This window comes from Rhinopithecus roxellana, chromosome 21, assembly GCF_007565055.1.
Source record: "Rhinopithecus roxellana isolate Shanxi Qingling chromosome 21, ASM756505v1, whole genome shotgun sequence".
In the NCBI taxonomy this organism is placed as follows: Eukaryota; Metazoa; Chordata; class Mammalia; order Primates; family Cercopithecidae; genus Rhinopithecus; species Rhinopithecus roxellana.
Window position 1 is genome coordinate 72607419 of NC_044569.1, and position 106317 is coordinate 72713735.

General features: G+C 36.6%; 1 protein-coding gene across 3 annotated transcripts; it reads right to left on the bottom strand.

Annotated features, from left to right (window-relative positions):
- Positions 1-5291: 5291 nt before the first annotated feature.
- Positions 5292-81448, bottom strand: SS18 (SS18 subunit of BAF chromatin remodeling complex). Of its 3 annotated transcripts, XM_010380751.2 has the most exons (11): positions 81052-81448; positions 78038-78114; positions 67888-67972; positions 47076-47229; positions 42095-42316; positions 28702-28869; positions 27936-28040; positions 25225-25317; positions 24400-24522; positions 21732-21865; positions 5292-7423 (listed from the first exon to the last, which is right to left on the bottom strand). In XM_010380751.2, the coding sequence occupies exons 1-11, from the start codon at positions 81118-81120 to the stop codon at positions 7397-7399; spliced, it is 1257 nt and encodes a 418-aa protein (XP_010379053.1). In that variant the 5' UTR covers positions 81121-81448; the 3' UTR covers positions 5292-7396. The 3 variants fall into 3 exon arrangements, with proteins under 3 accessions (XP_010379053.1, XP_010379054.1, XP_030781759.1); XM_010380752.2 differs by lacking the exon at positions 25225-25317 and having other exon boundaries at positions 81052-81330; XM_030925899.1 differs by lacking the exons at positions 78038-78114; positions 81052-81448 and adding an exon at positions 68443-68753.
- Between the last annotated feature and the right edge of the window lie 24869 nt (positions 81449-106317).

A 106317-nucleotide genomic window follows, 5' to 3' on the forward strand; every position in this document is an offset into this window, starting at 1 on the left:
GATTGTTGCAAATTATGGTTCAAAGCCACTTAATCACCAGAACATTCAGGTAGAATTTTATTTCACAGAACCAAAAACAGTTAAGTGCCACTGATTTGCAGCTTGGAATTCAATTCCTTCTTATAAAGCTCCAGTTATAACTTATCAAAAATCAAAATGCTTTTTGGGGGGTGTGGAGGATGAATGACTTTCAGTCTAGCCTGAGAGTTGTGAATTAAAAAAAAAATGCTATGTTTATTTAGAGAGTATTATCCTTTGGAGCCACCGTTTGCACTAATGCATTTTACATTAGCGTGTCGCATCAGGAAATCCTGACTTTTTGGTGCCAAGGGGGTAATTAATATCAGTTCATGTTTTCAAAATGGTTGTGTTTATGTGGGAATGAGGACTGAACACTAACATGTAGAGCTTGAAGTATGAAAGCTTGCTGTGAAGCAAGATCTTGGGAAAGAATGGAATACTGAAATTAATGAACAGGAATCAGGATTTCTTTGGCTAGAATATTAGTGCTAAAAAGAAAGCCAAACTACACTTCCTTGCTCTTAATTTTCTAAGCATTAACAGACAAAATTTCCTAGTATAGCCATATTGATAGAAAAGAAGGTAAAATCCTTGAGAGCTACATGCAATATTTTGGTCTACTGATATCAGGAGTCCTGATAAGTATCATTTCTAAATATCATTCCATAGCTAATATAGTTACAGCTTCTGTAGACATAAAACTCTACATTTGAGCTAAGCTGAATAAGACCTACTATTAGAGTAAAATCAAAACACTTTTGGTGCATGGTTTTATCTTCAAAGAAAAGATGGCAGAGAAACTAGAATCAAAGTACACATACTATAGAGTGAAAGTCAGAAAACTAAGGAAGCAGCAAGAAAGCAGAGAAAAAAATTCAAAGAATCAATTAAAGTGATAGAAGTCAAAACAAAGTTAAAATCTTCAGAGATTTTATGAGGTACTACTTATAAAATTCTCAAAATAAGTACATAGAAAACATGATATTTATAAAATATATAATTATACAGATGCCACAGGAAGATCAATATTAAGTATATTTTTACCAATACTTTTCAAATTAACCAAATTGATTGTTATTAAATGTGGCATTCCCATTCATTCAACTGATGGAAAGCAGAGAGTGATCTTAGACAAAATGCTACATAATTTTGGCCTATTTCACTAGTCATAAACATGAATGGAATGATTATAACATATGCTAAGCACACAATACACTCGTCATTCCTAAAAATTGATTCCATTCAGAACATATCATAGAGTAATATGAACTGGCCACTACTGCATCACCCTACATCAGAGTACAGGATTTGCTCCTATCACAAAGGGCTTAATAACATAGAAGTGTTATTTCTCTCATGTCAAAGTCCAAGTTGATAGGCGGGAGAGGAGAAGGCTTCATGACAACCATTTTCAGAGGACTTTTGATTCTATCTACCTACACTCATTCTCTGGAGTATCTTTCGATCTGTAAAGCCAAAGCTCCCTACCAATAGGTCACGTTCCAACCCATTGGAAAAAAAGAAAAGACAAATGAAAGCACCGTTTTAAGAATGTGGTCTAGAAGCTGTACACATTACAACTCATAGCCTCTTGGACTGAACTTAAAGTCATATGACCACACCAAGCTCCAAAGGAGGATGTTAAATATTTGTCTCTAGGCAGGCAGCCATGCACCCACTCAAAACAAGGGGTATGTTTTAAAATTAATAATGGAGGAAAATCATTATTCCTAGGAGAGACCAAAAATGATAACAACCTTTCAGAACATTCAGGATTTCTTATTCATCTATTTTAATATTAAATAATATTTTAATACACTATATCATGAGAAACCCTCTCAGGATATCACAGTTCAAAATTATAACATAAATGCATCAACTCACATATCTAAGTTTCTTTTTTGTTTTTTGAGAAGGAGTTTCACTCTTGTTGCCCAGGCTGGAGGGCAATGGCGTGATCTCAGCTCACCGCAACCTCCGCCCTCCCGGGTTCAAGCGATTCTCCTGCCTCCTGAGTAGCTGGGATTAAAGGCATGCACCACCACTACCGCTAATTTTGTATTTTTAGTAGAGATGGGGTTTCTCCATATTGGTCAGGCTGGTCTTGAACTCCCGACCTCAGGTGATCCGCCTGCCCCAGTCTCCCAAAGTGCTGGGATTACAGGCGTGAGCCACCACGCCTGGCTCTAAGTTCTTAAACTATGGATCTCTATCAGGAAAAGACAAAATAAAAAATATATACACATTTACCCATATATCTAACATATCTGCATATATAATACACATATACACACATATATGTACATATATACATATGTGTGTATATATATGTAAAACAATCTCCCATTCTCAAGTTTATAAAATTGGGCAATAAATTACACATTGTCACCCTAATTATAGGTCTTTATTAATAAAAATTATATTGCATTGTCTATTTCTGAGACTTCAATTTGTAAACAATAAAACAAGGTTTTCTACTGATTTCTTAGTTTTTTTTTGTTAGTAATCAAACAGATATTTTGGGGCAGCTAAAAAGATAGTCTATTAGCAAGGTACAAAAAAATTAAAGAGCTTTTAAACATCAGCAAGCAAAAATCTCTAAAAGGTTGTAATCATTCTTTATAAAAACACACTTCAATAATTTTCTTACTATTAAGAAGCTAGGGGCTGGGCATAGTGGCTCATGCCTGTGATCAATCCCAGGACTTTGGAACGCTGAGGTGGGTGCATAACTTGAGGCCAGAGTCCGTGACCAGCCTGGCCAATATGGCGAAACCATGTCTCTACTAAAAACACAAAAAAACTGAGCCAGGCATGGTGGCACACTCCTGTAATCCCAGCTACTTAAGAGGCTGAGGCACCACAATCCCTTGAACCTGAGGGGCGGAGGCTGCGGAGAGCCAAGATGGCGCCACTGCACTGCAGCCTGGGAAACAAAGCAAGACTCTATCTTTACCAAAAACAAACAACAACAAAAAAGCTAGTGATTATGTATAACTTTGCAGATAACTTTTATCAAATAAAAAAACACTGTGTTACGGAAAAACAACTCACAAGTTTATGCCAATTAAATTAGATAGTTAAATGGAATTAACTAGTCCTTGAAATGGAATACATCAAACATAAATACATAGCTTTAACTATAATTAATTTTTTAAATTAAAGGAATAGAGTGGCTTCTCAAATCATTGGAAGAAAAATGATGCTTAAGCAACTAGTTATCCATAAGAAAAAAATTAATGTCCTAAATTATACCATGTACAATAAGTTTCAGAAAAATGGAAGCAAATATGCGGAATATTTTTTACAAATATGACAGCTGGAGGAAGTCATAAGCCAAACTTTTGACTAAATAAAATCTTAAAGCTTTAATACAGTGAAAGACATCATAAGTTACAAAATAATGGACAGAAGAGACCTGCAACATATAGAAGAGAAAAAGGATTAACTGTGCAGGGACATATGTAATTTTACATGTGTGTGCACACACCTGTGTGTGTCTGTGTATAATTTCCTCTCTCTTACACAACAAACATCCCAACAGAAAAATAGACAAAGAACATTAAAAGGCATTTTATAGCCCCCCCCCAAAAAAAAGTGTAATAGGCATTTAAAATGATGCTCAACTTACAAATAAATGCAATTCAAATAAAATCCAGAGATAACATTTTAAAAAATTGATGAGAATTGCAAAAATTAGTAAGACTAATGAACTGGTGCTGCCAATGGTATACTTTTTATGTTGATACTTTTTTCAACATCCATAGCCTTACACCTAAGATATTAAAAATTTACTATATAGAAATACCCCAACAGCACACACACAAAAAAACCCCCAAAAACCTCTGCAATATAGCTTATAAAAGCTTTGTTTCTGCAACAGTAAAAAATTAAGAGGCAACAAGGGAACTGGGAGCATTCAAGATATTTCTAAGTTAAAAAGAAAATAAAGTTGCAAAATAATATGCAGTATAATTCCATTTTTGTTTTAAAAAACAACATATACATTGGCTTATTATGTAAAATTAAATTGGAAGAAAAGTACCAAATTTTTAATAACTGTGACTTTCAATGGATGAAATTATGAAGAATGTTCACTCTATGTATAATGTATGTCTGTTAATATTTTATTTAACATGAATGACTTCTTAAAATGAAAGAAAAGGCAATGACATACGTACAAATTCTGAAGTGGTTTCTAATTCAATGTTAACATTGAAAATACAGAATTTAGGAGTAAGAATCTTCAAGTACTTATTTTTTAGATATATTTACTGGAATTATCTAAGAGATTAAATAACAGTGTTTGCTTCTATTTGGGGATTAGTGTATGAACAATCAGAAGTTTGGCCATGAGTTGCTAAGTATATAAACTGGGTTACCATTACATGGGGGCCCATAGCACCATACTCTACACTTGGGTGTATGTTTAAAAATTCCATTACAAAATTTTAAGACAAAACCAAAAACAATGTGCCACCTGAATAATGCTACAGAATAATAACATACTCCCAAATAACAGAACTAGCACACTTAGCATATTTTGAAATGTTTATTAATAGTCACCCCACTCTTTTCTTAGTAATATTTTGTTTCTGGAATTTTACGGGATAGTATATTACTTTGAAAAAATGCAAACTTTAGCTGTAGAATATATAGTCTGTACAGAAATGTCGAATCTAGTAGACAGCTACTGGTAAAGTTATTCCTCTTACTAGGTATCAGAGGAGTAAGGTAATTTTTGTCACCACCAATTAAAAACTTTTACGAAACAGGACTGTTATAAAACAATTAAACCTTGCAAATGCACTAGTCTCCAGGAAGAAAGTCCTGGAGGAAACTCTGCTTATTAAAATTGCAATTTTAGTTTCCATTAAAAGGAGAATAAGACAACAGAAGATGGGTTGGCAAGACAAATTATTTCTTAATGTCAGCTGAGCTTATTTCAAATGAGATAACGTATCTACACCAGGTTGGGTTCAGTACAATTCTGACTCCTCAACTCATTTATCTAATTCAGTCATCTTGATTATAGCCTCATGGACTTCATTTTCAGAGAAAGAATTCTGTAACAAACAGCCTACACAACATGCTGATTACTGAACAGTTAATTCTAATTAACTTGGGTATGGCAAGAGAATTTTGATAAAGTCCTAGAATACAAATATAGTCTGCTTATACTGGACTAACTTATATAAAAACCCACAGCATAGTCTCCAGACAAAACAAGAGAGTCAAAGAGATCTAATTTAAAGAAACAAATGAGAAAATTAAAATCACAAATAATTTATTCTTCCGTTAGAGTTGATACAGTTTTAAATAGCAACAAAGTACACAGTGGTGGAAAATTGGCACAGAACCTACAAGCATTTCAATCACAATAAGGCTGTCCATGCTTTATCTGTTCAAACTTGATGTCCATTTTCTACTGACCAAGTTGAAAGAAAAAACCTATTCTGGCCAGGCACGGTGGCTCACGCCTGTAACCCCAGCACTTTGGAAGGCCGAGGTGGGCAGATCACCGGAGGTCAGGAGTTCAAGACCAGCCTGGCTGACATGGCAAAACCTCGTCTCTACTAAAAGTACAAAAATTAGCCAGGTGTGGTGGCGGGTGCCTGTAATCCCACCTACTCAGGAGGCTGAGGCAGGAGTACTGCTTGAACCTAGGAGGTGGAGGTTGCAGTGAGCTGAGATTGCACCACTGCACTCCAGCCTGGGCAACAAGAGCGAGACTCCATCTCAAACACACACACACACACACACACACACACACACACACACACACACACACACACACCTATTCTGACCTTGAAACACACAAACACACACACTCTTTCTCTCTCATACACACACAGAGACCCACTGAAATTCCTCCTTTTGATTACAGTATGTTGAGAACAGTATGTTCTGTCAAATTTATGGCGCCCCTTCTGTTTTGTTTCCAGTTAGAAGCGGGAAAAACCAATTCAATTATAAAGAATACATCTTATTCCCTGGGCATAGGCAACTGTGATGAAAATAGCAACTTACCTTTGGGCTAGATGTTTTCAGATTATGCTTAAATAACCGTGGTTAGACATTTTTCAATGCATGCTTTCCTGCCCCACCAATCTCCCTGAATTTAGCTAAAATAATCAGGCAAAGGACAGTCTCAAATAATGATTAAAATACGCCATGCTAATAAACAAGGTTATCTAGAATGCAACCTCTGTACTTTAAAAACAGATAGAATAAACCTCATCAATAAGCATTTTCCTAAATATCTCTTTGTGTTATATTAACCAACATAGAAAAGGGAAAAACATAAAAGTGTCCCTTTATAAATGATATTATTTCCAAATAAGAAAGTTGAAACAAAGGTTTGTAAAGTCTCCTATTCTGTTCAATAACCAATTATCCCTCAATGTTACAAAATAAAATTACTGGATCAATGTTGACTCTTCTTTGATATCATTTATAAAATGTTTTGATATTACTAAGTTCCCTGATAACTCAAACAAGGTAAAATTAACACTTTCATTTTCAGTTATTGCTATTTTAGAAGAGGATTACCACTTTCATTTACATGAAACTGTTTTACCAAAGCCTCCTCAGATCCAACATAAAGTAATTCTTATTGCTTCACATTTTAAAACAGTATTATAAATGATCTTTATAAAAAGGTTTAATCCACAAAACTGGAAGGCTTTTAAAAATGTCTTTTTACTCAAAACTGTATCACAGTGCCCTTGATTATCTAATAGATAAAAGGGATTTGAATTTCCTCTACAAGAACAGAACAGTGGACATATGGTGTGCTTTGTCTTCCCCTCACCTTTATCTTTATAGCACATCATTTTGAGACCAAAACAATCAAGCATCTACCATGCTCCAGTCCACATCAACAGAGGATTTCTGATTCTGTCCAGTGCGTAGTGTACCGCCTTGCATATTCACCACATGAAATAAACATAATATACAAAATATTGCTGCTGTAAAAAGTGTACATTTCCCTCTTCCCCTTACAAAAAAATCTGTGGAAAAGTATTAAATTCCCTTACCCTTCATAAACATACAAAGCTGTTCACACCTTTCAGTCTGTAACAGTCCATTTGAAACACAGTTCCAAAATCATTACAAATTGGTTATGTCATTGCATTTTCTGTCCAATGTTGCCATCTAGAGTAGAAATGTGAAATCAAGAGTATTTTTGAGCTACTAAAGCCTTTTATAACTAAACCACAAAGGCTGCTTACTGATGAAACAGCCACTTATCCACAAGGTTTTTCCAAAAACTAGATGGAATGGAAGGATCTCTTCACAGGGAGGTGTCCACAGTGCTGAGGTGACAATATGGCTGCTAATAGATACTGGCTATTGGAATGTAAGTACTTTTTCACTGCTGGTAATTTCCATACTGTCCCTAAAAGATAAATTTAAAAATATAATTAGATAATAGTTACAAACGAATCATTTCTAACATTGTAATACCACAAAAAAGCGGCTGTACCTACAATAAACAATTTTTTTTATATCTTTAGGTACACCGTATCACCCTGTAATTTCTTCTGACATTATATTCAATTACAAATGAATTTCATAGTCCAAAATATGCTAGGGATTAGCAAATGAGCCTAGAGTAATACTTGCCAGGGTGGGAACTTAAATGTTTAGTGAATTTTGTTGAATGAATTGAGCAGGTATTGAGTGAGAAGTTCTAGTTCTAAACTCTGATGTAATATATATGGAATGGAATATATATGTATGAATATATATGGAATGTAATATACATATATGAAAATGGAAAGGTATGTGGGAGGTAAAAGGTAAAGAACCTTCTATCCATACTAACATATTTGAGCCTTTCCTTGAGGTCAACAAAGTATCAGTAGAGGTATTTAGACAGGCCACAGGGACATAAAATAGAGGAAAGTTGGTTTTTTTGTGTTGCCTGTTTTGTTTTTTTAATAAGGTAGATTTGACCCTCAGGATGACAGGATGAGACAGAAAGGGAATATAGATAAAAAGGACACGATGAAGCAGCACAATTCTGTCAGTGGGGGTGAACAATGTCCAGTATACATCTGTTCAGGTTAACTTTTAGAGAAGAGAAGCAACATCTTTTCCTTTAAAACAGAAGAACGGTAGAAAAAAAGGACATACTATGAAATATGTATTTTATGAAAAATTTCTTAAATGTGTTTAAAATAAATATTCATAAAAGCACTAATTTTCAAAAAGCATGACTCACTGGAAGCATATAATTAGTTAACTGTTTCCTTTGGCTAAACAACTCCCTCTCCAAGTCGTAATAATGTAACTCGAAAACATTCTAGACTTGAAATACTTCTCTACCATAAGAAACAGTACCCTAAAAATCTACATTTCCACAGAAGTAAATACACATGATAATGTGTTGAATGTCACCACAGATATGATGGAATAATGAATTAAACAGAAATAGGGATTTTTTTGGGCCGGGCATGGTGGCTCACACCTGTAATCCCAGCACACTGGGAGGCCAAGGCAGGTGAATCACTTGGGGTCACAAGTCCAAGACCAGCCTGACTAACATGGTGAAACTAAAAATACAAACTAAGAAGACATAAAAATACGTCTTTACTAAAAATACAAAAATTAGCTGGGCGTGGTGGTGCACATCTGCAATCCTAGCTACTTGGGAGGCTGAGGCAAGAGAACTGCATGAACCCAGAAGGCGGAGGTTGTACCACTGCACTCCAGCTTAAGCAACGAAGTGACTCCATCTCAAAAAAAAAAAAAAAAAAGAAAAGAAAAAAAGAGAGATTAAGGATTTTACACTAGTGTGTTTTACATAGTTATATTCAGTTAAAGTCAATGATCATCTTCAAGGATTTATGGATAAAATGATATCATGTCTAAGATTTGCTCTAAAATACTCTGAAAAAAATAGTGTAGAGGGGCAGATAAAACAACATTGGCAAAATGTTGATAAACTGATGAAGTTGGGTGATGGGTACACAGAGGTTCACTATACTACTCTCTTTATTGTATGTGTGTAAAATAAACATAATAAAAGGTTTAAAATAAGAAACTTATTGCTTAGCATACTGGAGCTTATTGAATAAGCTTATTGAATTGTTAGATTGTCTAAACATTAAATCTGAGTTTAAGTTCCAATTCTATTGCTAACTTCCTATTTGAGTCTAAAAAAAGCTCTGTTAGACTCAGTTTCTTCACTGAGCAGTGGGAGAGTAACATATACATCTCTGGATCACAATTTCCCTTCTGTTAATGGCTACATTAATTCCTGTACCTCATTTGTTTGTTATGATGCTTAAATAAGAGAGGACATGAGAAAGGACTTTTTAGAATTATAAATCAGTGACTCTCAGTGCTGGAGGGAAATACTCCCCTAGTCAATGTGTAAAATGAGATGCTAATGATGAAAGTGAGTTGCAAATATAAATGATGTGAAAGCAGAAGAGAGGTTAAGAACCACTGTACCATAGTTTATAAGCTATAATTTATCAACTATATTATGAACTACTTGAAGAAAGAGATCAGGTCAATAATGTATACCAAATAAATTATATCCAAGCAACTATGAACACTTATGGAACAAATACTCATCATCATCATCATAAATATGGAAAACAAGACTCAGAAATTAAGTATAATTACAAAATACGTAAGTTCTCTAAGTCTTAGCAAACTTGGGAGAGTTCAGACAGGAAAACGTTAACACAGCCTAAATTAATTAGAAAAATATTCCCAAGAATGTGGGAGCCTTGAGAAAATAGTAAGATCTGAATAGCAGAAAAAAGAAAAGAAAAGGGGGCAATTCAAATAGAAGCAACAGCTGAAACAAAGGCACAGAGGATAAAGTATAGAATACTTAGGGAAATGTGAAGAAAGAATATGCAATAATGAGGAGTAGAGGCTAATAATATACCCCGATAATAATACCTTAGTATGTGTCACACATTGTAGTAAGTGCTTTGTGTCCGTCTATAATCTATATAGTTAAGTATTATCTCCATTTTATAGATGAAGAAATGGAGGCACTGAGAGTGTATGTAACTTGGCCCATACTTGATCACAATGCTAGGACCAAACAAAATCACAATCATGCCTAAAAAGGTAAGCTGTGTATCTGTAACCATTAACAAATTCCAAGGTGGCATTAAGGATTACAAGTATGGGTTTTAGAGCCAGAAACCAATTTCTAGTGCTAACGTCACCACTTAACAGCTTCTTATCCTCGGGTAAGTTGCTTAACCTCCCTTGAGTTTCAATTTTATCATCTCACAAGGGTAATTATAATCTCTATTTTAAAAAGTTATTCAAGAAGAAAAACATGAAAATGCTCTGTGAACTACTCAAGTACTCATTAACAGTATGGGTGGCAGTGTGGTATAAAGTGAATAGAGCATGGGCTTTCAGCACTCAGCAGTAGTCATGCAGCTTCACCACTCCTCAGTTGTGTCATCTTGAGTAAATCCCTTGAACACTCTAAGCCTCACCTTCTCTCTCTTTGCTTCTTCAATTTTTTAAAAAATTCCTCTGACTACAGTATAATTTTAGTGGGAAAGAAGATAGTATGGAAGATCCTGCTGCGATGAAGATGGGAGATGAACACGGTCTAAACTAAGATAAGGGAGTAGGTTAGAGAGAAATGGATGGATTCAAAAGCTTTTCGAAAAGAAGATCAATAACATTTGTCATTTATCAGACAAGGGAGGAAAAGAACGGATACTTAAATATCAAATAGGCACTTGGCATTCTAGTTTGGTGATATACTCCTCTCTTTGATATAGAATACAGAAAAGTTTTGTCAGAAAAAAATACAAATTTATTTTGTTTCTGCTGAATTAATGCCTATGTTACATCTAAGCAGAGCTGTCGAGTAGGCATCTGATTTCCAGAAGAGAGATCCAGACTATAAATAGAGATTTGGGAGTCAACAGCACGGTGAACTGAGACCTTGTGAATAAATGAGAATGCCTAGGGAGAGTATATTGAATGAGAAGAGTCCCTAAGGTAGAAACCTGAGCAATACCAACATCTTTACATTTCTTTCCCTCATTCTATTTATCAAATCAGTTTAAAATCTTAACATTATTCCTTCACAATACATTTTAGGGGTTTCCTCTTATCTCTGGTCTTGTGATCATGCATTCAAATCTAGAAAGTAATGGCCTTATTTACTCAGTTGTTTATACTTTATTCACCAATATTTATTGATTATGTGCTGTGCTCTACTAGGTGACAGAGACTCAACAGTAATAAAAACAGACAAAGCGATGCTTTTAAAGAGGTTACATTCTAGGGAAAGAATATGACAATAAACAGTAACAATCTGTCAAATGAAGAGAAATGCTGAAAAATTAATGCACATTTCTATTCAAGATGGATTTATTTGGCAGCCTGAAACAATATTAAAAAAAAAAAAAAAAACTACACAAAGCCTATGATAATTATATTCAGGACACACAGGACACAGCCAACAAAGGACAATGATCCCTGAGACATAGTAAACAAACGAGGCCAGCCCTCTCATCACCACAGCTAACTGCCTTGAGAGTTTCCAGTCTGCATTACATGAAGGGGAACTGAGGCTAAGTCTGCCAGATGTTCTGACTTAAGGAGATAAGGCTTAGAGTCTGGAGAGAAAAAGGTAGCTAGAGTTAACAGGACAGAGTACCCTAGAAGAAAGATCTGCCTAAAGAGACAACTGTGGAGATCTGCAGAGGAACCCTCTTCCTATTCAGCATAGTACAGATACGCAAATGTGTGAGGAAAATACCCAAGGCTGAGGCAAAAAACACCCAAAAGGATTAGGGGAAACAATACTTGTTTGTCACGTAGGAACAGAAACAGTGCTCATTCCCACCTGCCAGAGTAAAAAGCCTTACAATCGAAAGGGCATTGGGCAAAATACCCAAAAGGCTCTTACCTTACCAGTGATGAATACTTAGCCCAGGACTAAACACTGCTCTTTGTCCTGCCTAAAATATCTTAAAAGCAATTTCAGAAAGTTCAAACTGTTTGTAACTTATTAAACTGAATCCCAAAGCAAAACTTAAGAATACTTCTAGGCATACAAATATCTTCATAACCCAACAACATAAAATTCACAATGTCTGGAATCCAATCAAAGATTATCACACACACAAAGGAGGAGAGAAAAAAAAACCTGATTAAAACTGACCCTAAAATGACACAGATTATTAGAGTTGGCAGAAGAGGATATTATAAGAATTATACTTGTATTCCATATGTTCCAAACAATTAAGGAGAGACACAGAAGATATTAAAAAGACCTAAACCAAACTTCTAGAGATTAAAACGACAAAGTCTGAGGTAACACTCAACAAACTCCAAGCATAAGAAACATGAAGAAATTGACACCGAGGCATGCTCTCATCAAATTGCTCAAAACAATTTGGGCAAGAGAGAAATTTCTTCAATCAAACAATTTGATAAAGGGAAAAATCTTAAAAACAGAGAAAAAAGACATATTAACTACAAAAGAACAAAGATAAATGACAGCAAATGTCTCCTTGGAAACAATGTAAAGAAGAAAAGAGTGGAACATCTTTAAAGTATGGAAAGGAAGAAAAGAGTGGAGCATCTTTAAAGTATGGAAAAAAAAAAAAACAAAACAAACTGTCCACCTAGAATTCTATACCCAGAGAAAATGTTTCAAAAATGAAGGCGAAATAAACTTTTTTTTCAGACATACAAAAGCTGATTATTACCAGTACACCTGCATTTTAAGAAATGTTAAAGTCCTTCAGGCAAACAAAAATGATACCAGATAGAAATATGAATCTACACATAAATAATGAAGAGCACCAAAAATGGTAACTACATGGGCAAATTTTAAATTTTTCCCCCTTACTATTTAAGTATCTTTAAATAACTGATTTTCTTAGACAAAAATAAATTCAATATACTGCGGGATTTATAGTATATACAGAAGTAAAATTTGTGACAATAACATAAAGATCGAGAAGAAAAGCAGACGATCTTAAGGTTCTTACACTATATATAGGCATACTATCACTTGAAGACACTGAGACACGCTACATAGACGAATCTTGAAATTATTAAGTTTAAAAAAAAAAACCGCCAGTCACAAAACTCCACATATTGTATGATTCCATTTATCTCAAATGTACAGAATAGGCAAATCCATAGAGACAGAAAGTAAACTACTGTTGCTGGAAAATCTCCAAATATTTGAAAACGAAATTACAGACTGAGTATTTAAGTACTTAAGGCTGAGTAGTTCAAGGGGAATGAGGAGTGACTGCTAACAGGTTTATCAAGTTGGTGAAAATGTTTTAAAATTAGAGGGTGGTAATGGTTGCACTTTTTTTTGAGACAGGATTATTAGCTCTGTCACTCAGGCTGGAGTACAGTGACACAATCACAACTCACTGCAGCCTCAACCCCCTGGGTTCAAGTGATCCTCTGCCTCAGCCTCCTGAAGAGCTGGGACTACAGGCACATGCCATTGTGCCTAGCTAGTTTTTTGTAGAGGTGGGGTCTCGCTTTGTTGCCCAGGTTGGTCTTGAACTCCTGGGCTCAAGCAATCTTCCTGCCTCAGCTTCCCATAGTGCTATAATTATAGGCATGAGCCACCAACCCCAGTCTATCTTTTTGAATATGCTTAGAAACCACTGAATGGTAAACTTTAGAATGGTGACTTGTATGACATGTGAATTATGTATCAATAAAGCTGTTTTTATTAAAAACAGGAGAAAAATCAAAGGAAGGCAGAAAAAGAGGAAAAGGAGAACAAAAACCAGATGGGACAAATAGAAAAAATAAAGATGATATACTTAACCATATACATAATCACACTAAACATGTCAAAAATCCCATTTTAAAGGCAGCAATCATCAGATTGGATTTTAAAAAAAGCAAGATCCAACTGACTACATATGCTGTCTACCTGAAATATAATTCAAATATAAAAACACAAATATGTTAAAAGGATGAAAAATATATTATTCTAATATGAATCAAAAGAAAAGTGGTATTGCAGTATTGATATTAGACAAACCAGATTTCAGAGCAAAAAATATTAGCAGGGATAAAGACAGTTATTTGATAATGGTAAAGGAGTAAATTCATCAGAAAGATTTGAAAATCTCCAAATACTTGAAAATAAAATTGCACACTTCTGATGTGTCGTGGGTCAAAAAAGAAATAAAAAGTGAAACCAGGATGTATTTTGAACTGCTTAAAAATAACAGAATCAGATACAGTTTAAGAGTACTTAGAAATAAACACCTATATCAGAAAGAAAGACAGTTCTTAAATCAACGGGACTACAACTTCAAACTTAAGAAACTGGAAAAAGAAGAACAAATAAAATCTAAGCAAGCAGAAAAAAAACAAATAATAAAGTTCTGGGCAGAAATCAAAGAAACAGAAAAGCAAATGAGCAAAAGGCAATCAATAAAATCAAAAGCTGCTTTTTGAGAAAAATCAATAGGTAGATTAAAACTAGCCAGATAAATGAGGACAAAGAGAGAAAACACAAATTATTAATATCAGAAACGAGAAAGGTAATATCACTATATAGAGATATTAAGTGATGATAAATAAATTATTCAACAACATAGATAAAATAGACATCGCCTATGAAAAATACACAAAACATTTACTCAAGAAAAAAAGGATAACCTGAATACCCCTATATTTCATAAATTAAATTTATAATTTAAAAATTTCTCACAAAAAAAAACTACAAACCCAGATGGCTTCACTGGTGACTTGCACCAAACATTTTAGAAAAAATAATACCAATTTTCTGCAGATCTTTCCAGAAAATTGAGGGGAGGAAATTCTTTCCAACTCACTCTATGAAACCAGTGCTACATTAATAACAAAACCAGACAAAGATGTTACAAGAAAAGAAAACCAGATTCCAAAATTTGTCACGAAAATACAGATGTTCCTTGACTTACCATGGGGTTATGTCCCAATTAACCTACTGTAAGTTGCATACATCATGTAATTTATTAAACACTGCACTGAATGATTGTATGGTTACTGGAAGTAGAGCTTCTACTAAATGCACATCACTTTTCACAGCCTTGTGAAGTCAAAAAAAACCGTAAGTTGAACCACTGTTATGTCAGGACGCATCTGACTGGGACTACAGGCACATGCCACCATGACTGGCTAGATTTTTATAGAGGTGGGGTCTCACTTTGTTGCCCAGACTGGTCTTGAACTCCTGGACTCAAGAGATGCAAATGCAGAAATTCTTAACAAAATTTTAGCTAATTAACCCAACATATAAAAAGAATATATACATCATGACCAAATGGATTTTATCCCAGGTATGCAAATGGTTTACATTTGAAACTCAAACAATGTAATTCAAAAATCAGCAAACTAAAAAAGGAAAACCGTAATTCCCTCAATAGATAAGGAAAAATCATGTGACAAAATTCAACATTTATTCCCAATAAAAATTCTCAGCAAACTAGAAATATAACACCTAATAAAGGATAGCTACAAAAAACCCTACATTAATATCTTATATAAGGATGAAAAACTGACAACTTTCCCCCTAAGATCAGGAACAAGACAAAAGATGTCTACTTTCACCATTTTTATTTAACATGGTATTGGAGTTTCTGGCTGAGGCAAGCAGGAGGGTGGGGAAGGAACATAGGGGAGTATTCAGATTGAAAAGGAAGAAGACTTTCTTTATTCATAAACATGATTTCTATGTTTGAATATTCAATGAAATCTACAAAAACACTACTAGATGTGTGATTTTAGTAAAGTTATAGTTTTGATAAAATATCAATACACAAAAATAAGCTAGCATTTGTATGGACTAGCAACTAATAACTGGAAATTAAAATTTTAAAAAATTTACAATAGCATCAAAACACATAAAATACTCAGAAAATAAATGTTAAGACCTATATACTGAAAATTGTATGACACTGTTAAAATTTTAAGGGACATAGGCCATGTTCATAGGTTGGAAGACTAAATAATACTGTCAATTCTCCCCAAATTAATCTATAAATTCATGGCAATTCCAATCAAACTCCTAGTAAGCTTTCATGTACAAACTGACAAGCTGATTCTAAAATTTACATGGAAATCCAAAGAACCTACAGCGCCAAACAACTTTGTATAAAAAAACTAAGTTCAAAAACTAATACTACCTAATTATAAAACTTATAAAACTATAGAAATGAAGACGGTGTGGTGCTGGCATAAAGATACATAAACAGATCAATGGAACAGAATAGAGTTCAGAAACAGACACGTGTTTATGGACAACTGATTTTCTGCAAAGGTAAAACGACAATTCAGTATATAAAAGATAGTCTTTTTGGCTGGGTGTGGTGGCTAACGCCTGTAATCTTAGCACTCGGCGGGGGCCGAGGTGGGCGGATCACAAGGTCAGTAGATCAAGACCATCCTGGCCAACAAGGTGAAACTATGTCTCAACTAAAAATACAAATACAAATAAATAAATAAATAAAAGTAGCTGGGCGTGGTGGTGCACGCCTGTAGTCCTAGCTACTTGGGAGGCTGAGGTAGGAGAATCACTTGAACCTGACAGGCAGTGGCTGCAGTGAGCTGAGATCGCGCCACTGCACACCAGCTTGGTGGTGACAGAGCGAGACTCTGTCTTAAAAAAAGAAAAGATAGTCTTTTCAACAAATGACGCTGAGAAAAATAGACATGCATCAGAAAGAAAAAAAGCCATGCAAACTTTATTTCGTACTTCACAGCATACATAAAAATTAACTCAAAATGAATCATACACTTAAATGTAAACTCTAAAATTATATAACTTCTAGAAGAAAGTACAGGAGAAAATCTTTGTGATCTTCAGTTAGGTAAAGATTTCTTACACATATGATCCCAAAAGCATAATCCATAAGAGAAAAAAACTGATAAACTAAACTTCATCAAAATTTAGATTCTCCCGTCTTTGAAAGACCCTATTTACAGAATGAAAAAACAGACAGGATGAAAATATGTGCAAATGATACCTGATTAAGGACTTGTATCTAGGATATACAAAGACCTCTTAATAATAATAATAAAAAAAAAGAATCTCCAATTTAAAAATGAGCAAAAGATTTAAACAGACACTCCAAAAAAGAAGAAATATAGATGGCAAATAAGGGAGAGAAGATGGTCAACATCATTAGTCCTCGGGGATACTCAAATTAAAGTCATGAGGTGTTATAACACACCTATTAGAATAAATAAAATTTAAAAGACTGATTCATACTAAGTATTGGCAATGAGTTAGGAAGAATATGGGAGAAATCATACACTCCTGGTAGGAATGTAAAATGGTAGGAATGTACAATGGTACAACTACTTTGGAAAACATTCTGGCAATTTGTTGAATTAAATATATACCTATCATATGATCCAACCTTTCCACTCCTAGGTATTTACCCAAGAAAAATGTCCCCAGGGACTTGTCCATGAACGTTCATAGTACTGTGTCTGTAAAGCCAAATATCCCATCTGTAGATCAAAGGATAAACATAGTACTTTGTCTGTAAACCCAAATGTCCCATCTCAATGGACAAATAGCCATATAACGGAACACTACTTAGCAATAAACAATTATTGGCACAAACAACGTAAGTATCAAAACAATTACGCTGAGTAAAAGAAGCCAGATAAAAAACAGAACATACTGTATTATTCAATTTCTATACAATTTTGGAAAATGTAAACTAATCCACAGTTTAATTAAAACATCAGTGACATGGTCTGGAGAGGGGATGCAAGTGGAGGGATTTCAAAGGGGCACAGGGAAAACTTTTGGGCATGATAGATACTCCATTATTTCGAATCTGCTAATGGTTTCACAGGTGTGTATACACATGTCAAAAAAGATCTGTACACTTTTATTACATGTAGTTTAATGGTATGTAAATTATATTTCAATTGAGCTGTTCAAAAAACTGTGAAAAGGGTAGGGAAAAAGAGTGATGCAATGGAGGGTGTTACTGTCTTAGGTGGTCAGTGAAGGACTCTGAGATGATATGGTGACATTTAAGCAGAGATTTTAATAAAGTGAGGTTGGAGGCACCGCAGGCATTCAGGCAGAAGAGGGGTAGCAAATACAAAAGTTCTCAGGTAGAAACTCACTTGATGCATATAAGGAACAGCAAATAGGCCAGTGTGACTGAAGCAGAGTGAATTAGGGCAGCAAGCAGTTGGGATATAAATACGCAGGCATGAGGAGGGTAGCATAGGAGGTAGGAACACAAGTCCTATACGGCCTTGTAGGCCAGTATATCATATGGCTTTTACTTAAAACACCACAGGGTTGTAAGCACAGAGTTGACTAATGTCTTTAAAACATTACTCTAGGTCCCATGTGCAGAGTATCTTGTAGAGGAGGCAGGATAAAATCAAGAAAACCAAAAAAGAAGGATATATTGCAACAGTCCAGATGAGTGCTAGTTGTGACTTTGAGTTGGGTGAAAGGAGACTGTGAAAAATGGCTAGATATTGGATATATTTTGAAGGAAGAGGCGAGGAGATTTGCTAATTGACTGGATGTTAGCTTTGCAAAGAGGGGCGTCAAAGAGGACTGTAGGTTTTTAACCTGAGGAACAGGAAGAATGGAGCCACTGTTTATTGGGATAGGGAGGACCGATGGGGAAGTATCCTAACAATTTCCACCCTTTTAATTTCTCCCCTTTTATCTTGCATATTGCTATAAGATTAATCTGCCTAAACTACAATTATAATTATGTTAGTATTGGGTTTCAGAATCTTCATTAGCTTTCCACTGCCTCAACCATCAAGAGGTGAATGAACTATTTTTCCTAAAATAAAGAGCAATAGGTCTCCGGGTAGGGGCCAAAGATAAGGTTAAACATTAGGTTAATGTGGAAACGCTACTGGCACTAAAACAACTAAAATAGTCCCACCCTCATATTCTTTTCTAGTAGGGAATGAGATGTGGCTGGCAACTACTCAAACACCATGAGTCTTTATCCACAGTACAGTTTCAAATTCCTGAGAACTTTAGGAAGTGGAATGATTATGATGATAAAAGGAGAAGTAAATCATGTATCTATCCTAGCTACCAAGTGCTAGCCACTGCTAGACACTTTATATACGCTGCTTTCAAGCTCCACACTGATGTCAGGATAAAGTCCAAGTCCCCTAATATGGCTTGTAAGAGCCTTCCTAAGCTAACTCCAACACTTCTCTCCAGTCTTGCCTCTTCTTCCCCATGCTTCTGCTTTACTGAACCACACACGGTTTAACACTAGTCCCTTTGTGAATGCTCTTCTTTCCTCATCCACACCTACTTGGTTAATATTGGCTCTTCCTTGGTACTTCACACTTAAATATAATATTTCCCAAGGAATATTTCTCAAGATCTGAGTTAGAAGCTCCTTCCACATAAATCTTAGCTTCCCTTATCTAAGTACTTATCACACTATATCATATCATATGTTTACCTGCCTGTAGCCATCTAGACTTAAGTTCATAGAGGCTAAGTCCATGTCTATCTTATTTCCCAATATGCTCCCAATCTTCACATGGCACTTGGCATATAATGGTTGCTCAATAAACATTTGCTTAATGAATGGCTTTAAGTTCAGGAGATTTGGAAATATATTGACTTAGAAAGGAAAACGGTGAGTTTAGTCTACAACATGCTAAAGCTGAGGGAATCCCAAGACAAGAGATGTTCTGTACATTTGGATACAGAGCTGTACATTTGTACAGATGTTCTGTACAAAGGAGCTGAAAATGGGTTGAGAGGTAAGAGCTAAGAATACTGAAAATAGAGGGCAGGATGATTCAGAGGCTAGAAAAAAAACCACAGAGTCAAGAACTGATATTAGGGTAAAAAAAAAAAAGGAAAACCAATTTTAAAAAAATGAATCAATGTAAACGCAAGAAGAACAAAATGGTTCAGAAATATAGAAGCTAAAGAAGACCATTTAAAAATGAAAAAGGAAAACGTGCCAATAGCTAAAGTGAGGTCAAGGAAGATCAAGATAGCTGGTTGCCTATTTTACCTCTGCAGGACCTACTACAGTATCAAACGTGTGGAGAATAAGTATTTGTTGAATGATGGAAAACATAATCAGAATCTCACTTTTTAAAAAGTTCACCTGTAGATTAGATTAAGCCTAAATTTGTTCTGTTTAGGAATCCTGCCTTTAAATACTCACTAGCCACGACTTATTTCACTTCTAAAACTTAATAAAACCTCCAACTGATCCTTATGTTTTGTTCGAGTATATTTTGGAAAAATATTACTTATCTATTCTTGCTTTTTGTATCTCCTTTGTCTTAAATAAGAAGTGCCAATACAAGAGGGTCGCAGGCGTGAGAGAGGGTTGATAAAAGAACTGCTCACGCCTCAAATTCTAGTTACCACTGCATCTGAGTTTTTCCTCAAACCAGATACCCACGTTGGCCCTGAAAGCCTAAACTGCATATTAAAGACAGTTACATATTAAAAAATAACCTATTTTAGATAGCTTAAGTGGTGAACAAACCAGACCACCTTCACTGAAAAGCACAAACCTGAAACCAGCCTAAAGGAATTGCCATAATAAATCATTTCCATAACAATTCAGAGTATATATGAGTACATTCATAAAACAATGACTGTGATACAAGTCTGAGGAGTTTAATGACAAAAAGAAGAAACTTAAAGGAACACTGGGTTCAAGGGAATCAGTCATCATAGGATGAGATACACCTCTAAATATTTGAAAGTAGAATGACAAGTAGGGGAGAAATAACAGTTGAAACAATAGCTACGTGTGTGGAAGGAGGCAACAGAGGGAGGAAAGTTTGAATTTAAAGAGATAGGATATTACGGATGTGAAGGAAGTGTAGTGGACATGCTGGAGTGAAGTGGAGTGCTAATGAAAGCATCAACATAGATGGACTCCACATCTCAGTAGCTCAAGGCAAAGTTTCAGCAATAAACATCAGGAAGGATCACAGAAATCACTAAGGTTACCAGAGGTTGGGAAGAAAAGGGATGAGAAGGGATCAAGGAGTGGGAAATAAAGGAATTTATTAACACTGAACTGTATGTACACTCAAAAATAGTAAATATGATAAACTCTGTATATATATTTTACCTCAATAAACAAAGCATGCCTGAGGGTAAAGACCAGAGAGGCAGAGAGAGAGAGAGAAAATATCTATGTTGTTGTCTTATGTTAAGGCCATGTTTTATATGATAGAGTAACTATGATCAACTGTGTTATTAAATAGCATGAGACTCAAAAGTGATATACTTTTTAACAAATGTACCATAAACATTCCCTCATGAGGGAAACATGAGGCTTCAAGTTAAATTAAAAAAAAAAAAAACTGGCCGGCCACAGTGGCTCACAGTCTGTAATCCTAGCACCTTAGGAGGCTGAGGCGGGTGGATCATGAGGTCAGGAGCTCGAGACCATCCTGGCCAACATGGTGAAACCCCGTCTCTACTGAAAATACAAAAAATTAGCCAGGTGTGGTGGTGTGTGCCTTGTAGTCCCAGCTACTCGGAAGGCTGAGGCAGGAGAATGGTGTGAACCCGGGAGGCGGAGCTTGCAGTGAGCCGAGATTGTGCCACGGCATTCCAGCCTGGGCAACAGAGTGAGACTCCGTCTCAAAAAAAAAAAAAAAAGTTCACCTAATCGAAAGTGAACAAACAATGTGGCAATTCCGCAGCCATTCAAACTACTTACCTGGTCATATCCATAAGGCCTCTGTTGGGGTGGCTGTGGTGGTCCAGGCTGTGTTGGTCTATATCCTCCATACTGCTGACCTTGTCCCTGTGGGTAGTTAGGATACTGAGGACCTGGACCACCCTGTGAAGGACCTGCAAATAATTAACACAACAAAAACCCACATAAAAAGTTAAGTCCCTAGAATTCAGGGAAGGATTTGAAGTGGAGAGATGTTACAATATTTTTCTATCTAAACTTTAAAAAGATAGTTTGGTACCTTGATTTCCTCAAATGCTTTCTGAAATAAATCTGGATGGTAATAACAAGAGTAAAAATACTGTAATGCTACTTCACTGTAATTATTGTACTATGCCCTAGCCATTACAAAATATATTTCAAAATGGGTAAAAAAGACTCAGGGAGTTGTAAAGCAGGTTAACTCTATGATGATAAGAAAATTAATCAATGTATCTGGTAGCATTAACCAGTATGAGCAAGAGGAAAAAGAGAAAGCAAGAGGCAGATTCAAAGAAAAATACTGAAATAACTTCTGAATAAAGTGGAGGAATAAATGATATTTACAACTGTATGACTCTAGATTTATATTTGCAATCACCAAAAGTCTATGTCTATACTATGCATTGACAAATTACCAAAATATTTTAAAATAGAAACTAAAAACTTGAAAACCCACAGGTTACATGTGAAAAAACTTGATTCAAAAGTTACACTGAGAATTAATCACCTTTAATACTTTATCCATAAAAATGATTACAAATTCCAGAGATGGCAAGGGACTGATTTGGTTTGCTAAACAATTATGTCTGTTTTATAAACTCTACTATTTCCATTGTAAAGAATGCTTTAAAAAGCATAAGCTGGGCTGGACATAGTGGCTTACGCCTGTAATCCCAGCACTCTGGGAGGCTGAGGTGGGTGGATCACCTGAGGTCAGGAGTTTGAGACCAGGTTGACCAACATGGAGAAACCCCTTCTCTACTAAAAATACAAAATTAGCCAGGTGCGGCGGTGCATGCCTGTAATCCCAGCTACTCAGGAGGCTGAGGCAGGAGAATCGCTTGAACCTGGGAAGCAGAGGTTGCAGTGAGCCAAGATCGCAAGACTGCACTCCAGCCTAGGCAACAAGAGTGCAACTCCGTCGGAAAAAAACAAAACAAAACAAAACAAACCATAAGCTGAAAACCTTTGACACTTAAATGTTTTTCATCATAGCCATGCAAAACCTGCCATAAAAACACTGATTTCAGAGAAAAGTGTCAAAAGAGAACAAGTTTTCAAGCTTAAATATATTATATCAATCATTTATTTATTATATATTCAATTATTAAAACTTTATTTCTAGTGGAAATAAAGGTTTTTTTGACAATACAAGCCTATAGATAAACAAAATAGAAATTTCTCTTAGGATTCCTGATGTCTAACAAAACAGCATTTAACTATAACATACTTTAACAAAAATTAAGCTTTCTTTCACCCTCTCTTACCATTGAAGATATTTTGAAGATATTTCTCTTAAGACAACGAATTGACTTGATTTAGCTGCATTACATCTGTTTTCATGCAAATGCAATAAAACCAGAATACTGTATTTATTCAAAGTATAAATACTAAGTAGTCACAAAATGAAAAGACCGTTTGGGAAGGGCAAGAAAGTTCCTTTATGAAAGACAAAAACCCATGGAATATTTCTAAAGTCACATCTAGAATTTGGAAATCAGAATTTAACATTTTTAGAAAAATATCTGACTCCCAATATCTGACTGAGTTTCAACAAATATGCTGAGGGGGCAAGAGAATTTCAGTCTGACCTTAGTTCTAAGATTTGCTATCACAGGTAGACAGAGATGTCCACAGCAATGGCAGAGTTTAAGTCAATGACTAAAAATAATAAGATATTACCTATGTGAAAAAGAGACCCTGGTTAGGAAGAGGTGGAGTCAGTATTCGTAAGCAGCTAGTTTTCTTTCAACAGAGTTATATCTAAAATGGTTATAGTAGCCTAAGAGTTAAGATTGAAATATTAGATCCTCATCATTCCCCACTCCCTATGTAGTAAGTTAGTCAGATATCCAGGTAGTAGGTATTATAAGTGAGTATATAATAGGAAAATATTGCTACACTTCCCCCAAATTCTGTACAATACATAGCTGCAATAATTAATCCCGATGGATATATATATTGCTATTTAACTAGGGAATGACAAAAACATTTTCATTATGCATTCTGAATAGATCTCATTTTTACTCAAAAAAAAAAAAATCAGTATATCTTAAAAAAAACTGTATTGGCTATTAGTTTTTAAAAATAAATTTGCTAAGCAGATTATATACATATGGTCAATAATTATCCAATCATCAGTTTTCCAAGCACACACAAGGCTAGGCACGACAAATAGGTCTGATAATTCATTTTTCATGTCTTTTAAATGACTCCACACCTTACCTTTGGTCAATGAACCATCTCCAATTTGTAGTTCTTTTTAAATGGATTACTAGCTTATCTAAGAGCAACATTTTAAACCAACATTTTAATAGTAGACTAGGCTAAAACTGAATTTTCAACTGATAATTCTTGGAAAAATAAGTATTAAATATCCACTTCCATATTTTAAAACAATCAGCACCACATTTTTGGGGGGATAAAAATAAACTGTACAAAGCTTTACCGTAGCCCTGCTGCTGTCCTGGGTAACCTTGCTGCCCTGGGTACTGCTGCTGCTGGGGTGGATATCCCTGTTGTGGAGGTGGTCCCTGGTATGCATCTTGCTGTTGGCCATACTGTGAATTTCCTACAGGATAATTGGAGAAGAGGAAAAAAAACTGAGAAGTCTGCTTAAGTAACTTTTTTCCCTCTAAGATGCATAGCCAACAACACAAGAACAAAATGAAATGCCATATTGATTTTAGAAGTTAACAAAACAAAGAAAAAACTCAAACCAAACAGAAGGATTTCGGCCAAACAAACTGCAGTTAAAGCCAATTTTGCAAGGTTGAACTGCAGCATTTTCAGCGTCTCTGCCATACGAGCATTACATTTACTGGAACATCACAGTCATAAGATCATGACTATGCTAAATAAAATAAAAAAGACAAAATTAAAGACAGCTACAAGAGCACACACTAGCTACACGAGATCAGCAAGCTGTTTCCTAAAGGCACTATACTTATATGTAAAATTATACATATGTAAACACACACGAGAAAAAAAAGTTGAATGGATTTATGTTCAAATAGAAAATTTCCACTGAGGAAAAAATTATCTTTAATGTTTTAGTCTTTTTATTATTGTTAGAAATGGCAAGTCATGGTTATACATTTTAAATATTTGTAAGGAAATTATTTTGATTGTTTTGGGCTCCCTGCACCTTTCAAGACAGCCAGCAACTAGTATTCTACAAGAGCTTTGCATGGGTAGAAGTTGTCTTATGCAAGAATTTTCATTCCTGTAGAAGGGGATATATATGTGTATGTGTGTGAAGGTATATAGATACCTCCTTCGTAGTAATGTTGTGAGGAATCCTCATAAGGCCTATCGTAGCCTTGTTCAGGATACGACGGTTGCTGATAACCGTAATCATTATGACCTACATCAATTCGACAAGAGACAGGAAGAAACGTTAATGGCCACTGAGTGAAAACCCTAAAAATATTTAAACTTTCAGATAAAATTGAAAAAAAAAGGAAAAGAAATGGAACATAAAAAATAATTTCAATTGCATTAGCCAAAGATTTACCAATGTGATTGTTTTCATACTGAAATAACGTGCAATTTTTTTAAAAGCAAAAAGCAGTAGTTTTAGAAACATTACACTTATTGTCTTAAATCTGATAATCCTCATTGAGGGAAAAAAAAAACTATCTCCCATTTTAAAAAAAGAGAATAAAAGTATCTAGGTCTTTCACATGTAAATAACCTAAATTAAATTAGAATGAACAAAGAAAGCAATTATCATATTTTGTCAAACACCTGTTCTGCTGGTCTCCAATTCCACAGCATATGCTAAAAACAATGCAAAATATAAAAGAGCTCCATAAGTTTCTCCCCTGAAAGAAACTGAAAAATTTTCACGTTCTAACATTTACTTGCATAAAGTTAAGTATCTCAAAGTATCTTCAGATGCAAAATTATATATCTTAATGCTGCCATTTTGGAAATCTTTAGAAAATATTTCAAGTATCATAAACATACATCTTCATAAAATTAATATTGTGTTGAGAATATATCTTCAGTTTTAAAGCACAATAAATTTTACCTTCGAGATAATTGGACTCTAGTGAAAAATAATAGTCTCACTCTTTTTTTAAGTTTCACTAAGAAAATGTAGGAAATAACCTTTCAGTTATCTAAAATCTAAACTCAATTTTACAAAAATGCCTAATTAAGGACACAGGAATAAAAATTACAAATAAACATTATTCAGTGCTCTAGTATTCTAATGTTCCCAAGCCACCTCATAAATACCTACATGAAGGGTTGGCAAACTATGGCCTGCAGTCTTAATATGGCCAGTGGCATGTTTTTGTAAATAAAATTTTATTGGAATACAGTGATGCCCATTCATTTCAGTATTGTCCATAGCTGCTTTCATGCTACAATAAGAGTTCAGTAAGACCATATGGCCCACAAAGACTAAAGTATTTATTATCTGGCCCTTTACAGAAAAAGTTTGCCAATTCCTAATCTATATATTTACTAACATAAATATCTGGACATGAGAGAAAAGAGCCAATGTTGTTTACAAATATTAATTGTCGATATAAATAGAATATTCTATGGAAATGTCAGATATAAAGTGATACACACTTAAGCAAAAATGATACCCTTCAAATTAAAATCCACTAATAAAATGAAAGAAACCGTAACGTTTTGATATTTACAAAATAACAAATCAATATATTTTGAACAGAAAGGTTATACTATAACAACACAAATTTCACATTTCAAGAGATAGCCAGGATCAAAATAACAATGTCAAGTTTAACTCTTTAAAATGTAATTAAAAATTTAAAAAATAGAAACAATCATTTATTTTCAGCAGACTTCTCAATACATATAATTTAACAAAGATTTCACCTCTTTAAAATATGTATAGCTTACAACCTTACTAAAGTTTTTAATTAAAAAAAATCTTAATGCCATGTTTACATATGAAAAGAAAAACAAAACAAAACAAAAACCAATGTCCTTAAGTACAAATGTACCTTTATGCAGTATTAATAAAAAATGACAGGCAAAATGTTTTTTCAAATATCCTAAATTATATCTTCTTGCTAGCTTACATGGGCTGCTAGTCAATGTCTGCTAGTACTTTAGCTTTAAGTTTCTTAGTTTCTCTGTTCAGTAATTTATATTTACATCAAAGGATCACATATATGAATAAGGTTTTTGGCAAATCCTAACAACCCACATCATTTTGTAATGTATTTTTGAATTATTTTTTTCTTCTACATTGTATTATAAAATTTTCAAGCATACAGAAAAATGGATGAAACTATACTGTGAAAATCTACTTGTATGCTTGCAGTATTTCTATTCAAATTTTCCTAAAGTACTGTGCATCTTACTAACCAGTTTTTCACAAGCCAGCTTCTACAAAAAACAAAAAAACCCTAACTAAGAACCTTATTTCCAAATGCCTTTCCCATTCTACTCAATCTCTACACAGCTATATTATGGATATAATTTGGTCTCCCAAATTTTTCTCAAAGGCAAGCACTAATGTAAACCTTAGTTTGTTGAGAAGTATGAAACATTAATTAAAATGATGAGACTTGGAAAAATAACTCAAGAACTATATTTTCTATGTATGTAATGAATACAAGTCAACTAAGGGTGAACTTTATGGTATGTGAATTATATCTTAACGAAGCTCTTATTAAAAAAAGAGTAAATCAATAAACATAAGCTTTGGCTAAAATCAAACAACCCTAAATATATTACAAAAGGATCCTCTTTTATCTAAGGATTCCAATGACAGACTGTGATTCCTGATGGTACTAACGGAACAGCTACACAAAACATACTTCGAATTAGATTATAAACTAATGCTATCATTGGTACTTTAGAGTACTGAGGTGTTTCTAAATTTAGAAGAAACAAATTGTTAGCTTCTTCATCCTCATTAAAATGTTTTTATATAACTATCTACATTAATACTAGGCAGAGATAGAAAGTGGGAAAGTTAACATCAGGAGAGATTACCATCAGGGTAATATTGCTGGTTCATGCCTTCTGGAGGACCTTGTCCACCATGACTGTATTGGTCCCCGTAATAGTCTTCTTGGCCTGAGTACTGCTGTGGTGGGCCTGAAAAATGACAACCAGTCAAGAAATAAATAATGTATTCTCTATGTCATCAAAGGCTTTCTTTCTAATTTGATATTATGAAAGATTATTTCTCAACTATAGATTCCTGTCTCCTGATTTGGCATTTCAGATACCTTTAGCTATTCATATACATACGCATACAGATACACACACAGTAGCTCCACATACCACATTTACTAAAATCAACGTTAAGACCATACATGCAATATCAAAAAATACCAACTCAGAAAAACAAATGCTAACTTCTTAAAAATAGGTTCAAATTGGTAGCAAATTTATTTCCTTTTTATTTTGACACTACAGTGCTGTGAAGTAAAATTGGGTTTATTCCTGATCCTTTAATAATTTTTCAAAAACAAAACAGTATTTTCTGTTGTAAATTAGTGAGCTTTCGATACATAATTTTATGATATAATTTTTTCCAGAAAATAACAGATAAAAGAAAGCTGTGTATCAAGAAGTTCTTATCTACTTTGTGATGGCTTTGTACCTAGTAGAACCCTATCATTTGTTTAAAAAAAAAAAAAAAAGAAGAAGAAAAAAGAAACAAAAAGTCCTGACTTTGTCTAGATTAAAAGGTCATTAAAATGCACAGCCTTTCAATTACATGAGGTAGCAAATTTTCCAAATGGAATCTTACCCTGTTGAGGAGGTCTATAGGGAGGAATCTGTCTCTGACCCATCATATGATTGCCTTGGTTAACTTGACCCATCATTCCCATAGGTGGCTGCTGTCCTTGGTAATGCTGTCCGCCTCCCTGTGGCATATTGTATTGCTGAGAAGGAGGCTGCTGATGCATCATTGGACCTGAAACAAGACACAACATTATATACATAATTTTTTGTATATAACTTTAACATCTCAAGAGAAATAAGAAAATCTTTTATCATATAGTGTCCAAAATATATAACAAAATGCAGTAAAAACTGATTTCAAATAATAAAAATAAGTCTTTGAACTAAAACTCACATGCCTAAAATAATCTGCAAACAAAAGAAAATAACCGTCCATGGTGGTTAACTTGAAATCCGGCCGGGCGCGGTGGCTCACGCCTGTAATCCCAGCACTTTGGGAGGCCGAGGAGGGCGGATCAAGAGGTCAGGAGATCAAGACCATCCTGGCTAACATGGTGAAACTCAGTCTCTACTAAAAATACAAAAAATTAGCCGGGCGCCTAGTACAGGTGCCAGGCGCCTGTACTCCCAGCTACTTGGGAGGCTGAGGCAGGAGAATGGCATGAACCCGGGAGGCGGAGCCTGCAGTGAGCCAAGATCGCGCCACTGCACTCCAGCCTGGGCAACAGAGCGAGACTCCATCTCAAAACAAACAAACAAACAAACAAAAATCCACTAGAAGATGATTCTTAGTCATTTTTTAAAACAAAATGATATAATATATGAACATCTTGAATGTATTTTCCATTACACACTATCTAATATTTATCTATACCATCTTTCTTGAGAAGATATCATCCTCATGCTACACTGGGAAATACACCAAAAGTAAACTTTACAAAATCACACAGCAAATCAGCGGTCAAACCAAGGTAAAGAAACCAAATCTCTAGATTTTTACTTTGTTCTCTTTTTCAATACTCGCTCATTATATAATGATAAGACAGAGAAACTATACAAACACTTACTAGAATTTCATAAGTTTTAATTTAGGACAAAATCTTAAAAAGTCTTCTTTCCCTTTTCCAACTACAAGATTTACAACCTAAAAAGACCTCTTTGAAATCAAAAGGCTATAGTGCTTAATATGTTAAAACACACATACATTACATAAAGACTCTCACACCTCTAAAAACACACAGCAGAGACATGCAACAAGCTGTAGGCTAAGAAATCTGAACTAGAGTTTCCAAAGTGAGCAATACTAGGGTAGCCAAACTACTACTGCTATAGTATCACACTGGCAACAGTAAAAACGTATCACAGGAAACAATCAACAATGGCCATAAAGTCCCACATTGCCATCTAACAATGTTAAGCAGCTCCTGAGAGGTTTACTGGGCCAAGTTATGGTATGGTGAACTCATCATTTTGTCATTATAACCATTACTATCTCAGAAGTATGGATGAGTCCTTTCCCAACTTGCTGCTTATATAGCTACATACTCCTTCTCCCCCTTGAGTGACTTGGAGAAAATTTAAGTACAAAAGGCAAAGTATTAGAGAGCCTGGAAAGGTTTCGCAGATGAAACTGCCCAAATGAGCCAAAGTTCACTACTTAATTACTTAAACAATTAAAAACAAAACAAGCCCACCTCCTGAAATACATTACGGACTTACAACAGCAGCAATGATGTAAACAGAAAGACTTCCCATTTCCAATCAGAAGAACTGTTTCAGAGCTGTTTTTCTCCTATTTGCCTTCTGTGCTTCTGTTTCTTTTTTCCTTCTTTTCCATTTTATTATCATAAATGTGAATCTAAGCCTCTCAAAAACTCTGGGACCCTTCTTTCAACAAGCAAATACACTCTTAGTAGAGACAAAGTGGCTGGGTGAGAGTAGAGGCAAACAGAACTTAATACTGAACGTACCCGACAACACTGCCAGTTACATGCTTTCACAGTCATTTCCTATAAACTCCTAACAACTACCATAGGTAAGGACCCTAATTCTCAATTTTTTTAGCCAAGGAATCTAAAAATCAAGATTACACAGCTATAAGATATAAACTGAGAATAAGACAAACCTCAAATTTGATTTCAAAGCACATGTTTATTCTATTTTTCACTGCCTCCGTTAAAAAATAAGCTATAACAAATTTGTAAGCCAGGCGCGGTGGCTCACATCTGTAATCCCAGCACCTTGGCAGGCTAAGATGGGTGGATCACCTGAGGTCAGGAGTTCGAGACCAGCCTGGCCAATATGGTGAAATCCCGACTCTACTGAAAGTACAAAAATTAGCTGGGCATGGTGGTGCACACCTGTAATTCCAGCTACTCGGGAGGCTGAGGCAGGAGAATCGCTTGAACCCGAGAGGCAGAGGTTGCAGTGAGCTGAGATCATGTCATTGCACTCCAGCCTGGGCAACAAGAGTGAAACTCTGCCTCAAAAACAAAACAAAACATAACACAAAACAAATTCAGTAGTTCCAAAGCAAATAATCTGCAACAAAAAAGTTCCAAAACACTAGTTTAATAGCAGTTATAACTTTCAAATATATGTTGTATATACTAAACTGTTAAACACTAACACTCATAATTTAATAGGTAACCTGATCGGACATTTATGTAATTCATTTTCAGTAAATGAAGGTTTTGCCACTTCTTCTCCAACACTTTCTAAAGACCTCCTGTCTTAACAGAAGGTAACTATATAACTAAAACCTGTAATATTAGAACCAAAATTAAAAAGTAAGCAAAACCACAGTAGCCAAAAGAAAAAAAAATCCAAAAAGATATATAACAAAACACTAAACCTTGCTCTAAAGGAAAGCAAAGTAATTGTAGCTTAAGCCCTAGATAGAAAAGACCATGCCACTTGTGCTTTATCTTTTGGGACTGTGAGCAATTCCAATCCCAAAGAGCTCAATTACTACTCTTCTTTTACTGTCACTTCTCTCCCTCAGAGGATCCCAACATCCTCTGATCCTGAACATTTCAGGATCAAACCTAAAACCACAGACAGAATGGAGTCATCTAACACTACCAAAACACAGTACATTTCATAATTTTCCTTGAAGCCTTGTTTATCCATTAAACAAAAAAAAATTATGACTTTATGACATCAATTCTGATTGTTTAGGAAGTATATTATTTTCCTTCTTAGAATAATTAAATTATGCTACACTGGCAATGTATATTATCTCTTGAGATACTAATGAAACTAAAAGAAGTAAACTCAAAAGGTTATCCCAAAATGTGTTCTAAAAATTTGTACTGCAGAGTGAAATAGCATTATAAAATGCGTCTTTTATAACTATTTTCTGCAAACAATGGCATCATATATTACTACAGACTTAAAGGTTATTCTTCGTCTTTTACATAAACCATTTTGATGTTAAGACACACTACAAAGCGTGATAATACATATGCAAAGACCCTACTGATATCTTAATTACCTAGAATATATTTTTGCAAGTGTTTTGCAAGGGCATATAACAAATACTTACCATTAGCACATTATTTCTTCCCATTTTGAGTTTTATATTCTAATAGACATTCTATAAAAACAACACCCTTTATTTTAAACACAGGTAAAATCCTCCCAAATTACCATATTTTATATTATTGGAATTATTTGCTCCAATGAGATGGTTAATACTTAATTTTATCTTAAGTCAGTGGTCAAAAAGAAAAAAAAAAGAATTTTTTTTGAAGAGTAAGTCAAGGATCAAATTTATTGAGTTCCTATTAGGTATAACACCCCAGGCTAGAAGCCATGGTGATCCAGAGATGTGATGAGCACTGTCACTGTCTATAGTGACACACAATTAGCTAGACTGAAAAAAATAACTTATAAATACTTAACTATAAAGAAAACATTGTTTTAATCTGTCAAGAATTCTGAATGATGTAATTTTACAAATATTCTACGTATATAGAACGTTGATACATATACACATATATTTCACATCTTCAGATGCAAACCAATACACTAAAATTTTATAAAAATTGTATCATTAATCTATGAATTATTTTAAATAATATTGTTTAAAATAACAGCTAACATTTAATGAACACTTACTATGAGCCAGGCACTAAGCTAATAGCTTTATCTGTATTATTTATCTTTCCCAAAGCCCTATGAAATGGGTATTATTATCAACTTCTTCACAGACAACAACATTTAAGGCTCACAAACACTAAGGATCTTACCCTAAGCTGTACTGCTAAGAAAGGCTCTAAATTAGTTGCATAGCTACTAAAGGGTCCAAAGCACGTGCTCTTAATCACCATGTGTACTTCCTCTCTAAATTGAAATCATACTTTCCCCATGCCACTATCTCCCATGAAAACAGTTCTGTATAATACATCTCTATCACTGTAATATAAAAATCTTAAAATACAAGAAATTTCTTCACCCCACCTACCTTTTGTAAGCTTAAGACCATGAAACTCCACAGATAATACCCTCCTCAGGTCTATTTTCACATTCACATTTCATCATTTGGTGCTCACATTTTACTACTTGTTCCTTAACCATTTAATCTCAAACTAATCCAATTACAGCTCTTATTTGGAGTTATTTCTAATAATGTATTTGCAAGAATCCCTGTATTCCAACAAACTCAATTAGCTAACTTACTATCTGCTTAAATAGCTACTTAAAAAGAATAGGATTCTTTACTTACCTAAATTATACACCTGTCCACATCAAGAATTTTCAGTAGTTAATAGGATGTTTAGACATAATATTAAGGATAAAAGAACAAGAGAAAGAAAGAAAATGTAGGATGACTATCCCAGCTCAGTAAGGTCACTGCAGCCAAGCACAAATTTAGCTGAGTTTCCCAGCACCCAGTGAAAAAATGGAACCATGATTTTAGCTAGTAAAGAGAACAGCTCATTAAGAGATACAAAATCTTTCATAACATTAAAACTTTAGAAAAAAAATCTCATAAAAGTTTTAAAAGGTATTAAAAATAGTATCAATAACAATTTTGTTATTGCCATTTGTTTCTTTAGTGACACAGACCATGTTTACACACAGTTATTCACGCTAACCATTTCTTCAAGCTGGTTATTCTCAACTGTGGGCAATTTTGTCCCTCAGGGGACACTGTTATAGCAAGAAGATACCTGTCCAGCTAATCAGTCAACAAATAGGATAAAGCAGTGAAGACAACAAGATACAGTTCTTCAATTCATAGAACTCAGAGTCCAAAGAAAAATAATTAAACACATTTTTTTAAAAATTATGTAATTATAAGTAGTACTGCTTAAAGGATTTTAAGTATATAGGCTACTATACTTACGTGAATTTGCTTAATAATTTAAAATACAGTGAAGAGGTGTTTTTTATTTTATGTTGTATGCTTTTCATATTTTTTAGATTTTTTTTTTTTTGAGACGGAGTTTCGCTCTGTCTGGAGTGCAGTGGTACAATCTCAGCTCACTGCAACCTCCACCTCCCAGGTTAAGCAATTTTCCTGCCTCAGCCTCCCGAGAGGCTGAGACTACAGGCACACACCACCACGTCCAGCTAATTATTGTATTTTTAGTAGAGACGGGGTTTCATTATGTTGGCCAGGTTGGTCTCAAACTCCTGACCTCAGGTGATCCGCCCACCTCAGCATCCCAAAATGCTGGGATTAGAAGCATGAGCCACCACACCTGGTGAAGATTTTTCAAATTTAACATTAGTTATTTTAATAATCAGAAAAATTTACTGATTACTAAAATCAGGAAAAAAATCAGAAAAATTTAGTAAATTTACTTAATTGGGATTTCCTGTAGCTCCTTTCATCCTGGATGGGGGTTTTGGGTCATGCAGGGGGTAAAGGATCAAGATTGGGGACTGAGATCAACCACATGGACAAGGGATTAATCAAATCTACATAATACAGCCCCAATAAAAACTTGAACACTGAGGCTAAGGGAAACTCCCCTGGTCAGCAATATACCCTGTGTGTATTATCACACATCTGTGAGAGGAGCACAACATATACTGACTGTCCAAGGAGAGGACAACACAAACTTTGCATTTGTTCTCCACATTTGATCTATCAGCAAATCCACTCTGCCTTCAAAATACATGGTAAATATCTCAAAACTGACTACTTCTGATTACCTCCATAGCTATCATACTATGTAAAGCCACCATCATCTCTTACTTAAACACAACAAGAGCCTTTTAACAGGTCTCCCTATTTCACCCTTGCCCAATTACAGCCCATTTTCTATACAGCTGCCAAAGGCATTTTTTCAAAACCATATATTCAGATCATGTTATTCCAGTGCTCAAAACTTTCCAGCAGTGTATCTCCTTCCACAGAATAAACTCTAAAATCCTTACAGACTAAAAGACTTTCAAGGCCTAGCCTTCAACTATCTCTTGGACTTTATTTCTTACGACTTCCCACCTTCACTCACTCAGCTCCAGTTCAGCAGGTCTCCTTGCTATACCTCAAACACACCAAGTATGCTCCAGCGCATACTTGCCATCTGCCTGTGCCACACTCTTTTTCGAGGTATCTGCTCACCACCCTAAAATGGCATACATCCTTATTTTTCTTTTTCCCTTTACTTTGCATATTTCTCTTCATAACACATAACATTATCTGACATATTTGCATCTGAATCCTTAAGATAAACAGAGAGCTTTTAACTTTATAACATTTATATTGTTAGGAACTTACTAGCATTTCCCAAAGTGTCTATAAAACTTTATAGTCTTCACTTTGCAGAGTAGTTATCGGACCATATCAATGACCATGCAAGCTGAAATCATGCAAAATGATCTTAATAATCAGTAGGAAAAAAATCATAATTATTCCATGGCCTTTAAAAATTTGGTCAAAACATTGAAAACTCTATTCCTGTCAGTTAAAAATACAGAGGAAAATGAGAAAATACTTAATTCACTGTAATTTTAAACATTAGAAACATTGAGAATTGGCCAGGTGCAGTGGCTCACGCCTGTAATCTTGTACATTGGGAGGCCAAGGTGGGTGGATCACTTGAGCAGGAGTTCAAGACCAGTCTGGCCAACATAGTGAAACTCCATCTCTACTAAAAATACAAAAATGTGCTGGACATGGTAGCGTGTGCCTGTAATCTCAGCTACTCGGAAAGCTGAGGCAGGAGAATTGAAACACTTGAATCTGGGAAGTGGAGGTTGCAATGAGCTACCAAGATTGCACCACTGCACTCCAGCCTGGGTGACAGAGGAAGACTCCATCTCAAAAAAAAAAAAAAAAAGAAACACTGTAAATTAAAGTGTTTCACTTCTTTGTAAAAATCCTATCAAGAATAATTTGAAAAGTAGTTCTCTTCTCCTAATGGTATATATGACAATTTAGAGTAAGTCTCTCTTCCACAGCTTAGCAAATTGTTATACTCCTTTCTAAGTTTGGATTGGCATACAACATTTTATCCTTTACACTTTCAAAGTTGTGAAATATTTCCAAGAATTTCTTTAATGTGAAATATTTTGCCAGTCTTACTTCCTCTGGGACATCTTCATCCTTTTCATCACAACTACTTCTCTCATTTGTATCAATGAGTTCTCCTTCATTAAGCACCTGCAGTGCATACCCAGATTCTTTCAAATGGCAGTTACGTCAACATTCCCACAGTCAGCAATTTATTCAGTAACTCCATTTACACTGAATTTGGATTTCATTTCCAGCATTATCATTTTTCATTTCTTTGTTGCACTTTTATCTATGTTGGCCAAGTCCCTCTTTCAATTATCCAGGTTTGTAAAATCTTATATAGGTTTACTGCTGGGAGCCAAGGAAGCAACACAACAAGCTTTGCTGTATGTGCATAAACTGACAGATGCACAGTGACCAATCACCGACAAAATCTAAAAGCAACATCCATCACTTATCATGACAGGCATCTGTTATTTATGTAGTGATTTGCAGACTGAAGAGAGAGCAGCTAAGAATTCGTACTTTATACAATTACTCTTAGTTAATGTACCATGGTAACTGAAATTCAAATGGTGGTGTTGGGGGAAAAGGTGTTATTTAACTTAACTGTGGTAACTGATATTCATGTGTATCAGAAACACATACAGCAAGGCCTGCCTGTTTTCCCATAGGATGTCTGTTTCCTCACGCACAGAATGACAGTAATAGTACCTTACCTACTACCTCAAGGATGTGAGAATTAAAGAAGACATGCAAAGCATTTTGATAGTTTGTTTCTGTTAGTGCATGGCACTAACAGGTACTCACTGAATATTAGCTGTTACTTTTGATAAGCAATATGCCAAAAAAGAAAAGAAGAAAAGCTCTATGGTAATATACTCATGTTAACTGATATCAAATCAGTTTCTTTACTAAAAATCTTCTCAGGCCTTTTAATAGTCTAATAAGCATGCTGAACCTTCCAAAGTATTTTATTAGTAATTAGTAAATCTATTAATACCATATCTTAGCAAATGCTGGGTCAAAGTTCTGATATAATTGGGAAAGAATTACATTTTTTCCATGAATATTACCATTTCAGAATCCTATCACTAAAACTATTTTAAAAAGTTAAATTCCAGCCAGACACGGTGGCTCATGCCTATAATCCCAGCACTTTGGGAGGCAGAGGCGGGCAGATCACAAGGTCAGGAGATTGAGACCATCCTGGCTAACACGGTGAAACCCCATCTCTACAAAAAATACAAAAAAAAAATCAGCCGGGCGTGGTGGCGGGCACCTGTAGTCCCAGCTACCTGGGATGCTGAGGCAGGAGAATAGCGTGAACCTGGGAGGCGGAGCTTGCAGTGAACCAACATCACGCCACTGCACTCCAGTCTGGGCAACAGTGCAAGACGCCATCTCAAAAAACAACAACAACAAAAAGTTAAATTCCTGTCTCTTAAAACTAACAAAATGTTTTTACACGTGAAATTCATATAAGGTAAACAGACTTAATCTATAAACTCCTTCAATACCAAACCACAGAACACATAACATGAATAGGCAATTCATAGAAAACATGCAAACAGTAAATACACATATGAAGTTATGCAACCTCACTAATAATTGAAGAAATTAAGTTTACATTTTTCCCCTACATATTTAGCAAAGAATAGGAAGACTGAGTGTCACTGGGTACGGAGTAAAATAAGCACTTTTATATGCTGCAGGAATGTGAATGTGGCCTCATGCAACCTTTATTGAAAACAATTTGGCGATGTCTCTCAAGTATTTTAAGCATTCATATATTTCAATAATTCTATTTCTAGAATTTATCCTACAAAAATTTTGTACAAGTAATCGAAGACATAGGTACAAAGACATTTGCTCCAGAAGTGTTTGTAATAGTAAAAGACTAGAAACATCTATCAAAAGTGAATATGGCTTTGTTGTATTATAATACATCCATATAAAAAATGGTACCATTTAAAAAATGAGAAAGATCTATATATACGAATAGCAGAAGTACAAGGAAATAAAATACCATGTAAAAATACATATGTAGAAGTAAATGCTAGGCTTATCTCAAGCACCCCCTTTTGGTCTCTTAATAATCCACTGTGTAATAGTAAGAGATAATAAGATAATAATAAGATAAAACAATCTCAGCTGTGATAATATGTACGCTTTGCCCTTCATACTTACATAACTAATGTGAACAGTTTAGGTACTGAAAGAAAAATAAAAATGTCCTCCTACTTTCACGTCAAGCCTCTGGGTCAGCTAACCAAAGAGTACACTGACAGCAGTGTTTTAAAGATACTGTCATTTGCAACTTAACCACATGAATCAACACTTTCTTAATACTATTAAGGCAACCAGAAATAAATTAGATGCTGTGGCTACAGTAAGACAGTAGCTGATAAACCAATCTCAAATGTCTTTGTGTTTACCTTTTTAAAAAAGCCTGATTATTGACCAACTGATTTTGTAAAAATTATGCAAATGATTACCAAGTAAGGATTTTTACATGCATCACTTCATTTAATCTTACTTAGAGAAATTAAGTAATTTAGTCAAAGGTCCCACATACAGTAAGCTACAGGGCCAAGACAAATCCAAATCTAAAGAATTACACACATGGAACTTACAAAACATATTCTTTAACACAAACACTGCAATTTGTAAAATTCTTTACATTTGAATATATAATTAGTAAAACTCTGTTAAATGTGGAAAGTTATAATTACTAATGCCTGATAATGAAAAATACACAGGTATCTGTCCAATATAACATCTTCAGAAATCCTTTCTATACAATTTGCCTTTTCATACACTGAATGTACTTGTTGCTTTATTAAATAAACGTTTTTCAGACAAGTGATCATATAACACTTGATTTTTACTGAAGAAATGAAAGACATAAATAAGATTTTGTGTGTCCATCCTCAGGCATTTTTCTAGGCACTTGGGATACAGCAGAGAACAGACACACTTCCTGCTTTTTTAGAGCTTGTTGAATTCTAGTGAAGCTTACGCTCTACATGCAAATAAGTTTATGCAGGAAGATGGTGGTTTACTCTGAACACTGGAGTTACTCTTTTTGTTTCTTTTAGAGCTAGGATCTTACTCTGTCACCCAAGCTGGAATGCAGTGACACCACCAAACTCACTACAGCATCGAAGTCCTGTGCTCAAGTGAACCTCCCACCTCCTGAGTAGCTGGGACTGCAGGCACAAGCTACCATGCTCAGCTAATTTTTATATTTCTTTTTGTAGAAAATGCAAGTCTCGCCATCTTGCCCAGGCTGGTCTTCAACTCCTGGGGTCAAGTGATCCTCCCATTTCAGCCTCCCAAAGTGTTGAGGTTACAAGCAAGAGCGTCAACGCCCAGCCAGGTGTTTCTCTTAAGGTTCAAAATGATAAATCAATCTGGATTTATCCAGATAAATATCCAGATAAAATGATATCTGGATAACAGTGAAAATAACATGCGAAAGTATATGTTGGATTGACTATTATATTTAAGCAACATTTTGCCAGCAGTTTAAGAAACAAATTAACATAAAAATTGGGTCCAGCACGGTGGCTTACGCCTGTAATCCCAACACTTTGGAAGGCTGAGGTGGATGGATGGCTTGAGGTCAGGAGATCGATATCAACCTGGCCAACATGTCTCTACTAAAATACAAAAATTAGCTGGGCGTGGTGGCAGGCGCCTGTCATCCCAGCCCCTAGGGAGGCTGAGGAAGGAGAACTGCTTGAACCCAGGAGGCGGAAGCTGCAGTGAGCCAAGATCACACCTCTGCACTTCAGCCTGGGTGACAAAAAGTGAGACTCCATCTCAAAAAAAAAAAAAAAAAAAAATTGTGCTCAATTGTTCACCTGGAAGCAATGGACCCTCTAAGACAGGACAGAGAAAAACATTTTGCAATAATACTAGCTTAGTTGCTGAATTAAAACAAACAAAAATAAATAATAAATAGAAAAACTTTTAACGTAAAATATACAGCTTATTTTTATAAAAACTAAGAAAATGTTTTAATGAAATGAATATTAAAACTTCATTAATAAAACTCTTCGATCAACCTCTAGCATCTAGTAAAAAAAAATCATTAATAAAACTCATCATAAACTCATTAAAAGGTAACATATAATTAAAATGCTTGTATAACAAACTCATATGATTAAAAAAGTAGATGTTGCCAGAACACTGTATAACTTAGTTTCTGGTAACTGTAATTTTGTGTTCTTTTGATTCTGAAATATCAAAATTTAAATGAAGTTTTTTATTTGTCCTAAAGAGATTTTTAAAACAATAAAAATTTCCTCAATGATTTTCACTGTATTTTCTTTTTGAAAATTGTCTTTAATCTCTTCAGATCTTTACCTGGTCATTTCTGTACAGTCTATTTTCTATTAAGAAATTCATAAACTGACCAGGTGCAGTGGCTCATGCCTGTAATCCCAGGACTTTGGGAGGCCAAGGCAGGCGATCACTTAAGCCCAGACATTCAAGACCAGCCTGGGCAACATACCAAGACATTGTTTCTATTATTTTAACAAAATACAAAAAATAAAAATAAAAAAGAAATTTATAAAGTATGAGAACAAGGCAAAAAGTGATATAACTATTGTATTATAGTAAAAGGAAGACCTACACATACTTACAAAATATGACATTTTAAAAAATAAAAGTTGGTCCCTAAGAACAAAAAATTTCTATAAACACTTCAATACTTTTCTCCAAAAAGTCAATATGCACATTGCTGTATGCATTATATTTTCTTCTTCAAATCTTATTATGTCATATCAAACCATGCTGCAGCAACATCCATTTATTGTGCACACCATACCTTTCTTAACTATAGGTTTCTAAGAAGTGCACCATCATTAATGGAGTTGCTGTCAGAAACATCAATTTTCCTGTTCTCTCTCCTGGTAATCAAACTGTACAGAGAAACACATGAACTCCCTTCTGATCTAGCACTGACTGGATCTTGCTGTTGTTTGGACTTTTAATTGACCTAATAAAAACAAAAAAAAATAATTCCAGCATAGGCATTAAGTAACTTTGGGGGAAAAAAATGTAGCCAAGTCCCGGTTTTGTGAAGCTACAATGATTGGCAGTTTTTTCCATTATCTCCTTTTGTTTTCAGTATATCTCATGAAAATTATTTTTTTAAATCTGTATTATTTTAAAATTATATTTCATCATAAGGAATTATCAACAGATTAACATTAACTTCTTTTATCTGGGTACATTTTAGTGCTGTTTATTTTATAATCAAAATCTAGAAAATTTTATTCCAAATACATTAAATCCTATCTTACAGTCTTAACTTCACTACATTTTGTAATTGAAATCACGTTAAGCTGGAAATATGCCAAATATTTTAACAAACAATTAGCAGAGCAGAGCGCCACTTACTGGCTTTTAGTTATTATTCACAGAATACTTAAAAGACAAACATGGCACAATTTCATTCTGAGATTGGTAAAAAACTTTAATGGACTTACACCACTCTAAGACGAGTATAGCAGCACTTCCACTGAACATTCTAATGGCAAATTATTTTAGAATTACCTTTTAATGCTGAAACACACCATCAGAAAATATCCATGTAAATCAAGGGAAATTCATATAAATTAATACATCCTTAATAAGTAAAATGAACTATAGAGCAGGTGTTTTTCTCAACTTTCTAGCTCTAAACCAAATGTTTGGTTCGTCATTGATTGGCTTCAAAAAACAATTCTCAACAATAAAGAACCTCAAACAAACTGTCCAAAAGACACAAAAATAAATAAGCTTAAACAGCCAAACTGAGCAAAGAGATTTAAACTAGCTTCAAACACAACATTTCCTTTTTATAGGCATGACTGTCACTCACTCTAAACTTAAATTTTTATGAACCAGCTAAGAACCTGACAACAATCATTTTACTTTCACAGGCTAATAGAGCACTCTAGTCAAGAAGGACATAAAGCTTAGTTACCTTGGTTTGGCTGTATATTCATATTTGGTCTGGGACCATAGTTTCCCATTGGCTGCCCTTGACTCATTGTCATCTGATTCTGTACTGGCATGCTCTGTGATGATGGCACAGAATGGTTGTAACCTCCCATGGATCCATGGCTACTTGAAGGCATATTCATGGAACTGTTTGTCATATTGAGTTGATTGGGTCCAGGTCCCTGCATAGGCATATGGTTAGGCCCTTTGAAGAAAAATGATCAGAAGCAAAATACGAAAGTTAAACAGATGGTCCATACAAAAGTACCCGGAAAGAATATATTTTTTGTATTATTATAGTAATACCAAACAATACTCAATCGATAGCAAAGAATGGTTTATAGGAAAGACAGCAAATACTGTGAGGCAGTTATTTCCATTTTACAGATTAACAAATTGATGCTTTTGAAAAGTCAGGAGCACTCTGAAAAAGAAGGGAGGACTAGCTTCTTTATAAAAGAGCAAAACATATCATAAGGTTGGAGTAATCAACTGTGAACATAAATGAAGACTAACAGATCGATTGACTAGAACAGAATCTAACAACAGACCCAAATACAAAGCTGAGTAAATAATCACAGTAATATTAAGTATTAGTGAGCAAGAGAAAACTAATTCACTAAATGGTATTGTGACAACTGGGGAGCCATCTAGAAAAAACAAGTTGGATCACTATCTCCTTTCTTCCACTAACTAATTCTAGATGAACAGAAAACTTAAACATTTAAAAAGAAGAAACCATGAAAGAATTTCAAAAAGGAGAATTTTAAAAATAATAATGGAAGGACCTTCTTAAGTATGCCAGAAAACTCAGAGTCATAAAAAAAATTGATAAATTAGAATATATAAAATTTAAAAATTCGCACGCCACAAAACTCAAAAATAATAAAAAGGTAAATAAGAAAATACTATTTATAGATATATCACAGACCAAATTAATTATTTAACATATGAAGTAAGTAAAAGATCACCACCAATAAAGGTATGGGCAAAGGACATAATGAGGGAACGACTCGTTCACACAAAAACTACAAAAAGGTTCACCAACATTAAAGGATTGATTGCTTCACTTAAAATAAGAAACCAAATTAAAACTATGAGACCGAACTTTCACCTTTCAGATTCTCAAAAATCAAAAGTTTGATCTAACTATATTATGAATAAAGAAGCACTTTCATCCATTGTTGAAGGAATATAAATCTTCCTTATATTTCATGGGGAATCAAGCTTGTGGAATCAAGGGTGGGATCAAGTTTAAGGAAATCTGTGATGACAAATAACAATTCAAATAAAGTAGTTGTCTCTCAATATCTGTGGGAGATTGGTTCCAGAACCACCCACAGATTTCAAAATCCATAAATGCTCATGTCCCTGACATAACATGATGCAGTAATTCCACATAGCCTATGGACATCCTCTCATATACTTTAAATCATCTCTACATTACATCTGCTACATAACACAATGTAAATGCTATGTACATAGTTGCTATACTGTATTGTTTAGGGAACAGTGACAAGAAAAAAAGTATGTACATGTTTAGTACAGTCGCAATTTGTTTTTCCAAGTATTTTCAATCCACTGTTGGTTAAATCCATGAATGTGAAATTCATAAATGCAGAACTGATGGATATTACTATTTTTACACAAAGCAATTTGGCACTAATTGTCAAATTTTAAAATACATATACCTTTAACCCAGCAATTTCAGTTCCAGAAATTTATGCTATAGATATACAAATTTTTGTGAGCATGTGTATTGACACACACACAAAATACATATATATGTGCATGTATATTTTTACAGGCAAATTCATGGCAGTATAATTCATAGCAATAAAAGACTAGAAGCCTGTATTTCCATCCCAAATGTTCGAATAAATTAAACTTGTAAAACAGAACATGATACAGAGACCAAAAGAATAAGGCATCTATTTACATATGTAATAAAATAATGGTCTCCAAGATATATCTTTGAGAAAGAAAAGATACATAATACTATTTAATGAGTGCTATCATTTGTACTTTTTTAAAAAAAGAATAAGAAAAAAAGGAAATATACATGCATTATTATTATATAGAGAAAATATCTCTTTTTTTTTTCTTTTTTGAGACGGAGTCTCGCTCTTGTTGCCCAGGCTGGATAGCAATGGCGTGATCTTGGTTTACTGCAACCTCCACCTCCCGGGTTCAAGCGATTCTCCTGCCTCAGTCTCCCAAGTAGCTGGGATTACAAGTGTGCGCCACCACACCAGTTAATTTTGTATTTTTAGTAGAGACGGGGTTTAACCATGTTGGTCAGGCTGGTCTTGAACTCCTGACCTCAAGTGATCCACCCACCTCAGCTTCCCAAAGCGCTGGAATTACAGGCGTGAGCCACCCCACCATGCCCGGCGAGAGAAGATCTCTTGAAGGACAACTAGAAACCAATGCCTCTCTAGAACTATCTGGAGAGGTGGCGACTAGGCATCCTTTGGTACCCTTTGATTTTGGTCCCATAGGCATATGTTACCCAGTTTTTAAAAAATCAATTAATTTTTTTTAGGCTGGGCTCAGTGGCTCATGCCTGCAATCCCAGCACTTTGGGAGGCCGAAGTGGGTGGATTACCTGAGGTCAGGAATTTGAGACCAGCCTGGCCAACATGGTGAAACTCTGTCCCTATTAAAAATACAAAAGTTAGTCAGGTGTGGTGTTGTGAGCCTGTAATCCCAGTTACTCGGGAGGCTGAGGCAGGAGAATTGCTTGAAGCCAGGAGGCAGAGGTTGCAGTGAGCCGAGATTGCACCACTGCACCCCAACCTAGGTGAGAAGACCAAAACTCTGTCTCAAAAAGAAAAAAAAATTAATTTTTTTAAAAAGGGAACCTGAGACCGAGTAGCGATCTGACCAGGATCAATGAGCACATAAGTAGCTTTAAAACTGAGTCTACATAATGAAATATAAATTAAAAACAAAACTGAAATAGGAAACAAGCCAAGATGCAAATTTGTGTGCATAAAAAGTTGGCTAAATGCTATAAGGAACAAATAAAGAAAACGTAAGTTACTGGCCTTCCAATTTCTCCTGTGCTTAACTGTAACTCCGTAACTATCGTTAGCAGAAATTATTGTTAGCAGAAATTCTTTTTTTTTTTTTTTTTTTTGATGGAGTCTCACTCTGTCGCCAGGCTAGGGTGCAGTGGCATGATTTCGGCTCACTGCAACCTCTGCCTCCTGGGTTCAAGCGATTCTCCTGCCTCAGCCTCCTGAGTAGCTGGGATTACAGATGCCCAACACCAAGCCCAGCTAATTTTTTGTATTTTTAGTAGAGATGGGGTTTCATCATGTTGGCAGGATGGTCTCTATCTCTTGACCTTGCGATCCGCCCGCCTCAGCCTCCCAAAGTGCTGGGATTACAGGCATGAGCCACTGCGCCTGGCCTGGAGAAATTCTTAACTATTGTTTTGGAAGCTCTACAGTATTCTGAACAACCTAGGTCATAAGTGGTTGATAATAACTAACTTATAAAAGAATATAACTACTTCAGAAGGCCTTACACAAAACCAAAATGTCATGTTAACCATAATTGTACTGCTGCTCAAATGCTTCTTTGGCCTTAGGCTTCAATGTTACATAGAGAATTTAAGTCAAAATCCTAATTCAAGGTACCATCATAAAAAGTCACAAAACTCCTAACTAGCTAACCTGCACTATCACTACCTTCCCAGTTCTAAAAACAGTGTGTGCTGGTGAACTAAATGTTGACTTGGCAAGAAGTTTTCTCTTGACTACAATATGACTACAAACTGAAAACTAGTGATGTCTTTATTCCTACCTCCATACTGGATGTGTGCCATCAATGTTGCAAGCCTTAGCAGGAAACAGGAGACCGCTACTGAAACACCACTGCCCTCCTATATGATCAGTCACACCTCAATCTTCTATAAGCCAGGCTACCTTGCCTCTTTTGCTGTGTGCTCTCTTTTGTTTCTTTACTGCACCCATCATCTTTGGCCACCAATGCTATCAATCAATACAATCGGCTACAGAAATTAGAATCCTAAAGATGCTAATTACTAATTTTAATAATTGGTCTGTTATTTTATATCCATTACTGCTAGTTGTATAATGCCTTCTTTTTATCAATGAAAATAACTTTTGTCTTAGAAAGTAAAAATATTCTGATACCTAATATACATAATATTCTACCAAAAATTATGGCTATGGGTTGATGCTACTGTTACAAAAACGAAATAGTGTAAAGATACTTTTCTGATTAAAATTTCAAACCAGCAAAAGGTAACTAAATCAGCATCCAATGTCTTAAAGCATATCAACCTAGTGACCCTAAACTTAAAATTGACAAACAGAAAAGAGAATGGCTCAGTGTATAAATAATGTAAGAAAGTTTATATCATTTTTCAGCCTTTAATTTTTGCTTTAAAATCCATTCCCATATTTATGTTATACTATAAACATATGTATTGAAAAATATAGATTCAGTTTCAATAATATCAATGAGGAAATACTAGATACACCAGCACCTCAGAGACTGTTTTGTTTCTTTCTCCGTGTTTTTCCCAGTGATACTGCTTCTGAGATCAATCAATATTTAAGTAAATAAAAACTCAGGGAAATGTTATATTATCTTTTTTTAACAGACTTTAATTCTTAAGCCATGGTGCAATGTCCTTTTTTTCCAAAAAGCTTCTAAAGCCAACTGTATTGCAGTTTCAGACAGACTAAATTTAGCCAGTTCTGTTCATCAGAGGAATGCTGTGTGTCAGCTACATCAAAGCCCAAGGGCAGCCTGATAAACACTGAATACAGGTCACGTAGCTCTGTAGCTAACAAACTCTAAGAGAGCTTGTACTCGGGGGTATTCAAAGCAGTTTTGTCATCAACAATCTAGTATCCCTTGAGCCCCCATGTCGTTTCAGTTGCTAAGCAACTCTGGTGTTAATGTCTTAGAGGAGAAAAACTTACCAGGCATCTGGCCGTTCATCTGGTTCTGCATGTGTGGTGCAGGAGGACCCCCACCTACCATTCCATCTGAAGGCATGTTGTGAGAGCGTGGAGCGGGGGGAGGGCCGCTCTGATTCATCCCTCCAGGACCCATAGGCATATTCTGTGTGGGTGGCTGAAAGAAGACAGTTTACTAAAACAAGAGAAACAGACTAATATATTAAAGACGCATAGGGTAAAAGAGTTGCTTATGTTACTAAATTGCATAAGAACAAAAACACAAATGCATTTCAAATTCTTCTAATGCATTTTCATGATGAACGTAGTTAATAACCCCTAAAACTTTAAAGCATATTTACTTTAAAAAAATCTCAATAGTGAAAATTAAAATGTTAACATTCCATACAAAAAATTCTCATATATTAAGCATTTCTAATGTGTCTATTGTTATTATCTAAATCACGTGAAAAAAATTAAGTGTCCTTTCATTATTGATGTATTGGATATATTTATCGTTAATGATGGATTTTACCTAAAAATGTACAGTAACAAAAAATGATGAAAGGACTCTTAAGTCCCAAAATGTGCCATATTTTACACTATTTCGGGGTGGAGGATAGTGGTAGCAGAGGAATGTTTTAAAACATGAAGACAACAGTTCAACATTTTTGTGCCGACTCGTGCTACAGATTGGAAACATTACTGATGGCCTCCAAGGGTACAGAGACAGCTGCCTCAAAAGGATGCCCTTGGCAAATTTCCCAATGCAATTTTGAAGAAAACCACTAACTAACCTTCAGAGTTCACAAAGGGGCAAAAGGAAAAACATAGATATTATATTAGGTAGTCTGCCACAACTGGGTCCCTTCTTAGGGATATTTTGGTGGAAAAAGCAAATGGTTAGTTTCTTTCCAAACCCCCATTTTTAATACTGTAGGAGGAGAGGGACGCATTATTCTTTAGGAATCTATTTCTGGCTTCTTTCTGTACTTCAATATTCTAAATGTCCATTCCTGTAACATCAGTTGTTCTCTTCCTCCTACATTTAAAAATGGGCAGTTACTGTACACCTTTCCATTTTATGAACACAATTCTCTTTGGCACACTTATTAGACATACATTGTTCTTTGGCCAGCACATTAAATACTCCAACCTCCAAACAGTTAATAATCACTAACATTTACAGAAATAAACAAGTCTACTCTAATAGCACACATTTCAAAATCAGAATTTTAATTTCTTCACGACTAAATCCAGATGAATGCTCTTTATTATTTTCTCTTAAATTCTCATATTATTTCTCCAACTTGTATTCTTTAAACACTTGATAACCTTGTTCAGTTTTCACCAAAAAAAGAAAAAAAATACCAAACACCAATTTGAGTCACATTATCTTTTAATCATGCTTATTTATCATAATTCAAACCTGGCTACCTTAACCTTCTTCTGTCTGAAAACAGAAATCCTTCTCCCCATATTCTTGTCCAATTTTTCTTTTAAAAATTCATGTTCTTATTCTTAATAGTGAGGTCATTTTCTTGTAATTCAACTAATAAAACATCATTACTGTTGCCACCATGCTAGAATAACTTGTATCAAACTAACCCTCTGCTAAATAAAACTCATAAAATCTAGACAAAAAGTAAAAACTGAAGGCACTAAAGAGTGACTTATATAAAGAGGAACAGAAGGGGCTACAACTCTTGAAAGAACGGAAGCATATACCACCAGCTCCACAATTATCTTGGCTTTTTCCTTGAGTTTGCTGAGTAACAGGGAAATGGAGCTCAAGTAGAAAGTGCAGTCCAATCGGACGAAGGAAAAAAAGAATCAGAATTTTGACTATCAAAGAGCTGGAAACTAAAGAATAAATTTCCAGAGAAAAAGGACCACAAGAGGGGAAACATTCAAGAAAACTAGTTGAAATTGTAGGTAGGAGGCTAAAGAGCTCAGCAGAGATTCCAGCTGCTGCTCAGTGCTATGGAGACAAAGACTGGAGTGTAGGCCCCACCAAGTTAGAGGAGCCTTCATAAATAACTCCAGCTCTCTGTTGAGACTACCAAAGGGCCAGCTACTCCTTAATTGAAATAGATCAGCCCTAAAAAGTCTTATAACCAACCTTTATAGATTCAAGGTGACCTCTTAATACTTCACATACCAAAGGTAAACTTAATTCTCTTTGGAGCAAAGTAACACAAACTAGAGCTTCTATAATTGTTCAACCACAATGTCTAACACTCTTAAAAATTGCAAGGCTTTCTAAAAAACAAAAATAAATGACCAACACCCACTATGATAGCTGCAATAACATAAAAATTAAAAGTCCAGAAAAACAAAAAGTGTTATCAAGAATGTATAGAAATTGCAACTCTCATATATGCTGGTAGAAATGTAAAAGCGTACAGTCACTGTGGAAAAGAGTTTCACAGTTCCTCAAGAACTTAAACAAAGAGTTACCATATGATCTAGCAACTCCATTCCTGGTACATACTAAAAAGTATTGAAAACACACACTCATGCAAAATTTCTACACAAATGTTCACAGTGGCATTATTCATAACAGTCAAAAACTGGAAAAAACTCAAATGTCCACCTACTGATGAATGGATAACAAAATGTGGCATATGAATACAATGGAATATTATTCAGCCACAAAGAAGAAACACTTACACATGCCACAACATGGATGAACCTTGAAAACACTATGCCAAGTGAAAGAAGATGGACACATAAGGCCACATAAATCTTATGACTCTATATATAAGAAATGTCTAGACTAGGCAAATTCACAAAGACAAAGTAGATTTGCTGTTGCCAGGGGATGGGCAGAGGGGGAGAATTGAGATTGACTGCCAACAGTTTTCACTTTATTAGGGTAGTGAAAATATTCTGAAATTAGATAGTTACAATGTTTACATAATTGTGAATATACTAAAAACCACTGATTTGTGTACTTTAAAATGGTTAAAACGGTAAATTTTGTATAAACTGTACCTCAATTAAAAACAAGAATAGACACCCAAGAGAAATAACAAAAAATTTAAAAAGACACCTAAGTCATTCAGATTTTGGAGTTCCAGGACAGACGTGGCGGCTCACGCCTGTAATCCTAGCACTCTGGGAGGCCAAGGCGGGCAGATCACTTGAAGCCAGAAGCTCAAGACCTGCCTGGCCAACATGGTGAAACTCTGTCTCTACTAAAAATACAAAAACAAAAAAAAAAAATCAGTCAGGCGTAGTGGCACATGCCTGTAGTCCCTGCTACTTGGGAGGCTGAGAAATGAGAATCGTTTGCACCTGGGACTTGGAGGTTGCAGTGAGCTGAGATCACATCACCGCACTCCAGCCTAGGAGATAGAGCAAAATTTTGCCTCAAAAAAAAAAAAAAAAAAAATTATGGAGTTACCAAAGACTTCAAGTAACTGTGATTGGTATGTTCAAGAAATAAGTAAGGCCAGGCATGGTGGCCCACGCCCGTAATCCCAGCACTTTGGGAGGGCGAGGTGGGCGGATCATGAGGAGGGCAAGGTGGGCGGATCACGAGGTCAGGAGATCAAGACCATCCTGGCTAACATGGTGAAATCCTGTCTCTACTAAAAATACAAGAAATTAGCCAGACATGGTGGCCTGTGCCTGTAGTCCCAGCTACTCGGGAGGCTGAGGCAGGAAAACTGCCAGAACCCGGGAGGCGAAGGTTGCAGTGAGCCAAGATTGTGCCACAGCACTCCAGCCTGGGCCGCAGAGTGAGACTGTGTTTCAATAAATAAATAAACAAACAAATAAACACAGGACAGATAGAGAATTTCAGCAAAGTCCTGTAATTCTATAAGAAAGTCAAATGACGATTCCAGAACACGAAAATATAATCACTGAAATTAAGAAATCATTAGGTTAGAAACAGCAAAACAGAGATTTAATGAAGAAATGAATTGAACCTAAATATATCAAAGTATTAAAAACTAAAGTCAGAAAAAATCTTAAAAGCAGTCAGTGAAAATAAGACATATCACCTGGAAGGGAACAGCAATAAAACTAACAACTCATTTTTCATCAGAAATAGTAGAAATTGAAGATAACAAAATGACATCTGTAAAGTGCTAAGACAAAAAAAGAAAACAAGACAACCAACCAGCCCGGAATTCCACACTAAGAAAAAAATACCTTCTAACATCAAGATGAAATAAAAATAAGTTTAGATGAACAAAAGTTAAGAAAACACTTGTTATAAGAGAACAAACTATATCAAGCTAAAAGAAAATGGCCCCACATGGAAGTACAGAACTAGAGGAGTTAGTTAAGAGGAATGGAAAAGTAAGTATATATGGATAAATATATATTAATATTAACATTTAAAATAACAATAACGATGACTCTATTGGTTTAAACAAATGTAGAAAAATAAAGTATAGGACAAGACACACAAAAGACTAAGCTAGGCCAGGCGAGGTGGGTCATGCCCGTAATCCCAGCCCTTTGGAAGGCCGAGGCGGGGGAATCCCTTGAGGCCAGAAGATCGAGCCCAGCCTGGCCAACATGATGAAACCCAATCTCTACTAGAAATAGAAAAACTAGCAGGCGTGGTGGCGGGCACCTGTAATCCCAGCTAACTCAAGAGGCTGAGGCAGGAGAGTTGCTTGAGCCCAGGAAACAGAGGTTGCAGTGAGCTAAGATCACGCCACTGCACTCCAGCCTGGGCAACAGAGCAAGACTCCATCTAAAAAAAGAAAAAGACAAGTGAGGTAAATGAAATTAAACCACTATAAGCTTCTTGCATTTTTCAACAAGTGTTAAAAATACAAATTTAGACTAGAACCTAATAAACTAATATTTTAATATTTTAATGATGAATATTTTAATCTCTAGGGCAACTACTTAAAAATACATGCACACATATTAAAGATGTATACTGTAAAATTATGTGTAAAACCAAATAGAAAAAAATAACGCTTGATTAAAGAAAGTCAAGAAAGGAACAAATAGAAAACAAATACCTGCCTTGTAAGACACAAATCCTTGTATATCATGTTCCACATTAAATGTAAATGGACCCATCATTCCAATTAAATATCGAATACATTATATTGGATTTCAAAACACATAACTATATTCTATGTACAACACAACTACTTTAAATTCAAGGGAACAGATATGTTAAAAGAAAAAAATGGAAAAAGATATCACGCAAATACTAATTAAAAGTATGATGATATTGCTATGTTAATACTGAATAGCTGGCTTAAATTATTAGTGATACAGAGAGATGCTTTATTATGATAAAAGTTCAACAGGAATGTTTAACAATTATAAATGTGTATACATCTCACAACACAGGTTCAAAAATTTATAAAGCAAAAGTTGACAGAACTAAAAGGAAAAAGAGAATAATCCAAAATAACGACTGGAGATTTTAAGATATTTCTCTCAGTAATTTACAGAAGAAAAAAAATCCAACGAATACAAAAAAATTTGACATTACTAGTAACAAATTTGTTTGATCTAATTTGTATGTATAGAATCCAATAACTGTTCAATACACATTCTTCTCAAGTACTCAAGGAATGTTGATTGAGCTGAATCATATACTGGGCCATAAAGCAAGTCAATAAATATCAAAAGATTGAAATCATATAAAATGTATTTTCCGAGCACATTGGAATTAAATTAGAAATCAACAGGCCAGCGCGGTGGCTCACGCCTGTAATCCCAGCACTTTGGGAGGCCAAGGCAGGCGGATCACGAGGTCAGAAGATTGAGACTATCCTGGTTAACATGGTGAAACCCTGTTTCTACTAAAAATACAAAAAATTAGCCAGGCGTGGTGGCGGACACCTGCAGTCCCAGCTACTCAGGAGGCTGAGGCAGGAGAATGGTGTGAATCCGGGGAGGTGGAGCTTGCAGTGAGCCGAGATGGCCCCACTGCACTCCAGCCTGGGCGACAGAGCGAGACTCCGTCTCCAGAGAAAAAAAAAAAAAGACATCAGTAACAAAATTAATCATAAAATAAGAAATCACACAGGAAATTTTAAAAGATTTTTAATTGGTCATGAAAATGTAGTATCAAAATCTGTGAGATGCAGTTTAAGCTATGTTTACAGGACCATTTATAGCTTTAAAATGTCTATTTAAAAGAAGGAAAGTTGAAAAATCACACTATCATCCTTTATTTTCAGTAGTTTAAGATGGCAAATCAAACCCAAAGTAGTAAAAAGAAGGAAATAACGTAAACAAGAACAAAACTCAATGAAATAAAAAGCATTAGGAGAAAATTAAGCCAAAGGTTGGCTGTTTGAGAATATTAATAATCAATAACCCCTAGCAGAAATAATCAAGAAAAAAGACAGAAATTCCAATTTCAGAAAAATTAAAAGGGGGGGTATTAGTACATATGCTATAGACAGTAAAAGGAAAATAAGGGGATATTAACATAGGCAGTAAAAGGAAAATAAGGAGATATTAACAACAACTTTATGACAATGTATTTAATAATTTAGGTAAAATGGACAACTTCTTTGAAAAACATAACTTATAGAAACTGGCACAGGAAATAGAAAACTGGAACAATCCTCTATCTGTTAGAGAAACTGAATCCATCACTTAAAATCTTCCCTGAAGAAATCTCCTGACTCAGATAGCTTCAATAGAAAATTATTCTAAACTATTAGGCCGGGCGCGGTGGCTCAAGCCTGTAATCCCAGCACTTTGGGAGGCCGAGATGGGCGGATCATGAGGTCAGGAGATCGAGACCATCCTGGCTAACACGGTGAAACCCGTCTCTACTAAAAAAATACAAAAAACTAGCCGGGCGATTTGACGGGCGCCTGTAGTCCCAGCTACTCGGGAGGCTGAGGCAGGAGAATGGCGTAAACCCAAGAGGCGGAGCTTGCAGTGAGCTGAGATCCGGCCACTGCACTCCAGCCTGGGCAACAGAGTGAGACTCCATCTCAAAAAAAAAAAAAAAAAGAAAATTATTCTAAACTATTAAGAATAAATAATACCTCACACGATTTTGTTCCAGAAAACAAAAAGAAGGGGATCAGTTCCCAATTCTTTATGAAGCTGCCAAAACCTGACAAGGACACGAAGAAAATGACAGGCCAAAACATCTCTCATGAATACAGACAAAAAAATGTGAGACAAAATTTTAGCAAATCAAATCCAGACTTATTAAAAAGATAATACATTATAACCAATGAAATTTATTACATGAACGTAAGCTGATTTAACTTTTGAAAATTAATCAACGTAATTCACCAAATCATCAAAGTAAAACCCATATAACCATCTCAACAGATAAAGAAAAAGAATTTAATGAAATTCAGTATCTACTCACAATAAAATCTTCCAGAAACTAAGAATAAAAGCATTCTTAATCTAATAAAACTAACTTACAAAAATTTGTACAGCCAACGTCATCTTACTAATGAAATATTGGATTCTTTCCCCTTGAATTCAGGTATAAGACAAGAATATACATCACCATTTCTATTCAACAAAATAAATAAACCAACACAAATCAATGGCATAAAGAATAAAAGAAAGGAGAAAACAAAGTAAAAAAGAAATAATGATTTAAACAGAAGACTTACAATTGTCATTATTTGCTGATGACATAATTAAGTGCATAGAAAACCCGAAAGAACCTATAATAAACCATTAGAATAAGTGAATATAATAATTAAGGTCAATATATAAACTATATTTCTACATATTTCCAAAAAAAAATTAGAAAGTGAAATTTAAAAACCGATAGCATAATTGCATCCAAAAAACCCAAAACACTAGGAATAAATCTAACAAGAGATGTGCAATACCTCTACACTGAAATATTGTTGAGGGAAAGAGTTCACAAAATGGAAGGATATGCCATCTTTGTTGACTGGAAGATTTATTAATAATACTGTAGAGGATAATCAGTTTCCCTGATGCTGACCTCAAAATTCCATGCAATCCCAATAAAAATTCCACAAACTTTTTGCAGACTCAAAAGCCAATTCTAAATTTTGCATGAAAATGCAAAGGACGCAGAATGGCCAAGAAAATCTTGAGGAAGAACACTAGAATATACATAGATTTATCATAAGCTACAATAAATAAGACATAATTAGTACAACGACAAACAGACCAACAGAACAGAGAATTAATAAGCAACCCACATATATAGTCACAACAAAACAACTTACATCTAATGGTTAAAGAATCATCTTTCCAATAAATGGTGCTGGATCAACTATCACATGGACAAAAATGAACCTTGAGTCCTATCTCAGATTATATACAAATTTAATTTGCAATGGATCATGAATAAACAAACTTATACAACAAAATATACATGTATCTTCATATCATCATGACTATGACATAGGAAAATATTTCTTAAATAGGATACAGAATTATCCTTTCAAAATATTGATAAATTGGACTTCATTTAAATTAGAAACTGTTCATCAGACACCACTGAGAATAAAAAGACACAATTTTCAAACTGGGAGATACCTGCAATATATATAGCCAACAAAAGACTTGTTCCAGAATATATAAAGAATGCCTACAAATCTATATATATGTACATATATATAACTATTTTAAAATTTTAAGCTCAATTTTTAAATTGAGTTCAGTCTACATACATATAACTCAATTTAAAAATGGGCAGAAAAGGGGTATTTGGAAAACCTTTTGGGGCTAAACATTGTTACCTTGATTATAGTGGTGATTACATGGATTTGTCAAAAACTCATCTAACTATGTATTTAAAATGAATGGATTCTATTGTATGTGTATTATACCTCATGTCACTTTTTCCCTGAGCACCAGAATTATAAAATCCCCACTGTCTGCTCCAACATTTTCAGATATTCTTCCTTCATAACACTTACTACGGCTATAATTTCAAATGTGTAATGATTTAAGGTCTGTTTTCCCCATTACAGGTTTAAGTTCTGTAAGGACTGCGCCCATGATTATATTTGCTTATTACTGGAGCCCCCAATCATCTAGTAGCAAATAGAGGAACTCAGTATCTGTTGAATGAAAAGTGATTGTGCAATATGAACACTTCAAGAATTAAATTAGGAGGCAGTATCATTCTGCCAACTTTCATGTTTTTTAATTATCAAAATTGCCTACTCCACCTTCACATCTCCACTTGGAAGTCTATCAGACATGAAATCTCCGATACTTCCCCTCACCCTCAAGTTGCCTTATCCATATTCTCAGTGACGGTAATTCCATCTTTCCAGTTGCCCTTCTGAAAACCATGGAGTCATCCCTAATGTCAAAGGGACATTCTTTCGGTTCCCTAGTAATTTTGCAAGCTACTTTCGCTGATTTTAATATAGTTCTGGAAATTCGCGCGCGCACGCACACACACACACACACACACACACACACACACACACACACACATTTCTGTTCTTCACAGTAAGATATATCTAATCTCTTTACCTATCTGGACTCAGTCTTCTGAATTTTATATATACTGTCCAGCAAACAGTGAACATCATTTTTTTTTCCCTAAGATACTTGAAAAAGAAGGTAGGCAATGATGTTGGTAAAACGCTCCCTATAATATCAATTCAGAAAAATGTGCCCCTGTAGACAAATTCTCTATGAAATACAGGAATACTGCCTTTGTGGAACTTTCTACAATCCTTAACGGCAGAAGTAATCACATCTTCTGCTGTTTCCAATGTATTCTGAATACAAAGTATTTCTAAAATAGCACGTTATACTGTAGAATAACTATTGAGTTGTCTTTCAATTATAGAATTTTTTGGCATATATAAAGGTTTGTTACACATTCTTAAAGGAATCAATTATCTTTCTCTATAGTTTTCTCTTTTGCTTTTATTCTCAACACAGCCTTCCTCACTTCAATATCAGAGAGATACTGATGTCTTAATTTGCACTAAAACTCACAAAAATAAACACTTCAGAGACATTTCACTCATAGTCTTGCTTCCTGTTTTTAATATCAAAATGTTTTAACTAGACACCTTTAATTGTGCAGTACCATGCGAGGTACCACAGAAAGAAAAACACTTGGACACCAAGCTATGGCAGGTGAAGGAAAGGGGAGAACTCTGAGATGACCACCAAGCTTCTGACTAAGAGAACTAAGTGTTTATAATACTACTTGCTTGAGACAGAAAATATGAAAATACTGGCTGTAAACTTTTTACCCCTTTTTACAGCAGGGAACAACAGAGGGGGAACTGAGGAGAAATGAGTTTTGTCCATATTGTTTTGAGAGGCCTGTGGAATGTCCAAATGGGTATGTATATTGGAAGCTGGATTCATGTCTCATACTCATAAAAAAGATCGGTATTTGGGAACCATCAATGTTTAGATGGAACACCTGAAGTCAAGAATATAGGAAACCATGAGTATGGATAAAATGTCCCAGGAAGAGTGCATATAATGAGAAAATGTTCAATAATGGAATAGCAACATTTAATGGACATGGTAAAAATGATGAGCTGAGCAGCCAGAAAGAGAAAAAGATAACTATCATGGACACTAAAGAGTAAGTTTCAAAGGAGAAAATAGTATTATCATGCTTACCAAAAAGACCAGTGGTCCCCAACATTTTTGTCACCAGGGACTGATTTTGTAGAAGGCGGTTTTTCCACTGATGGTGGCCGGGTGGTGGGAGGGGTGGCGAGGGATGATTTCAGGATAAAACTGCTCCACCTCAGATCATCAGGCATTAGATTATCATAAGGCGCATGCAACTTAGATCCCTTGCATGCACAGTTCACAACAGGGTTCACCTTCCTGAGAATCTAATGCTGCCACTGATCTGACAGGAGGCAGAGCTCAGACGGTAATGCTCTCTCACCTACCGCTAATCTCCTGCTTTGCCGCCCAGTTCCTAACAGGCCACAGACCCATATGAGGCCATGGCCTAGGGTTTGGGGACCCCTGAAATAAGACAACATTATCCTGTTTATCAAATACTCAAAACATTATTATTAAAATATCAAAATTTAAGAAAAGTTATTTCCATAACTTTAAATGAGAATATAGATGCTTTCTTTTTTTTTTACTGTAATTAAAAAAACAAGGTACAGAACAGTGTACATGGCAAGGTTCTACTTGTGTAGAAAAGAGCAAGGTACGTATTAATATTGGCTTTTATTGCATAAAAAGCAGGTGGAAGACAGGTTGACAGTAGGTTTTTGCATGGCTTTTTGTAGTCCTTGGTGTTCTAACCATAGCAAACTTACCTATGGTAAAAATTTAGTAAATGTTACAAATGTAATATAATCTGCTAATCTTCAAAATGTTCCACAGTTCTAAGCCTGTGTTCCTTCACCTTACTTGAATCAAACCTGTAAAAAGCAAACTATAAGATCAAATTTTAGTCAGAGAAGTACCTTAACAGATGCTCTGTCAGGACAGTTGCTGAATCTGAAGACTAATATTATCATTTTTACTAAAGCGTGTGGAAGAAACAGCTAATCACACGCTACCCAAGGGCTCTGCTCAGAATGTCAAATATGATGTTACCAAAAAAAATGCAACTCAATTTCAAACAATATATAAAATATAAGATACATAGCTTCAACCAATTTTTATTAACAGGTCAGACTTTTATTCTTTGTACAGATATCTTCGTACAAATACTTACAAAATTTTAAGCATATATTTAAATAAATTTAAAATTCAAGAAGTGTATTTGGCTAAACTGGGGATATTTCAAACTCAGTACTCATAATGAATTAAGTAAAAACAAGATAAGGAATTCCAATCAGCTTTCAGTCTTCTTTTAAAATCAAGACATGCTTTTATGTACTCAACTTAGTGGATGGCATCACCATCAGTCAAGTCTCCAAACACTCTCTTCTACTCTTTGTATCTACTCAGTAACTGAATCCTGTTAGTTCTACTTCAAATACTCCAGAACCTAATGCCCCTTTCCATCGATATCCTCAAATGTGTACCTGTATCTTTATCATCATCATCATCACCAATATTCACTGAGTACCTTTACATGCTGGACACCATGAACTGTTTTACTGCATTCTAATAAAATATGTAATACGTATTATCTTTCTCATATTGTAAAAATGATTCATGTTAAACAATATCAAGTGAAGCTGACACCACAGAAACAGGAATTATATTTTTCTGCAGTCCTCAAAATGTCACTGGATACTCCCTTTGAAAGGCAGAGAAATGTAAGGTTCTTTATACCTAACTGTACATTAGAATTACCTAAGAAGCTTTTGAAATACTGTGATAGGTCTGCCACAAAGACCTACCAAAGGAAAAAAAAAAAAGAAAGAAATACTGTGACAGGGCCCTCAGCACAGATCGATTAAGTTACTGGAAGTTTTTAAAAGTTTTCCACATAATTCTAATGTGTAGCCAAGGCTGAGAAACACTAGACTATATGATTATCCAGGTTCTTTCTAGCTTAAAAATGTTTGATTACACAGAAATACTTTCAGACTGTGTGCCTTAAAATGAACTACCACAATAGAAAGAACTATTCTCTCCCCAGGTTTTTCTCAAAGAAAAATTAATGAATAAAAACTTTTCTTGACTGAAATTGCTCTCTCATAATTCTTTTCTAAACAAATGGTGCCTACCACTTTGTATATGCTAATACTAGATGATAAAAAATAAATTAACAATAACACGAAATCAAAACTTAGAAATGCCATTTCTTCAAAGTATGTTTGAGAAGGAAAAATCTGCATACACACAAAAAAGCCACACTTTCTACTGGTAAAATTGTTCCCAGGTCGGGGGAGGGGATGAGGACTGAAAAATGACCTGTTGGGTACAGTGTTCCCTACTGGGGGTAATGGGTGCACTAAAAGCTCAGACTTCACCACTACACAAGAAATCCACGTAACAAAACTGCACCTGTACCCACAAACCTACAAAAATAAATTTAAAATGGTTCCTAATTATGAAAAGAATTATGTCAATAGTTTGTTGTTTCAGAAATTAAACACCAACTCTGAGAACCAACATTTAAATGATGCCTGCAAGGTTTACCAAGAATAGAGTAATAGAGGCCCTATCTATCTACACTAAATGGAGCCAAAGTAGTGCTCATTTTGAATTGTCAGCTTTTTATAAATTCTATGTCTATTTCTCTGCCATCTTGGCTGTCAAGTAACACTGCATGTATATATGTCTGTTTACAGAACAACTTCTCCCATTTTTGCTATTTGCTGCCTCCTGGCTTAAAATTAAGTAAACAAGTCGGTTAAAATGTGTGTAAGGTGAAGAGTAAGTTTGTTATAAAGTTATAATGCTTTGGCATTAAGAAAAAAGACACAAGGCTGAAACTAAGAAGCGAAATGCCTAAGTGTTAGTGCACTGGCATTAGAAGTTATTTTCCTCCTTTTATTCTCAGTGTTTAGATTCTTGATTTTTGGATTCTAGCTAGTGCTCGATCTCGGCCAGTTCCAGACACATGAAATAGAACTATAAATAAATAATTCTTCTCTTTAGAGGACATGAGAAAAAACTGAAAGATAAACTTACATATAATTATGAACACATTTCTAATTCCCACCCTATTCAACTGAAATGAAGTGAAAAACCCCATTCTAGAAAACTTAAGATCATCCAAAAACATAACAGTTCTTTTTCAGAAGCAAATATCTCAAACTATAGTTAGTAACACCCCATCAGCAAAGAGCAAAAAATATTTTTAAAATGCCAGAGCAGATCTAAAAAAGAACTTATAGAAATTCTAGAAATAGAAAAATATATATTAGGAACTCAAGAGATAGGTATAACAGATTAGGCCCAGTGAAAAATGAACTGGAAAACTGGTCAGAAAAAAATATACCTAGAATGATAAATGGTTGGAAAAGTCTGGAGGGATTAAGAAACATAAAGATACAGTTACAAGGTCTAGTCTAAGTTTAACTGGAGTCTTACGGAAGAATTATTTGCTTGAAGAGATAATGACTGAAAACTCCCAAAACTGATGAAAGACATGAACCTACAGATTTCAGAAATCTCAACAGACACCAAGCAGGATAATTAAAAAGAAATCTTCCAATATCTAACTACGGTGTGAGAAAAAGAAAATTTAATTTAAAAAAAAGAAACCCACAGCTAAACATAACTAAAACTGCTAAAAATCGTAGACAAAGCAAAACTCTTAAGTGCAGTCAAATAAACAGATTACCTTCAAAATATCAACAATTACATTGATAGCTGAATTTTCAATAGATACAAGACAGAAAACAATGCAAGGATAAATGTAATGTGCTAATAGTAAACAACAACTAACCTAGTATCTGTCCTTGGAAAGTATCTTCTAAGAATCATAGTGAGCCAGGTGTGGTGGCTCATGCCTTTAATCCCAGAACTTTGGGAGGCCAAGGCAGGAGAATCACTTGAGGTTAGGAGTTTAAGACTAGCCCGGGGAATATAATAAGATCCCATTTCTCCAAAAAATACAAAACTTAGCCAGGCATGACGGTATATGTCTGTGGTCCTAGCTTCTCAGGAGGCTATGGCAGGAAGACTTCTTGAGCCCAGAAGTTCGAAGCTGCAGTGATCTATGACCATGCCACTACACTCCAGCCTGGGTGACAGAGCGAAACGCTGTCTCCAGAGGAAAAAAAAAAAGACTGATGGTGAAATAAAGGCATTTTCAGACCCAAACTAAACCAAAACAAAAACACTGAAGGTATGTCTCACCAGCAAAACAGTGCTAAAGGAAATACTAAGGTATGTTCTTTAGGAGGTGAAAAAAAGTGATTTAAGCTAGAAGGTCATAAATGAAGGGAGGAACAGAAAGCATCAGAAATGGTAAGTAACTATGTGGATGAATCTAATGAATACTGACTTCAAAAAAAAAAAAAACAGTAATAACCACTTGTGGGTAAACATACAGAGACTTAAAATACATGACAACAACAATGAAAAGGTCATTGAGGGAAGGAACAGAAATGAAGTATGTCATGGTCCTTTGACTGGGATGTATGTTATAATCTATACAGTAACCACTAAAAGAATACTAAATATGTAAGATTTCCCAACTATAAAGAAAAAAAAAGGAATAATAAAAAAATAATAATTATTGGCCGGGCAGTGTCTCACAGCTGCAATCCCAGCACTTTGATAGTTAGACTGAGTTTAAAAAAAAAATCTACATCTTACTCATAATATCGTATCTCTAACACAATAAAACAGAAAGGAGAATACCTTGGAAACACTAAAGAAAGTTTATTTAGCTATACTAATATCAGACAAAGTAGACTTTAAAAGCATCACTAGAGATAACAAGAGATAATTCATAGTGATGTTACAGGTGGGGTGCAGCACTCTGGGAGGCCGAGGCAGGCAGATCATGAGGTCAGGAGATCGAGACCATCCTGGTTAACAAGGTGAAACCCCTTCTCTACTAAAAATACAAAAAATTAGCCGGGTGTGGTGGCGGGTGCCTGTAGTCCCAGCTACTCGAGAGGCTGAGGCAGGAGAATGGCGTGAACCCAAGAGGCGGAGCTTGCAGTGAGCAGAGATCATGCCACCGCACTCCAGCCTGGGCAACAGAGCGAGACTCCATCTCAAAAAAAAAAAAAAAAGAGCTACAAGGAAAATCAGTCAATCCACAATTTGACTTGCATATTTTAAACATACATCTCTCAGTAATTGATGAACAAACAAACAAAACATTGGAAAGGCAAAAAAAATCATTAAGGCTAGAGGATTCAAACAAGATTAACACACTTGACCTAACCTAATAGACATATATAGAACTCTGCACTCAGTGGCTAGACAATACATATTCTTTTTAAACACACATGAAACATTTGTAAAAACTGACCATATGCTGGACCTTAAAACAAATCTCAACGAATTCCAAAGAACTCAAACCGAAAATGTTATTTAACCACAATGCAATAAAGCCAGAAATGAAGAAAATAAAATACCCATGTTTGGAAATTAAGAAATATATTTTTATCAACCAATGCATTAAAAAATCATTATGAAAATTAGGAAATATTTGGAATTAAATAAATGTAAATATACTACATATCAGAACTATGATTAGAGGAAAACTTATGCCCATTTTAAATGCATTAGAAAGCTGAAATTGATGAAAGAGGCATTCATCTAAAATTCAGAAAAACAGCAAAATATACCAAAAGAAAGTAAAAGGCAGAAAATCATAAAGATCAAAAATTAATCATAAACAAAAACATACATAAGGTGACCAAGGGCAAAACTATTTCCGTAACAATAAGATGAGGTTTGCCTTTTATGCTAAGTTCACATTTATAATGATGGTACAAAAGCAATAGTGGATATAATTGCTGGAATCTCATTACAAATCAAGGCAATGACATCAAACTATTATTAGTCAGTGTGTTACTGACTGCCCCATACTTGCAGTTGAAGAAAGAAAAAGATAGTTTCCATTTAAAAGGTACTTGATGAAGCAGTAAAAATTATTTAGTAGATTCTCCATGTCTTGTAAATAAATATTCAGTGACAAAATGTGAAAACAATAAACATTATCTGTCACAAAGTAAAATGATCAAGAAAAAGCAGTTTGTGATTGAGTTGCCAGCTGAACTAGGCACCGTTTTCACAGAACACCATTTTTACTTGAAAGAACAATTGTTAACTATATTTATCCAGGCGTGGGTATTTGGCAGACATTTTCTCAAAAACAAACAGTGAGTGAGAAAATCAACTGATAACATCTGTTGCCAAGATCAAATTTGAATTTTCAAGCAAGAATTTGGAACATGCAAACTTATCTATCACCTTGAGCTTGACAGCATCCCCATACTTAGGCACTTTTCTGATGAGATTAGAAGTGATTTATGTAGTCTTTGGTATCACACACAAAAATATGTTAATGTTTGGAAGAACTGTTTAACTCAGTAAACTTATACTTTCCAAATCACCAAAGCATGATGTTATAAAATTATATATAAGCAAAAATCTATTCAAAGTGTAATAAAGACCAATGGGCTTAAATGTACCAGAATAAGAAAAACATAATGATACAATTTAAGATTCCATACCGCAACTAACCTTAAAAAAAAAATAAAGTATTGAGATCTGCCGTAATATCAAACAAGATTATGCACAAAAATCTGAAAAGGCTATTAAAATATTCTTCCCCTTTCTAACTACATGTCTGTGAGAGATTGCATTTTCTTCTTCTACTACAACCAAAACAAGATACTACAATAGACTGAATGCAGAGGTAGATGTGAAAATATAGTGTCTTCTATTAAGACAGACATTTAACAGAAACTTGTAAAAATGTAACATGATGCCATTCATCTCATAAAGATATTTTTCCTTTAAAGAATGTTATTTATATTAACATGCAATAAGTTTATTTTTAACAAACTAATTTTTAAAATTTGTTTAAATTTCACAACTGAGAAAAATTGATAATTTATATTAACAATATAACTCACATCAAGCTCTTTTAAGTCCTCAATAATTTTTAAGACTGTAACAGGGTTCTGAGACCAAAAGGTCTGAAAAATGCTGCAACAGAGCACAATCAAAACCAAAAGTTGATTCTTTGAAAAGACTTAAAAAATCCATAATAAACACCTGGCAAGAGTGATCAAAAAATATTTTAAAGAAGAAGTCACAAACAATGACATTAAAAAGAAAATTATCACTACAGATAGTGTTGACATTATGAAAATAGGATTGTTTCAAGAGCTTTTACTTTATTTTCATGATAATTAATGTTCAAATTTATTAAAATGCTAAAAACCACAACTTACCAAAATAGGAAATTTATAAAATATAGAAATTGTCATATAACAATTAAGTAAATAAGTAAATAAAAACTTCCTTGCAAAGAAAATTTCAGATTCAGATGGCTTTTCTAAAGAATTATACCAATCATTTAACAAAGAAATAAATATTATGTAAATTCTTCCAGATAAGAAAAAGTAGAAAATTCTCCAGCTCCTTTTATAAAGCTAGCATAGCCTCAAAATAAAAACCAGATGAAGGCATTATAAGAAAGGAAAATTACAGGTCAATTACACTCATAAACAAAGATGCAAAAATCCTAACCAAAATTTCCACAAACTGAATATATAGCAATTTCTTTAAAAACACCATGACCAAGTGGGTCATCAACAAGTAGGTTACTTACAAGAATGCAAGACTGACTGAGCATTAAAAGTATATCAGTATATTTTACCATATTAACAGATTAAAGAAGAAAAATCTTATGATCATCTCATTCGACGAAATAAAAGTACTTGATAAAATTTAACGTCCATTTAAGATATAAATTTTTACTTTGCACACTAGAAACAGAAAGGAGCTTCCTTAATCTGACAAAAGTTATCTACAAAACACTACAGCAAACATCATACTTAATGGTCAAACAGTGAAAGCTTTCCCTTTGAGATCAGGAACAAGATAAGGATGTCCTCTATCACCACTTCTATTCAGGAATGTACTGGAGGTCCTAGCCAGAGAAGTAAGGCAAGAAAAAGAAATAAAAGGTGTAAGGATTGACAAGAAAGAAACAAAACTGATTATTCACAAATGATATGATCGTGAATACAGAAAACTGAAAGCATCTACAGAAAAACATAGAAGAGTTGAACAAGAATGTGAGATTCAAATCAACTGCATTTCCATGTGAACAGCAAATGCAGTTAGAAAACTTAAAAAACAAACACGCGATTTAAAGTGGCCTCAAAAAATATATAGTATTAAATATCCAGCAATAAGCCCAATGAGAGAGGTGCAAATCATCTATAGGGAAAAATCATAAAACTTCATTGACAGACATTAAAGGACTAAATAAATGAAAATATATGCAGTGCTCACGATCTGGAAGACTCAATTTTGTAAAGATTCCAAGTCTTCCCAAATTGATTTACAGTTAAGGTAATCTGAATGAAAATCCCTACAGGATTACGTGTATGTGTATATAACTTGACATACTGAAGTTTAAGTGTATACTGAAATGCAAAGAACCAACAGCCAAGATATTCTTGAAAAAAAAAAAAAAAAAGAATAAGAACTTCTTGAATATACATTAAGTATGAGAGTGGAATTCATACAAACAGACCAAGGAAACGATATAAACAGATCAGACACAGACCCACATATATATGGACACCTGATACAACATATATTGCATGACAAAAAAATATATTGTTTCGTTTTTCCAAGAAATAATGATGGGACAAAAAACTATCCACATTGAAACAAACAAAACTGAACTTATTCCTTACATCAATCACGAAAATAAATTCTACCTAGCTGGTAATCAAGTTCATGACAACTGCCACATGAAGAACTATTTCAAGTTCAAAACAAAATGTACTGATTAAAATATCCCCCAGTGGGATGTATCTTAGGGACAGGCATTTTACTGTTAGTGGTAATTTTGGTGTCATTACGTTGTTCGATGTTTTACACAAAGTAGTATAAAGCAAATCACAAAAACAAAGCAGCTATGAAATACTTGAGTTATGTCAGAGGGACACAGGAGCCAAATGAAGAGGTTTCCATTGATCAGAGAAACAAAATTTCAACATAACAAAGAATGACTGCAAGGGATTTAAACATTAAAAATCCAAAAATGTATTAAGTTCAGATAATAAAAACAAAAATATTAAAATGGTAACCTATACAGGTTGCTAGAGATCAACTCATTCTGAAAATTGATAAAGGGAAAGAATCTAGTGTTTATCATGCATGACTTTCCTATGGGGACTCTCTAGTTTCAGGATAACCAAATATTTAATGAAAGGAAGTTTCTCTCTTTAAAATAATTACAGCCAATAAATGTAGGAGGGATTATAAAATTAGAAATTCACCATTCTGTGATCCCAAAGTGAAATACAGGTTCTGGTCCACAAGCATTAATATTAAAACTATTAAGTGATAAGTAGACAGGGAACTTTATAATGGATTGATCAGGCTGGTACCAAGTATACCCACTGATCAATCGTAACATTACTAAAAATGGAACGACCAAATATGTTCTTCCTGATCCGATATTATGGGAAATACAAAGCACCACCAACAAAATACTCTTACCAAAAATCTAAACCTCACTAATTAAGTTTCTCTAATTACTAGTTCACATGAAATAAGAGAAACAAAGGAACACGTTAAAGGACCATGAGAAAACAATTAGCCAAACCCAGAATGTTAAAAATTCTACACAACCTATAACCCAGTTCCTTTAACAAATAAATGAAGATTTAAAAAGATAAAATGATACAGATTAAAAGAGACTAAGACACATATCAACCAATGCACTATATGTACCTTGTTTGAATTCTGAGGCAAACAACTATTTAAAAATTTAGAGTTTTCTTAATCGCTTCTCGGCCTTTTGGCTAAGATCAAGTGTAAAACATTTAGGTTTGTTTTAGGTGACAGATAAAAATGGAAAACAGATTGAACATAGTAAGACAGAAAGAAATTATGGTTAACTTAGTTGGGTAAGAGAATAGTCCTGTCTGCTAGAGATGCATATGGAAATACAGTATTTACTGGTCAAACTGTAAGATGTCTGGGACTTGCTGTGAAATACTTCAGATTTACTAACAAATTACTTGTGCATTTAAAAATTAAAATAAATAGGTAGGTAGGTAGGTGGACAGGTAAATGAATAACTTTCTCAGGCACAGAATCAATTTTAGGTGAATTCAAATTAAATATAAAACAATAAAGCAAAATAATAAAGCTTTTAGATAACACAGAATACTTTCATATTCTCAGAGTAAAGCAGGATTTACTAAACAAAACTTAAAAATCATTCAACAAAAATATGCCATACCATAAGTAACTATAAAGATTGTCTACTTCACATGATTTTAAAGGTACTTACTGCTGGTAAAAGAGACTGCATATTTTGATTAGAATCTGCTATTGTAGCAAGGTACACCAAGTTTGTGTGCAACATCTGCTGATACCTATTAAAACAAAACAAATATCAATATTAAAAAATAATTTTCTTCCTATCTGCCTAAGTACAAACAGCATTGTAATCATTTCTAAAGTTTCATTAAAAATGTGTTACCTGAACATCAACAGCACTTTAATTTTTCCTATGCTGCACAAGTTCCAAATAATAAATATTTAAATATAATAAGCTCAGAGATCTTACCATGTATGCTAAATAGTGTTATAATTATTTTATATGCATATATATCTTAATTCACAAACCACTACTATGAAGTAGGAGCTCTTTTCTCCATTTTACAGAAGAGAAACTAATGTTCAGAGAGGTTGATAACTTGTACATGATTGCATAGCTAGTAGATGGAATAACTGACATATGTAATAGGTCCATACTAGTACATTGAGTTTGTTTTTTTTAAAAGAACTAAATAAAGGAATCCAGTGAAATGTGCTTCTCCCAGCCGGGCACGGTGGCTCACACCTGTAATCCCAGTCCTTTGGAAGCCTGAGGTGGGCAGATCACTTGAGGTCAGGAGTTTGAGGTCGCAGTAACCCAGCTGCACTTTCCCTCAGTCTTTCTGATTGGCTGTCACTGTGGGGGCTTGGAGTAAAAGATCTGTGAAGAAGGCACGTCTGTAGGTTTGCTTTCCTGAAGACCAGTGAGCCTCACCATGGGCCAGGGGAGCTTTGTAAATGCCTGCATAAAATGTTTTCCTGGCTCACGCCTGTAACCCCAGTACTTTCGGAGGCTGAGGCGGGCAGATCACCTGAGGTCAGGAGTTCAAGACCAGCCTGGCCAACATGGTGAAACCCCATCTCTACTAAAAATACAAAAATTAGTTGGGCGTGGTGGCACACGCCTGTAATCCCAGCTACTCAGGAGGCTGAGGCAGGAGAATTGCCTGAACCCAGGAGGCAGAGGTTACAGTGAGCCGAGATCGTGCCAGTGCGCTCCAGCCTGGGCAACAGAGTGAGACTCCATCTCAAAAAGAAAAAAAAAGAAATATGCTTATCCCTTTCCTTCAGCCATTTTCATTTTGCTAAAAACCTCAAACCCAAGTACAGTCAGTATGTTCTGCCAAAATGTAGGAAAGGGGGTGGGAACCACACATTTTTTTCCTTTTCACTACCGTAGCAGTGACCAACAGTTTATGCCCGCTGTGTTTATACTACCCATCTATCAGGACTCAGCATATAAAGAAGGCAATGAATAGGCAATCTCCAACTACAGAAAAAAAGAGATACGCTAAAACAGGATGGAGGAAATGTTACAACACCAACAACACTCAATATTAACTTTAAGAAAATAAAATAAATTCTCATTATCAGCATTATATGGTTAAACATGCTTATTGTAATCGTACCTATGAATTAGTTTAGCTAAGCTTCTCTTCACAATTTTAAAAAATTAACTGACAAAACCGTATTAAAATTAGCAGTGATCCAATCACTAGTGTTTTGTCTCAGTGCAGGCATACAAGCCCCATGAGTACAAACTTAAAACCTACATCAAATTGTTAGGCTTTCTTAAAATTTCATTTACTAAAAATGCTAAATACAACTTAAAACAATAAAAATAAGTTTATTCAGCTAAAGGGCTCTAATTCAGATTCCAAATTAATTCATTTTCTAAAACAGACACCATAAAAGGAATCCTAGTTTTTCTTTTGTTCGTTTTCGGTTTTTTTCATTTGTTTGTTTTTTTGAGACAAGGTCTCACTCTATCACCCAGGCCGAAGTGTGCAGTGGCGCAATCATGGCTCACTGCAGCCTTGACCTCCTGGGCTCAAGCAATCCTCCCACCTCAGGCTCCCAAGTAGCTGGGCCCACAGGCGCATGCCACCACACACAGCTAAATTTTGTATTTTTAATAGCCAGGGTTTTACCATGTTGCTCAGGCTGCTCTCAGACTCCTGAGTTCAAGCAATCGGCCAGCCTCAGACTCTCAAACTACTGGGATTACAGGCATGAGCCACTGTACCTAGCCGAATCCTAGCATATTCTTTGCTACTTACTTTTTTCCTGCTACAAACAACAGGTTTCACAGCTTTTTTTTTTTTTTTTTTTAAGAAAGGAAATAACACTGTTTCTTGCTGACCTTAAAATAACGCTTTCACAAACAAGGCCATGCTTTTAACGCTTTGCCTCACATGGACGCTATGTTGTCCAATCAGACATGATACATCTCTGATAGCTAACTTTACATAAAATGGACAAAGAAATAATTATATTGTACTGAATTATACATAATGGTTAATTGTGTTGTTGAAATTCTTCAACAGCACTAACAGGGACCACTAGCTGGAACTATTTCATTATTCCGTAGAGATCTAGAAAGGAACTTAAAATATAGTGTTCCATATCTTGCCATTTTTTAAAAAACCAACCAGCTATTTTTAATTAGAACATATAACCTGTTTCAGTCTAGTCCTTCAAGTTTTCCTTTGCTTGAGTATTAGTATAGTTGCAAGATATGAGATTTGCTGAGGACCACTAACCAAACCATACTAACAGACGTGGTTTATTCATGACCCTTTAAGAAAAAATTGTAGTATCATGTTGATTAGTACCTGACAAAGCCAGTGTGAAACTACTATTAAATCTAATCTGCCACACTCTTAAGGTCTCATATGTAAAATAATGGAGTTAAAGCAGGACTCTGAAGTTGCTTGCAGTTTTAAAATCTATAAACCCAGCATCTTTTATGAAGTAGTTTCATTTTAAGACATTTGCCCAACCTTCTCTCAACCATCAAATCTTTTCAATTTTTAATTGTGAAATAATTTTAAACTTACAGAAAAGTTTCAATAGTAAAAAGTCTCGTATATTTTTTCTTCCAGATTCTCTGTTAGCATTTTACCACATTTTTCCTATCATCTCTAAATACACACAGCAACACACACACACATACACATGCAGTCACTTTTTTCCAAAACCATTTGTGAGTCAGTGATACCCCATTACTCCTAATACTTCAGTACTGGCTTCCTCCAAACAAGGCTATTCCCTTATATAACAGGACACCCATCATGCGGAAATTAACATTGATATATTATCACTATTTAATCCATAGAATTCATTCAAATTTCTCCAATTGTCCTAATATCTCCAAATCATTTTCCCTCGTATAAGGAGGTAGGTAAAAATGAAAAATTTTAATTGGCCTTTTCTAACTTCAGTATGTTTATTTTCTGTAAAATTGCATTTTTTATAGCATTCATCAAATAAGCATATTCTTTTTTCTTCTTTTGAGACAGAATCTCACTATTAGCTAGGCTGGAGTGCAGTGGCACGATCTCGGCTCACTGTAATCTCTGCCTCCCAGGTTCAAGTGATTCTCCTGCCTCAGCCTTCCCAAGTAGTTGGAATTACAGGTATCCACCACCACGCCCAGCCAATTTTTGTACTTTTAGTAGAGACGGGGTTTCACCATGTTGGCCAGGCTGGTCTTGAACTCCTGACCTCAGGTGATCTGCCCACCTCGGCCTCTCAAAGTGCTGGGATTACAGTCGTGAGTCACCACACTCAGCCCAATCAAGCATATTCTAAGATGACTGAAGTTTCAAAGACAAACATTAACAAAAAAGTAGTAAATACTCGTATTATTTTATAAGTTTGTATACAGGTCACCTAAAAAGCAATCAGCAAATACTCCAGGAGAATCTGGACTCAGCTAACAATACTGAAATACTAAAAATGATATTAAATATATTTTCCTCAGAAACTTTGGATATTTTTATTCTATACATAGTTACGTTTCTCACTCAAACAGTTTACTTTCTTCATGTTTTATTCCTAAAACAGTATATGTTGTGCTGGGCACAGCGGCTTACACCTGTAATCTCAGCACTTTGGGAGGCTGAGGCAGGAGGATCACTTAAGCCCAGGAATTCAAGACAAGCTTGGGCAACAAAGTGAGACCCTACCTCTACAAAAAAGTGAAAAATTAGCTGGGCATGGTGGCATGCACCTATGTAGTCCCAGCTACTTACGAGGCTAAGGTGAGAGGATCACTTGAGAACAGGAGGTTGAGGCTGCAGTGAGCCATTATCATACCACTTGCACTCCAGCTTGGGCAAAAGTGAGACCATGTCATGAAAAACAAACAAACAAAAAAATATATTGTATGTTGATATGAGGAAAAAAAGGAGTATATAAGCTAAGGGCTGTTATAAAACATATTCAGTATTTTATTTTTGATGATGGTACTGTCCTAGTTAATATGACAAATATTCTCAAATACCCATGATTATTAACCTATTAAAAGAGACAGTTCACCTCCCAAAGAGGCCACTAAGAGTAACTCATCAATTACTTTGAATAAAGTAAAATGGACACTATATTTGTTGACACAGTTATAAAATTAAGCTGAAAGTAATTTCATTTTATAAAATAAACCTTCCTAGAAGCTATGAATATTTATTGGACAATAAGAATACACTGTATAGAAAAGTTATCTTCCAAACTACAGATTAAAACCTTAACTCTTTTAAATTACGATGAATGATGAACACTAATTTTTTTTGTTGAGATTTACGCAACTCCAGAATAGTTTGGACTCATCCTAAAATGCAAAAAATAAGAGCTGATTTAAGCAAACATAGGCTGATTTACAAAATGCTCAAATCAAATACCACAGTGAATCAGTAAAACATTCTCACATGCGTTACCAGAATTTAAAGGAAGAGGGTCCAGGCATATGGGCTCCACAAGCGATTCAGACCACTGACTCAAGAGTGTAATATTTGAATTTGTGTGTGTGTGCAGATAGCATTGATAAAGCAACATACACAAAGGTACTACCAGTGAAAAGTCTTTGGGTAGTAAGAATATGGTATTCATTCTCTTATTTTTACATATTTTTGTTTTCTAATTTGCACATACTGCTTTCATAAAAGTTATTTTTAATTTAAAAAAAAAAACACAAAACACTGTTTCAGGCAAAGTTATCACATCTTAAGGAGTTGTTAAATTAAAACTGGAGTATCAATTCCCAGATGGCTGTCATGTAATGTTTCTCTTCATTTTCCTTTTGCTTCTCCTACAATGAGAAACAGGAACACCTGTTAAGGTCAAGAGGCATTGTTTTTCTCGTTACTCACAAACCAATACTGACAACTTGATAAAGAAAGAATATCTGAAGAACAAAAGAATGAAATTAAATCCACCAAAAAGGGCAGAATTTAAGATTCTCCCTAAGTCAATTTCAGCCCCATTTGCTTAAATTGTTCACCAAGTATATGTAAGAAAAAGGTCTAATCCAATTATGTAGAGAATGAGGGAAATAATCATATATACACTTGAAAAAGTTGACAATATAAAGAAAACAGTGTAAACTTTTGCTGACTCAGTTGGTTCTAGACCGAAACATACACTATCCGTGACATATACTACCCTTGGTTCCATGTGGCGTTCTTTTTTTCTTTTTTTTTTATCTACATACTTTTTTCTGTTTATTTTAAATTTTCTAAGACTGTATCCTTAAAACATCACTCGCTGAAAATTAAAACCAGTTAATCATTAAGAGAATGAAAACAATAAGCTTCCAAGAAGAAAGAATTATAGAGGAGACACAGCTCATGGCAGCCTTAGCTCCAAAATATAACTATCACTTCTTCTTACAATGACTAGTCCTATGGCCTCAATCTAACTATAAGTAAGTCTGGGAAATATGTGAGCTATACTTGGTGAATATTTGATGGTGACTAATGATGTCTGCGACAACTGTCATTTACCTGATATTTGTCTTTTAAATTAATTTACAGGACATATTTATAGGCAGTAATAACTGTATAATTTATGATGATATACATATTTAGTTGTTATTTGTCTTAAGATATTTATGGTATCCTTTGCCATACAAAAAAAAGTCTACATAAATATATATCTATGTGGCGTTCTTAAAAGCCAAAGGTAAAAATAATTTCAGTTATTCATCACTTAACAATGGGGACACATTCTGAGAAATGTGTTGTTAGGTGATTTCATCATTGTTGTGCAAACATCATCAAGAGTACTTACACAAACCCAGATGGTATAGCTTACTACACACAGAAGCTATACAGTATAGCTTACTGCTCTTAGGCTACAAACCTGCAAAGCCTTTTACTGTACTGAATACTGTGGGCTGTACTGTAGTGAATAGTAAGTATTTGTATATCTACAATTATCTGAATAGAAAAGGTGCAGTAGAAATATGGTATTACAATCTTAGGGGTATTATAGTAGAAATATGGTATTATAATCTTTCAGTCTGTTGTTGACCGAAATAGCTTAGGTCGTGAATGACTGTATTCTAATCAATGCCTCTAAGCTTTATCATTCCATGGTTGACTTGAGGAAGTGATCTCCTTATCACTGATGATTATCCACAGTTAAACCAAAGAAGTAGATTAAGCTAATTTTTTAAAGAACATTTTCAAATATATGGACAAGATTCATCTAAGTAATAATATATGTAACGGAAACAATCACATAAAATGCAAAACACACAAGAGATTAAACAGTAAGATAACCTAGCACTCAGATCGTGGTTTGTAAACATCATTCTCCAAAAACAGAACCAGGGCTTGGAGAAACGGGTGACTACCAACCTGCATAGGAAAAAAAAATCAGGAAGAACCTAGAACATTTTGTGGTATTGGAAAATAAGAAAATGCTCAAAAAATAATGAAGACATATCAAGAAGCCAGCTTGAGGGGCTCCCATTGGCCAAATCTGGAAGAATTAAAGAAAATAAATAATAAAGTAAGAGACTATAACCTACAAAATACAGTAATAATGTTTAAGTCTATTTAGAGATAAATAAGTGAATGAAAGAATGAAGGAATAAAGGAATAGGAGGACAAATTTCTTCCTCACAGTAGGACTTAAGTAAAACTAGAAGGAATGATAGATTTAGTCATCAAGGGTAACCACGTAAAGTGATAACTATTACAGGCAAAAATCATTGGATTTTTAGTGGATGCTAAAATTAGTGTGTTGAAGTATGATGAGAAACAATGTAAGTATGCCTCAAGGTATTAGATATGTATGAATTACAAGAAATAGCAACTTTATAGTGAACGAACTACAAAGTTATGATACCACCTTAGTTAAGATACCACCTTAACTAAGTCATCGAAGTTATCACCAATATTGGGACAAACTACTAACATATGGCTACTGAGGATGCACTGTGAAGGACACAATATCACGTCAATGGTAATCCTGCTAAAAGTGTATAGTGTGAATTTCATCATGGGAAACACCAGTCAAATCCTAAATGAGGGACATTCCACAAAACTACTGGTCTATACTATTCAATAATGTCAAAATCATTGACTATTTTAAAAAGACCCCCAGATTAAAGTATACTTAAGACACAAGACAACTAAATACACCACCAGATCCTGCACTGGACACTGGACCAGAAAATATGCACTAATGGGACAACTGGCAAAATTCAAAAAAGCCCTAAATATTAGATAATAGTATTGCACTCTTGATTTTAACAATCATACTCTGGTAATTTAAGAATATGTGCTTGTGTTTAGGAAAAACACACTGAGGTTATTAAAAGTAAGAGGGATTCATATCTGCAATTACTCTTAAATGTTTCTGGAAAACATTATGGGGGAGAAATGAATAAAAAAGCAAGTGGGCTATGTTATCGTTTAAAAACTTCAGTGCAACGCATACAGGAATTCTTTGTACTATCTCTGAAATATTTTTGTAAGTATGAAATTATTTCAAAACAAAAAGGCTTTTTGTTTTTTCTTGTTGTTAGTGTTAAGTAGAAACAGATCTCACTGTTGCCCAAGCTGTTCTCAAACTCATGTCGTCAAAGCAATCCTCCCACCTCAGCCTCCCAAAGTGCTGGGATTTCAGGCATGAACCATCGTGCCTGGCCAAAACAAAAAGTTCTTTAAGACACCACTTTTCAGCAACTAGATGTGCAAAAATATTTTAAAGATGTCTAATATTCACTGCTCACAGGGATAGCTGAAAGCTAGGACTCTAAAAACCTTGCTGGGAGAAAGCAAACCAATACAATCTTTTTGCTGGCTAATATGGCAACTTAGTATGGTCTTTAACCCAGTAATTCCATTTCTAAAACTGTAACCTACGTAAATATTAAAAACAGTATCTATCAACGTGTACGCATAAATATGAACGCATATATGTAAATGCACAGAAAAATGTTTGGAAGGATACATACTAAAGCAACAGAAGCAGTTACCCTATGGAGGGGAAGGAGATAAGATAGTGGCATGTAAAAGGTGACTTATCTCCACAAACTCATACTTCATAATTTTTTTTTTTTACAATGACCATATATGACTTTTTAAATTTAAAAATATTTTTAAACAAAGGGGAAAAAGTAATGGAAACCTGGAATTAAACAGCGGTTAAATCAAATGACAGCAAGAGACCAATACAATGTGAAAACCAAACAAAGCAAGGGCCAAGGTTGGTGGGAGTTATCTGCCTGAGGATACACCAGTGAGGTCTCTAGGAAAGACAGATGCATCCCAAAACCAGGGTGAGAATAGTCAGCCCTCAGTATCTACAGATTCCACATCCATAGTTTAACCAACCATGCATTGAAAATATTCTGAAAAAAAAAAAAAAAATGGATGGTTGTGTCTGTACTGAACATGCAGACTTTTTTCTTATTATTCCCTAAACGATACAGTATAACAACTATTTATGGAGTATTTACATTGTATTAGGTATTATGAGCAATCTAGAGATTATTTAAAGTTTACAAGAGGACGTGAGTAGGTTATATGCAAATCCTACACCATTTTATACCAGGGACACAGGCATCTTGGACTTTGGTATCCATGGGGAGTCCTGGAATCAATTCACCATGGATACCAAGGGTCAACTATATTCTACAGCTGTGTTGACCAATATAGCACCCACTAGACACAGTAAAATATGGCTAATCCAAAATGAGATGTGTTATTAAAGCAAGATACACAATAGGTTTCCAAGACTTAGAACAACCACCAAAAAAAATGTAAAATATCTCAATATTTTTATGCTAATTGTATATTGAAATGATACTATTTTGGAACTAATGGGTTAAATAAAATGTATTACTAATATTAATTTCACCTGCTTTTTACTTGTTTACTGTGTCTACTAGAAAATTTAAAATCACACATGTGGCTCGCATTTGTATTGCTAATGGACAGTGCTGTTCTAAATACTTTTGATAATATATTCAACTCATTCTACCACATCAGATTCTATTAGGGCATATTATTTACTTCAGATACATAGCTTTAAGGTAGAAAGTTTGGTCCTTATGAATGACAATCAATTCTGTATTTATTAGATATAAGCTTTGTTTTCTCCACCACACACATGGATGCAACTCAATATCCCACATAAACGAAGATCTAACTTTTCCATAGATCAGACTACACATATATTTGAAGTCATTATTGTATCATGCAGGGTAACAAGTATAAGAAACGAAGTGATACCCAATCTCCTCCCAAAGAAAGATTTCTTTTATAAATTAACAAGTCACACAAAAGCTTGTACACAAATGTTCATAGCAGTATTACTCATAATTAGTCAAAAATACAAACAACACAAAAGGCTATCACCGATGGATAAATAAAATGTGGTACAGCTGCATAATGGAAAAAAATACTTGCCAATAAAAAGGAATGAGGTACTGAAACATGGTTCAACATGAATGAACCTCAGAAGTATTACACTAAGTGAAAAATGTCAGTCAAAACTGACCACATAGTATATCAATCCATTTATATGAAATGTCACAACAGGCAAATTCACACAGAGAGTAGATCAGAGGTTGTCAAGGGGTGAGGGGCGGGGGGTAGTGACTGCCAAAGGATACCCAGTTTCTTTTGGGGATGTTAAAAATGCTGTAAAACTGACTGACGTAATACCAGCACAACTCTATGAAAATTCTAGAAAACACTGAATTGTACACTTTAAAATAGGTGAATTGTACGGTATGTGAATTATTTCTCAATAAAGCTGTTAGTAAAAAGTAAAAAATTAACCAATACAAAAAACTGAATAAAAAAAAAGTTTCTTATCAATCTTACTGAGAACACTCTGAGGTCTTTCCTTTATTCTGAGAGTCCATTATACACTGAATAAGATGGTTATTGTCATCCAACATCTGAAACAGAATTAGAAAAGGTTTAGCATAAAACTAGTGCATCAAGTAAAATAAAAAACTAGAAAATTCAGAGAGGGAGGGCATTAGTAAATACTGCTTGTACAAGAACTCTAAAGTGTATCCCTTAACAAAATACTGTCCCCCCCCCCAAACAATCATTACATATCATAAACCATTAAGCAAACATGGAAACATAAAAAAACAAAATTTCCTTAAAACGATTTTCTGTTAACGTTGCTACCCGCTGTTACAAAGTATTTTAAAATTCATTTTAATAATAAATATGAGTTAAAGCAAGATTAGTGGATCAGCAGCTCTCTTGCATAAAATTTCATTAGGTACTGTTTAAATCTCTTGTAAAAATATGCCATGCACAGTTCATATGGACAATCTTTTCAATAACTGAGTTTTTTTCCCTTCAGATTTCTAGAAATGTTGCATCTATACAGAAATTGAATCCTCTTGGGTCTTTTTAATATATACGATAGCTCACCACAAAAAAAAATCCTAATTTTACAGCTTTGGAATGATACCGTGTTTAATCAATAAAGTTTTAATATTCCAATTATTCTCCCTCTGAATAAACAAGCCCAGAAAGGAAAATCAGAATTCTTTTATATCAAACATTTAATTACCTCTGCTATCTGTAATAGAAGCTCTGGCCAATTAAGACTAAAGTTAAGAGTCCAAGTTGGCTTTTCATCATTCTAATGGTTTGGATTAGTAAAGAAAAATTCTGTACTTCTCCAGAATGAAATAAATACATGAAAACTTCAGCCCACGAGTCATGATGAGGTAGCTGGCTAGTTTCCAAGTTTTATAACAGCATGGTTTTGTGATTCTCCAATTATGAGATAATAATTAAACATAGTAATTTCTATGCATGTATAATATTTGTTACAGACTTTATGAGTTTACTTCATAATTACGCTGTCTCAAAAGTTTAAGAGGAAAAAGATACCGATTTATCATTCTATCATCTTTTAACAATTCAAAGCAATCTTGGCTTTGAGGGCTCAATAATTCATCTAAGTAAAGTGGAGCTGAAGAAAGAGTACTGATTGCAGCAATTAAAAGGCCAGTTAGTTTCAGTGCCAGTTTTGCCATTTTGAGCAAGTCACTTAAGTTTTCAGGGGCTGATTCAGCTCCAAGATCAAGGGACTCAGGACATGCGCCTCCAGAACCTGCCCCATCCTACCAGGATTCAAAAGTATTAGCACAATACCATAATCACTCTATCTCAATAAAAGGAACATCCATTTAACATTAACTGTCACTTCTTTCTGCACGTGAATCACAATCTTCACTTACTGGGGGAAAAAAACCACTAACATGATCTGCTAATAAATGCAGTTATTTCTTAGATAGAATCATTGCATGACCAAAAAAAGTCTTTAAAATGCACGAATCAAATCCTCAACCTAATGATTTCACAACTTATCTCCAGTATATTCCTCAGACTATTCAACGTCACCATTAAAATATGTGTCTCACATCTAGTATCAATCTCTCCCATTGCAGAATAAGGCACTTAATTTGGAGCCCATGTTTCTGTTCAGCTGAGAATGGAAAATAATTGATCAGCATACTTGGAATTAATCATTATCCATGATAAATATCTTAAGACGTATGTAAGAGAAACTATAGAAAAGAAGAAAAACTCTGGACTTTTCCTGTGTACAAAAATAAAAAAGGTGAACCCTCCAGAAACGCAGTTTTGCGTGTGTGTACTTGGAGCTGTTTGCCAGGCTGTAGACTTAACTCAGAGTACTATATGAAAGCATTGCATTTCCAGGCACTGCCAAGCCCGTTTGTTCATAAAATAAAGCAACAGTTGGGCAAATGTCAAAAGCCACACTACGAAGAACCTGACAGTAAACAGAAACCGATTAGCATAATCTATGTGGTCTGAGTGGTACTAAAACTTGACCTTTTTTTCTATTTTGATCTTTGCTACACGGCATAAAACAAAACAAAAATATTTAAGGTAAACTGCTAAATATAGCAGCAACTTTTGAAAGTCTAGGTCAGTAAAATTTAGAATGCTGCCTTGCTAGTAGGCAACAAGGGGTAGAGGACAATAAAGAACCTTTGTGTTCCGACAGGCAGTAACACAGCAGCGACTGCAGCAGCACTATCCTTTAAAAAGGAGGCAGCCCCCTGTGTATTTATCACGACTTATATTAACTGGTCACGACAGTCGTCTCTACCACTAGACTGTAAGCTCCAGGAAGGCAGGGACCATGACTCACCACAGTCGCCTCAGCGCCTAAAATAGGCGCTCAATAAATATTTGCTGCAGAAGTAAACGAATAGGCAGCGATGCAAAAGGGAAGAAGAGGCTCTGGGGATAACCTCAGAGTCCATGGGGACCTTCCTTGCCCGCTCCTCAGACTCTACTAAGGTTCCCTCCAGCGTTCCCCAAGTTCTCCTGAGAGCTCCCAAACTCGGCTGAGTTTGCAGGGCAGCGACCTGCGCTCCGACTTCCCTCCGCCAGCAGCAACCCGCGCTAGGGTCCGCACGAAGCAGCCGCGGCGCGCGGGGCGGGGCGACGCCAAAGTAACTCCGGAGCAACGCGCGGGGCCCGGCCCGACACACGCCCTTCCCAGCGCGGCCGCAGCCGGGCGCACGCGCCCCACCGCCCGAACGCCGCCCCATCCCTAGAGAAATCAGGCGGACGGTTGTTTGGGCTTTTGTGTCTGTAGAAAAGCGCGTAAACGCGCGAAAGACTCCGAGAAAAACCGGTTCACCCTCTTCCGCCACCAACTCAGGCACAGCCCGCAGCCCTGGTTCCCACACACGGCTGCTTCCCAGCAGGCCCGCCTCCGCCTCCGCCCCTGGCCCGGCCCGGTCGACTCCGGGCCCGGCCCTTCCCCCCGTGTCTGTCTCTCTCAGAGGCGGGAAGGGCCTGGCATCCCCAACCCCGCGCGGTTTCACCTTCTGAATCGCAGCGGGAGTGATCTCCCCCTTGCCTCGCTGCCTCGGGGCTGCGAAAGCCACAGACATGTTGCCGCCGTCACCACTATCGGCAAGTCCCGGGCGCTCCGGGTGAACGGCAAACTGGGGTAGAGACGCCGGCCTCTCGGGCTGAACCACCTCGGGAATGCGGGGAGGGGGGATGCTCCGGGGCCAAGCGGACAGGCGGCGGGGCAGGCCTGAAGGAGGCACTCTGGCCCAGGGACGTCTCGTTTCTGCGCACTCTGGGGGACCCCCAGCCCCGGCCGAACTTTCTTGACCGTCCTCGCATCCCCCGACCTCTTCTTGTGGGCACCCCCTGGCCTTTTGCGCTAATGGTAGAGTCGCGCCCTAGTCCTCCCTCCGCTTCAGCGATTCAGGAAATGGTCCCGCCGCCGCGGGAGAGGGAGAGGCTGGGGCTGCCCCTGTCACAGGAAATGCGAGCGGCTCGAGCCGGCCCGCCCCCTTCGCGCGGTTGCAACTTGCCTCCCCCGCGGCGCTCTGAAGCGTCTCCCCGACTGTCTTGCGGAGAGTGCCCTAGACCTAGTTCAGTTTTTCCAACTTCATCCTTACTTCCGCCCCCTGGCAAGAAGTCGCTGCCCCGAGATGTCCGGGCAGCCCGGAGAGGGGAGGAAGGTCAGGACTCGGGAGTTCGTGCAAATCTGTGGAGCATCTGCCGAGATAGGACAGAGGAGGAAGGACAAGGTGAACGCGGATTCGCTGGTTTAAATGGCTCGGCTACGCCCCAAATGCGCACCTCCGAGTCCACAGTCTCGCACGCACGCACAAAGTCGTGCATAACAATTGGAAAGTAACCCTGACCCGAAACCGGGACACCAAGGTTGTGTCCAGTGCTCGGGGGCAATCGGCCAACTTGGCTGGAGCGGACAGAGAAGAGCTCGCCTCTTGGGACAAACCCTTAGCAGGAAAGTGGGTCGATTTCGTCTGACTTGGCTCTTTGGAATTAAGTTGTGAAACAGGGCATCCTCACTCTCTGTTTTTTAAGAGTACTTACTTAGTGCCTTGTAAATTAGGCCCAAGCTGCTAGGCTTCAAGTCAGTGTAAGGGAAAAAGGCAAAATTTTCAAATTATGGAAGGAACACGGATAAATGTGGATTTTGTGTTGCCATGGGGTTTTAAAGTATTCTGTAAATTTAGACTTGCATATAACACAAAGGGAACCTTTATATGAAGTGTTACACAACGTTAATGAATAATAAAAAATGAATATTTCCATTTTTCATATAAATTGGAAAAATAAAGAAAAAATACATTATTTTAAAAATGTAATCACTTGAGGCCAGGAGTTTGAGACCAGCCTGGGCAACAAAGTGAGACCCCTGGCTCTACAAAAATTTAAAAAATTGGCTGGGTGTGGTGGTGTGCACCTGTAGTTCCATCTACTCGGAAGGCTGAGGTGAGAGGATCACTTGAGCCCAGGGGGTGGAAACTGCAGTAAGCCATGACTGCCCCACCGTACTCCACCCTGGGTGACACAGCAAGACCGTGTCTCAAAAAAAAAAAAAAGTATCAAATAAATGCTTTTCACAAAAATGTCAAGAGTTTCATTGATTAAATCTGGATGCATTGTTTGTTAGACTTTATACTGGAAACCTAGGGTACAATTGTGAAAAAGCTGGGCATGGAACCTCTTCTCAAGGAGCTTATACACTAATGGGACTAACAGACCAGAAACAAACAAATATGTATATATATAAAGTCCCAAGAAAAAATAGCCAAAAAGAAGGGGGTGGGGAACTAACAGAATGACAGGGACACCTACATGAGTTAGTGTGAAAAGTCTTCCCCATTATATTTAAACTGAGACCTAAAGGATGAAGACTCAAGCTGTTCTAAGAATAAAGGGAAGAAAGTTTATACTCCTACTGATAGCAATTATTCTTAAAAATTTAATTGTTGTCTTTCACTATTCTAAGCCTTGAAGAAAACACTCTGGTATAGCTGGACTTAAGGTAACCACACCAAATTGGAAAACTTCTGTGGAATTTGGAAACCAACACTTGTCTACCACTATCACTGTGCACTCAACACCTGGCATGCAGAGTCATGTCTCATGCTTTACACAAAAGTACCTTAGTACTTAGTAGCTAAGAACAATATTTCAGTAGGAAACATGAATTGTAAATAGTCCTACTGCTCCAGTTCTGTGCATTTGGCAGATAGCACTGAAACTTCAAAGGGCAACAAGAAGCAATAGGAACACTTGTCTAATTTCTATATCCCAGCAAAAAATAAATAGTCCAAGGGGGCTTCTATTCCAGGGAGGCACCCGGAGATAGGTACCTTCTTTGTTTAAATTACAGCTTCCCCAAGGTTAGAAAGGTAAATCCACTGAAAACAGGTTACAGGTTGCCCTGAGGTGTTTATTTCTTCAGAGTAGCAGGGTAGGGCCTAGAGCAACCAAAGCCTCCAGGTATGGATAACCACAGTCTTTTCTGTGACACCATGTATGCTGTAAAAATACCATTATTTCTATGTCTGGTCACATGAAATCGGTTGAAAAGCATTGTTCTGTAAGTCCAGCCAGAAAAGAGAACTACTTCACCCTCAAGCTTCCTTGCTAAAACCCAATCAGTCCAATCAGCCTGACCTGGAAAAACAGAAAATTCGGAAAGAGGAAAGATTGAGACTGAAGCCTGAAAGATCTTTCTTAAAATTTGGGGGCCTTTGTAATTTAAGAGTCCTGAGCTAGGGAATACTTAGGGGAACATAATAAGTCCCATCTCACCTGACCATTAGTTTTGAGAGGAATCCCAAGGTAGACTGAGTGGCAGCAGAGTTGGTAGAAGGAGGAGAATAAACAGTCCCTAGCATTTAGTTAAGGAAGTAAAGGAGAATAAATAAGGGAAGTTGGCCTAAAACTGGGAAAGTCCTCTAAGGACTTAAAGGTAAGTCCTTTAAGGCAATCATCTCCCCAACCAAAAAAATCAGTCCCACTATTTAAACTGCTCTTGAATGAGAGACATCCAAAGAAGGAATTCAAGTCACATAACCAAGAGGTAGAAGGAGTTTGGAATAACCCTAAATTGAAGAACGTATACAGTGGATCAGAATAAGAAAAATAATCTGTGTGAACAGTTAATTCTTGATTACTCACACTAATGAATATGAAGTAGGCAGATTTAACCAAAAAAAAGATTTTAAAAAATTGTCCATGTTTGATTTTTATGTTTCAATTTTTAAACTGTTTTATGTAAATCTGTACTCCTTAAAACACACCCCCCCATACACACACACACACACACACACACACACACACACACATATTTGAGGCAGGGTCTCACTCTGTCACCCAGGCTAGAGTGTAGCACAATTTCAGTTCATTGCAGCCTCGACTTCCCAGGCTGAAACGATCCTCTCACCTCAGCCTCCCAAGTACCTGGGACTACAGGCATGCACCACCATGCCTGGGTAATTTTTGTATTTTTTGATAGAGACCGGGTTTCACCATTTTTCTCAGGCTGTTATCGAACTCCTTTACTCCTGGTCTCGATCCACCCTCCTCGGCCTCCCAAAGTGCTAGGAGAACAGACATGAGCTACCACACCTGACCATGTATTCCTTAAATATATTTTTATGAACTGACAAAGTGAAGTGCTCCTGTAATATGTTCAATATTTAGTGAAACTATATAACCATGGCATTAAAAATTATCTTAATCCACAAAAAAAGGTACGAATAAATAACTAAAATAATTTGGCTTTCATACAAGCATTTCTTTAATATGTATGTTTTAGAATTAATAGAGTATCTGTACTACCAAATGTGCTGGTATTTTAAGCCCCTGAGCTGTCATAAATTTTTAGAATACATTGGGAAGGCATAGACCAAGCCTGTCTGCTCATAATTGGGCTCAGAGCAAAACCCCTCAGGTAATATCTTTCAAAATATTTCTGTTCACAGTCCCTGTGGCATTTGATGAGTCAATTTGAGTTGTGGCTCCCACAGATTTCAAGACCATAAAGAAAGAAGCATACATCTATATATTTATTTAATCATTATTCAGGCAAGAACAAATCACCCTTCTCAATTCTCTGTAAAGGACTTTTATTTTTTATATTATGGAAGATTTCGTTCAAAGTAGACTATAACAAAGCCTATCGGAGGCATTTTCATCTCTTCTTATAGTATCAAATATAGAATGAATTAAGTATGAACTGAATCAATTATATTTTTTGGTTCAGTGATATAGAAAAGCATTGCTTTAAAAAAAAAAAAAAAGTAATTCCTATAGAAAGCTTTCACTCTTTGTGAAAGATGCATAGGTTTGGAGTTCCCAGTTCTTCTCCCCATGGCATAATACTGGACAGGTCACTTCTGTATCTCACTGGACTTCCTGAAAAACAGCTGCCATATCTAAAAAGCTATTACAAATAATGCTTATTTATTTAGCATTTATTACGCACTAGCCTCTGTGCCTTACATTAGATCCTTTAATTAAGCGATTACCTTCCATTAGATCCTTTAATTCTCAATTTTAACATATAAAATGTGTACAAATAAATGGGATATTGTAAATTACTAAACAAGGACAAGATTTGTAATATAATAATATGGAAAAATGGACATTTTAGGACTATAATCCAAAGTACTTGATAGGGCAGTCTACCCTTGGAAAATCTGCTGACCTTAAATATCAAATGTTCTTTTTTCACATTTAGCATGTTCTGTGCCCTTGTGCATGATATGCAGTTATTCTGCACTTAGTAAAACAATGTTACTGTTCTTGAACTATTTCACAATTTATAGAGAGGATTATATTATCTGTTAACTAATTTCGCCATGAATGGGTGTAGTAGGCAGAATAATTTCATCACCTTAAAAATGACGACCTCCAAATCCAGAACCTGTGATTATGTTAGGTTCCATGGCAAAGTGGAATTAAGGTTTTAGATAGAATTAAGGTGGTTAATCAACTGACTTTGAGATACTGTGATTAATGTGGATTATCCAGGTGAGCCCAATGAAATCATAAGTGTCCTTAAATGGGAATCTGTGAGGCTGAAGAATCAGAATTAGAGAGAGGGCATCTTGAGAGAAAGATTTGATTGGCCCTTCCTGGCTTTGCTGACATCGTGATTTTAGCCTAGTGAGGCCTATTTCAGACATGTGACTTCCAAAACTATGAGATTAATAAATATGTGTTGTTTTAAACCACTGAATTTTTCGTAATTTGTTAGATGAGCAATAGGAAGCCGATACAACGTTGTTCTCCAGTATATCATTTATGTTTGAATTAGACATTATGCAGTAAGAATAGATAAATTATTAAATATATTACAAAATATGGTGTCTTAAACTAACCTAACGATTATATTTATTATATGTTTTCCTTAAAAGAAAAATAATATAATATTGTGGAGTTTATAACCTATAGAGATAAAACCCATGCTAAAGCCAGTACAAAACATAGAGGAAAATAAAATTGCACTGTTGGGGACAATGTTATTTATAAGTACACTATAATACGTTCAATATGCACATCGCAAACCCAAGAACAGTGGTTCTCCAACTCCATGGTCTCAGAAATACTTTGCATCTTTAAAAATTAGCATGTGCCTGAAAGCCCTTTTGTTCAGCTGGGTAATATCTCTTAATATTTACCTAATTAAAAATTAAAACTTGGAAACTTTTAAACACAAGCAGAGACTCCATTAGCTGTCAGGGCAATGAGATCATCGCACATCATGTAGACCGTGGAAAAACTATTGTACACTCATAAGAGAAAATGAATTTTAAAAGACAAAAACCTCAAGTGTCATTACAAAAATATTTTTAACTCCTTGAACCCATAAAAGGATACAAAGGACCTCCAGGGACCCCAACATGATACTTCCCAGCATCAATAAACTTTAAAATAATCATATTTACAAACCAAACTGGTATAACTATTAATAAAGAAGATAAAACGGAATACTAAGTATTCAAATAACTCAAGAAAGGGTAGGAAAAAACTTTTATGAAACAAATACAAAAAAAGTAAGATAATAGATTTCAAGCCAAGCATATTGATATACTAAAAACAAATAGTCAAAAGACTCCAGTTAAAAGGCAGACATGGTTGGGCGCAGTGGCCCATGCCTGTAATCCTAGCACTTTGGGAGGCTGAGGTGGGTGGATCACGAAGTCCGGGGATGAGACCATCCTGGCTAACACGGTGAAGCCCCATCTGTACTAAGAATACATAAAGTTAACCAGGCATGGTGGCACGCGCCTATAGTCCCAGCTACTCGGGAGGCTGAGGCAGGAGAATACCTTGAACCTGGGAGGCAGAGGTTGCAGTGAGCCGAGATCGCGCCACTGCACTCCAGCCTGGGTGACAGAGCGAGGCTCCATCTCAAAAAAAAAAAAAAAAAAAGGCAGACATTGGGAGAAGCACTTCTGATACTGGTGGAGGCTCCTGACTAGGAGTTGTCCAGGTTCTTGTTGTGTTGAAAAAAGAATTGAAGAAAATGCACAAACAAAGCAATGAAAGACTAAAACAACAAAAACACAGATTTACTGAAGTGAAAGTACACTCTATTGCGTGGGAGCAGGCTTGAGCAAGCAGCTTAAGAGCCCTGGTTGCAAATCTTCTGGGGTTTAAATACCCTTTAGAGGTTTCCTATAGGTTACACCCTATGTAAATGAAGACTTGGCTTATGATCAATCAGACAGTGAAGTGAAGGCTCAGCTTCTGACCAATCAGAGGCTGAAGTGAAGTTACACCCTATTGCAAATGAAGACTTGGCCTGTGACCAATCAGAAGCTGAAGACTCCCTGTCTCCAAATCCTATTCTCCTGCCTCACTTCCTAAATGGTGAAGTTAGAACTTTGCCTCGGTAAATCCAATCCTCCATAAAACAACAGGAAAACGGGGGAAAAAAGGTCTTTATAAACTTTTGCAGAAATCCTAAATTAACCAAAGTCTTGCAAAGGCTACTGTATATTTAAGAAAATGGCTGAATCTCAGTAAGAATAGTAAGCTTTGTAACTTTTTAACTTGCCCTATACTCCATCCATCTCTCCCAAGCTCCATGGCATACTTGAAAATCAGCAGACTCACAACCATGGTACTTGTAAAAATCAGCAGTGTACCAGTCACTAGAGGGGACAGAGCAGTTTTGGAATTAATAACAACAAAGCTGCATCCCCAGAGATCTGTCACTAGTTGACCTGTCAGGCAGGTCTCTGATAAAACTAGATTCATAGGACATGTCTTTACTTGACCTCAGAATCTACAGTGGCAATTGCTTAACATTGCAGCTGCCTGAGACAGAGATCCCTTTTGGAGTAAACAAGAGACTGGTCCAAAAACTGAAAAAGAGTCCAAGTGCGGTGACTCACACCTATAATCCCAGCACTTTGGAAGGACAAGATGGGATGATTGCTTGAGCGCAGGAGTTCAAGACCAGCCTGGGCAACAGAGTGAGACTTTATCTCTATTAAAAAAAATAAAATTAGCTGGGCATGGGGGCATGTGCCTGTAGTCCCAGCTACTCGGGAGCCTAAGGCTTCTTGAGCCCAGGTGATCAAAGCTGCAGAGAGCTAGGACTACACCACTGCACTCTATCCTGGGCAACAGAGCAAGACCCTGTCTCAAAAAAATAATAATAAGTTTAAAAAAAAACTGAAAAGGAAAATTAGGGAAATGAGATATACACAGGAGACTTGCTTTGAAAAGCTCTGTCATATTCTTGGAGCTGTAAAAGGCCACATGCATATGCAGAATTGTGTACATGCACAGGTACAATCTGCAGAGACCCTAATCTCTCATTTTTGTTTGACCCTGAGGATCTGAGAAAGCAGGAAGTTAAAATGAAAGCAGAGTTTTTTTTTTTTGTTTTTTTTTTTTTGTTTTTTTTTTTTTGAGACGGAGTCTGGCTCTGTCGCCCAGGCTGGAGTGCAGTGGCCGGATCTCAGCTCACTGCAAGCTCCGCCTCCCGGGTTTACGCCATTCTCCTGCCTCAGCCTCCCGAGTAGCTGGGACTACAGGCGCCCACCACCTCGCCCGGCTAGTTTTTTTTTGTATTTTTTTTAGTAGAGACGGGGTTTCAACGTGTTAGCCAGGATGGTCTCGATCTCCTGACCTCGTGATCCACCCGTCTCGGCCTCCCAAAGTGCTGGGATTACAGGCTTGAGCCACCGCGCCCAGCCGGAAAGCAGAGTTTTTAACTGATGGAGAATTGAAATTACGCCCCAACATATACATAAAGCCCTGGCAAAGGGAGAGAGATATATTGGTTCCAGGCACAGAAAGACAAGTATCACTTGTTCTCACTCACATGTAAGAGCTAAACAAACAAAAATTAATCTCACAGAGGTAGAGAGTAGAATGGCAGTTACAAGGGTCTGAGAATCATAGAAAAGAGGAAAATGGCTGGGCATGGTGGCTCAATTGCCTATAATCCCAGCACTTTGGGAGGCCGAGGTGGGCAGATCACGAGGTCAGGAGATCAAGACCATCCTGGCTAACACAGTGAAACCCCGTCTCTACTAAAAATACAAAAAATTAGCCGGGCGTGGTGGAGGGTACCTGTACTCCCAGCTACTCGGGAGGCTGAGGCAGGAGAATGGTGTGAACCCAGGAGGCAGTGCTTGCAGTGAGCCAAGATCGCGCCACTGCACTCCAGCCGTGGCGACACAGCAAGACTCCATCTCAAAAAAAAAAAAAAGAAAAGAAAGGAAAATGAAGAGAAGTTGGCTAACAAGTACAAAATTACAGAGAGAAGGAATACATTCTAGTGTTCTACAACACAGTAGTGTAAATACATTTAACAATAGTTTATTGTATATTTCAAAGTAGCTAGAAGAGATTTGGAATGTTCCCAACACAAGAAATGATCAATGCTTGAGGTGATAAATATCCCAGTTACCCAGATGTGATCATTATACATTGTATGCATGTGTCAAAATACCATATGTAACCCAGAAATACGGGCAATCATTATGTATCCATTTTTAAAAATTAACTTTATTTAGAACCTTAGAGACCTGCAGGACACCATCAAGCCCACCAACATACACATTATAGGAGTTCCAGAAGAAAAAAGAAAAGAAAAAGAAAGATTATTTGAATAAATAATTCCCATTATTTCTAAATGTGATTTTTAAAAATTAAACTGTGTATTCAAGAAGCACAACAAATTCCAAGTAAAATAAACCCAAAAGAGATCCATGCCTAAACGTATCATGGTCAAACTGTTGAAAGACAAAGAAATAGCCTTCAAAGCAGGAAAATAGCTCATTACATACAAAAGATTCTTTTTTTTTTTTTTTTTTTTTCAGAGTTTCACTCTGTCGCCCAAGCTGGAGTGCAGTGGTGCCATCTCGGCTCACTGGAAGCTCCACCTCCTGGGTTCACGCCATTCTCCTGCCTCAGCCTCCAGAGTAGCTTGGACTACAGGTGCCCACCACCAAGCCCGGCTAATTTTTTTTTTTTTTTGTATTTTTAGTAGAGACGGGGTTTCACCGTGTTAGCTAGGATGGTCTTGATCTCCTGACCTCGTGATCCACCCGCCTCGGCCTCCCAAAGTGCTGGGATTACAGGCATGAGCCACTGCGCCCGGCCAGGATTCTTAATAAGATTAACAACTGACTTCTCATCAGAAATCTCAGAGGACAGAACAAAACTGCCAACAGCTTTCCAATGTTTGGGTTAATGCTGAAAGATCACCCAGGACAGTTATTCCAAAACTTTAGCTTTTAAAATGTCTGCTATTCCGCATTTATAGGAGCACGCAGTTGTAGGCAGTCACGTAGCTAAGGGACATTTTAAGGACCTAGGATGCTTCTTCTACCACTAGCATAAGAGGAAATCATATATATACACATATAATGTATATATATTATGTATATATATGACATTATGTATGTGTGTGTATATACACACACACACAAAATGTACTTGTGAGGCAGGACAATAGGGTCTAGAGACAGGAAGCCTTTACTTTAGTCTCCAATTTGTCGCAGGCCAAGTCTTCATTTGCATAGGGCGTAACTTCACTTCAGCCTCTGACTGGTCAGGGGCCAGGTCTTCACTTCAGCCTCCGATTGGTTGAGGGCCAAGTTTTCATTTGCGTAAGGTACAACTTCATTTCAGAGTCCGACTGGTCATGTGCCAAGTCTTCATTACCTAGGGTGTAGGCCGGGCGCGGTGGCTCAAGCCTGTAATCCCAGCACTTTGGGAGGCCGAGACGGGTGGATCACGAGGTCAGGAGATCGAGACCATCCTGACTAACACGGTGAAACCCCGTCTCTACTAAAAAAAATACAAAAATCTAGCCGGGCGAGGTGGCGGGCGCCTGTAGTCCCAGCTACTCCGGAGGCTGAGGCAGGAGAATGGCGTAAACCCGGGAGGCGGAGATTGCAGTGAGCTGAGATCCGGCCACTGCACTCCAGCCCGGGCGACAGAGCGAGACTCTGTCTCAAAAAAAAAAAAAAAAAAAAAAAATAGATCCTAATTGTCAATTTTTGTTTTTGTTACAATTGCTTTTGGCATCTTCGTCATGAAATCTTTGCCCCATTCCTATGTCCAGAATGGTATTTCCTAGGTTATCTGCCAGAATGTTTAAGGTTTTAGGTTTTACATTTAAGTCTTTAATTGATTTTGAGTTGATTTTTGTAAGTGGTGTAAGATAGAGGGCCAGTTTCAATTTTCTCCATATGGCTAGGCAGTTATCCCAGCAACATTTATTGACTAGGGACTCTTTTTTTTCCCCATTGTTTGTTTTTGTCAGCTTTGTCAAAGACCAAATGGTTGTATGTGTGTGGGATTATTTCTGAGCTCTCTATTCTGTTCCATTGGTTTATGTGTCTGTTTTTGTACCAGTACCATGCTGTTTTGGTTACTGTGGCCCTTCAGTATAGTTTGAAATTGGATAATGTGATAACTCTAGCTTTGTTCTTGTTGCTTACAATTGGCTTGGCTATTTGAGTTCCTTTTTGGTTCCATCTGGGTTTTTAAATAGTGGAGTTTTTTCTTTTCTTTTTTTCTTTTTTTCAGAAACAGGGTTTCACCGTGTTGCCTAGGCAGGCTCTCAAACTCCTGAGCTCAAGCAACCCACTGGCCTTGGCCTCCCAAAGTGCTGGAATTACAGGTGTGAGCCACCATCTGTTTTCTAATTCTGTGAAGAATGTCACTGGTAGTTTGAAAGAAATAGCAATGAATCCTCTAAATTGCTTTGGCAGTATGGCCATTTTCATAGTATTGATTCTTCTAATCCATAAGCACAAAATGTTTTTCCATTTGTTTGTGTCATGTCTGATTTGGGTAGTGTTTTTTAATTCTCACTGTAGAGGTCTCTTACCTCCCTGGTTAGCTGTATTCCTAGGCATTTTATTCTTTTTGTGGCAATTGTAACTGAGATTGCATTTCTGATCTGGCTGTCAGCTGAGATGTTGTTGGGAGGAATGCTACTGATTTTTCTGTTGATTTTGTATCCCTGAAACTTTGCTGAAGTCGTTTATCAGATCAAGTAGCTTTTGGGCAGAGACTATTGGGTTTTCTAGATATAGAATCATATGGCTGGGCGCGGTGGCTCGTGCCTGTAATCCCAGCACTTAGAGAGGCCAAGGCAGGCAGATCACGAGGTTAGGAGTTCAAGACCAGTCTGGCCAACATAGTGAAACCCCGAATCTACTAAAAACACAAAAATTAGCTGGGCATGATGGTGCACACCTGTAGTCCCAGCTACTCGGGAAGCTGAGGCAGGAGAATCACTTGAAACCAGGAGGCAGAGGTTGAAGCGAGCCGAGATTGTGCCCCTGCACTCCACCCTGGGCAACAGAGCGAGACTCCATCTCAAAAAGGAAAAAAAAAAAATCACGTCATCTACAAACAAGAGTAGTCTGACTTCCTCTCTTCCTATTTGGATGCCTAGTATTTCTTTCTCTTATCTGATTGAACTGGTCAGGACTTCTAATATTGTGTTGAACAGGAGTGGTGAGATAGGGCATCCTTGTCTTTTGCTGGTTTTCAGGGGGAAATATTTCCAGCTTTTGCCCATTCAGTTCACTGTGTCTCAAGATGGCTATTGTTTTTAAGTATGTTCCTTTACTACCTACCTTATTGAGGATTTTTGACATAAAGGAATAATGAATTTTATAGAAAGCCTTTTCTGCATCTATTCATCATGTGATATTTGTTTTTAATTCTTTTTTATTTTTATTTTATTTTATTTTTTGAGACATAGTGTTGCTCTTATTGCCCAGGCTGGAGTGCAATGGCACAATCTCAGCTCACTGCAACCTCCACCTCCCGGGTTCAAGCAATTCTCCTACCTCAGCCTCCCAAGAGCTGGGATTACAGGTGTCTGCCACCATACCCAGCTACTTTTTGTATTTTTAGAAGAGACGGGGTTTCACCATGTTGGCCAGGCTGGTCTTGAACTCCTGACCTTAGGTAATCCATCTGCCTCAGCCTCCCAAAGTGCTGGGGTTACAGGCATAAGCCACCACGCCTGGACTGTTTTTAATTCTTTTTCTGTGATTCATCAAATTTATCAATTTGCATATGTTGAACCAACCTTGCATCCCACGGATTAAGCCTAATTCATTGTGGTGGATTAGTTTTTTGATGTGTTGTTGGATTTGGTTTGCTAGTGTTCTGTTAAGGATATTTTCATGAATTTTCATCAAGGATATTGGCCTGAAGTTTGTTTTTTTTTGTTGTTTTTGTTTTTGTTTTTGTCGTGTCTCTGCCAGGTTTTTGTATTCAGGATAATGCTGGCCTCATAGAGTGAGTTGGGGAGGAGTCCTTCCTCCTCAAGGTTTTGGAATAGTTTCAGCAGTAAAGGCACCAGCTCTTCATTATACATTAGGTAGAATCTGGCTGTGAATCCTTCTGATCTTGGGCTTTTTTGTTATTGTTGATAGGCTTTTTATAACTGATTCAATTTTGGAACTCATTATTGATCTGTTCAGGGATTCAATTTTTTACTGGTCCATTCTTGGAAGGTTGTATGTGTCCAGGAATTTATCCATTTCTTCTAAGTTTTCTAGTTTGTGTGTTTACAGGTGTTCACAGTAGTGTCTGATGCTCTTTGTATTTCTGTAGGATGAGTGGTAATGTCCCCTTTGTCATTTCTAATTGTGTTGATTTGGATCTTCCCTCTTGTTTTCTTTATTAGTCTACCCAGCAGTCTATTGATCTTACTAATTTTTTCAAACAGCCAATTCCTGGATTCATTGGTCTTTTCTATGGTTTTTCATATATCAAGTTTGCTTCAGTTCAGCTCTGACTTTGGTGATTTCTTACATTCTGCTAGCTTTGGCATTGGTTTGCTCTTGCTCCTCTAGTTCTTCTAGTTGTGATGTTAGGTTGTTAATTTGAGAGCTCTCTAACCATTTGATGTGGGCATTTAGTGCTATAAACTTCTCTCTTAACACTGACTTAGCTGTGTTCAAGAGGTTCTGATATGCTTTATCTTTGTTCTCAGTAGTTTCAAAGAATGTCTTGATTTCTGCCTCAATTGTTTAGACAAAACTCACTCAGGAGGAGGTTAATTTCCATATACTGGTATGGTTTTGATTCATTTTCTTTTTTTCTTTTTTTTTTTTTTGAGACGGAGTCTCGCTCTGCCGCCCAGGCTGGAGTGCAGTGGCCGGATCTCAGCTTACTGCAAGCTCCGCCTCCTGGGTTCACGCCATTCTCCTGCCTCAGCCTCCCACGTAGCTGGGACTACAGGCGCCCGCCACATCGCCCGGCTAGTTTTTTGTATTTTTTAGTAGAGACGGGGTTTCACCGTGTTAGCCAGGATGGACTCGATCTCCTGACCTCGTGATCCGCCCGTCTCGGCCTCCCAAAGTGCTGGGATTACAGGCTTGAGCCACCGCGCCCGGCCTGTTTCATTTTCTTAGTATTAATTTTTATTTTTATTGTGCTGTGGTCCAAGAGTGTGACTGGGATGATTTCACTTTTTTTGAATTTGCTGAGTATTATTTTACGTACAATTGTGTGATCAATTTTAGAGTATGTCCCGTATAACAATGAGAAGAATGTATATTCTGTTGTTTTGGGGTGGAGAGTTCTATAGCCGTCTATTAGGTCCATTTGGTCAAGTGTTCACTTCAGGTCCTCAATATCTTTCTTAATTTTCTGACTCAATGATCTAATACTGTCAGTGGGGTGTTGAAGTCTCCCAACATTCTTGTGTGGATATCTAAGTCTCTTTGTAGGTCTCCAAGAACTTGCTTAATGAATCTGGTCACTCCTGTGTTGGATGCGTATATATTTAGGGTAGTTAGGTCTTCTTGCTGAATTGAATGCTTTACCATTATGTAATGTCTTTGTCTTCTTTGATATGTTTGGTTTAAAGTCTATTTTGTCTGAAATTATGGTTGCAACTCCTGCTTTTTTCATGATTTCCATTTGCTTAGTAGGGTTTCTCCATCCTTTTATTTTGAGCCAATAGGATATCATTGTGTGTGAGGAAGGTCTCTTGCAGAGAGTATACCATTGGGTCTCCCTTTTGTTTTGTTTTGTTTGTTTTGTCACCTAGGCTGGAATGCAGTGGTAAGATCTCGGCTTATTGCAGCCTTGACTTCCCAGGCTCCTACCTCAGTCCCTAAAATAGCTGGGACCACAGGCACATGCCACAATGCCCAGCTTAATTTTTCTATTTTTTTGTAGGGACAGGGTTTCACCATGTTGCCCAGACTGGTCTTGAACTCCTAAGCTCAAGCAATCTGCCCACAGGATCAAATCTACAGACTCAATCTGCGCATATCAATACTAACCTTGAATATAAATGGGCTAAAGGCCCCAATTAAAAGGTACTTGTGTTGTTAACTGGTTATTATACAGACTTGTTTATGCCTTATAGTGTCACTGGTCTGTGTACTTAAGTGCATTTTCATAGTGTCTGGTAATGGTCATTCCTTTCAATATTTGGTGTTCCTTTCAGGGCTTCTTGTAAGGCAGGTCTGGTGGTAACAAGTTCCCTCAGCATCTACTTGAATGAAAAGGGTCTTACTTCTCCTTCACTTATGAAGCATAGTTTGGCAGGATACAAAATTATTGATTTAATTTTTTTTAAAGAAGTTTGAATATAGGCCACTAATCTCTTCTGTCTTGTAGTGTGTTTCTGGTGAAAGGTCCACTGTTAGCCTAATGGGGTTCCCTTTGTAGGTGATTTGCTCCTTCTCCTTAGCTGCCTTTAACATTTTTTTCTTGTATTTCAGTCTTGGAGAATCTGATGATCATGTGTCTTGGGAATGGTCTTCTTGTGTAACAACTCATGGGGGTTCTCTGCATTTCCTGGATTTGAATGCTGCCCTCTCTAGAAAGGCTGGGGGTGTTTTCATAAATGAAATCCTAATATATGTTTTCCAAGCTGCAAGCAAGTTTGCTTTCTCCTCATCTCTTTCAGGGATGCCAGTCAGTCATAGATTTGGTCTCACTACACAAACATGGATTTCTTAGAGGTTTTGTTCATTCTCTTTTACTCTTTTTCCTTTATTTTTATCTGAGTGAATTATTTTAGAGAACCAGTCTTTGAGCTCGGAGATTCTTTTTTCAGCTCGGTCTATTCTGCTGTTAGTACTTCCAATTGCATTATGCAATTCTTATCGTCTTTCAGCTCTATCAGATCAGTTTGGTTCTTTTTCATAATAACTATTTCATCTATGAGCACTTGCATCATTTTATTGTGATTCTTAGCTTCCTTAAAATGGGTTTTGACATTTTCCTGAATCTCAAGTATCTTATTGTTTAATATAACATCTCCAAATTGATACTGACGTAATTGATTTTTAGTTTTTCTTCTTTTCTAATGTGTGCACTTAATGCTATCATTTTCTTCCTGATCACTGCTTTGGCTGCATCACACAAGTTTTAATACATTATATTTTTGTTATGACCCAGTTCAAAATATTTTCTAAATTCCACTGTGAATTCTTCTTTGACCCTTGGTTATTTCAAAATACATTAAAAAATTTTCAAATACATTTTGAAAATGTTGTGGGCTGGGCATGGTGACTCATGTCTGTAATCACTTTGGGAGGCCAAGACAGGAGGATTGCTTGGGCCCATGAGCATTTTGCTTTTTCAACTAACTGGGCATGGTGGCATGTGCCTGTGGTCCCAACTACTTGGGAGGGCGAGGTGGGAGGATTACTTACGCCCAAAAGTTCAAGGCTATGGTGAGAGCTGACTGTACCACTGCACTCCAGCCTGGGTGGCAGAGCAAGACCCTGTCTCAAAAATAAATGTTACAAAACAATTTCTAGTTATGGTGCTGGTAACTGATTCCTGGCTTAACTGCACTAGGGGAAGGGATGCAAAAATTCGATATGCATTTATTCCTTTACAATTTGCAAAACTTCCCTTATGGTCTACCATATATCCAATTTTTGTAAATGTTCCACATTTGCTCAAAATGTATGTTTAGTCCACAGTTGTTTGTTTGGTATGTGTGTGAGATAGAGAGAGAGACAGACAGAAAGTGAAAGAGATGCCAAGTTTATTAGTTGGGTTGTTTAAATTTTCTATATGGTTTTAATTTTTTGTCTGCTTATTTTATCAATTACCAAAAAAAAAAAAACCTTCATTAAAATATCCTACAACAATGACTGGTACTAGGTACAAATTAGGAATTGTTAGGTATCCCTGTAAACTAAACCTTTTATCATTACAAAATGTCCTTCAGTATCTCTTGCTATGCATCTTGATCCAATGTCTACTTTGTTATACTAATTTTCTTTGTTTAGTGTTTGCATGATGTATCTTTTTCATCATTTTACTTTCAACTTTTCTTTACTCTTTAATGTTGTTTGTTTTGGTTTGTTTGAGACGGAATCTTGCTCTGTCACCCAGGCTTGTGGAGCTGCCCAAGGCCTTGGGAGCCCACCCCTTGTATCAGCATGCCTTGCATGTCAGACATGGAGTCAAAGGAGATTATTTCAGAGCTTTAAGATTCAGTGACTGCCCTGCTGGGTTTCAGACTTCCATGGAGACTGTAGCCCCTTTATATCAGCCAATTCTCCCATTTGGAATGAGAGCATTTACCCAATGCCTGTATACCCACTGTATCTTGGAAGTAACTAAATTGTTTTTTATTTTACAGGCTTGTAAGTGGAAGGGACTTGCCTTGTCTCATATGAGACTTTGGACTTGGACTTTTGAGTTCATGCTGGAATGAGTTAAGACTTTGAGGAACCATTGGGAAGGCATGATTGTGTTCTGAAACATGAGAAGGACATGAGGGTTAAGGGGTGCTGGGGTGGAATGATATGGTTTGGCTCTGCGTCCCCAACTAAATCTCATATTGATTTGTAATTCCCACTTTCAGAGGAGGGACCTGGTTGGAGGTGACTGGATCATGGGGGCGGATTTCCCCCTTGCTGTTCTTGTGATAAGGAGTGAGTTCTCATGAGATCTGATGGTTTAAAAATGTGGCACTTCCCCTTTCTCTCTCTCTCTCCTGTCATCAAGTGAATATGTGCATGCTTCCCCCTTTGCCTTCTGTTGTGACTGTAAGTTTCCCAAGGCCTCACCTAGTCTTGCCTCCTCTGTAGCCTGAAAAACTGTGAGTCAATCAAACCTCTTTTCATTATAAACTACCCAGTCCCAGGTAGCTCTTTATAGCAACGTGAAAATGGACTAATATACTTGATTAGTGGTATTACTAGGTATTTTATTCTTTTTATAGCAATTGTGAATGGGATTGCATTCCTGATTTGGCTCTCAGCCTGACTGTTGAAAGCTGGAGGCATCATGCTACCCAACTTCAACCTATACCACAGAGCTACAGTAACCAAAATAGCATAGTACTGGTACAAAAACAGACACATGGACCAATAAAACAGAATCGAGAGCCCAGAAATAAGCTGCATACCTAACATCCGTCTGGTCTTCAACAGCTGACAAAAATAAACAATGGGGAAAGAAATATCCGTTCAATAAACACATCTGACAAAAGTCAAATATCCAGCATCTACAAGGAACTTAAACAAATTTACAAGGAAAAAACAACCCCATTAAAAAGTGGGCAAAGGACATGAACAGACACTTTTCAAAAGGAAACATACACACAGCCAACAAGAATATAAAAAAAGTTCACCATCACTGATCACTAGAGAAATGGAAACCAAAACCACAATGAGATCCCATCTCACACCAGTGAGAATGACTATGGTGAAAATGTCAAAAATAACAGGTGCTGGTGAGGCTGTGGAGAAAAAGGAGAGCTTATACACTGTTGGTGGGAATAGAAATTAGTTCAACCATTGTGGAAAGTAATGTGGCAATTCATCAAAGAGCTCAGAACAGAGCCATCGTTAGACCCGGCAATCCCATGAATGGCTATATACCTAAAGGAATATAAATCATAAAGACATGTACACATATATATTCATAGCAGCAGAAGTTACAATAGAAATGACAGGGAATCAACCTAAATGCCCATCAATGACAGATAGGATAAAGTTAATGTGAAACATATACACCATGAAATACTATGCAGTCATAAAAAAGGATGAGATTATGCCCTTTGCAGCAACGAAGCCAAATACCACATGTTCTCACTTATAAGTGGAAACTAAATGATGAGAACACATACACACATAGAGGGGAATGACACTGGAGCCTACCAGAGGGTAAAGGGTGGGAGCAGGCAGAAGATCTGGAAAAATAACTAATGAGTACTAGGCTTAATACCTGGGTGATGAAATAACCTTACAACAAACCCCCCATGACTTGAGTTTACCTATTTAACAAACCTGCACATGTATCCCTGAACTTAAAATAAAAGTTAAAAAAAACTCATTCCATTATAGAGAATATAAATATTAATATAGCAATCTTTAAATCCACTATAACACTGTTTGCTATTATCCAAGTCTCTTATTGTTCCTTTATCTTTCTTCTCATGTGTTCTTTAGATTATTTTATTATTTATGATTATACAGTCTTATATGATTCTTTTTTTTTTTTTCCTTTTGAGATGGAATCTCCATCTGTCACCCAGGTTGGAATGCAGTGGTGCAATCTCAGCTCACTGCAACCTCCGCCTCTCGGGTTCAAGCGATTCTCCTGCCTCAGCCTAAGTAACTGGGATTACAATCATGAACCACCATGCCCGGCTACTTTTTTGTATGTTTAGTAGAGACGGGGTTTCACCATGTTGGTCAGGCTGGTGTTGAACTCCTGACCTTGTGATCCGCCCACCTCAGCCTCCCTAAGTACTGGGATTACAGGCGTGAGCTACCATGTCTTTTTTTTTTTTTTTTTTTTTTGAGACAGAGTCTTGCTGACATGCCCAGGCTGGAGTGCAATGGCGCGATCTCAGCTCACTGCAAACTCTGCCTCCTGGGTTCAAGTGATTCTCCTGTCTCAGCCTCCTGAGTAGTCGGGACTATAGGCGTGCACCACCGCACCTGGCTAATTTTTGTATTTTTAGTAGAGATGTGGTGTGACCATATTGGCCAGGCTGGTCTCAAACTCCTCACCTCAAGTGACCCGCCCACCTTGGCCTCCCAAAGTGCTGGGATTACAAGTGTGAGCCACCACACTGAGCCAACATTCTTACATGATTCTCTTAGTGGTCTTCCCAGAGATTACAACATGCCTTCTGGACCACTTGAGTTGAATATAAGTTAGAAGTTTTACTACTTACTGTGATAATGAAAGGAAGTTAGAACACTTAATTCCATTTGCCCCCTTACCAAAGTTACATATTATTTTGTCACAAATGTTAATACTCATAAGCCCAGCCCATAAGAGTTTATTTAACGTTTATTTGAATTTGTGCATATACATTATCCTTAATGCTCTTCATTTCTTCTTGCATCTCTAAACTTTGATCATTTTCTTCTGTCCAAAGAACATTCTTTTGTATTTCCTTTCTTGAGTGTCTGTCAGTGACTGGTTTCTGTTTTTGAAAAATACCTTAATTCTGCCCTGTAATTTGGAACATTTTCCACTAAATACAGAATATCATGTTTGCATTTATTTCATTTTAGCAAGATGAAGATAGATTCCCATTGTAACCGCCTGGATATCATCTGACAGTCCTATTGTGGCTCCTTTTTTGGTAATATGTCTATTTTTTTCCTTTGGGTAGCGTTAAGATTTTCTCACTGTCTTTGGTTTACAGCAGATTTATTGTGGCTTTTCTAAGTGTGAATTTTATTCTGCTTGGTGGCAACAGTTTTTCCTGAATCTGTTGCTTTATTCTTTTGTCAGTTTTGAAAAAATTCTAAACCAAGTATCCTTTTATGTTGTTTCTACTCTATTTTAAAATCTCTATTCTTCTGGTACCCCAACTATACATACATTAGATTTGTCAACATATCCAATATGTTTCATTTATTTTTTTCAGTGTTCTTTATCATTTTATCTGTGGTTGCTTTGATATAGACTTTTTTTTAACTATCATCTAGTTCTTCACTTCTCTCTTCAACTAGGTTGACTCATTTTAAAATCCATTCATTGAGCTCTCAATTTCCATTAATGTAGTTTTCATTTCTACAATTTCCCATGGACTGTTTATTGACACTTTTAGTCCCTGCTGAAAATCTCTATCTTGTCTTTAATCCCTTGAAGATAATTATCTTAATTGTTTTACAAATATGTATCTTATAAATTCATTATCTGAACTTTATATTCATCTCTTTCTATTGCCTATTGTTTCTCTTGTTGTTTGGTAACATGTCTTTTGTGTGAATGGTTATTTTTGATGGAGCAGAACATACTGCATATGAAAAATTGCAACAATTATTTGAGACTCTGTGTGATATTATTTTCCTGTGCAGAGGATTTACTTTTGCTTCTGGAAGGCAGCTAGTCATCCAGGGACACTAACAGTGCTTTATCCTAGTGTTTTAAAGCTTTTGGCCTCAAGAACACTTTGTGTCTTTAAAGTTATTGAAGACCGCAAGTAGTTTTTTTTCTTTTTCCTTGTGGGTTCCATCAATATTACCAAAACAGAAATTAAAAGATACTTTATTTATTTTTTTATTTTGAGACAGAGTCGTGCTCTGTCACCGCGGCTGGGGTGCAGTGGCATGATCTCCGCTCACTGCAACCTTCGCATCCCACTTTGAAGCAATTCTCCTGCCTTGGCTTCCTGAGTAGCTGGGATTACAGGTGCCTGTCACCACACCCAGCTAATTTTTGTATTTTTAGTAGAGATGGGGTTTTACCATCTTGCTCAGGTGCTCTTGAACTCCTGACTTCAAGTGATCCACCTGCCTCAGCCTCCCAAAGTGCTGAGATTACAGGTGTGAGCCACCATGCCCAACCTGATATCTTACTTACTAATTAATGAAAAAATAAACTCATTGTATATTGGCATATTTAACATATTTCTATTAAAAAACCTGTATTTTCCAAAATTTAAAAAGTGAAAAGAGTAACATTGCAAATCTCTTCAATGTCTAGCTTAATAGAATACAGCTGAATTCTCATATCTGCCTCTATATTCAAATGGCTAAAATGTTACTTTGGTTGAAATATGGGGAAAAAAATCTAGCCTCATAAAGATATATATGAGGAAAGAGAGGAGTATTATTTAAATAGCTTTTTTAGATAACTTCAGATCAATCATCCAATGATTTCAAATCACTGGATATTCCTTGATACTAGACCAACACTCAAAAAGTGGTAGTTTCTTTAAGTTAAAATGTATAACCTAGTTTCAGTGGGGTCAAGATGGCCAATTAGTAGCAACTACAGTGCTTTGCACTCATGGAGAGTATAAGGGTCAGAGAAAGCAGAAAGAAACATGAAAATGGCTCAACAGACAAAGATAGGTTTCTTTTGGAGAATAAACCAGAGACGGGCTTCTGGCCGATTTAGGTCAGGAGCATTCTCTCTTACAGACTAAGGGTATTTAAGGGTTTAAGGAGGAAGAGCTTATCACAGGCTCGGAATGTTTCTGGAAGGGAGTTTAACTCGGGGTTGGAATGTTTTTGGTCAGAGATGTCTTTATGGTTTATGGTCATGCTAACATTAGGCATTAGGCTGAGTGTCTGGGGCTGGATTTCGGCAGTTTTTTAATCAAAGGGAACTTAAAATGGTGCTGTTTGTCCAAGATGGCAATGCTCCTGCTCTGTCAGAGAGGAATGAAAGGGGTGCGTAAATACAGCATCTTCAACTGAAACATCCAGGTACTCACATTGGGACTGATCAGGGAAACAACTCGACCCACGGAGAACAGAGAAAAGCAGGGCAAGGTGACAGCCTACCCAGGAGCTACACAGAGCCAAGGGAACTCCCGGCCCCAGCCAAGGGAAGCAGTGAGTGAATGTGTGACCCCGGGAAACCACACTTCTCCCATGGATCTTTGCAACCCTTGGATGAGGAGACCTCCTCGTAAACCCACTCCACTAGGGCCTGGGGGTCCGACACACAGAGTTGTCTGGAGCTTCAGCAAAGCAACTGCTCAGGCACTCACAAAGACCCAGGAGCTTTACATATTCCAGCCCTGGGATCTCCAGCAAAAATGACTGCAACTCAGGCAAGGTAGGAGGTCAGTACATACCCCTAGGAAGAGGACTGAATCCAGGGACCCTCATTTCCACAACACTTCATAAGACTGACTGGCTTGGAATTCCAGCTAGCCACCGGCAACAGGGTAGCCCCTGCCTGAGACAGAACAGAGCCAGGGCTGAGTGGGGGCAGGGGCAGGGGGTGGGGACGGACTGCCATCTTTGCTATTGGAGATTCAACAGTTCCAGCATGCCTATGGGCTTTGGAGAGTCCAAACGGTCCCGACAAGAAAGGGATCCCCCAACACAGCACAGCTGCTTTACCAAAACATGGCCTGGCTGCTTATTTAAGCAGGACCCCATCCAATTCCTCCTCATGGGACAGGAGTTCCTAGCTAGGTCCTTCAGCCACCCCGCCCATATTCTACAGACAGCTCTGCTCTCTCCCTAGGATGGAGTGCCTGGGGGAAGGGGTGGGCCACCACCTTTGTTGTTTGAACCACACAGCTATTCCAGCCTGCCAGCTTCAGGGAGTCCAAATGGTCCAGACAGGAAGGGACCCCTCAGCACAGCACAACTGTTTTCCCAAAGTATAACCAGGCTGCTTCCTTAAGTGGAACCCCAATTCATTCCTCCTCACTGGGCAGGAGCTCACAGCTGGGGCCTCCAGCCTCCCTTGCCCATATTCTATGGACAGAGTTTTGATTTCTTCCTGGGATGGAGTGTCTGGGAGGAGGGCCAGGCTGCCACCTTTGCTGTTTGGGCAACTTGGCTACTCCAGCCTGTGAGATTTGGAGGGTCCAAGCCAACTGAGGCATAGGTGGTTCCCTAGCACAGCACGGCTGTTTTGTCAGTGTGTGGACAGACTGGTTCTTAAGTAAAACCCTGATCCATTCCCCCTCGCTGGGCAGGTCCTCCCAGCTGGGGCCTCCAGCTACCCCCCAACCAGTGTTCTACAGTGAACAGAGTTCTAATGTCCCCCGGGGATGGACAGCCTGGAGGGTAAGGAGGGTCACTACCTTTGCTGCTTAGGCACCTCAGCTGATCCAGCCTGCAGTCCTTAGAGAGCCCAAACTGATCAGAGGCTGAAGGGATTACTCAGCACAACACAACTATTCTACCAAAAAGCAGCCAGACTGCTTCTTTAAATGGATCCTTGATCTCGTTCCTCCTGACTGGGTGAGACCTCCCAACTGGGATCTCCAGTCACCTCCTACAGGTGCATTTGGGTGGGCAACAGGTCAGTACCCCCCTATACAATGGAGCTTCCAGAGGGAAGGGATAGGCTGCCACCTCAATGGTTTCATAGCCTTCACTGGTGACACCTCCAGGTACTGGAAAAACCAAGGTGACTAGGGTCTGGAGCAGACCACCAGTAAATTGCAGCAGCCCTACAAAAGAGGGGCCAGACTATTAAAAAAAATAAACAAACAACAACAATACAAAAGCCCCATCCAAAAGTCAACAACCTCAAATATCAAAAGTCAATAAGCCCACAAAGATGAGAAAGAATCAGCACAAAAAAACACTTAAAACTCAAAAAGCCAGAGTGCCCTCTTTCATCCAAATGACCACAACACCTCTCCAGCAAGGGTTCTGAACTGGGCTGAGGCCGAGATGGCTGAAATGACAGAAACAGGCTTCAGAATGTGGATAAAAATGAACTTCAGTGAGCTAAAGGAGCATGTTGCAACCCAAGGCAAGGAAGCCAAGAATCATGATAAAACAATGCAAGAGCTGACAGACAAAATAGCCAGAATAGAGAGGAATATAATTGACCTGATAGAGCTGAAAAACACACTACAGGAACTTCACAATGCAATCACAAGTATTAACAGCAGAATAGACCAAGTGGAGAAAAGAATCTCAGAACTTGAAGACTGTCCTTCTGAAATAAGACAGGTAGACAAGAATAGAGAAAAAAGAATAAAAAGCAATGAACAAAACCTCCAAGAAATATGGGCTTGTAAAGAGACCAAATCTACAACTGACTGGAGTACCTGAAAGAGATGGGAAGAATGGAATCAATATGGAAAACCTATTTTATGATATCATCCAGGAGAACTTCCCCAACCTAGCTAGACAGGCCAAAATTCAAATTCAGGAAATCCAGAGAACTCCAATAATATATTCCTTGAGAAGGCCATCCCCAAGACACACAATCATCAGATTCTCCAAGGTCGAAATGAAAGAAAAAATGTTAAGGGCAGCCAGAGAGAAAAGGTGGGTCATCTACAAAGGGAAGCCCATCAGACTAACAGTGGACCTCTCTTAGCACAACTCTTACAAGCCAGAAGGGATTGGGGGCAAATATTCAACATTCTTAAAGAAAAGAAATTCCAGGCCGGGCGAGGTGCTCACACCTGTAATCCCAGCACTTTGGGAAGCTGAGGTGGGCAGACCACTTGAGGCCAGGAGTTCGAGACCAGTCTGGTCAACATGGTGAAAGCCTATCTCTACCAAAAAATACAAAAATTAGGCGGGCATGGTGGCACACTGCCTGTAACCCCAGCTACTCGGGACAATGAAGTGAGAGAATCGCTTGAACCTGGGAGGTGGAGGTTACAGTGAGCTGAGATTGCACCACTGCACTCTAGCTTGGGTGACAGAGTGAGACCCTGTCTCCAAAAAAAACTCCAGCCCAGAATTTCATATCCGACCGAACTAAGCTTTAGAAGCAAAGGAGAAATAAGGAAAGGGAAAAATCATTACCAGCCACTACAAAAACATACTGAAGTACACAGACCAGTGACATCATGAGGCAACCACACGAACAAGTCTGCAAAATAACCAGCTAGCATCATGATGACAAGGAAA

What these genes read in the sequence shown, in the direction of transcription:
- SS18 (XM_010380751.2), bottom strand. Translation starts at nt 81,120, where the DNA reads ATGTCTGTGGCTTTCGCAGCCCCGAGGCAGCGAGGCAAGGGGGAGATC. An exon ending in TGCAGTCTCTTTTACCAGCA is followed by an intron (nt 47,230 to 67,887) that starts GTAAGTACCTTT and finishes GTCTTCTTTCAG; the next exon opens with CCACCCACACAGAATATGCC. An exon ending in CCAGCAATATTACCCTGATG is followed by an intron (nt 25,318 to 27,935) that starts GTAATCTCTCCT and finishes GAATTGATGTAG; the next exon opens with GTCATAATGATTACGGTTAT.